Here is a 139,665-nt window from a genome sequence, read left to right as displayed (position 1 = left end):
GCCTGATCATTGAGACTACAGCGGCTTACTCGTGGAGGCGGCACGTCATACACTGCACTGTGTATTTGTGGCACACGGACACATAACTCAACACAAATGTGGCTATATAAGAGATCAACACTATACACTCCTTTTCAAATTCCAGGTTTTTGTGATATAAAAAACGACACCAACATATATCATTTCAAAACTTTTCCCACCCTTAATGTAACCTACAACCTGTACAACTTCATTGAAAAAGAATTGAAAGCTTTTTGACAGAAGTAAAAAAAAAAAAAAAAAAAAAAAAAAAAGCACTTCCATAATGCAGTTGCACAAGTGTGTACATAACTAGGATTAGTGGCTGCATTCAGAATTAACCAATGATGTTAAATGGGAGTTATCACACATCTGCCACCCTTTAAAGTGCCTCTTAACCAGAGGTGGGTAGAGCAGCCAAATATTGTACTCAAGTAAAAGTACTGTTACTTTAGAATCACTTTTAAAGTAGTCATCCAATAATTTACTTGAGTAAGAAAGTACTGCATGAAAAAAACGACTCAAGTAATGAGTAACTTGTGAGCAACTTCAGTTTTGTTTTTTAATCAGAGCATGACCATCAATTAAATTGAAAAAATAATAATATATGGGAGTTGACACGCACCTGCCACCATTTCAATTTTTAACTGCCCAAAAACCAACAACACATACATTAGGCCCCAAACATTATTTGCTTTATTCGCTTAAATGACTTCACAAAGAAGCTGTTTGCTGAACAGACTTATTGACTCTGTATGCGACACCATAGGTATAGTGCTAATTTTGCCACATCACTGCCAAAACAAAAATAGAAAGATCTGCAACTTACCACAAGGTGTTTTCTCAAGTTAGAAGTGGGCTGAAATATCCAAGTTTGGGCAGTCACATTTTAAGAGTTGCATGATAAAGCTGTTGTTTTTTGGAATCTGTAAATTAAACACAGTCGCGCGGCTGTTTAACCCCCCACCCCTTCCAAATGAGTCCTTTTGATTGGCTCGCCAAGGTTATGTGCATGGTCCTGTGACTGGCCTGTGACATCTGATTGGTGAAAGATCAGTCATTTTGATTGGCTCGCGAAGGTTACGTGCGCGGTCATGCGACTGTCTTGTGTCGTCCGATTGGTAAATTGGAGCCAAATGACATTAGTGATCCTGTTTGATTGGCGCGACGGGCGCCCTATGCGGAAGTCGAAGATGGAGTCTAAAAATAGACACGCACGCTCAAGAATGAATACATACAAGTAGCGAATGGCATGTCGATCATTGTAACGGAGTAAAAGTATCGATCCTTCACATAAATACTCAAGTAAAAGTATTTAAAATACTCTGGCAAGTGCAGTTTATGGAAAATGTTACTTGAGTAAATTATGAATTAATGATGATAGAACTGCTGCAGCTCACAATGGGACCAGTATAATTCCGGGTCCTTCCCTGAGGTCGGCGCTACAGATCAATGCAAACTAGAACTAGCAGACATTCCAACAGCTTCTTCCCTCTTGCGATCAACTTCTTAAACAGCTAACTTACAATTCCATTGCAACACGCTGCCAATTTCTTTTGTCTAAGTTTGTTGTCACATTTGTCGGGCCAATTATACAGGAAGTCCTCGACCTACGACGCACTCGACCTACGACGTGCCTCGTCCGCCATTTTGTCCCCAGCACCATAGTGTTTCTGCTTAGCTAGTGCATAGCGCTTGTCTGTGTTTGTGCGGCCGGAGTATCTTTGCCTTTTTTCACACTATCAGCAGTAATGGTAAGGACAGCATCTTATTTATTTATTTGAATGTATTTGACTTTCTTTATACGAAGTGTTAACCTTTCCCGCTACGGTCACCTGACCGTGGTCGGGAGACGCAGGGGTTAACTCCCTTCTCTCGTTGCGCAGCTGAGCCGGGTGGCGGCAACAATAAAGGCACGGAGCACCGATTTGCTGCTTAAACGGCTTTATTAGACGTTAACGCGTCCTCCGCTAATCGCTACTCTTCCCCGGTCGCCGTCACTACACTCGCTACTGTACACACTCGCACCGACTCGCACTCCTTCCTTCTTCGCAGTCCCCGTCTCACTCACAAGCCCACACACACTGAGCTTGCTGTCACAATCACGCGGGACAATACCCGTAACAGAAGTATTTCATCGTAAATTTCGACTGTAACGGTGAAATCCGACTTACGCGGAAATTCGGGTTACGTCGCCAGCGTAGGAACGTTCATAAATCGAGGACTTCCTGTATACTACTCGTGCACTCACTGTCGTAGTCTCGCCACGCTGCACTATTTGCATATCTGTTGTTGACCAATACTGGCCACTCATGACAGAGTAGCATTTGCCTCATTTGCACATCGATTGAGGAGTATCTGCAACATTTGCACAATCAACATTGTCCCAGATTATCGTGCTACTCGTCACTTTAAACCGCATCCACTCCTTGAAGTCTCGGCGCCCTTTGCACAATGGTCATTGCACCGGACTATGGCGAGATTAGTCATTGGAGCTGCTCTAAGTGCTCGAGGACTCTGCGTCTTTTTGGACAATTGTCAAAAAAAAAAAAAAAATTGTACCGGGATTACCAGATAACTAGCAAACCTTTATTGCTCAGTGACTGTTTTTCTCAATGTCTTTATGTCTCCAAAGAGTTCTCTGTCAATTGACAATTGAAAGGTTGTCGTACTCGAGCGGCTCCAACTACCGGAGACAAATTCCTCGTGTGTTTTTTGGACATACTTGGCAAATAAAGATGATTCTGATTCAGGGATGGGCAAAAGTACAATGAGCCCCTCGGTTGTTTAATCTATCCCGACAAGCATTTATCAAGGGTCACAAATATTGTTGGCATTAAGTCAAGTTTCCTAAAAATGGGATTTTTTTTTTTTTTTTTTTTTTTTTAATATTTCCACTGTTTTCTAATTATTTCTCTTCAAATTGGTTTACTGATTTAATATCAATATAATTCAATACATACATTTAACAATGTTTTGTTTTTTTAATAAATGGTTAATTTCGCTTACCATAATTTCTCGTGTATATTGCACATTTTCTTTCCCCAAAGAAATTGCCAATAGTGCGCATTCCACATAGGTATATGAGAAAATGAAAAAGACTTTCACATTTTATAAATGTATGCCGCCATCTAGAGGTTCTGAAAAAGCTGTACACTTTCATTCCATTATGCCACCAAGAGGTTATGAAACAGGTGTAGCGTACACATTCATTCCAATATAACAGGCGTTTCATATGACTGCATATATGTATAATTGTGCTCATAAGTTTACATACCCAGGCAGAATATGAATGACTGTTTTTTGTATTTTTTTAATTTGTATTTATTTTTTAAAAATACGACTGATGACAACAACCGTCATTAATTTCTTTATGCTTATGTTTTTGTTTAGTGATAATGCTTTTCTGAAATACTTGACAGTTTAATTTGAATCCCATTAAAATAAAATTAAAAGTGTTTCCCCTGGCCCTTCATGTTTTCTTTGAGGAATTGTACACATCTTACAAATTCTGCCTGGGTAATCAAACATATGAGCACAATTGTGTGTTTTCTCATTTACGAAATTAAAGTAGGGCTGTGAATTTCAAAGTAAGAGCAAGTAAATAAAAAGTAAGTATTATGTATTCAAATAAAGTGCTTCAGAATAATTTGAAAAAACGAACAAAATACAGACGATACTGTTTTGATCATATGGGTAAAAGCAAAATCATGCATTGTGAAAATGCATCACACACAGCTTGACGGGTTTTCCAGAATCTTGAGGTCAACTTTGGGGGTGCGCATTATACACGAGACATTACAGTAACTATAAATAAGTAGTTTTAAAATGAGCATACATTTTTTTGTAATAAAAAAAAAAGATTTTACATTTTTATTCACCATTATTTAGGTTTTATTTATTTGTCTAATTAAATCATGGGTAAATTGATTGTCAATAAAATAAGTTCATATTACCAACATAATTCTGCATAAACAGTACATTTGAAACTTTAACAATTCAATAATTTCCTCAATAATAACCATCAAGATAACTAGAAATTACAAAATTTAAAATGGGAATGAATAATTTCATTGGTTAAAATTGTTCATTTATGAATTTTTTGGGGTGGTTATTCATTTATCTCATAAATATTTGGTGATTGATTTATTGTAAATAAAATAAAACAATGTTTTTAAAGAACACATTTAATTATTAGAGTAAATAATTTTTTTAAAAATGTCACCACTTTTGACCTCATCTACAAATGACCTGGCCCATCTGTCCATTTTCATAATCCAATGTAGTCCGTGAGCACAAAAACCTTACTTTTGGTTTTAGTCAATTTTCGTAGACGACTTTGTCGTTCCCGAATCGTTTTTTTTTTTTTTTTTATTTTTTTTTTTCCATAGCGTACATAAAGACACCTCAGTGGCACCTCTCGCACTTCTTCAGTTTGTTCCAAAAAAAAATCACACCAGCAGCGGGAATTTAGAGCAACGCGTTACGTTTTTTGTCAGCGCACACGAAAAGGTAGAGGAGAGAAACATCCATTTCATTTGCTTTGTGTGTGTATTCACTGACAACGATTGCAGATAATAGCCTGCAATCACCTGGAGATCGTATCGGGTATTCAAACAGAACGGGAAAATAAGGATCAGATTTTGACGAAGAAAATATTTATTTCGAACAGCATGTTCGAAATACAGTTGACTCAAAGGCACACGCCGCACACCACAGGATAATCAATCAGGTTTCTCTTTTGGAGGCACCTGAAAACGAGGCCTCGGCTGACTAGGATCAGAAGTGTGCTTGAATTCGGCTCGATTATCACAACGCGTGACTCGACGCGACTGGTTTCTCACACTTGTTCTTGTTTCCCTGTTCTCCCATGCAGACATTTCGCCTGCCAAATCGCGCGGGGGCCGGCTCGCCCTCTGGACTGTGCGGACCGGCATCCTTGTTATGGACATCTTGCGCCCAGAAACCTTAACTCCTCCTTTCTGGTAGACTCTCAGAAATTATTGATATGGGTTTTTTTCTTTTCTCACACAACAATCAAGATATTTAATTCCCCCCAAAACAATGTTGTAAATATTTGATGATATTTGGTTGTATTTATTCATTTCGCTGCTTTTGTCGGAGTGTTTTTAAGTTATTGGTAAAGCCAGTTAATCATTTAACTAAGAAGCTGCGGCGGATGTAATGCTGAAGAGTGGAGCCACATAAGGTTCCTTGAGTTATAAGAAATATATGCATTTCATTTTTTGTAAAACTACAGAACTACGTTCCGGTTCACATTTTTAGAGGGAAGTAGTCACAGGAATTTGATTTGAATGTATCCTCCCCATGTGTATGGTTGGAAGCACTTTTTGCATTGTCTGCAGTATGAGTTGCACACGCACCCTCCTCTTCCATCTTCTTCTCGTTCGCAAGGAATGAGCGAGCGCCTCTCAGGCCGCATTTGCACTGCCTGCTTCAAGTGACGCCATTCACAAGTAATGTACACTGGCTTCTGCTCCCCCCAAAAACGGATTTTCTATGAATAGAAATCATGGTGAAAATGTAGGCCATGGGTGTCCAACTCAAGGCCCCGGGGCCAGATCCGGCCCGCCGCATCATTTTATGTGGCCCGTGAAAGCAAATCATGTGTGGCAACTTCCATGATGCTTTCTAAAATCTGTACCAAAATGTCATATATAATCGACAATTATGTTGAGAGATTGCATTTTTTGGGGTACCAAACCCCTTTTTAAAATTAACTTGAACAATAGTTGGACTAACTATTATCCTTGTCTTCTGATTTCAAAACCACAGCCCCAATTCCAATGAAGTTGGGACATTGTGTTAAACATAAATCCAAACAGAATACAATGATTTGCAAATCATGTTCGACCTACATTTCATGAACTACACGACAAAGACAAGATGTTTGTTTGTTTGTATGTGCCCTGCGATTGGCTGGCAACCAGTTGAGGGTGTACCCCGCCTCCTGCCCGTTGATAGCTGGGCTAGGCTCCAGCAGCCCGCGACCCGCGTGAGGAGAAGCGGCTCAGGAAATGGATGGAACTTCATTGCAATTGGGATTGCCAATAGGAGGAGGCGATAAAAGATGTTCGGTGGTTTCACTGTCATAATGACCCTCTGAGGGAAATCGTAACTCAAACGTGGCCTATTTGAAAATTGAGTTTGACACCCCTGACATTGGCTCTCAAATATAATGCTGCTTTCCAGTTGTGTCCATCCTTCAATCATAATTGATGACAGCAGCCAGTGAAGTAATGTGGAGGTGACCCTCATTTCAATAAATGGCTGCGAGAGTCATCCTTATGCAGTTGCTTCAGGTGTTCCACAAATTGCTTACTTGTCATTAAGTTGAAATAGACAGTCGGAAATAATCGGATGCAGGCATTACGTCGTCACAATCGGGCACTTGGACATGCAGTGTAATTCCAGCCGCAGTTACGAGACTATTGTCTTGAGATTTTATTTATTTTCTATCCGGCTCAAAGCACTTTGGGAGTGTGACAAGGCTTCTTGTTTTGTGTTGTCATTGATTGTGAATCCAATGGAGGGAAACAGGTTTGTGTTTTGTTTCTAAATACATGAAATATGTTTTAAGATAAGCGCAGAAAACGTGCAAAGACTAAGAATTTAGTACTGAATTGTTGCGATGCAGTCCCCTCCAAATCCCTTTGTTTTTGTTGTATACTGGAGACGTTTGGATTTCGATTTTTCAATTTCAAAATTGAGAATTCCAGCTTTTGTTTCATGGCATCTACGTGGTAATCAACTCAGGACAGCGCCCCGTTTGTTTGAAGCCCCCCACTTTTCAAGTGAGCAAAAGTATTGGAACAGACATGAGTCAATGAACTTGGTGAATAACATTGAATATTTGGTGGCATAACGCTTCCTTTGTAATAACTGCATGTAGCCTGCGACCCGTCGACTTCACCAGACTGTTGCGTTCTGGAATTCTGAACTTTTGCCTCTTTTGATCTGAAACCAAAATGTCTTCTGTATCGAACGAAAACAAAGGAGTCGACCTTGCCGTTCGTTCCGATACTTCCGGAGGGGACTGAATGGCGTCAAACTCTTTTCCACCATTTCAGTTGTACGGATTTTTTGGGTGGGGCTAAAACGGGGTCCCGGTACGCACTTGGGCTTCCGGCCTGATTAGGCCCTCCCCCGCTATACAAGTACCGAGCGCCTTCCGTGGCTATTCGGTGCTATCGGGACTTGCTTGGCGGATTTCTACCACTACAGCAGGGCTACAGCGTGTCTTGCTATGCCTGCCCGCGCGTACACGGCGGATAGCGAAACATTAACACAAACTTGGCAAATTTGTTCACACGCTTCTCTGGCGTGTGTCAAATTTACAAGACATTTTTAGTGGGTTTACAGGATCTTTAAAAGTCCTGTTCTACAAATTCAATAACTCCCTCTATTTGGTCAAAAAACAAAAAACTCAAGTTTACATGAATTCATATTTCAAAAGGTAAGAATTGCTGCTCTTATCCACTGTAGTTTTATTCATTGACTTGCAAGATGCAGCGTGGTACCTCTTAAGCCTTATGGGACGTGCTAAAGGCACACACTCGGTTTGCAGTCCAGCGACAAATCGGATCTGCTACGGGCAGCGTTGTGCTGCGCGAGAGCCAACGTTTGCGGTTGCGTTGTTCGCTGAAAAACAAAACAAAAACAAAAAAACAAACCTCTTTCATTCGTGCCATGTCTCTGTTCTGTTTGCATACTTTGACTGTTTTCCGAGGGTCACACGACAGCGCAAGCGTCGTTTTTGTTGTTGTTGTTGTTCGGATTGTACAATACAGATTTTAATGATGTGCAATTAATTTGAAACCTTGCTAATATGTTGCCTGTGTGTGTTTATCTCAGGGCTGAACTGATTTATTTTTGTGGGGTTAATGGACTGGAATGACAAGAGACCTCTATTTCTGGTCCAGACATTCCAACACCACCTTGTACCTGTCGTCGTTTGAGTTTTAACAATGGACTGCGAGGCGTGCCACTTTTCTTTTTCTTTTTTTTTTTCACTGTCATCTTTATTATTATTATTATTATTATTATTATTATTATTATTTTATATACCTTCCTGTTCTCTTCTTGTAGCATTGGACAATTTAAGTATAAAAAAAAATAAATATTTTGTTGAACATTGAACAGATTTGTGTCTTTTGTTGAAAGACAAGACTTCATTTGTGGGATTTTTTATTTTTAAATTATTTCTGGAACATAAATACGGTATGCACTACACCAAATGTGAACGTGAGGGAAATAATAAGTAATATATTCACTGTGAAATTACAATATAACAAACAACATGCACTGGTAGTTTTTAGTCTGCAAAGTTTGAGAGAATAAAAACGGTCCCCATCTTAATAATAATGATCAAACTGGGCACTAATGTATCAATGTATCAAGCAATCTACAGTTAGGGCCAAACTCATTCCAACTCAAACCAGATCTTGACGTTCAGGTGCAGTTTTTTAATCAGCGAATGGGTATATTTTGATTGGAAACAAGAAAACGTCAACCCATATTATACTTTTAGTGGTTATATGGATTACATTTTAAAAAATGATTAATTCAGGTATACACATGCACTAAATGTATACAGTAGGTGATTGAATGTTCTAGATTATGCCATAAATTACCAGGATCCTTTGCGCGCGCACACACAAAAAGAAAAATAGTTTTCTCCAAATTGTCCCGTAAGATGAAGAATATAAGTAAAGATGTGTAAAAGCAATGGAAATTGGGAATATTTCTTATTTTTCTGAGATTCCTGGCGAAAAGATAACCAGTAACTAGAGCCCATAGTATTAATTGGAAATAAAATAATTTGCCAATTAACTTAAGTGCATGACATCACATTCCTTCATATATGGCGAGGGGCGTTTATTCACTTAGAGGGTACTGGGCACCTGAATTATTAGGGGTAAGGCATTGAAGATGAATATTACATTTATTTTGTTATAATTTTCACATCCAAATATTAGCCTTTGTCACCTCGTTGGTGTGCTTTTTGATTTTCAGGGGGAAAAATATGGTGAGATATATGTCTCAAAATGATTTGCATGTGTGTTTTTCAAATCCACCAATATATCCGCGTGGTTTTTAATGTTGTGTGTGCATTTCTCATGACTTATCATTTGTTAATATTCCATTTTGCTTGTGATTCGTTCAAGCTGTGTTTGTTGATCAGCGGGCACGCGCATTTATTTTTGAGACACACGTAACGCAGTTTCAAGTTGAACAAACAAAATCCCACGTGTGGGAAGGTCCACCCTCCCTACGCGCGGCGGCAGTGTTTTTGTCTCCTTTGAGAGCATCATAGAATTTGAGAGCCAGCCACTGTTATTATTTAAACACTGTAATAATAAGCTGGTTTTTTTGTTTTTTTTTTAAGTATCTTGCTGACAGATGAGGGACTTCTGCAGGGTCGGACCACAGACTGTTGGGTTCTTATGAACTTGCAGTCAAGTCATCAACGGAGACAGCAACACGGCCGCCTAGCGGACGGAGGGAGGGCCTTCCTACACGTGTGAATCTGAAAACTGCGTTATGTTTGTCTCAAACCACAAACGCACTTTCAACAATTCACAAGCAAAAGTGAATACTTAAAAATGATAAGTCATGATAAATGCACCCATCACATTAAAAAAACACGTGTAAATAGCGGAAATTGTGAATTTGGAAAACACGTGTGAATTGCCGCTATATTTGCGGGTTTGAAAAATGTGCAAATCATTTGTGGATTTGAAACACACGCGTGTGAATCACGGATATATTTGTGGATTTGAAGAACACGTACAAATAATATCGAGACATCTCTCTTCCCATACCGGTGCACCCACATCTCCACCTTACTTTCCTTGAATCCCCCAAAAGCTCCGAGGACGCTACGCGCCTCTCGAGCGGGGAGATCGTGGTCGCTTGCGTTTGAGGCCCAGGCAGGACCGCGCTGGATGACCACCGTCGCACTCACTCGGACGAGTGGGGGCGCTCTTAAGGAAAGGTAAGCTTTAAGGTAATATTGCACATCCAGCCATCCATTTTCCCTACCGCTTATCCCCACTAGGGTCGCGGGCATGCTCGAGCCTATCCCAACTGACTCTGGGCGAGAGGCGGGCTACACCCTGAACTGGTCGCCAGCCAATCGCAGGGCACATACAGTGAGTACAGAAAGTATTCAGACCCCCTTAAATGTTTCACTCTTTGTTATATTGCTGCCATTTGCTAAAATGATTTCATTTTTTTCCTCAGTAACCCACACCACAACACCACATATTGACAGAAAAAAACATAATTGTTGAAATTTTTGCAGATTTTTTCAAAAAGAAAAACTGAAATATCACACCGCCGTAAGTGTTCAGACCCTTTGCCGTGCCACTCATATATTGAACTCGGGTGCTGTCCGTTTCTTCTGATCATCCTTGAGATGGTTCCACACCTTCAGTGGAGTCCAGCTGTGTTTGATGATACTGATTGGACTTGATTAGGAAAGCCGCACAGCTGTCTATGTCAGACCTTACGGCTCACAGTGCATGTCAGAGCAAATGAGAATCACGAGGTCAAAGGAACTGCCTGAAGAGCTCCGAGACAGAATGGTGGCAAGGCACTGATCTGGTCAAGGTTACAAAAATACATCTGCTGCACTCAAGGTTCGTAAGAGCACAGTGGCCTCCGTAATCCTTAAATGCAAGACGTATGGGACGACCAGAACCCTTCCTAGAGTTGGCCGTCCGGCCAAACTGAACAATCGGGGGAGAGGAGCCTTGGTGAGAGGGGTCAAGAAGAACCCTAAGATCACTGTGGCTGAAAGTTCTCAGATCACTGTGGGAGAAAGTTCTAGAAAGCCCGCATGGAGTTTGCTAAAAAAAAGAAATAAAACACTTGAAGGACTCCCAGTTGGTGATAAATACGATTCTCTGGTCTGGTGAGACCAAGATAGAAATTGTTGGCCTTAATTCTCAGCGGCATGTGTGGAGAAAACCAGGCACTGCTCATCACCTGCCCAATACAGTCCCAACAGTGAAGCATGGTGGTGGAAGCAGCATGCTGTGGGGGTGTTTCTCAGTTGCAGGGAAAGGACGACTGGTTGCAATCGAAGGAAGGATGAACGTGTTCAAGTACAGGGATATCCTGGACGAAAACCTTCTCCGGAGTGCTCAGGACCTCGGACTGGGCCGAAGGTTCACCTTGCAACAAGATAATGTACCGGAGCTGAATGGCCCAGCCAGAGCCCGGACTTAAACCCAATTGAGCATCTCTGGAGAGACCTGAAAATGGCTGTCCTCCAACATTCACCATCCAACCTGACAGAACTGGAGAGGGTCTGCCAGGAGGAATGGCAGAGGAGCCCCGAATCCAGGTGTGAAAAACTTCTCAAAAAGACTCCTGGCTGGATTAACTCAAAAGGGGGCTTCTACTAAATACTGAGCAAAGGGCCCGATTACTTATGACTGTGTGATATTCCAGTTTTTCTTTTTTCATAAATCTTTAATAAATAAACCGAGTGTTTCAGAATGAAGCTAAGAAATAAAACCATAAAATAGACGATTTCGACAAGAATTCTCAATTTTATTGACTAAATCTGATATAACAGGAAGACAATTGTATTGCAGAGACAGAACCGAGTCGGAGAGCTTTTGTCCATCTACTCACAAAAAGTCACGAAAATGATAATGCTGGGAAATACGCCACTGGACACGAAGACACCGAAGCGCGATGAGAATGACGGGATGACGAAAACGAGAGCATGGCCAGAGGCGAACAGTTGGGATCTTTTATTTCCAGTTTGGTGTCAATCGTCTCCCGCCGTGAAGTTGATGTACTTTTAATATGTTAAAAAAAACAAAAACATCTCATCAGGTCACGTGCTCTAAAAAACAAACCAGTTGAATGATGTTTACTTTCTGCTCACGATAATGTTCCCGTTTGATCGCTGAGTCGATGAATGAAGCGAGGCCGCCCTCAGCGCCGTTGCTGCGCGTGCCGACTCGAGCCATCGTTTCCTCTTGTGTTTTTCATTACTGTTTTTAGTCGGATCACCAAAAAAAAGTCATCCGTGATTCTTTTGTAGGAGGCACGAGACCTACTTTCAAGAAGTGCAAATCGGGGAATGCATTATTTTATTTTCTTTGCCTCCACCAAGGAGTTTATATTAATAGGATTACGCAGTACTACTTCCACGAAAGGTGGGGTGTTTTCTAAATAAGAACCAACAATATTTTGGTGTCGATACGCTGGCTTACTCGTCTGGCCAACTCCCACATCCCCAAATCCCGCATGTTGCATTCATTCAAGACTCAGCATCATCTAGAATTGTGACGTCTATACACGCTCACACTACGGGCCACATACTGGCTTCTTCTTCGTTTTTGAATAGAAATGTCTGCAGTTCATTTTCTCACTGAACTCTGCAGTAAAAGCACAAAACAAATCAACGACTCAAGTTACAAAAGGAATCAGGGAATCAATCTACAAACAAAAATGTATTGTAAACCTTAAACTTATTCAAGTCGCCACCTTGTAACCGCTGAACACACGTTTTTTGGTATTATCTCTAGAATGGAAAGCAACTATTCCTCAGAAGGTTCTTCTCAACGCTGTTGTGGAAGTTTCCATCAGTGTTTGGCTATTTGAACTACTTGACTTTCAATTCAAAAAAAGAAAACACTTTGGATTGGTAGCGCTACCGGCCGGTTATGCTGTTAAGGGCTCACTGACTGGAAAAAAAACCCAAAACATTTCTATTTCTGATTGAGTCACGTCGCGTTAGAAGGGACCAGAGACAGCTTGAAATGAGGCAATTTTAATTCGGCTCCTCCCAAATAAAAAAAATGATTTCATAATAGAAAAAACATATCGAAGTGTATAATTGCGAAATGGAATTTGAAATCAATAGTCAGGAAAATCTGTGGCACACAAATATTGGAGTATGCAGCTATTTTGAATTCATGTTCAAAAAGGGATTTGGTGGAAGAAATGCTTTTCATCTACGTTAATGGTGAAGAAAATGTGGCAAATTGTTTTTGTTTTGCCAAGATGAAAAGAACAATGCCATTGAGCAAGAAAAATGAAGTCGACGCACTTCATTTGCTCATGTGGGGGGCTGGCTCTGGCCCCGCGGGGGGCCTTGAGTTTGACACCTGTGATCTATGCCCACACGTCATTGAATTGGCAGTAAACGCCACAAGAGACTTTTTGTGAGAGTTTTGCATTTTTGCTTGGTGATTTTTCTCCAGTAAATTGTGTGCCGTGAATCAACACTTAAAGATGCCTTTGCTGTTTATTTTAGGTCACCGTCAGAACTCAACCGCGAGCGAACCGCGCTGCTGGTCCCGATGATGAGGACGATGAGGTCACGCTCTCCTTCGTGCCGCAGCAGCTGCACGATGGGGAAAACGGCGCGTCCGCGCGGTCCGCTTCCCTCCTTTGTCCTTTTGTTCCGAGTCCGATGAGGTCAGAGATCGTCACGAGACGGACGTTTTTGCATACTCGCTGGCTGATCCGGGAGCGGCTGGGACGATAAAGGTGACGATAATCCAAGCGGGTCGTAAACTACGCAACCGCGTCGCTTGTTTGTGCGATCGGCGTCATCGTCGAACGCGCAAAGTTTCACGCAGATTCACGGATGAAGCCATAACAGGCTCCCTCCAAACGCAGGATCCGGTTTGGCTTTTGTTGCTGTTGAAAAACGACTTGCATGTCTTCCCTTGAAAGTGACCTTTTGGAAGCTTCTAAAATCCCTTCGTTCCCGACCCTCGCGAGCTGTTGAGTCATGCGCTGCTTTTTTTGTTCTCTTCCCGGTCCCTGAAAGTGGTGATATGAATACAAACACATTAAAACACACTGAATAGAAACTAATATTGATCTTTTTTTGTTTTGTTTTGTTTTTTTGTTTTAGCCCTAAAACATCTCAAGAGATCATATGACAGTCCCTGTTGGACGTCACGCGAAATTTGTGCTACGTCAAAAGATTCTACGACATTCTACGATTCTTTCTTTTTTTTTTTTTTTTTCTTTTTTCTTTGTGTGTAAAGTTGCTGAGCTACTCATCATGCATTTCTAACTTGAAATGTATATTTTGGGGGGCGAGGGGGGGGAACACTAGAGCGAGTATAAAATAGTGTGAAATGGATGCGTTCAAAGTGCCGAATTCGAATCCGTTATATGACGGCCGATAATTGGTCGAATGAGAGGCCGGATATTCTGGCTGAAAATCACCTCTTGAACGTGTCACCAAAAAAGAAACAAAAACCGCAAAAAAAGACCCAGTTCATGAAACAGAGTGACGCGTGACATATTTGAACACATTTCCTCTTCCAAGTTCGTCTTGGGACTGTACAACACAATTCAAGCTTTTTCCGGGAGTTCAAGACCCCGAAGACGTCCCGCTCCATCCCGACTTCCGTTTTTTGTATTTATTGGAAATATTGCTCGAGGGACGACGCTTCGGTCTTCTGTCGTACTTTGTTGAGCTCGTCCGTCACGATTACGACGACGACGACGACGGCGGCGTCGAGTGTCCGGTTCTCCGTGCATGCGTGTGGACTGTACGTGGTCGGATGAGCGGGAGAAGACGAGCACGGCGGCGAGACGAGATTGAACGTCGGAAGCGTCGGTGAGGCGCTCAGACGCAAATCTCGATGGGCGTGGCCACGAGCATGCGGCCCCCCGGCGAGCCGTTCTCCCGCGGCATCCGCTCGTAGCTGTTAGTCGACGACATCGAGCTGTTGGTGGACACCGACGCGAAACGGTGACCCCCGCCCGCTTCCGTCGCGGCGCCCTTGGTCGCGCCGCCGCTCGCTCGATCTGTAGCCGCCGGTGACACCGGCGGGAGGGGGGACAACGGGGACAGAGTCTGCTGCTTCATCCGCTCCACTAGGAGTTCCTCGTCTTCCTCCCCGGATGAAGATGAGGACATATTGTCGTCGGCCTCCCCTCGCACATTCCCGCCGCCGCTGACCCTTTCGCCGGCGCCGCTTGCCCCGTTGCCGTTGTTGTCGTCGTTCTCCCCGTCCAGCGTCCACGAGTGGCTGAAGTATCCGAACACCTCTTTGACGGAGCAGCGGCGCTCCTGCTCTACCGAGAGCAGGCGGCGGAACATGCGCAGGGCCTGCTCGGTGAAGCGTCTCCACTGGGAGGGCACCGTGTTCGTCCTCCTCCTCTGCCAGCGGACGAACTCCTGGTAGAAGGAGTCGGAGGCCAGCGCCTTCTCCCACGGGAAGTTGCCGGTCAACATGCAGAAGAGCAGCACGCCGAAGGCCCACACGTCTGTGCTGTAGTCCACGCAGAACCCCTCGTGGCGGGACACGTCGCACAGCTCGGGGGCTGTGTACGGGATGGTGCCGCTGACCTGCAAAGACGGGCAAACCGTCGCAGATGAAATGACAAAAGGGAAGACGCCGAGGACGAGCGAGCATTGGCATGAATGCAACGATTAGCCCAAAAAGTCTCGCAAACACGCCCCAAAAATCTTCAAATGGACTCATTCTCGAGAAAAGAAAAACAAAAACCGAGTCACTCATTTTCCCGATCAGACGAGCATCTTGCCCGGGGGCTTTTCTCAGCACTCACCCGTTTCACGGGTGATCCGGCGCGACGGGTCATGCCGAAATCGGACAGCTTGACTTTGCGGCACTCCCGGTCAAAAATAAGAATGTTTTCTGGCTTGATGTCCCTGTGGACCAGCTTCTTACAGTGCAGGTAATCCAAAGCGATGGCTACTTGGTGCACGCAGCGCTTCGCCACTGCTTCGGGAAGACCAACCTGAAGCAGTGAAGAAAGGAACATCATTGAGGGAAACGTCTCACGGCACCAGAAAACGCAAATCATCTTGTCCGAGCTCGGTCAAGCTACATTAAGGAAGAACGTTCCTGTCCTCGGGCGTGAACCCTCATTGGTTTTCGACAGACAGAATGCATGTGACGATGTTAGCCCCCGCGCTAACCTAACCCTCGAACAACAGGGGAGGTGTCCGGCCTGCTCGAACAAGTGCTGTTGTCACCGATTGTGTTCGACTCAATGCAAGCAAGCCTGTCGCTGGCGTTGGACGGAATCCTCGCGCCTCCAACACAATCGTGTTTTGGTCCAAGGGCATCGCTGAGACTCCGCCGCGTCGGAGTGAGGACGGACTAGCCCGTCCCGTCGGTCCTAACGAAGCCTCGTTGCACGAACCGATGAAGACCGCTCGCACGAGGGGCGGAACGTCTTCGAAGACGACCGAGGCGGCCCGCTCGCGATCGACGCAATGCCCGGAGAACGACGTGGACGGATGAGAATATTCACCCAGAATCGGCATCTTTTGCACGGTCGGCGAGAGCGAGCCGTTTTCAACACTTTATATTGGGAAATCATTTGTCGTATTGATTTGGGGGAAAAAAACAAAGAATCCGTGGACCAAATTTGGAAATACAAGGTTTTGGCCCGACAGCAGCGCTACGTGCAATGTGGACCCGCGTACATATAATCCCTTGCTGTGTCGCAGGTCACTTATTACGGACTCAGTGCATCTTGTATTTGTTTGCGCCCTCGTCATTATCATGCAGTTACTCACCTGCACGTCTTCAGTTCAGTTAGCATCGCTTGCTATCTGACGATAATTTGGCAGCATGACTCACAAGCAACCCTTTTCACTCACACGGGCTGACAAATAGTTGAAATAGGCAAATTAGCGAGTTGCTTAGCAATGCCGTGTGCATGACGGGCACGCCGCCACCGCAACAACAATATGGAACAAATGCAAGTAAAGAGCAACATTTCGCTTGCTTTTCTATAAAAGAAAGCATTGGGAAGCACCCCGATGCTGAGCGCCGCCTCCACTGTGAGGCGCATTGCCGAATGGTTTAGCCAGTAAATCGGCACGGGACGACTTCCATGTCACTCGAGCAGAGCGCACCTGCATTTTAAAGGCCCGAGTTTGTGTCGCGTGTATGAATGTGGCCTCCTCAAGTGGACAAGTCGATAACTGCGCCTCACATGTTGACATTGAGTCGCATATACGAAATGTTGACATTTATATAAATATGCAGTAAATAATTGCGGTGTCGGCCTATTGCTGGAACGTAACCCCCGCGCGATAAACAAGGCGTATTCATTCATTTTCCATACCGCTTCGTCCCAGCTGACTGATTACTATTAACTGTTAAAATGAAAAAACTATTGTAAAGCAATGCCCAATTCCGATGACTACAAAGGGAATCGCCAATACCGTATCATCTCATATGCGTATCGTTTCTTCGTTGTTTAATGTTGAGATCTTCAATGATTTTTATTTTATATTTGAAATTGGTTGCTGTGATATGACTTAAAGATGGTTCAAAACATAAATCACTGATGGAGGGAGGTGCCACATTGGGGGGGGGGGCCGGCTCCCTTGTTGCCAAGAGACTTAGCGGTTTATCGGACCCTGGCGACGTGCAACTCGGGATCATTTTTTGCATGTGTGTTGTTTCAAAAAAATAAGAGCAATACTGGTTTGGAATCATGTCATGAGCATTTGCTTTTCAAATCTGAAATCTGCATTCATTTGGCGTTCACTCATTCCAATATTGTGCGCACGAGCGATTCGAAACCATGTACCTGCGGGGGAATGATGTCGAAGAGGTCCCCCGCCAGCGCGTACTCCTGCGCGAACATGTAGTGCTCGTCCGTCTCGAACGCGATGCCGAACATGTTGATGATGAAAGGGCAGGGAGACAAGTAGAACGAGATGCTGTACTCCCGCAGGAACGACTTCAGCTTGGTCGTCTTCTTCTTCAAGAACTTCAGCGCCATTTTTGTACCTTTCGGCCAAGAAAAATAAGGAGAATTTGCGCAGGTGCTGATAGGACGCTTCTTTTCATAGACTTTGCAGACGTTGCGCCGGGGTTGAACCGACGACGTATGCGTTGCCCTGCAAACTCGGCGGATACACGTGCGTAAATGATTCCAACTTCTCATGACACTCTCGTCTTTATACGATTGTAACAACAGTAAAGACATGCGACAGTTGTACAAAGTCATACATAGCTCGTGCTGTGTGAATGCAAAACGGTTGCCCCGTCCTGGCACTTCAGCTCACAGTTCCCGCTGGTGTGTTGCAACAACGTAATAGAGCCTCAGCTCTGTCCGGTGGCCTTAACGCTAAAGACAGCCAGCCGGCCAGCCTGAGGGACAATGATGGACTGTTTGTCAAAGAAGCGACAACGAAAAAAATGCAACTCTGAAGCCGCTACGATGCGTTTGAGTTCGTTTTCATGGAAATGCCATATTCGCCGAGATGAGAACGTCACCTATCACGTCCCCAAAAATGTCACGAGCATCTTCGCAAAACATGTTAGAAATCATGAAATTGAGACATTTTGGCATTCTCCTATTTTGAAACGAATATTTCTTTCCTTGAATGATAACAACTCCCAATGATTCCAATACTCATGTGAGTCAAATGAATTGATTCTCAAAAGGAAATTCAGTGGGCCATGTCTTGAGCGTCATTGATCCAATTGTATGGAAATGTGTATTTTGATGTGTTCAAGTGGGTTCCTCACCTCGGATCTTGTGGCTGACCAGGTCCACCTTGCCATAGGTGCCCTTTCCCAGCTCTCTGATCACTTCGAAATACTTGTTGACCTCCACCTTCTCCAGGTTCTGGGCTGTGATCAGCTGCAGCTCATCCAGGATGTCCATGTTGGCTCGTGACACCAGCGGAGAAGAATTCATGCCGAAGACCGTGGGTCGGGGGGACGCGGCGAGGGGAGTGCGGAGGCCGAGGAGGGACAAGCGCGGCGGCAGCAAACAGTTGACGTCACTGGGGAGACAAAGCGGCTTTGCATTGAGATATTTTCGTTGGACCGTTTGTTTAGCGCGACAGTAAAAACCGTTGGGACTATGTATGCGTTAGGCGATTTGACGTTCGCCAATAATTGCAATAAAGGTTCAAGTACAATGGTACGTGACAAGTTTCATCTGCTTGTAACTCAAATCATCCACATTGCAATGAATGGAAATTCCATTTATGGGTTGTAGCGTCTCCCCCCCCCCCCCCCAAAGAAAGCACCAATATATTTTTGTTAAGTGTTTTTCATTTCAAAAAAATAGCATTGCACAGTAGTCTACTATTTAAAACGATCCTACAATTGAATGTCTTTGTCTGGCGGCGCCCTCTGCTTCCGATATCGTACATATCATTGAAGTGCTTCGCCAAGTCAACTGCATGCACAACTCGCGAATGCGTTTTTAAGACTTCAAGCTTGAATTCAGTGGACATTCTCCGCTTCCTCATCTCGGCACTCTTCCGGAAACCCGGTGAGAAAAAAGGAATTTGGCAAAATACCGGGAACGGAAAACGTGAGCGCAAAACCTTGACTTTCGCTGCGGGGTAACCACGTCCACCGATGGTCGCTGCTGCAAAGTGGCTGAAGATCACGCGCGAGTTCAATTCATTCCAAAGAAATTCAGGAAGAGTCACGGTATCATAACTGCAGATGGTATCAAACTTGCAAATGTCTTCATTGAGACGATGGAATTGTCCAATGCGATTGATAGAGTGGAAAAATGAAATCTTGACACCTGGGCTCTCTAGTTCCTGTTTGAGCGTGATTGCCTAATTAATTGTCTGGAAGATAATTAACTGTCAAAATTGATTGTGCATCCTCCTCTGTCCTTCCTGTGAAGAAAGGGGCACCTCAGGGCTCAATATTGGGACCTTTGTTGATTTGCCTGTAAGTCAACACTCTCTGCGACAATAGTTCTTATGCTGCTTTTCATTTTTAGGCTGATGTCGCAGTCAAACAGGGCGTCCACAAGGTCGTCACAAACTGGTGGCCACTGGAGGGTGAGTGAGCTGCTGCTTGTTATCTGTATTGTTGTTCATCATTAGCACATGACAAATAAATAAATTGTCTGCTTCTTCACACAATAGAATAAACTGCATACAGTAAATCACGTATATTTTTTGTTTTCATGTCGAGTTGAACTGCAGCATTTGGTCGTGTGTATAAAGCTTAGCGTCAATTTATGGCACCACCGACTGATGTTTCGTTCGAATGTCACAATTTAACGATTGTATTAAATCTGACCAAAACCAAGTACAGGTTACTTTTGAATAGCATCGGACTATATCTGTAATACATTGATTATAGATGATTGTGATTATAGGCTTCTGAGAAAGCGCGGCCTTCCACAGGAGCTGCTGAGACAGTTCTACACAGAGGTCCTCGAATCGGTCCTGTGTTCTTCCGTCACAGTCTGGTTTGGTGCTGCTACAAAAAAGGACAAACGCTGACTGCAACGGACAATCAAAACTGCTGAAAGGATTGTCGCTACCCCCCTACCCGCCATTGACGACTTGCACGTTGCCAGAACTCAGACAAGAGCGTGCAAAATCCTCTCGGACTCTCGGCATCCCGGTCACCGGCTCTTCCGGCTCCTTCCCTCAGGTAGGCGCTACCGATCAACGCAAACTAGAACTGGCAGACGTTCCAACAGCTTCTTCCCTCTTGCAATCAACTTCTTGACTTGCTGTCACATTTCTGTGGGGCCAATATTACATGACTCTCGTGCCCTCACTGTAGTCGTCTCGCCACGCTGCACTATTTGCATATCTGTTGTTGACCGATACCGGCCGCTCATGCCAGAGTAGCATCTGCTCCGTTTGCACACTGACTGAGGAGTATCTGCACCATTTGCACAATCGACATTGTCCCAGATGATCGCACTACTCGCTTGAAGTCTCAGCGCCCTTTGCGCAATGCTCATTGCGCCGGACTATTGCGAGATTAGTCATTCTAAGTGCTAGAGGACTCTGCATCTTTTTGCACAATTGTCAAAAAAAAATAATGTCATAATAATCGTGGAAGTCCTTGCGCATCTCTGTTTGAACAAGGCGAGTTTTCCACACCTTCAAAGATGATTTGGTTGATCAGAAGAAAAGTGAGTCACGGTAGAAGAACATTTCACACTTTCTATATATTATTGACTCAAATATCATCCGACTGGGTGACTAAACTAACACTTAAAGGGAGAGTTTTCAATTTCCCCCCCCCAAAAAAAAAACAACGTTTGCCAACAACTGAGCATAAGACGAACAAACCGAAACCGAAACAGAGCAACCGACCTCCCGAGCGCCGAAGATTCCGAAGCCGTGCGGGATGAGCAACATTTCTGCTCGCCGCGTCCGTTTATCACCTCTTTGGCATTTTCATTTCTTTTTGGATTGATTGTGTTTTGTTTTCCCAGAAGTACAACTTTAAACCAAGAACATTTCGTGCTATAAGTTTACACCAAGTCACAGTAGCAACGTAGCAGCCGTGGCTAACGGCGGAACGTTACAGTGCTAATGCTAGCTTGGTATTGCTAGCGCTGCTATTTTGTTGAAGCTGGATATTTGTCCGTTGACTATATAAGGGAACTACGCACTTTCATAATACGAGGCCTTTATGACTAACCGTGTTTGAGAATCACGAGTGAGACGACACTGAAATCCCGCCTGCGCTACCGACTCCCCTTGAACTTCCTCGACGACAGATGCTTTATATGTAACATAGCATGTTTCCTCAAATAGATGTGAGGCGCTACGGCTATTTACAAAACTGCTACGTAAGCGGTCTGCTGAGAACGAGATAGGATGGATGATTTGTAACATCTTAAGTGATTTTACAAGTGCGAACGAACCCAGAAACGGTGTCTGGTGCAATACCGAGACTGACCTGTGAGAGAAAGCGTCGTGCCGCGGACTGTTGGGAAATACAAAGAAGAAGAAAGCTAGGCGACGAACCGTCGCGAGCTTCCGAGCGCGTCCCGATCGGCTGTCGCCGCGACGACCGGTACGTCTAAAACGGGACTTTTACTCTCGGAACTACGCTTGTCGTAACTGAAGCGGTGAGAGCCGCGGCCCGTGACCTTCGCCCGTACGTGTAGATCGGCGGCCGGAATAACAAACGGGGCTGCGGCCTCGGCTCGCGAAATGAACCCCCGCGCCGAGACCTGATCCCGACGACTCATCGAACCGTTACCCTGGCAATCGGAATCACGGCAAAGACGCGATAGTTCCGACAAACTGGTACTTATTCATTTCTGTCTTGGAATGCCACCATTTAATTTGCTGTCTGCTATTGTGCGCGTGCAAAATGGCCGCCACACCCTGGCACCTTCAGGCGGAGCGTCGGGAAAAGAAGCAAAGTGAACTCTGAAGACGCTTTCTTGGAAATATTGCAGATATCCCAAAATGTCCTTAAAGCGTGATCTTGAAAGCAGAGGCCTCTTCACTCAAGCTGCCGTGGGCATCGTATTCCTCTTTTTCTCGTTGTCGTCGTCGCTGTCGACCTTTCGGTGCATTTCTTCGGTCGCGTTAACATTTTGCGTGGCTGCTTGTTGACAGGTGGAATCCGGAGGGCTCCACCGTCGCTGAGCCACGGGAGTCGCAAAAAAGAGTCCCACCTATCGCACCTGCCGCGACGTTTGGCAGACGAGATGCGTGTTTTCATGATGCGCGATCGAATGGGTGCCGCGCTCCGTATTAAATGTAAAGGGAGAGAAAACACGGGGCCCTCTGGCGGATCTCGAAGGGGACGAATGCAGCGGTCGAGTCGCCGGACACCGAAGAAGGTTCACGTTGAATTGCCAACCTGGTTCGAAGGTGTTCAAATCACTGATGAGGTTTTCCCGGGAACGAGGTCATTGAGCAGCTTTCGCTCACGTGCAACTGAAAATCAAGTCTTTTTTTTTCTGGCCTTGTGCAGTCGGTCTTCGCGTGTACGTTGCCAAATAACGCAAACAACGAACATCGACGCATCGTCGGCTGCGCGCACACGAACAGCCCTGATGGCGTCCGGCCTTCGTATTCGTATATTATTATTACTTACGAAAGCGAGATGCCCGCCGGTGTCGCTTGGCTTTTTTGCCCTCGCGTCCTACTGTACGATCTGTGACTCATCACCGCGCAGCTGTACACGCTTCGTAATATTTCCGACTCGATCGCGGCCCTCTCCCGTCCCGCTTTGAACAGCTGTGCCGTTTATTATGTTTTCAAATCAGAAGAGTTTCAATTGATGTAATCGGTATTTTCAATTTTATTTTGGAATCATTGCATTCCTTTTTTTGGGGGGGACCACGGAAGGTTGCTTTTTGGCCTGGTGGCGATTGCAGTGGACCCTCTCCTCCCGTCGGCGTTCACTTCGAATGCTCCCACCTGCGGTGTGTCCTCAGACTGCACCGACTCGGAGGAAGCAGAGCTGAATGACGCACGCGCGCGCGCGCGCATGCGGGGGGGGGATGGACGGAGCGTTGACATGAATGACAGAAGAGGACGACATCTTTTGTGCATTGGTCTGCTCAAATGCAACCAAGCCCCCGCGCAGTAATGAGAAATGCTCCGGTAACGCTTAGCGAGGATGCAGGCGGGCGTCGGAAGGGTTTCGGATGCTCACCGTGCGGAACGGACGCCCACGACGGCCCTGCTGTGCGTCCGAGCGGCTGCCAAGCGAAGCGGGCGAAACGTCGGCCGACCGTGAGCAGCCGCAGCAGCCTCCTCCGCCGGCTTCTACGGTGTCCTATTGTCCTCCAGGAGGGGAGCAGAACGGAGGCAGGAGAGGCGACGACAGAGCCGCCGGATTGGTGGGAGGAGGCGGGGAGCCCCGCCCCCTCGCCCGAGCGCTCGCGAATGGCAGCGAAGCTCCGCGGGGATGCCGCGGCGGCTCGCTGTCTCCGTACAGAATATCTGACTCGGTTCTTGCCACAGTTTGCGACTGGAGCGCCGCAACGCTCAAGTCGCTTTTTATTATCGACACATTTGCTGAGAATCGCAAGCGCCGCCCGACAAGTCTTAACATGTGCTCCGTGAAAATGGAGTTGACAGATTGCAGGTTCAAAACACAGACTTGGGCACACGGTCAAGCATCATTCAAATTATCCTTAGAAAAACCGACCCTCCCTGGCCCCCTCTCATGCCTTTCATTGAATTGTAATCATTCTTTTACAACTGAGCACGGCGGGACAAAAAACAGCCAATCAGAGCGCGTAGTCACAGCAGAATATTCTGTTTGCACGCACCCACCGAGGCTCTATATATATGTGTATCTATATATATATATCTATATATATATATATATATATATATATGTATATATATATATATATATATCTATATATATATATATATATATATATATGTATATATATATATATATATATATATATATGTATATATATATATATATATATATATATGTATATATATATATATATATATATATATATGTATATATATATATATATATATATATATGTATATATATATATATATATGTATATAGATATATATATATATATATATATATATATATATATATATGTATATATATATATATATATATATATATATATATATGTATATATATATATATATCTATATATATATATATATGTATATATATATATATATATATATATGTATATATATATATATATCTATATATATATATATATGTATATATATATATAATGTTGCATGTTCTCTTCGTGCCTACATGGATTTTCTCCGGGTACTCCGGTTTCCTCCCACATGGTAGGTGAATTGAAGACTCTAAATTGCCCGTAGGCGTGACTGTGAGTGCGAATGGTTGTTTGTTTGTATGTGCCCTGCGATTGGCTGGCGACCGGTTCAGGGCGTACCCCGCCTCCTGCCCGATGACAGCTGGGATGGGCTCCAAGCACGCCCGCGACCCGCGTGAGGAGAAACGGCTCAGAAAATGGATGGATGTGTAAATATATATATATATATCTATAAAGAGAGAGAGGGAGAGAGCAGAGTGTAAATTGAAACTCCCCTTGAGGGATCCTAATGAGTAGGCCTATAGTAAATTCAATTAAAAACGAAGAAGTACCGGTGTTTCCAGGTAAGTCTCCACTGAAGGCCCTGGTACGTCCCCAATGGACAGCAGAATTGTATCAGGCTTTCATAAAGAGGACAAAAGAGTTGTGGAAATGGATTGCTCTTCAATTGACTTAAGGTATTATTTGGAATGAGTTTTTCCCCGCATTGTGCGCCTTTTTACGATCAAGAATTGTTGACTTGTTTAAAGCTGGAAAAGGATTTCAAAAATAGCTCTCAAAATGTTCATCATTTCAAGGTTAGACAAATCGTCGCTAAACGGAGAAAGTTCAGCACTGCTGCTTCTCTTCCAACGAGTGCCCGTCCTGATAAGAGTACAGCGCAGAATGCTCAATGAGGTCCCAAAAAAAAAATATATATGACAGAAATCACTGGCACATGCCAACATCTCTGTTGACAAACCGATCATCCGTAAAACGTGAAACAAGAATGAGGTTCATGGGGGAACAGTAAGGAGCAAGCCCTCGCTGTCAAAAAAACCCAAAACCAAACAAACAAAAAAAACAACACGTTGCTGCACTTATTTAGTTTACTGGAGAGCACTTGGATGTTCCACGGCACGACTGTCAAAATATTCTGTGGACAGAAACCAAAGTTGAATTGTTTGGGAGGAACGCACAACTCCATGCATGGAAGAAAAAATGGCACAACACACCAACACGAATCAGAATCAGAATCAGAATCATCTGAAAACCTTATCCCAACTGCGAAGCATGAAGGAGACAGCATCATTGTATGGGCATGCTTTGGTACAGCAGGGCCTGGAGAGCTCGCTATCATCAGTGGGGAAACAAATCTCAAGGTTACACAAATATTATGGAGAAGAACTTGAGGCCATCTGTCCCAAAGTTGAAGCCCAAAAGATGATGGGCAGCAGGACAATGATCCGTAACACAGAAGCATGAGAAGAAAATGCAGTATGTGTTCTGGAGCGGTCCAGTCAAAGTCCTGACCTCGGCCCGATTGAGATGCTGTGGCATGACCTCAAGAGCGCTGTTCGCGCAAGACATCACAGGAATCTTGAACTGCAACAGTTTCGCGGAGAGGAATTGTCCAAAATCCATCCCGATCATTATGCACGTTTGGTCGAGGTTGTTGCTACCGAAGGAGGGTCAACCTATCGCAGTGAGACGGACCAGCCGATCACGTTCTACTAGCCGACCAGTCTGTCAGTCAATCGGATGTTACCGGCCAGAATCAGTCGCACCATCCAATTTAAAGCCTTGTCGATGATGCAATCGGTGTATTTGACCGAGATACAAGCAGGACACGACAACATGACTCCGTGAGAGTTCATCCTTTTGACGTTGGCCTGTTCCTGTTGAAGATTTTGCTCGGAGTATAAATCCCCCGTCCGTCTCTGTGAATTGTCAAATCTGAGCATTTTCTGACCTGCTCTCTGTGGATTCCATACCGTCGCATCGTCTTGGCCAAGATCAATCTATCTTCAAAGCCCGACCCGCTCGACTGTGACGCGAACCGCGCTGTACGCCGTCTTCGATTGGCCTTGTCGCAGTCGATCTCCAACTGATTGTGAACATCCTTTCCAACTATCCTGGTGTACTGCATGTGGGTCCCAAGTCACGCTTCACCACGTCAGTCAGTTTTCTTTTTAAATCCAAGGGTTCACTTACTTTTTCCTCCAGGTTCTTTGAATGTGCACGTTATTTTCAATACAAATAGAAAATGCATCATCGTGTGGTATTTGTTTTATTCTTGTGATTTAGCCGAAGATCAGCGTATTGTATTTCTTCTTGTCCTTTATTTATTTTGTTGATCCCTTCCTATTGTTTGTTTACCTTCTTAAGTTAACCTCTAGTGTCTCCTCACGGGAGAAGCCACGCCAAATGGTGTGTTCGGTCTGCCGGCGGGGATGTCATCCTGCAGTTTACAGACTGGGGTGGGCTTCGATGTTGAGAGTCCATCCCGGTCTACCCGGGTCACGGTGGTCTCTGTGTGGCCGCGGGCGGTGCCGCCTCTCGGTATGGATGGCTCCCACAGGTTGTCTTTCCTCACCTCGACCCTCAGTGCCCTGCCGTGTCTCGACACTATTCATCAATAGTTGCTGTGCACGTGTGCGTTTTGCGTGGGACGAGTGGGCTTTTTCTGTAATTGTTGCTATTTTGTCTCTTTTTATCCCTGAAAAGCACTTGTGTTGCATTTTAACGTGTGACAAATGCTATATAAACTAACTTGAGTTCTCACACGTTCTTCTACCACTATATATTACTTAGGAATAGTATGTAATTATTGGTAGTTATTACATATCCTTGAATGCAACCACGTAAAAAGGCTTTCCATGCTGCCAATCACGCACGCAGTTTTCAAGGCATTTAGAGCCACACCCTAACTTGAACTTAAAAACTACTGTTGCCATGATATTGCATCAGATAAAAATCATCATCATCATCATCATAAAAAAAAGAGGAGACTCCCAGGCCATTTCCTGTCTGCGCATCACCACCACAGCTCCTCGTGTGTGTTTTGGAGAGATGAGGTGGATGAAGGGAGATGTCGAATAGGTCAAAGATGAGTGCGGGCGTGATGGGCACGTCCAGTGTATGTGCGCACCGTATCAGTCCACCTTGTTCTCCGTGACGGAGCAATTACCGCAGAAGACGAGCGTCGGCAAGGAACCGGTCGGCTCTGCTTCCGCTCGGCGCGAGACTCGACAAGAACAAAAATCACTTCACCTGTCCGTTCGTTCCACTCTCGTCACCCTCCGCGTGCGTGGTGTACGCTTGAGAAAAAACAGGAGACAAATGTAGTAACATGGAAAGGATTTGATCTAAAAGGTATACAGATTGAAAAGGTGAGATCAGAAGTGGGTTAAAACAGCAATATGTGCACAAGCGACATTTCATTCAAGTTACACATTACAAATATGTGGAAAAAAAAGCGTTTTCTCAAGAACAAGGAACATTACTATTTAGTGAACAGCAGATATATCGAATACATATAATAAAAGTGCATGTTTGAAGTTGAAATCAGTGCAGTAAGAGCAAAGTTACAAAGGCTAATGATAGGTATTTCCCACTACACGAAGAGAAAGAGTTCCAGCGTCTTGGTGTGAAGATGCTGCGCCAGGTTCTGGATGCGACACAGGCGCACGTTCTGAGCATCACCCGCGCTGTACACCCGGAAGATGTGGTAGCGTTCCTTCCTCGTCAGCGCGAAGTGCAACTCGTTGGCCGAGAGGACGATGAACGACCTTTCTTTCTTCTTGGTGGACTTCACCTCCACGTATACCACCTCTGGCGCCGCGTCGCCGCGCTCTTCTCCCGTCGGCCCGAAGGTCAGCTCGAAGTCGTAAGGCTGCCCGCTCTCGCCGCTCTGATTGCACCACACGACCCGCGTGGGTCGGCCCGGATCCACGCCGTCTCTCCAGTGGCAAAGGAAGGAGTTGACCAGGAGCTCCCCCCATTCGCCGATGGCTTTCATGTCCCTGTGGTCTTCAGTTATCACCACCTAGATGAGAACAGCGCCATTTACTGAGTACACACCTCTATTTGAGAGCTAAATTTGAAAAGCTATTTGAGAGCTCACAATGTCAACGCTTCGTTGACATTGTGAGCTTGGTGGAACTACCGTCATTAATGAAATAGAACTCAAAATAATGAAGCTGTTTTTGTCCCACTTTCTCCTTTAACGCAGTCTTCCCCAACCTTCTTTGAACCGCGCACCGGTTAGGAGTCGGCATTTTTCACACGGACCGGCTGTGGTGCCGTGCATACACACGCACACGCTTGCCTCGCTTCTGCTTCGTCCTTCGCCGTTCGTCCGCTGTGGGGGCGATGCGGGAGTGGGGGTCGGAGTTATTGTAGGCAGCCAGACCGAACTGCCGTTCCGTAGCTCCTCAATGAGAGGAGATTTTGAACTCCGTAAAAATAGTTCCGCCTGTGTCGAGCAGCAACCTACGACCGTATCTGCATCCGAGCGGACTTGGTGCGTGAGAGTTAACTGTTGCGATAAACCCGTATTTTAAGTAGGATTCCTGACATGGTGTTGTTGCGTTCGCGAACGCTTCGTTCAAAAGAACAAATCTTTTCAGTAAACGTAATGAACTTCATTTGTTTATGAAACGATTCCGTTCTTTGAGCTCTCCCGCCGTTGGCCAGCCCGCTGGGACCGGAAACAGAAGCGTTCGAGCCGGCCGGGACCGGAAACGGAAGCGTTCCGTGCAATCTCGACGTGTCAATTGAGACGCGCAGCTGTTGCGGCGGAGAACCTGGGGGCAGTATAAGACAGACATACGGATATACTGTACTGGAGACCCAGTCTTCTCAGTACGGCAGTAATAATAGTTGTTCTCTGCACAGGATAAAGAATATATGCCTGTGAGTATTGTCATATTATCTATCAACATGTGTTGCTTCACTCATCCACTGACAGCCCTCCCAGTAAACATGGAACTTTGACTTCTAAAGCCGTCAATGGCAGCGAACGAGTTAAAGGGTGACAACACTGCCACACAGATGATAATCGGTGTGTCACTCGTATCTCAGAGCGCCACTGTATATGTACAACTTACAGGGACGGACGGCTGTGAAAAGATAGCTTCAGATTTCTGATCCTAAATCTGCAGTCACGTGTGGTGTGTTTGTTGCGATTGTTGTGTTGATTATAATACATTATGAGACTGTACTAATTATATAGTGTTTATAAAAGCTATAGTCTCAGTGCAGCACATTCGCGGTTTCTACCGTAGTACATCGAAACAAATATATTGAAACAGTACTGACGGTGGAGGGTCTCTGGCAGTTGACGTCCAAGTCCTCAAGTGTGGCCTGTGGGGGTGTGGGTTTGTTCCACATGGGAAAGTCCAAGTTTAAAGGGAGTCTCTGGGTCTCTGCAGCCGTTTGTGAGCCTTTGAATATGCTTGGCAGCACCACGGCCTCTGGCACAGCACTGGAGGAGACACAAATACAGGATTACTCTGAAAAATGTAGACGTGAATATGGACTTGCGTATTTTTAGGAATGAGGACATAAAGCGTACAGGCCGTCTGGAGTGAGCTGCTCGCTGGCTGCCTCGATGGGCTGCACAGATGGAGCGCTCGGAGCTGGTTCTGGATCAGTGAGGCTCTTCTCTCTCGTCTCCTCTCCGCTCTCTGTACAGCCAGATGTTGATGTTTCGCTTGGTTGACGGCGCCCTGTCGACAGGGAACACCACATGGAGAGTCATATATGCATGAGTGCCTACCTACCTACCTACCTATCTATCGCTTCTCTTTGCTGTTGTGGTAGAAGCATTAGCATTTCTGCTACTGATAGAATTCCATGACGCTCGCATATCATCATGCTACTATTGACACCACAGATGTATGCTGTTCTCTCATCCCTTCCCCCATCCACATATCACCAGTGTCTCTCTCGCTCCCTTCCACGAGGGGCAGTCAAAAAGTAATGAGCCCAATGTTCCTCTCGTTGTATTAATTGCAGTAGAATAGCAATATACAAACAGAAATCAATCGTTCATTGCAACTCTCCATCGATGAACAAGGGCCTGCATAAATGCCAGCCTTGTCAAATTCAGTAAGCTGCGTTTTTTCATCACCAGTGAAGTTATGACCTCTAATGCCTTCTTTTAAAGGCCCAAAGAGGTGATAATCCGATGGTGCCAGATCGGACGAGTATGGGGGATGTGATATGGTTGTCCAGCCAAAGGAACTGAAGACTTCACAAGCTCCCTTGCTTGACAGAGGTCGCTCAAAGCAGGCTCTTGGTCTTCACCTTTGATCCTGGACACCCACTTTTTGACTGTGCTGTATAGCCCGTGGCAGCTTCCTCATGCACATCTTGCAACCTTTCCAAAGCAAGAAATTCATTCACAGCTCTCTGCCGCTGACGTGGATGTAACAATGATGTAATTTCTAAAATGGCTGACAGAAAGAGGTCAGGCTTAAAACTTTAAACAAGTGTTTAAACTACAAACTGTGAGAATTTTTTTTATTGTGAAGGAAAGTATTAGTAGTTCAAATTAAATTGGGCTCATTACTTTTTGACTGCCCCGCGTAGACTCTATCCTGTCTCTCTAACCGGTCGAGGTAGATGGCCACACCACGCCAAGTATTTTTTTTTTAAAGCTTTCTTGCCAAGATGGGAGGTTTCTATTCGTCACCCGACAACATACTCACTCATTTGGAGTTTTGTTGGCACTCCATAACAGTGGTTCTCAAGTGTCGTCACCTTCGGACCCGCATTTTCTTACCGTTGCAAGGTTGTGACAAACTTTTATAGAAGAATAAAGCATTTTTTTTTTTTTTTTTTTTTGCTTAAAATAGCCTCTGTACACATGTACAGTACATTATATTTTTAAATGCCATTTCAAATGAGTTTGACATACCGCCAAAAGCATATTGCTAGGCATGTTCGCTGCTAACCAGAGGCAGAACTGTACTGTATTTGTTTGCGGAGTAAACCCGTGACGATAGCACAAGTGAGCAACATTTCCTGTTTTTTTTTCCCCATGAAAAAAAAAAAATCCAAATCCAATTAAAAGTCTGAAAAGGCGGGCGGGGCGGCATGGCACGGAGGGTAAGTGTACGCCCTGAAACCGGAAGGTTTTTGGTTCGTATCCCTGCCTGAGCGCATGTTGGTGTTGTGTCCCTGGCCTCGACGCTTAATTCACACTGCCTACGAATGAATGTGGTTGTACGGTTGTTGGTGATCAGAGGGGCCGTAGGCACAGAATGGCAGCCACGCTTCCGTCATACTGCACCAGGGCAGCTGTGGCTACACAAGTAGCTTACCACCACCAGGGTGTGACTATGGAGTGAATGAATAATGCGTGCAATTGTAAAGCGTCTTTGAGTTCCTTGAAAAGCGCTACGTAAGTGAAATGCGTTATTATTATCATTAAAATGAATACGACCAATGTAATTTTTTTTTACGAGCTGTTCACGACCCACTTTTGGGTCCGGACCCAACAGTTGAAAATCACTGCTCAACAATGAGCATTACCAGGCAACTAGCAACCCTTTACTGCTCAGTTTTTCTCTCAATGTCTTTCTGTCTCCAAAGTGTTCTCTGTCACTTGACGGTCTGTTGTCGTACTGGAGCGGCTCCAACTACCGGAGACAAATTCCTTGTGTGTGTTTTTTTTGGACATACTTGGCAAATAAAGATGATTCTGATTCTGACTCTGATTCTGAGCAGTCCTGGGCCTGCCTCATGATAAAAGTGACTTGAGATTACCTTTGTTGTGAAGAGGCACTATAAAAACATAAAACATTTTTTACTGAGAGCAAACCCAATGAAATTACTTCAGACATATTTTCAAACATCTACAGAAGTACATACAGCTAGTGTAAAAGAATGAAATGCAGTTTTAATACACTAATGGTCTTCACCGAGACAATGCCAAAACAATAGATCACAGGCAATCACAGACTGGCTGCATCAGCAGTCACTGAAATTAAGCATTTTTCAGATCAGAACAAAGTCTGCAAAAACGCAAAATCTTACCGAGTGAATTGAGCTTACTTCTAGTGAATCATTTTACTGTAGCTTTGTACAGTCGTGCAGTAGTTGTGTAGTTTTGACTTTTTTTTTCAACATTTTCAGCAAGTCAAAAATACTTGTCTTAAGACACAAGATCTTATTTTAAGTCAATTCACACTAGTTCCACTGGCAGATTTGTGTCTTTTACTTCAAACATTTGTTGCCTAAAAATAGTGAAGAAAAATCTTTCTATGAGGGGGAAAAAAAAATCTTTCAATCTAAGTCGTATGAATTGACTTGATAAGATTCTTAAAATAAGACATTGTATCTCCAATAAGTCTTTTTGCTTTGCTGAAAATTTGGAAAAAAAAGTTTCAACTGTCTTAAAATACAAACAGTGAGATGTTTCACAAGAAATAAGATCAATTCACCAGGTAAGATTTTGCATTTTTGACGATGCTGACCGATTATACTCTGGTGATGGGTGTGTTAAGATTTGCCCTCTCCTGCTCAGAAAAAGGTCTGTAATCAATCGTACGCGTGTGGTTCTATACATTATTATAGCAGTATCATTCATTGGGTGGTGTGAGATCATTTTTTTCTCATATAAAATATGTGCCTCGGCTCAACAAAGGTTGGGAAACACTTTAGCCTGGTGCAAGTATAACCTGAAGGTTGTGTTGTGCCGGTAGCATCAGTGGCATTAGACTGGCTAGCAGTTCTCTGTGGTCCGAGTTGGTTTGCCGTTCTGCTGCTGGTGTTCTTTAATTGTTTATCACCATCAGTGTTGCAGTTCCTAGAGCTTTGTGGAACAACATGGCCACTCTCTTTGGCAGAGACGTCTTTCTGCAAATCTCTGTCCTTGGGCGCGGCAGGAGGTGGCCACATCTTCAAAGCGGCTTCTACAGCAGCTTCATCGGCACGTCCTGTTGCAAAAATGGGGAAAAAAGTAACCTCGGTGCACTGCGAGAGGATGTAAAGATGAATTTCTTAAGTCTGTGCCTCACACCTGAGTGATGGCTTCCTGTATTGACAACAGATGCTCTTGGAGGCCAGGAAATTAATGTCGCCTCTCCGTCTTGTTGTCCAGGGCGAGCTGACTCTCCTGGGGAATTGGTGGAAGTAGGACATCTTGATGGTGCTGGAAAATAGAATTTATTTTCACATGAAGAGCAAATATAATGCATTTTCTGTGTGCCCTCTCTTTTTGATCTTTGGGGTCTGTTAACAGCTGCTCTTTTGAGACGCCGCGCTCAAAACATAAACAAAGCCAAAATCTGCATATGTAAGGACCAACCCGGGCAATGATGTTGGTGTGCGTGTGTGTAAGTGCTTTGATGCGTGACTGAAAATCGCAAAACGGACATGGGATGATGATGATGGCGATCAAGGGCAACGTCACATACAGAACAGGATCAACTGCAGAAATACGAGTTCACTGAGTGACGGAGGCGCATAGAAATGAGCCGCATGTTGTTAGAATTTGATTTCACGCTCCAGTTGCTGTGCAAAACGTACGTGCCAGTGATCTCTCCTAACTCTACTCCGTCACATAGTGAGGGATATTTTGAACACACACTAAAATTACCCAACACGATTAAGGACACAAGATGTAGACTAAGAACATGATGAAATCATTGTGTTTTCTATTACCGTAAGTGAAATGTGCTTTTAGGGCACTGTCGCAAATGAAATAATCCAGTGGTTACACTTAAACACATTTGATCTCAGACACACTGAACAATAATGTTATATCGTGTCTTGACATAGAACAATGCGGATCATTTCAGTGAACACTGGTTAACATCAGCACATCGCTCGTGCTACACAATATTAGAGGCGATCTTTACTGCACAATTGGAATGTGAATGTTTCCTTACTTCTTTCCAGGGTCACCTCTGGACGAGGAGGCTCTGGGACTTCCCACTGCTCCTCTTCACTGGGCAACTCTCTGATGTCCTCCTTAATTAAAAACCTCTTCAGGGCTGCTGGGTCCTATTTTGGTTAGAATTAGTATTGTCAGGATAGTGTCAGGGTGAGAGTTAATCTATCAACCCACCTCTCGACCTACTTGGCACTAACTGACCTACCTTCCTGTGTACCACATACTGAACCACCTTTAACCATGAACTTAACATCATAAACTCATCAATTCAGTCATTAGTTCGGACATTCTCATAAAACTGAAATTGTAGATGAGATGAATTACGTGTGTGGTAAAAAAAACTGCACTGATTGGAGATGATTTTTTAATGTGTATTTTTAAACTATCTTGTTATTCCAAATCGATATGGTTCTTGTTCAGATATACAGTAGAATAATAATATCTGCTAGTCTGAAGAACACTGAAAGATGAGACTCGTTATGAATCAGTCAGAAACTCCAAGCAGAGACAACATTAAACTGAAGTAATATAGATTCTCTATGTCACACTTGCATTTAACTTCAAAATCCCATTATGCGAACTTTGATGTTTCTTACGCTGGCACATCCAGAGAGAAGGCTCAATTATTTTAATCAAACATCCAACTGGGTCGTCGCCAGAATGGATTATCATTGATTATAACGCGACCCAATTGTGCCGCACGTCTGCAGCTGCTGCACAAACGCACCACGCAAGAATATTATTCAAGGATATTCGATGCTAAAAGACCAATGATTAATGCGTAACTTTCACACTTTGCAAAGCCTCTTGCTACTGCATTGTTCTCATGGGAATGTGAGCAAGTTTCCATGTAATGCGTACAGGCCTCCCTCTAGGGAAATCGCCTATTAGTTCTAGTTACAGTTGTGTGTGTGCGCGAGAAAGCGAGAGAAAGACAAGCTAGAGAATGGCAGGCTGAAAGAGCGTGAGCAAGCAAAGTCTTTTTCCCTGAATATGGATTACTGGTCAATGCGTGAAGAGGTCACATATCGCTTACACTGAGGGAAGCGATCAGGCCACTCAGGAAATTCATCAGCTCTTTTCTGTGGCTGCTATCTGTGCAGAACAGTTTCACCAACTCCCTAAAAGACACGTGCACAAATAGAGATATTTAAAGGGAGCATATGGAAATGTTACTTTTTAATGGCTAGTATACAGTAGTTGGGTCTTTGGAGTGCCTGCTTATCCAGTGTGTCTTAGGGCTGCACGACACTGGAAAAAAATGACATTGCCATTCTTTTTAACCCAGAAGTATATATATATTGCGATGTTAAAAAATACAGGATAACATACACGTAACGTGAAAATCTGAAAAACACAAAAGTATAGAAAGTCATTTGTATGAAGTCTACCTGTATTTAAATGAGGTTTGTCCCGATCTGATTTTTGTGATCGGAAATCGGTCTGAAGTCGGCAAAAAAAAAAAAAAAAAAAGTACCGGACCGGCTTGGACGGAATCTATAATCTCTGATTTTGCCACTCTTATACAAGCAGTCCATTCCCAGCGCCGCTCCAGCACGTCTACCCAGCAGCGCAAGGAAGGCATGCATTTTTCATACCTACTGTTGCTGATTATTATTCTCCGTTTGGGTAATATCACTTGATGAAGCCTTTTCTAACAGTCCATACTGCAAAATAAGTATGGAGGATTATTCCGAATATCGGATCGGTCCGGTATCGGCGAAAACTCAAGGCTGCAATATTGGTAACAGATTGGAAGTGAAAAAGTTGGATCGGGACATACCTAATTTAAATGCATTGTAATAGCCAGACATGAAGTCAAGATAATTTCTTTTAATGCCCAGTTATACTGTAGTCATTTTCACATTCTTAAGACTATTCATTTGTTTTTAGTCAATCTGTTATTTTACACCTGTGTTTGAACAATATAAGTATTGCTATATTTGAGTGCATTAGTTTAAGCTAAACTTGAGTCGACGTGGAGTTTGTGCCTTCAATAACGCTGTGGCTTTCCCCCTCCCTCCAAGTGTAATCTGTTGCGACAAGCATTCGTTCGTCACATTCTGAAGAGAGATACAGTAAGTGCATGCGCGTCATTGCTTCCCGTGTCCTCATTAATACTCATCATACTCATTCATCACATTGTCCTTAACCTGTTCGACTATTTTCTCACGCACTTGTTCACAAAGAGGTGAACCTCGCCCCACCTTTGCTTGTGAATGACTGAGCCATTCAGGGAAGCTCCTTTTCTACCCAATCATGGCACCCACCTGTTCCCAGTGAGCCTGTTCACCTGTGCGATGTTCCCAACAGGTGTTTGATGAGCATTCCTCAACTTTCTCAGTCTTTTTTGCCACCTGTCCCAGCTTTTTGGAACGTGTTGCAGCCATAAAATTATAAGTTAATGATTATTTGCTAAAAATAATCAAGTTTATTAGTTTGACCATTAAATATCTTGTCTTTGTAGTGTATTCAATTAAATATAGGTTGAACATGATTTGCAAATCATTGTATTCTGTTGCAAGCAGAGATGCAATACTAAGGGCACCAAACCGGACCCCCCCTACACCTCGGCTGCGCCTTGAAATTCTATCCATAAAAGTTATGAACAGAATCGGCAAGTCCGCAAAACACATGTCAACTGGTTGGGTAAACTCCCATGCATCCTCGAGGACCCTGCCGAGGGTGTAGAGCCGGTCCACTGTTCCACGGCCAGGACGAAAAACACACTGCTCCTCCTGTATCTGAGATTCGACTTCCCGACGGACCCTCCTATCCGGCACCCCTGAATAGACCTTACCAGGGAGGCTGAGGAGTGTGATCCCCCTGTAGTTGGAACACACCCTCCGGTCCCCCTTCTTAAAAAGGGGGCCCACCACCCCGGTCTGCCAATCCAGAGGCACTGTCCCCAATGTCCATGCGATGCTGCAGAGGCGTGTCAACTAGGACAGCCCCACAACATCCAGAGCCTTGAGGAACTCCTGACGAATCTCATCCACCCCAGGGGCCTTGCCACGGAGGAGCTATTTTACCACCTCGGTGACCTCAACCCCAGAGATAGGACAGCCCGCCTCAGAGAACCCAGATTCTGCTTCCTCATGGGAAGGCGTGTCGGTGGAATCGAGGATGTCTTCGAAGTATTCTCCCTACCGACTCACAAAAAGGCCCGATAGGACCCCTTCTTCAGCTTGACGGCATCCCTCACCGTTGGTGTCCACCAATGGGTTCGGGGATTGCCGCCACGACAGACACAACCACCTTACGGCCACAGCTCCGGTCGGCCGCCTCACCAATGGAGGCGCGGAACACGGTCCACTCGGACTCGATGTCCCCCGCCTCCCCCGGAACATGAGCAAAGTTCTGTCGGAGGTGGGAGTTGAAACTCCTTCTGACAGTGGATTCTGACAGACGTTCCCAGCAGACCCTCACAATATGTTTGGGCCTGCCACGTCGGACCGGCATCTTCCCCCACCATCGGAGCCGACTCACCACCAGGTGGTGATCAGCTGACAGCTCCGCCCCTCTCTTCACCCGAGTGTCCAAGACTTGCGGCCGCAAGTCCGATGACACGACCACAAAGTTGATCATCGAACGGCAACCTAGGGTGTCCTGGTGCCAAGTGTCCATCACAGAGAGTGTCCGCCCATGACATTATCTGCTCGGCTGGGCAAAGAGCCAGAGCAACTTTGAAGCAACAGTCAGAGTTTGGCCACAGGACTACACTGACTTCGACATTATTATCCAGAAACACCCATGGGTGCAGGCGGCACGGTGGACGACTGGTTAGAGTGTCAGCCTCACAGTTCTGAGGACCAGGGTTCAATCCCCGGCCCCGACTGTGTGGTGTTTGCATGTTCTCCTTGTGCCTGCGTGGGTTTTCTCCGGGCACTCCGGTTTCCTCCCACATCCCGAAAAACATGCATTCATTGGAGACTCTAAATTGCCCGTAGGCATGACTGTGAGTGCGAATGGTTGTTTGTTTGTATGTGCCCTGCGATTGGCTGGCAACCGGTTCAGGGTGGACCCCGCCTCCTGCCCGATGACAGCTGCGATAGGCTCCAGCACGCCCGCGACCCTAGTGAGGAGAAGCGGCTCAGAAAATGGATGGATGGACCCATGGGTGCAACACTCAACACCCCTGCTGCCTCCAAGAGTAAAAACACTTTTATTGTCTTTATGCAGCGTTAAGTAGTAGCGGTGTTTCTAATTTAACTATTCAATGAATCTCTTGTTTGACGTCACATACTTACTGACTGTGATCTACTGATGCCGACCCTAGACATGTCTAAAAAGACAGCGGCGCGGGACAGAAAGCACGTAGCTGGAGACAATGGCAGAGGAGGGGATAGAAATGTGTATGTCTAATAAATCCCCTTGCCCATACAGTACATTAACAAACTCGTGTTACGCAAGTCCTCACAGAACAGATCCACAATACAACAAAACCAAAAGACTGGTGTTCTCAATTGACCTGAAGGAAGATGTTGGGCAGCAGCATCGCCACATGGCCCATCACACACAAACCTGCAGATGTCCAACTTGGCTGTGAGGTGATCTTTTTGGATGCACAATTCCTTCTTGTCCTTCAATTGACAGATGACATCTGTCATCTCCACCACAGCATCCTCGTCGTCGTCCACTTCCAGCTGGTAGCGGATATACAGTTTACCCACCTGTAAATAACCATTGAGAAACCAACTAGTGACTTTGATTTCCATTTGAGCCATTTGTATTTTCAAGGCTACTGACTAACCTGTGCAAATTTAAGTCTCTTGATCTTTTCTGCGATGTTGTCCTCAACAAGTTCTGAATAAATATCCGCCAGCTCCTCGTGGTGGTAGAGGAACCTCTGGACGTGGGGGATCAGTGATCGCACCATGGCCTGCATGGGCGCACAGGGCCTCCAGCTCTCAGTGAGGGACTCCATGTTGACAGACTGAGAGAGCAGACGGATACCGCAGATGTTCATAAATGCCAATCTGTCACTCTCATTGAAGGCGGGAATGGCTGGTTCTCCTGGCGCTGTCCTCCCTGGGAACCAGAAAAATAAAGTCAAATTCTTTCATAATATGTGAATATTTAGAAGTACAGTGCAACCTGGTTTTAAAGGACCCCGCTTTAACAGAGATTAGAAGTAACAGACTGGCGCCTTGAGCCACATGGCTAATTTGCATGCGCCAGGACGCATGTAAATTAGCTGTGCTCTTAAAAACGGCAGGCCTGTGTTCAAATCCTGGCTGCAGGAGGTAAGTTTGGTTAAACTTTTCAAACATTTTCAAGCTTTTTTTTTTTTTTTTTTTTTTTTATATTTACAGTAATTTTGTACTGTATTGTAAGCTTTAGGCAAGTTTTAAGAACATTTTTTGAAAATTTTGTACTGTATGGTTGTATTCAGGCCATGAAAAAAAGTGTTTTAATATAACGGACTATTGGTTAATGTTTTACAATAAAATCAGCAGGATGTAGGCTAATGGTTAATTTAGCTGACAATAATCAGTCAAAATCAAGCAAAATTAGACCTTTAGCTAAAAACTTGACATATTAATTTTATATTTCTGTGTTAACATGGTACTCCGGTTTCCGCCCACATCCTAAAAACATGCGTGGTAGATTGATTGAAGACTCTAACTTGCCCGGAGGTGTGAATGTGAGTGCGAATGGTTGTTTATGTGTGCCCTGCGATTAGCTGGCGACCAGTTCAGGGTGTCCCGCGCCTCTCGCCAGAAGATAGCTGGGATAGGCGCCAGCACGCCCGCGACCCAAGTGAGGATAAGCGGTACAGAAAATGGATGGATGGATGTATTAACACAGAGTAAGCCACTCTTTTCTTATCCTGTAGTTATTGTCGGTGTTCAGACTTTGTGCATTGCCAGGGATGGATGACTCTGAACCAATGGAGTGACCTTTTACCTCAGCTACATATTTCATCTGGTGTCAGATAGCCTTTAAAATCAATGTAACTCTGGCGGTAATGCAGAGGGAAAAAGGCTGCAAGGAACAGCTAATTTGACGAAACTACCTCCGACATCTTGGTTCAAATGTCTTCCAAAAATCAAATACTTAATTCCTAAACGTAGCAGCGTACCAGAGAAGCCAGTTTTTTTCCTTGGTGCAGTCTTCTTCTCCGCTGGTGGCAGATTGAGGAGGCAGACTTCTTTGCGAGGTTTAAAGACTTTCTCCAGCTCTTTACTGTCAGCTATCATGGGTTTACGTGCCAGGCTCACCCAGCTGTTATCCTTGGTGGGGAAGACCCTCTTGTCAGACACCATACCTAAATGCAAGGAATGAGAGGCCAGCCATTGTTAACAAACACTAGGTTTCATTTTTGCTTCATTCATTCATGTCTGTTGAAGAGGCAACAACTTAGAAGTCAAATGCCTCAGTGTTTCTCTGTCCTCGTTCAAAACTATCAGCACTGCAGAACAATAACATTTATCTTTGTATTACACCTGAACGGATCACGTCTTGTTCCATATCTCTATGTTACCTATTGATGAGAACTATGTTTCGTTGGGTGTGAGCGAGTGACTGAGGAAAACGAGACTTGACTCACCTTTCAAAGTGGAGCAGTAATTGACATCGAGCATGGACTGAGGCACGGCCTCATGGTCACCAGACACTTGAATTTTACATTTGTCAGCTGTCGAACATGCAGAGAAATTATTGTCTATTAAAATATACCACATTAGGCCAAGTGGAGAATATCAACTATGAAACAAATTCCATACCAACGGTCTTACCAAGCATAGCGTAGAGCACTGACACATCCTGGAGGACTTCAGCAGTTGGGATGGGAGATGATGAAGCGATGATTTCCAAAAGACCTACATATTGGTTCATGTTGGGGCTGGCATCTGCATTCAGCAGCTAATGAAATATAGATAAGAATACAATCACAGATCCCAAAATGAGGTGAAATAAGACAGATAGGTGCATTGCAAATTGCTAATAAGGACAAGCAGTACAGAAAATGGATGGCTATATAAGAAGTGCATCAGCGACACGTTTACTACCGCTTGTAATTTATCATTAATATGAAGTAAAGTGCTGAACTAAATGATATCCAATATATCTATCTATTTTCTATACTGCTTTTCCTCATTAGGGTTGCGGGTGTGCTAGAGGGATGGTCTCCAGCACGCCCGCGACCGTCGTGAAGCTGAGCGGTACGGGAGATGAATGAATGAATATTTACTCTTGAGAGGCTGAAATTCTGAGGATTTGGGCAATTTTAAGTTAAACAAGGTCTCTAAACAATGAAATGATTTTCAAAAATCTTTATCGATTAATTGTTGCACATCGACTTTAAAATGTTAATTAAAACATTCCATGTACAGTTAACAAAGGGTTTGTGATGGTGACAGTTTGGGCTCTGTGATTAATTATTCCACACATAATTGATTTCGATCGCAGATTTTGTTTCCACTCATGGATTGTGGTCAAACTTTGCAGTACCACTGCAATGAGACATGAGACAAAGATGTGATCTTAAAGTGCAAAGGAATAGAGTAGCGTACTCTGATAAAGAAGTCTTTCATGCCGTCCAGTTTGCTATAGAAAGGAGCCAGGACTTTGGGCTCCTCAATGGGGCTCTCAGGTCCACGCATCAGTGGCATGTAGCGCTGGAACATGTGAGTGGGGTCACTCCAGCACACCTCCCTCAGGTTGTAGAAGCGTCCTGAACACCAGTCATTACTTCGCTTGCGCAAAGCCAAAATTGGATTAGTGCTTATTGGTGGATTCAAACAATCGATATATTGACGCTGCCAGTGACATACCCGCGGCATTCCAGTAGTACGAATACAGCCGGATTATGATGAAAGAGCTCCTTTAGGCTGTTCTGGGGACAGTTTGTGTGGAGATAGGTGTAGATGTTGTGGATGTGCTGAAAGGTGGATGTGAAATTTGTCCCCTCTGACGCATTGTCATTATCTGCTGTGGGTTTGCTACACCACTCCTTCAGATAGGCAATCAGAGCATCCACTGATACATTGGATCGTATTCCTAAAAGAGGAATAAAATGTGTTAGAATGACTACTCACTATGTCATGATTATTGATCACGGCGAGACAACAGTATATCTGTGTCCCAATTTCGGGGTAGCACCCTCCGAAGGACCCAACCTTCAGTCCCTGAATTGGGACAGAGCTAATGTTTCAAAGTTTCATTAACTCCAACTGCATTTGAACTATTGTGACAACAGATGCGGGCTAAGGCTTAACCATAAACAGAGGTATCACTGCATTTGTTTTCATGACAGCCAATTTGGCTAGCAATCAGGCTTCTCGCCTTACATTACTATAATTGGGAGTAATACGAAACTATGGCAATTACTAAGCCAGTTGTGAAATTGCTACTGTGCTCCATACAATGCAAATTGGAGGTGTAGCGACACCCAGAGAACCACATTGACTCCCAACCAACCTCACTCACGTGTGTTTAGCCTTTTCAATAATGTTATCCTGTTCAGCTTTGCGGGGAGCATGCCAGCTGACTTCGGGCAAAGAACTACGCCCTGGATTGGTTGCCTTTCAATCGCAGGGCACGTATAGAGCTAGACAACCTCTCACAGTCATTTTCACACATCATTGCGTGGGAACTGAACCAACTGCACCATCAGTAACGATATGCAGTCTCCCTCACTGGATATTTTGGTCGGTTATATTTTTTTCATTTTCTCTGGCTACATTAAAAGTAAACGGTTATTCAGATTCACAACAGATTCTTACCCAGGGTTTTGCTGAACTCGCTTGGATCCATGTTCACGTAATAGACGTGTGTCCCAAGCAGGTAGGTGATTTCAGGTGCGTTCAGGTAGACTGTGTTTGGACAGAGGTACTTAATCTCTGTCTTTTCGCCTTCCTGTGGGCGAAAGGCTGGCATCCATTTGAGACGACACAGGAAGTGGTAGAAGGAAGACTTGGCCGTTCTGATCGGCCGAGCGTCTCTGTCGATCACCTGCGCAGTGAGGTACTGAGAGTAGCCATGTCTGAAACGATGCACGAATATAAGAAATGATTTTAAAACATTGTGTCAATTAAATCTAATAGCATACACAGAAGAAGCACGTCTACAAAGTTTGTTTGACAGGTCACGTCACAAATTCTGGTTCAGTGATGTTGACGCTTCGCATTGCTCACAAAAGTGGCAGAATCAGATTATTCAACAGCGAGAGGCATTCAGAGTCAAACGCATGAAGAAATTCCTATTCATGCTTCAATGAAAAATGAGCTCATGTGCAAGTGACCAGTTTAGTAAATGCAAGTTAGTTCATGTATACTGAGAGGCCGAAGGTTTTCTAAGAACACAATACTATTCATGGGCTAAACTTTGCTTTCTCCGTAAAGTCCAACAGTCATTCTCCTTGTCACCTGCTATCTTGCAATAGACTTCACAGAACAGTGATGCCTTGCGATATGACTTTAATGTGTTCTGTGACGACACTCATATCTCAAATCGTCATTCCCTGTTGAAGGTTAGCAATGTCCTCTCACCATAGTTCCTGTCATACTGTGTTGCATGTTTTTGTTTCATATTTAGGATAAATGTTTGAATTCCCCATTTAAAAAAACAAAAACAAATTTCTCCTCATGTTTTTGAAATTGTAGCACGAAAGCTGCAGCTGGCTACTACAGTGGACTGAATGGGTGGCAACATGGGGGAAATGAAAGATCAGTATTTTGAGGGTAATAGCCCGTCAGCAACATACTGAGAGAGAGAGTGAAAAAAAAAAAAAACTTCATTTTTGGAACGGTGAACTTCGTTCAACATTTTTAATTATGAACTATGAACTCAACTAGTTCAATTTTGGAACAGTGAATTGAACTTTGAACTAGTTTGCGGAGAAAATGAACTTGCCCAACACAGACGAGTGTTAGAAGTTTTGCTCTGTGAAGTTACTGTGTGACATACGGCCCGTATATGACCATGTGATCTGTAAGTGGGTATACTTTGAGTCAGGTGGGTGAAAATGTGGTGAGAGAGGAATAACGGGTAAAATGAGTTATGTACCCAAACAAAAGAGTCTTACATTTAATTACACCCTTACATTGTCATATTTTTATTGTTGAATAAAATCCTTGCTTCGGGCCCTGTGCGATTAACCTGCAAAAAAAACGCTCCTCAAAATTAGACAGTCGCTCCTCAAATCCAGAAATGATTTGCAAAATTGCTCCTCAAAGAAAAAATATATATATTTTGAGCCTTGATCATGTAATATTGTACATTATAAAACAGTGTAAAACATAATAAAATAGAATGTGAAGTACTAAACAGTTTGTGTATTATGATTTCATGCTACAATCCAATTCAGTGTGCTGATACAAAAGAAGAATAAAGTTCTAGCTGTACTCAGTAAGTTGCTATAATATTCATCATTTTGGTAGAGGATAAAGAATATACCTGTGAGTTATATTATCTGTTCTTCCACCATTTGTGTTCAAACATCCATTGCTTAAAGGGATGTAAAACCTCGACAATCGATGCTAGCCATTAGCATGTCAATGGGATTTTAGCATTAAGCGGCACGGTTAGCACATCTGAGGACCGGGGTTCAAATCCCGGCCCCGCCTGTGTGGAGTTTGGATGTTCTCCCTGTGTCTGCGTGGGTTTTCTCCGGGCACTGCGGTTTCCTCCCACATCCCAAAAAACGTGCATGGTAGGTTGATTGAAGACTCTAAAATGTCCATAGGTGTGAATGTGAGTGCGAATGGTTGTTTGTTTCTATGTGCCCTGCGATCGGCTGGCGACCAGTTCAGGGTGTACCCCGCCTCTCGCCCAAACATAGCTGGGATAGGCTCCGGCACACCTGCGACCCTAGTGAGGAGAAGCGGTACAGAAAATGGACGAATGGATGTTAGCATTAACCTAGCAGGCCATGCTTAAGGGAACGTAGTCTGGTTGTTTTAAATATACTGCACGTATCTCTCTTTGTTTTATGTTTAGTTTGACAGTAAACTTCATATGGGAGTGGCATTCAGGTCGACTTGAAGCCTCTTTTTTGAGGAAATATGAACTATTGTGAGGCGATGTAAATGCCACCAAGCAGCATTCGCATTTCAAGTTTGCGCTTGTAAGTCAAAGCAAAAAATTGGCCAGATGACTCGAAAAACCCACGAGTCGGGTCACTTGTATCTCAAGTGACCCGACTCGCCGCAACTGAGTGGAAACAGCAACACTGTAAGCTACTGTACCTGTCACGTGTGTGTATATTTTGGACCAGGCGAAAAGAGCCCGAACAACTCTTTATAATTGTATCAGTAATCACCAAATGGCCACATCAGACAGGATTATACTCTACCCATTAGAGCCATTATCTTGTTCAGTCTAGACACTATTGTGCGGTATTACCTCTTTAAAACAGTCAAGTGAATGCATCTGTTTCTCATGGGACAATATTCATTTGACAGGATGTGACACAGGAGGATAAACCCTGTGTTCCAGTTGGTCGTTACCCTGTGTTCCAGTTGGTCGCCAGCAGATTTAGCAAAGCCTTTCTCTGTTCCAGGAGGCAGGGGGCAGTCAGCTGGGCTGTGGCCAGGGCATGAAACTCCTCGCATGGGTAGTCGTCAAGCACACAGTCCACCCCAGGAGTTTGGTGCCACATTGTGCTTTCCATTGACCAGGGACTGGAGTTCTAGAAGTGTACACAACAAAAAGAAAATTGATCATTAAAGGTCCAATATGTTGTTTGTTCACAATATCCCATGTGCCATGTATTTACTCCACAAAGCAGCAAAAGAAATCAACAACAACGAGTTATGGTTGCGGCACAAGCTAAAGCAGGCATCTGGAATTACAACCTGCTGACATGTCCTACTTGTCACCTGTTCTTCCGTCTAACGCTCCTCAAAACAGCTAGTGATCTCAGGAGTTTTGTGTGACTGTGCCCTCGTCTACACTTATCTTTAAAATCATCCCGCTGTGAGCGAAGACAAAATCCTCATCGACACTCAGGCAGGGAATCAGAGTAACATCCATCCATCCTTTTTCTATACTGCTTTTCCCCATTAGGATCATAGGTGAGTCCAGCTGAGTTTTGGCTAAGAGGCGGGGTCCAGCCCGGACTGGTCGCCAGTCAGTCAAGGGGCACCACCAGTATAGACTAACAGCTATTCACACCGATGGAGAATTTAATAACCCAACATGCATCTTTTTGGAATGTGAGAGGAAGCCCCAGTGACCTGAGAAAACTCACAAAAGCAATGCAATATTATCCCAATATTTGTTCACTGATACAACAATTATGTGATTTGTAATAATCAACATATTGGAAGAAATCCATCTACGACACATGACATTTATGTCACTGAAGAAGGCAAAACGTTGAAACAAAAAGTATGCATAACAAAAGAATGTAAATAAGTGCTTAGAAAAATGACATTTTCTGTCATTAAAATAACAGCGCTAATATCTGTGTCCAAATCATGTACAAGTCCCCATGCTTGAACACTGGAAAGCATCTTGAATCAATATAGAAAACACAATGGGATGTAATGCAAGATTGATATTTGTCTAGAGCAATTTCACTTTAAAGAAATAGTTTTGGTCCACACGAAGACTGTCAAGGGCATGCAAACAAAACAGGTGACGCTATGGCCCATAGCTGTCAGGAAGGCTGCCTTTATACTGTACCTGAGTTACTGTCAGCATAGTTGCAAATTTAGAGCATGCTTTGAGAGTGATAACGAAAAAAATGAGGTGAAAGTTGAGTGACGCCGTCCTCACCAGTTCTTCGGGTGTGAGAGTCTGTCTCTCTTTTCGGATGATGAGACCATCTCTGACACCCAGTCTGGTGAACAGTTGTCTCCATCCTGCCATATCATTGTCTGCCTGCAAGTACTCGGGACTCAGCAGAACCCAGTCGTAGCCTGGTTGATGGGTGGCAAGGTAGATAGTAAAGGAAATGTTATTGTGGAGGATCACAACATAAGAATACATGTCATACAATCTACAAATAATGCAATTGATAAAAAAAAAAACCTATGATACCAATACAGCGCCTCTGTGCCTCTGTCAAAACACTAATTTGGGTCATACGAGCCGAGAAAATGTAACCCCAAATTCTAGCATACATGAATTAAAAAAAAAAATTGTTTGGAGAGCTTCTTTGAAGGCGGCACGGTGTAAAACTGGTTAGCACATCTGCGTCACAGTTCTGAGGACCGGGGTTCAAATTCCGGCCCCGCCTGCGTGGGTTTTCTCCCGTTCCTCCGGTTTCCTCCCACATCCCAGAAACGTGCGAATGTGCGCATGAATGGTTGTTTGTTTATATGTGCCCTGCGATTGGCTGGCGACCGGTTCAGGGTGTACCTCGCCTCTCGCCCCAAGATAGCTCCAGCACGCCCGTGACCTAGTGAGGATAAGCGATGCAAAAAAATGGATGGATGGAGCTTCTTTGAAAAAGGGGAACAGGCCAAATAATGAGACAATATCAGACAATATGCATCCACAATGGAGACAATATCGGTCGTCCTACTTAAGGTGCAGGTTTATTTCCAGTTAACTTGCATGCACCAAAACCTGCCCTGTGTAAAACTGTCGCAACGGGCTCGCATTGCAAATAATGAGGCAGTGAAGCCATCAAAACAAGCACACTGCATTAAAAGACAAAGCTTTGGACTTTTTGGGAAAGACAAAAAAGATAACCCCAAGATGAGACCGTATCAGTGAAGAGAAACTCTCTACAGTCGGTGTCTATTCAATCAATGGCTTGACGGGGACCGCTGCCCTAAAGAGTGCAACAATAGGGTGTGAAAAGTGAGCTGAAATTATTGATACTTGTAACAGAAGTGTTATTAATCACAAAAAAAGAAACTGCTTTAAATTGTGTGGTGACAAAAGTGGTGTGGTTTCCTTTAAGACTCAAAGCGTGATAGTTTTTATCCTTTAATATTAACTTGCAAGTCTTAAAACATTTCCTGTACACATAATAAAGTCTTGGAGACACGTTGAGCCCGGAAACAAATTGCTTCCATTATTTCAATGGGAGAAATGATTAAATAGACCAATGTCCTGGAACGCACTGGGTTTGACCTCAGAGATTCCACTGTAGTTATTCTAATATTAGAACCATCTCGCAACAATAGCAGTGTGCAGAGTGAGAGTCTGAGTGTGTACCGGGCAATGTCTTTGATAGGTCCATGTTGCCATATGCTTCAGAGAAGTGAACCCTGCTCTGCCCTGGACACAGCAGACCCCTGTTGGTGAGGACCGGTACTGCAATGTCTGCATACTCCTGGGTGGAGGTGCAGTGCTGCTTGATAAAAACCAGGTAACTCACGACCACCGTCTCTGGCTTTGACTGCGGGTAAAATAAATGCCAGTAAAGGAGAAAGATGAGCGAATGATGTAAAATAGGCCTGATTTAAAAAACTAAACATCAGACATAACTATTCCAAACAGAAAATCACCACGTGCTGTTCTCACAACTCAAAGCGGCACAGTTGATGCAGCGTTTAAAATATGTACCTTCCATTTTTCGTTTTTCAACACAGGGTAGATGTGCTGCTCCAGAAGCTCTTGTGGCTCAAGATGATGAACTCCCAGTCTTCTCAGCAGCTCCTGCACCTGCTGACTTTCTAAAGGTTCCACACAGCTCAGCAGAGATGGGTGAACTACGTTTATATCCTCATACAATAAGGACAAATGTCCTGTAGATGGAAAAAAGCAGAAAGATTGTTCAAGTGCTTAATTGTCTAAACCTGTGAGGATAAGCACTACACAAGATTAAAAATATAAATAAATAAAATTGTATGCATATTGAGATAATACTGAATCTTGCCATGCACAGTCTTCTGAGGGATAGTTCAGAGGCACATTGGACTGCACGCTATATTATTCGTGTACTGTAAGTCTTCAACAAATATTGCACATTGCGTCCTGCAACGCTGTTGCCTTGGACAGACGAGCCAAGGTACCTCCGTCCATTAAATGCAAAATTCGTCATAGTCACTCGTTTTCAAGTGCTGGAGGCAGGTCATTATAGAACTTAATACAACATTATGTAGTCATTTAACCTTAAAATATCATCAGAAACGTGGCTATGATAAGGAAAATAGTATCTCATTGTGGTGATCTTCTTTAATGGGCCATTATAATATTCAGCATCATCTTTTATGCTGTTTGTGCGTAGTCGGGGGTGGGGGGTAAATCATATCCGATCATATCAAATCCAACTATATTTACAGAACGCTTTGAGAACAACACAGTTGGTCAAAGTGCTTAACACAGCATAGCATAAACAAAGAAGATAAAATCACAGGAAGGAAAAATACCAGTAAATGGACAAAATACCAGGGATATAAAACCAATGTAAAACAAAGGTAATAACACCAATTTAAACAATTGTCAGAAAAATTTAACAATAAACCAATCCAAAATCCAAATAAAATTCAACATCTCAAACTGAGGGAAAAGCCAGAGGAAAACAAATGTGTTTTAGCGAGGATTTAAAAGGAGGTGAATTGCCCTGTCTAAGGTGCTGAGGCAAGCACTTTAACTACAGTGGGTGCAGAAAGTATTCAGACCCCTTAAAATTTTCACTCTTTATTATATTGCGGCCATTTGCTCAAATCATTGAAGTTCATTCCCCCATTAATGTACAGCACACGCCAGATTGGCAGGGGGAAAAAACAGAATTGTTGATTTTTATTTTTTTTTGCTTTATGAAAAAAGAAAAACTGGAATATCACACAGCCATAAGTATTCGGACCCTTTGCTCAGTATTTAGTAGAAGCACCCTTTTGCGCTAATCCAGCCAGGAGTCATTTTGGGAATCATGCAACAAGTTTTTCACACCTGGATTCAGGGATCCTCTGCCATTCCTCCTTGCAGACCCTCTCCAGTTCTGCCAGGTTGGATGGTGAACGTTGGTGGGCAGCCATTTTCAGGTCTCTCCAGAGATGCTCAATTGGGTTTAAGTCAGGGCTCTGGCTCGGCCATTCAAGAACAGTCACAGAATTGTTCTGAAGCCACTCCTTCGTTATTTTAGCTGTGTGCTTTGGGTCATTGTCTTGTTGGAAGGTGAACCTTGGGCCCAGTCTGAGGTCCTGAGCACTCTCGAGAAGATTTTCGTTCATTCATCTCTCCTTTGATCGCAACCGGTCGTCCTGTCCCTGCAGCTGAAAAACACCCCCATGGCATGATGCTGCCACCACCATGCTTCACTCTTGGGACTGTATTGGACAGGGGATGAGCAGTGCCTGGTTTTCTCCACACATACCGCTTAGACTCGAGGCTAAAAAGTTTGATCTTGGTCTCATCAGACCAGAGAATCTTATTTCTCACCATCTTGGAGTCCTTCAGGTGTTTTCTTTTTAGCAAACTCCATGCGGGCTTTCATGTGTCTTGCACTGAGGAGAGGCTTCCGTCGGGCCACTCTGCCATAAAGCCCTGACTGGTGGAGGGCTGCAGTGATGCTTGACTTTCTAGAACTTTCTCCCATCTCCCGACTGGATCTCTGGAGCTCAGCCACAGTGATCTTTGGGTTCTTCTTTACCTCTCTCACCAAGGCTCTTCTCCCCCGATTGCTCAGTTTGCTCTAGGAAGGGTTCTGGTCGTCCCAAATGTCTTCCATTTAAGGGTTATGGAGGCCACTGTGCTCTTAGGAACCTTAAGTGCAGCATACATTTTTTTGTAACCTTGGCCAGATCTGTGCCTTGCCACCATTCTGTCTCTGAGCTCTTCAGGCAGTTCCTTTGACCTCATGATTCTCATTTTCTCTGACATGCACTGTGAGCTGTAAGGTCTTCTATAGACAGGTGTGTGGCTTTCCTAATCAAGTCCAATCAGTATCATCAAACACAGCTGGTGTACAACCATCTCAAGGATGATCAGAAGAAATGGACAGCACCCAAGTTCAATACATGTGAGTGTCACAGCAAAGGGTCTGAATACTTATGGCTGTGTGAGATTTCAGTTTTTCTTTTTTAATAAATCTGCAACAAATTCAACAATTCCGTTTTTTTCTGTCAATATGGGGTGAAATCTGGGCGTCCCTGCTAAAGCTACTGCCCTGGCGAACCGACCTCGGATAGGCGGTAGAAAATGGATGGATGGATGGATGGATGGGATGATATGTGTAGATTAATGAGGAAAAAAATGAATTTACATGATTTTAGCAAATGGCTGCAATATAACAAAGAGTGAAACATTTAAGGGGGTCTGAATACTTTCCGTACCCACTGTAAGTCTGAAACCATGCATCCTGTTTTCCCGGTGTTGGAGACGAGAAGTTAGAGGATCAAAGTGCAGGGAAGCAGGGAGGCGAGGCAGAAGTGCAAGAATCTCAAAATGATATTTAATTCCAAAAACAAAGGCAAACAAGGACCGTGGATGCAGAAAATGCTAAATTAACAAAGTCCAAAAAGTTGTGATGGCAAGATGAAGCTTCATGAATCATCGTAACACTAGTTATGGTTCATTTCTTTGATGCGTCTTCAATGCACATGTGGGCAATAACCGTGAGATGTGGAATGGGGTGATTGGTACAAACATCCCCGCAATATGAAACTGAGTGTTGCTTTCTTATTGGACTGCTCAGTTAGTCACGGATTATCCATAATGAACAATATGTTCAAACATAATCAGAATCAGAATCATCTTTATTTGCCATCTTTATTTGTTGGGGAATTGGCCGCAGTTCGAGGATCAGCTTTGTGGTCAATCATTGGATTTGCGGCCCAATGTTTTGGGCACTCCGGCAAAGAGAGGTTCAGAGCTGTCAACCAATCACTCACTGGTGGTTAGCTGGCTTTGAAGGTTGGGGGAGGATGCTGGTATGACCTGCCAGACCCAAGTCCAAGTAGTGTTAGGGTCTGCTGTGAACATCTGGTGGTGGGGTTACTTCTCAGAAGGAGTTTCAACTCCCACTTCCGGCAGAACTTCGACCATGTACCGGTGGGGTCACTGAGTCTGAGTGGGCCATGTTCTGTGCCTTCCCTGCTTATTGCTACCACTGCGACCCAACCCATGGTAAGCAGAAGAAGATGGATGGATAAAACCATGTAAATGCATGACACCAATGACGAAAATGCAATTGGAAACTAAATAATGATGATATCAGGTTATGAAATATCTTTCACTGTGCACCTAAAAAGAGAGCATTGCCCACACATTTAGAGAAGGCCCGTCCGTGGCCTATATTCCAAGACTGGCACTTTGTCTCTGTCGTGCTGAATATTTTAAGAGAGTTCAAACGGTGACTCACCCTGTGGTCTCTCTGCTATCACACAAAACGTCGAACAAATGACTTTGCCTCAAAGCACAAGAGTTCAACATCCACAGTGAGTACTGCAACACACTACACTTGCTGACCTGGAAACAAAACCTCCCCCATATCATATCCTTCAATGTTGAGTTTATACTGTATACGGAGGAAAAAAATACAAATCAAACACATCTCAAACCAGGGCCTGGCAATCAAATGCTCCCTTCATATAAAAAAATATGCACCTACTACTGCTGTGGCACTTATTTAGAGAAGCAAAACCAACGCCTCCAAGTTGGTGACTCATAAGAAATACATAAGAGAACGTCAAAATGGAAGAATGGAGGAGAGTTCATCTGAGTCAACTTTCATGCTCGCCTTTCTAAACCTAAATGTCTACGCTGTATTTAGGTATGATGACGCACAAGCTCGGTGGAATTCTTTACTCTGTCTATTCTGAGTGTGATGTAAGTGATTTGAAAAAGTGGAAATTTGTCAAACACTCACTTCCACCTGCAAAAGTGAATATGATGCCTAATAAATTCTCTCCTCTATTTTACTGTTGACATAAATCTTTTAGTTAAATTGAAAAGAGAAGCCTGAAATTAAACTGACCTACATTCTGACAGGTTTTGCTTTTTTTTGCAAGGCATAAACATTTATACACAATGCATATACACTGCAGCCGTGTGTCTCTGTTCTTGTTTTGTATAAGCTTTTATCTACAGATCAGACATCTGGATCTGATGCACAACTTAGAATAACCTTTTGTTTGACTCCACCCAAGTATTGGAACGCGTGACTGACGAGTGTGTTAGTTGCACTGAATTTCTACACTCAGTTTCAGATTTGGGTATTGCCTGTGAAGAGTTAATAGTTGTAACCAAAACCAGGCAGCTGTTCTGTGTTTGGAAAAACAAGGAATTGTGAAGCTAAGAGAAGACAGGAAATCAATCACAGCGACTGCACAAACATTGGCCATAACAAATACAACAATTTCCAATGCCCCGTACGAGACAGAAACCAATGGTGTGCTCAGTAGCAGCCACTGAAGTGGTGGATCAAGGAAAACAGTTGTAGTTGATGAGAGCAATATTGTGAGAGCTGAAAAGAAAAAGTCTAAAACAACTGCTAATGACATCCGCAACAATCTCCAGAGGGCAGGAGTGACAGTACTTACGGTTGACTTCATGAACAAGAGTACAGAGCTACACCAGTAGAAGAAGAATATAAAGGCCAGACTGGAGTTTGACAAAAAGTACATAGATACAAAAGATAACCTTGACCAAGCTAAAGCTTGGTCAAAGAAAGGATCTGCACATAATCCCCAACATACATGCAAACTGCCACACAGGCGGGGCTGGGGATTGAACCCCGGTCCTCAGAACTGTGAGGCAGACGCTCTAACCAGTCGTCCACTGTGCCGCCCCTCTAGTTTATACGTCTACTAAATTTTGGATATCTCTAAATACTCTATATTATGGTTACCTAATAATCGATAGGCATTGTATTTCAACAGTGAATGCACAAAAATGAAAATGAAAAAAATGAAAATGATCTCAAAATACAACATCAAAACACAACAGAGACTATCTAAAGCCATTTGTGTTTTTTCTATAAGAAGAAGAGGCTGACATTGTTTCGGGATTCCCGTGTGACACTTTGTACAGTCGTTGACATTGCTAAGGCTGGATTTACACTGCATGGTTCAAGAGACAGATCTGATTTTTGTGCATGTAATGTAAATTGTAAAACATACCAGAGAGCATTAAATCAGAGCTGGGCGACGTAAATCCAGCCGAAATCAAGAAAAGCAGGAGTGTTTACTGTTCATAATTTTAACCACAGTACTGAACTGTACTGTGTGGCGTATACGCCTTTTGTAGATTTACAAGAGGATGAAAATGACAACCAAGATGGATCTCAGTCTACCATAACATCAAGCACATTTCACAGATTAATTCATATGAATCCTTATTAGAAAAACAGAACAAGATTCACACCAAATGCCAGACACATTAAAGTAATTAATTACCGGTTTGGACTTCACCTTTCTTTTTCTTTGTCTTGCTTTGTTCCAGTGGGAAAAACACACCGTCTCCATCTAGTGCCACCACACGCCCATCAACCAGAGGGATTATGGGTAGACTCCGAAGAGTCTGCAAAATTGAGTCTCCATCCCCATAACCATGTTCCACAGCCCGGAAGTTGCAAACAAGAAGTCGAGCCAACTGATGCAGGCCGACATCTAGAAGAGAAAAAGAGTCACTTACAGGTACATCTCAATAAATTAGAATAACGTCAAAAGCTTAATTTAGCTCGTTCAATTCAAAAACTGAAACTCATAGAGATGCACTACACATACAGAGTGAAATATTTCATGATTTGTTAAATAGATCTATACCGGTATGTATAATTTTGATGATAATAGCTTCCAGCAAATGAAAACTGCAAATTCACCATGTCTGGAAACTAAAATATTACATAACAATCAAGAAACAATGACAATTATTTTCAACGAAGAAATTAGGCACAAATATGCCCTCCGAAAAGTGTTTCGCGAATCTATATAATGTATGCATACTGAAATAAATGGACTTTTCTACCATATTCTAATGTATGTTTTAGTGCTACGAATTCCAATTTACCAGTACTCACAAAACAATTTAATTAGACAACTCTTTATGCACACATATCAATAAATTGGTTGATTCTTTTTTTTTTTTTTTTTTTTTTTTTTATGTACAGTAATACCAAAATGCTGCAGATTCTGAACAAGGCAGTCTATGATGAGTATGAGTAAAACGAAACAAAACAAAAACAAACAAAAAAAAACGAAAAATCATGGTTGAATAGGAGCAATTGGCACAATGTGGGAAGTACAATATTTTTCCTGCTTGATTCCACTGGGGCTTCGGCTCATTAGAGCCGCACCAGATGTGTCCAGCTAAATGATGCCACTGTTACCAGGTCACAAATACAATGGCACAGTGATTTTCAAAAAGTAGCAAGACTGAACTGTATGAACTTTCTTTTATCGTCAGATCAGCTACATAGGATTTGTCAAAGTAAAAACATTGTTCGTTTAGTTTTTGCTAACTTTTTTTCTAAATGTTTTGAAAAACATACAATGTCTTTTCATATTTATTCCCTAAATACTCATCTCCTGATAATAGGGCAGCATTACATGTATGGTAACATGAAAAAATTCCTCTACTCACCCGTGTGGATAGTCTCCTCTTTCATAAGCTCCCTGGCCATGGCTGTGGTTACCGTGGTAACATCGGAGCCCCTCAGGTTCCGAACTCCCAGGTGGGAAAGAAGAGAGGCGGGTGGGGCAGGGCTTAGACTGGGGTGCAGATATGATAGCAACAGATGCTTTTCCAGCTCATCTTGGTTGATCACCTTGCGAATCACAGCATCCATACAGACCGCCACTTGGGATGGTAGCTTGTACACAACCTGACCATCTGTAAAAACAAGGCAATGAGTAATAAATGGCACTTAAAACGAGGCAAACTAAAATCTTTTTGTACTTTACACTTTGTACTGCTTGCACTTGTAACAGTGATTTACAGAACTTTGGAGCCTAAAAATTGGTTAGAATTTCTAAATGGCTAACCTCTTAAAATGTAGCTGTTTTATTTCAATCTATCCACTGGATATAATCCATTGTGGTGGTATATAAATGGTATATATATATATATATATATATATATATAGATAGATAGAGAGAGAGAGAGAGAGAGAGAGAGAGAGAGAGAGAGAGAGAGAGAGATGAGATTGAGATTGAGATTCCATTCCAGTTGATCTTCAACAAGTGTGGGTAATACCTGAGGTGACTGTGGGCAGGAAGGCCTTGCCCTTGAGCAACTGGATAATCTGACTGGCAACAGGCTTGAAGAAGTCCAACACTTCGTCAGGCAGAGGAATAAACTGCAGGAACTGGCAGAGACCCCTAAGGCCTGTAAACTCTGGGTGATCCTGGAAGGAGCAAGAATAAAACGTAGTTACCAGAAAAGCATGTAAGAAGCTGGACAAATACATTTCTGGAGTTCCTTCTCTACTATGTGACGTATCGGAAATGGGAACATTCAATCATTCATTCAACTAATATTGCACTAGAATTGGTTTTCAAGGTCTGCAGACGTTGCCTTACAATGAAGACTTTCATGGCCTGAAGGAAGAGTTGTGGTATCTCAGCTCGGAGCCACTGGTTCCATGAGCTGTCTCTGTCAACATCCTCTCGAGAAGAAGGGATGTCAAAGTCACCTGAAAGGGAGAAAAAGAAATAGTGTAAAAGAGTGCACAGGTGATGCATTTTTTTTTGCAGATCCTGTGCTGTTTTTATGTCACGAAGAAACTGTTATCTATAACTACTGTATATACATATGCATCCTGTATAAAGAGCATTATAATTATTCATTTGGAATCGACATTGTCGATTTTGATCTCCAGCCATCCAGTGCGGCCATGGCTGCCATTCATGGCGGGCACGTCGCAGCTGCGTGAATGCGAGGTACAACCCCAATTCCAATGAAGTTGGGACGTTGTGTTAAACATAAATCAAAACAAAATACAATGATTTGCAAATCATGTTCAACCTACATTTCATTGAATACACTACAAAGACAAGATATTTAATGTTCAAATTGATCAACTTGATTGTTTTTAGCAAATAATCATGAACTTAGAATGTTATGGCTGCCGCAGGTTCCAAAAAAGCTGGGACAGGGTCATGTTTACCACTGTGTTAATCACCTTTTCTTTGAACAACATTCAATAAACGTTTGGGAACTGAGGACAATAATTGTTCAAGCTTTGTAGGTGGAATTCTTTCCCATTCTTGCTTGATGTACAGCTTCAGCTGTTCAACAGTCCGGGTTCTCCGTTGTCGTCTTTTACGCTTCATAATGCGCCACCCGTTTTCAATGGGAAACAGGTCTGGACTGCAGGCAGGCCAGTCTAGTACCCGCACTCATTTACTACGAAGCCACGCTGTTGTAACACGAATGGTCAGCATGAATGGTGCCTTCACAGATGTGTAAGTGACCCATGCCATTGGCACTAACACAGCCCCATACCATCACAGATGCTGGCTTTTGGACTTTGCATCCATAACAGTCCGGATGGTTCTTTTCCTCTTTGGCCCGGAGGACACGACGTCCACAATTCCCAAAAACAATTTGAAATGTGGACTCGTCGGACCACAGAACACTTTTCCACTTTTCGTCGGTCCATCTTAGATGAGCTCGGGCCCAGAGAAGCCGGCGGCGTTTCTGGGTGTTGTTGATGAATGGCTTTTGCTTTGCATAGTAGAGTTTCAAGTTGCACTTCCGGATGTAGCGCCGAACTGTATTTACTGACATTGGTTTTCAGAAGTGTTCCTGAGCCCATGCGGTGATATCCTTTACACATTGATGTCGGTTTTTGACGCAGTGCCGCCTGAGGGATCGAAGGTCACGGGCATTCGATATTGGTTTTCGGCCTTGCCGCTTACATGCAGTGATTTCTCCAGATTCTGTGAACCTTTTGATGATATTATGGACCCTAAATTTCGTGCAATTGTACGTTGAGGAACATTGTTCTTAAACTGTTGGACTATTTTCTCACGCACTTGTTCACAAAGAGGTGAACCTCGCCCCATCTTTGCTTGTGAATGACGGAGCAATTCAGGGAAGCTCCTTTTCTACCCAGTCATGGCACCCTCCTGTTCCCAATGAGCTTGTTCACCTGTGGGATGTTCCAAACACGTGTTTGATGAGCATTCCTCAACTTTCTCAGTCTTTTTTCCCAGATGTCCCAGCTTTTTTGTAACGTGTTGCAGCCATGAAATTCTAAGTTAATGAGTATTTGCTAAAAACAATAAAGTTGATCAGTTTGAACATTAAATATCTTCTCTTTGTAGTGTATTCAATGAAATACAGGTTGAACATGATTTGCAAATCATTCTGTTTTTATTAATGTTTAACACAATGTCCCAACTTCATTGCAATTGGGGTTGTGCGTTCAGGGAAACTGCATAAATGGAAGTGAATGTGTTCTTCGGTGGTTCTTTTGTGCATAATTGTAAAGATTGATTACAAGGAAAATTTCCATTTTCCGAGCCGCTTCTCCTCACTAGGGTCGCACTAGGCGTGCTGGAGCCTATCCCAGCTATCATCGGGCAGGAGGCGGGGTACACCCAGAACTGGTTGCCAGCCAATCGCAGACTAGGAAAATTATTATTTATTCTTATTATTTATCAGAATGGTTTAGTTAAAACTCTGTATTCCGTTATATGGAATTTATTTTGTTTTGTAATATAAGAATAGATAAAATAAAATATTTAGTTAACATAGTCAGCCAGAGCTGCGATGAATGCAAAGTTATCACTGTCCTTTCAACATCGTTCCTGTCATAGTGTTGTGTGTTTTCGTTTGCACATTAAGGACAAAAGTCCTGTTTTTGTTTTAATTCCTCATTTTAAAATACTATTCAAGCAACATGTTTTTGAGATTGTCGGGTGAAAGCTGCAGCTGGCTACGAGTGTGGACTAAATGGGTGGCAACAGTGTGAAAATGAAATGCCAGTATTTTAAGTAGGCTTTACACGATCAGGATTTTTGGGGCCGATTTTAGCGAGTTTAAAAAAACGATAACCGATCAGCGATCCGATCACATGATAGAGGAATGTGTCAATTTAAATGACCTGTTCATTTACTGTTTATACTTGCGTACTTAATTGCTCAAAAAATTCCATTTTCAATAAATAATGTATTTTTGTTCCTCTCTTTATGCCAGTGAGGCATAGTGACAGACAGAACAAATGAATGGTCTTCTATTAGATGGCAGGAAGTAAATACAGTCATTAATGTATCCACTTTTTGTTTGTTAGTGTACCGTGAGATTTTTCAATTGTAAAATATTTCCTTGGCTCCATAAAGGTTGGAAATCACTGCTCTCATCAGATCGTGTATTCTAATCAGTCAGGTCAAACCAACATTACAACGGTGGACGACTGGTTAGCACATCTGCCTCACAGTTCTGGGGACCGGGGTTCAAATCCCGGCCCCACCTGTGTGTAGTTTGCATGTTTTCCCCGTGCGGGTTTTCTCCGGGCACTCCGGTTTCCTCCCACATCCCAAAAACATGCGTGGCAGGTTGATTGAAGACTCTAAATTGCCCGTAGGTGTGAATGTGCGTGCGAATGGTTGTTTGTTTCTATGTGCCCTGCGATTGGCTGGCGACCGGTTCAGTGTGTACCCCGCCTCCCGCCCGAAGAGAGCTGGGATAGGCTCCAGCAGCCCGCGACCCGCGTGAGGAGAAGCAGTAAAGAAAATGGATGGATGGATGAACTCTGAACTGAAGTAGTTCATTCTTTGAACTAGTTCGCATATAAAAAACGAACTTTCCCACCACTGGGCCTGGTAAGTTTTTTTGGTATAGATTTGAGAGACAAATTGTACCTGTGTACTGTGAGGTAAAAATGATTACCGGCAACATAGGTAAAAACATTGGTACAGTTTGCCATGTCTGTTAGTCTGCTACACAGGTACACTTAGCCATACTGTTACCTTCAAATTTGAAAACTTTTTTTTTTTTTTCAATCATTTTATCCCAGTTAAATCCTCCAGAAAATGATTTTTTTTTTTAAATGAAGAAGATATTTTTCATAGTGTATGTGTTAGATATTTTATGTTCGTTTGTCTGTTGACTGTGTAAGTAGCCCAAAATACATCGCTTACGTGTTATATACAGCTTAAGTGTGTAAGGGGTCAATTTGACCCCAAAGAACATGAATACGTGTGACATATTTACAGGACATTGAAAACATCATCATGTTCATTTTATGTTTACCGTGCTGCCCCAATTACAGGACATCTGAAACAATAATGTCAACCATCATTTAGAATAGGCAAACATTAAATGTGGATTAAATTGACACAAAATACAATTGGAGGGTTAAAATTGTGTAGGGTGAGTGTACCTGCTAAAAGGTTAAAAGTGGCAAGAGTTAGTTGGCACATTTCAGTAAGAGTCACACTTCTCTCACATTACACAGACAATTAATACAGTTATAAAGGTGTCTTGCAGTTAGAAAAAAAAAAAAAAAAAGCAAAAAAAACCAACCTTGGACAATGAAGCGGAAGCCAAAGCTGCGAAGAGGCAGGTAGGCAAAGACGGGCTGTTTCTGTGGTTGGCCTATGATGTCACTTCCAGAGCTGTCAGAGCCAAGTTGGAAGGCGAGGGCAAGCTCGGTCGATTCAACATTCTCTCGAAGCTTGAGGGGGAAAAAATAAATCATAGTTAAGATGGAATAATATGATGATGGGAAAAGTGTACTCTAAAGTGAGCTGACAGGGAATCAGGCCAGGCCAACTAAACTGAAGTAACGATGAATATTTGTATTATTTATGCATTATCGCACAGTGTAAATGCTCAAGGAGATATTTACATGGCATATAGGCGCCAGCGCAGGCGGATTGTTTCATGTGTTCCGTCATTGTAAACACAGCCATATTGGATATTCTGCAAACCTTATTTATTTCCCAGAAGGAATCGCTTCAGAAAATTAAAGTGTTGCCGCATTTCTTTTTTCTAAATCTGAGTGTGTCTCCGCACTCCATCATAGATGGATGTGTGAGACGTGTGCGCTCCATCACCATCTTGGGCTGCAGTGTAGTCTTGACGACTAGCCAGCGCTCTTTGCCGTCAGAGTGCTCCACCTCGAGCACATTATGATCCAGGTCTTTACGTGTCATTGTTACAAGGCGGTTCTCAGCCTGTATACAGAAAAAGCAGAAAGCACAACAAAAATAAAAATGGTTAAATGAGTTCAGGTAACAAAAAAAACAACTGACACTCAGTAAAAATATGCTCTATGATCGCTTGTTCCTTTGCGCATTCAAATAGTGCGTGAGTGCCTAAGAGACCTGACTGTAGATGGTGAGTGAGCGTAGCCGGTGCAGAAATAGCAGCAAGGAAGGGTGCACGTCATGGAACAGGTTTCGGGTCTGATGTCTCTCAGAGCGCAGAGGAAGGCAGATCTTAGTTGTCCAGCTGATAAAAGATCAAATGTAGAGATTCAGAATGAGTTCACTGACACATAGTCAGACTTTTTATTTTATTTTATGAAGAAAAAATAGTTCAATATTTTAGGCGATTTTATTTTTCTTGAAAAAAAAAAAAAAGTCACAATCTTTCGCACCCACCCACATACAAAAAATGAAAACTAAGAAATGAGCTGTGTACATAAAAAGTAAATACCGGCATTTTGCCATTAATATCGCTAACACAACTTTCTCGTGACATTACCAGCCAGGAAGAGATACCCACTGACCAAAAAATAAAAAAAATAAAGAAAAGTCAACTTTAAGTTTGGCCAAGTTATGAATAATTTTGGGCTTAATACATTGTTAAATATGTAAAATCAAAGCCTGGCAAACATATCAGACCTCTGAATAAATGTGTCATTTAACTGTGGGTCCAAGGGCCTCTCATCATCCATCCAGTGGGGGAGGATGTAACCCATGGGGCCACAGGTCTTGTCAAAAAACAAGTGGAAGCCATTGGAGTGAATCTCTGGACGGTCTGTGACCTTGAATACTGACTTAAAGCCAATACCCTTTTGTCCTGCAGAGAAGAAAATGACAGTCTTACAAATACAGTGGTACCTTGACTTATGAGTTTAATTTGTTTCCTTCTATTCGTGCCCACGCTCGTAACTCAACATAAGAACATGATAAAAGAAAATGTAAAAAAATATATAGGTTTCGTAAAGTGTAATGCGTCAGACAAACATTCTCTGTCGTGGCCGATCATTTGCGTTAGCCCCCGATCAAGCGTCATCCCCCTGTGTAGTGTGACATAGTCACCGATTGGCATCAGGGTTGTCTCACGACCACGACACGGAAAGCCTGGCGTATCAGAATTGTTTTTTGTTTTTCCCGTATAATGTGACATGTCCTGTGATTGTTTCTAAACTGCGCCAGCACACGTGGTTTGGAAAATGGATGGATGGTCATTAAGCGCGCGCCATGCGCTTGTTGTACATGCGAAGCCGAGCTCCGGGTAACCCCGCGGACCCGTACTTGAGTCTGATGGGGCCACTTTCCGTGTCTCCATTGTTAAGGCGGGCGACCGGATCTATGGCCTTATGGTGGTATATCTTGGGACATTTATTTAACCAGTTGATATTGTTTGAATTTTTTTTAGCAATTCGGACTTACAACCCCAATTCCAATGAAGTTGGGACGTTGTGTTAAACATAAATAAAAACAGAATACAATGATTTGAAAATCATGTTCAACCTACATTGAATTGAATACACTACAAAGACAAGATATGTAATGTTAAAATTGATCAACTTTATTGTTTTTAGCAAATAATCATTCACTTAGAATTTTATGGCTGCAACATGTTCCAAAAAAGCTGGGACAGGTGGCAAAAAGTGTCTGCGAAAGTTGAGGAATGCTCATCAAACACCTGTTTGGAACATCCCACAGGTGAACAAGCTAATTGGGAACAGGTGGGTACCATGATTGGGTAGAAAAGGAGCTTCCCTGAATTGCTCAGTCATTCACAAGCAAAGATGGGGCAAAGTTCACCTCTTTGTGAACAAGTGCGTGAAAAAATAGTCGACGAGTTTAAGGACAATGTTCCTCAACGTACAATTGCAAGGAATTTAGGGATTTCATCATCTACAGTCCATAATATCATCAAAAGGATTCATAGAATCTGGACAAATCACTGCATGGAAGCGGCGAGGCCGAAAACCAACATCGAATGCCCGTGACCTTCGATCCCTCAGGCGGCACTGCGTCAAAAACCGACATCAATGTTGTAAAGGATATCACCGCATGGGCTCAGGAACACTTCAGAAAACCAATGTCAGTCAATACAGTTCGGCGCTACGTCCGTAAGTGCAACTTGAAACTCTCCTATGCAAAGCAAAAGCCATTTATCAACAACACCCAGAAACGCCGCCGGCTTCTCTGGGCCCGAGCTCATCCAAGATGGACTGATGCAAAGTGGAAAAGTGTTATGTAGTCCGACAAGTGCACATTTCAAATTGTTCTTGGAAATTGTGGACGTCGTGTCCTCCGGGCCAAAGAGGAAAAGAACTATCCGGACTTTTATGGACGTAAAGTTCAAAAGCCAGCATTTGTGATGGCATGGTGCTGTGTTAGTGCCAATGGCATGGGTCACTTACACATCTGTGAAGGCACCATTCATGCTGAAAGGTACATACAGGTTTTGGAGAAACATAGGCTGCCATCCAAGCAATGTCTTTTTCATGGACGCCCCTGCTTATTTCAGCAAGACAATGCCAAACCACATTCTGCACGTGCTACAACAGCCTAGCTTACCTAAGACGTACTACATACCTATGTATCCATATTTGTGTTTGCCCTTGGTACTTTGACCGACATCACATATAGCCTTGATGTTTGTCTCCTGGAAGCCAGTCTCATTGTTGAGAATGGTAATGCAGTCCCTCTCAACCACAAAAGCCAGGGCTGGAACAACACCTGATTCGGATGGGTAACTGTTGTCATCAGCATTCTGCAAACGGGGTGGTTAGAATGAGTCATGGTTGTAATACATTACTGGGTTCTTCTTCAGTCTACCACAACTACTGTACCACATCTAAAGAATGTCTCCTCCTCGGCACACCTGTCAAAGGCATAGTGCTAAGATACAGCTTCAACACATAATCAAATCAAAAGAAGTCTAACTAAAGTAAATCACAGCATGTGTATTACAAATATTTAATTAATGTATTCATGTTGTGTTTTTATTGCAGTGCTTGTTGTCTTTTACTATGCTTGTTCCTGTGACCTTGAGTGTCCGGAAAGGTGCCTAAATATAAAATTTATTATTGTTATTATTATTATAGTCAAACAGTCAGTTTCTAACCAAGAGTAGGAAAGCGTTTGTGGTCAAGGGCCACATAAAAACAAAAAAAAACGGGTGTGTAATATTGTTTATTTTAATTACAAAAATGTAGTCTTGTCTTCTAATAAAATTATGCAACTTAACGTAACTTCTCATTATAATGCGCATTCCCCACCGAAAAAATGTAAAAAATCAATGGTGCACATTATACATACAAAATGAAAAAACCTTCGCATTTTATAAATGTATGCCGCTTATCTAGAGGTTATGAAAAAGCGTTACACGTTCATTTCAATATGCCACCGCCGCCTAGAGGTTATGAGAAAGGTGTACACTTTCATTCTAATATGCCAGCACCACCTAGAGGCTATGAAAAAGGTGAAGCCTACACTTTCATTCGTATATGACAGGTGAAAGTATGACTGCATATATGTACAGTTGTGCTCATAAATATACATACCCTGGAAGAATTTGTGAAATATTGTTTACTGAACAACAACCATTATTAATTTATTTATGGTTATGTTTTGTTTAATGATAATGCTTTTCTGAAATGCTTGACCGTTTAATTTGAATCCTATTAAAATACAATTGTTTCACCTGGTCCATCTTTTCTTTAAAGAATTGTACCCATCTTACAAATTATGCCTGGGTAATCAAACATATGAGCACAACTGTGTTAGTTATTAGATTGAAGGAAAAATGAAACAAAATGAATGGAATGAATTAACAAACCAATAAATAAATAAAATCTTAAGGGTAAAAAGCAGCGAAATTAATGCAACTTTTATTACAGATTTATTGATAATTTAAATGCTCGGTGGGCCAGATGAAAGAATTGAGTGGTCCATATGTTTCTTGCGGGCCATAGTTTGCCCACCCCAGGTTTAGCTGCATTGCCAATACTACACGTACACACCTATGACAACATATAGCAGGTGATATAAAGATTTGAGAGATTGAATAAGTGTTTTACACGATACAAACACCTGAATGAGTTCCAAAACAAAATGCGTGTCTTTGCTGTACAGCTCGGTCGAGAGGCGGTCCAAGCTTCTGCCAAGTCGATCCTGGTGTACCTGCATCAGCTTCAGACCTTCAGCTGTCAGTTCCACACCAATACCAAACTCGTTTTTCCTGTCATAGAAGGAAAAAGGGAAGGAACACAGTGATTCGATTCACTTTTGGGGCACTGTGACAAACGGGTCATAAAAAAGTATAACCACACACCTTATTTCTTCAATTATGGTTCTGTGGAAATCTAAAGTGGGCTCAGGCGGACAGGTGGGCATCTCTCCTTCGTTCAAATCCAGAAGTTCTGGCTCTTTGCTATGCACACCTTGGGCCTCACTGTTGTTCTCTGACATCTCATTGTCTGACAGTGAAGCAAACTGCTCTTCTTCAGATGATTCTTCCTTCAAGGGCTCTTCTCCTTCTTGCACTCTATTACCTAATGGCAATTAAAATGGTTTGTATTTGTATTATATATGCTCTAATCTGGTCAATTCTAGTGCAAAAACAAGACAAATAATGTATTCCTGTCAGTCACCTTGTTGAGGGCTCTGGTTGAGATGACAGGAGGACAGACTGCTATCTGTTGCCGTGTCTTCAAGACCCTCATCTTCACTCGTGTTCTGACCCGACAGACTAATGCTCCCAGAATCCACCACATTAGACTGAAGTCATAAATAAAGCGCATGAAATGTTAACTTTGCCAGAGCCGGAAAAGAGAAACAAGACTGACAATGATTAAAACACATGACAAATGACCTGAGGGCCCAGGCTTTAATGTGTTCATTTTGCATAATTAATTACAGGGGAAAGAAAATAATCACAGTTTTCTGTTTCAGGACACCAAGCAACACGGGACTTTTCTCAGTGCCCTAGTTATTGGCACATTGACGCACACAGAAGAAAGACGACAGAAAATAATATTCCTATTCCACTTAGTAAAAAAAACTGCAATAATTCTTCTGGTGTACGTAGAATCCAGAATACTAAATACTAATACTGCCATACCATCAACCTCCAAATAGTGGCCAGGACCATTTCTTTATCCCTGCTTTCTTAGTGGCTTATACACATTCAACTTCCCCAATGTTTACCTCCAGTACTGCTTGGATAGATTCAATGCCCACAACATTAAATCAATCTTTATAGCAGAACTCAATATGATCCCAGGTTGTCATCATGGCATATCTGACGAGACTGGCGAGATTATATCAACAGATATAAACTGCTAGATGAACTGATCAGTCACTGTGTTATCTGTTTTTTTTAATTTTTGTATTATTAAAACTAGAATTATAGCCACATACTGTATATCGGGACATTCAGAACTTACTTTTGAGTAATAGTAGTATTCACCTGTATTTGGACTTGGGGTTGATCAAAAGGTCCTTGGCATAAAGCGCCATTTTGGATCTGTGATGCTGTCAGCTTTTTCTGGTAGTCCTTCACCCACTCTGAGATTCCCAGGAGGATTCCCAGTCGATGCAAACAATTAATATGCCTCTGGTTTGACTGGGCCACAGTGATTAGGACCAGTTTCGACTTTGTCTGGCCCAATACTCTGGACAAAGGCTCTAAAAACACCTGAAGGTCACATTCATTTGAGAGCTTTGACATCACTTCATCAAATGCATGCAATACTTTACTTGATGGTTTTTAGGAGACAATGAGTTATTCTGAAATAGTAATGGTTTTGTGCGACAACTGAAGTCTGAGAATCATTTAGGTTCTGGTCATTCTCCTTGGATTATCAGCATTTGTATAATTTTCCAAGCACAACTACTGAAAAAAAAAATATATATACGATTAACTTAATAACACTAATAAACTCACAATTCATCTGACACATTTCGACACGAACTAAAACACTTTGGAACCTCCGAATTCCAACACAAGCCGTTCTGTAACTTCCAAGTAGTTCTAATTTCAAAAGAAATATTCCAATTGGAAATGTATGTATACCAGTGAATTCATTTGTTCCCGACGAGCAAAGTTAAGTCACATTTTAACACTCTTAACTGTCACACAGTGTAAAAACATAAACACATTCATTATAATCAAATCAGACACAGCTGTTTGCAGCGCAATATTGTCACTTGAGCATTATGCCGTTAAGTACATATTGTTGTGATTCTTGAGTGTTATGTAAAGTATAACTGTAATTTATGTTAGCATACGCTTCATAAAATAAAGTGTGTGTGCATGCATTTGATATTGAATGAATTATATAGTTTATAGTGCTATGCTTGCTGCAGTAGGACACTTTTTCCAGAAATGTTTGTTCATTTTTGGAATGTTCCACTTTAGAGTTACCATTGTAATGGGGTGTAATACACTTAGGCAGAGCCATTATACTAAATTAGCTTGACTGATGAATTTTGAAACTTGAATAATAGATGAAATTGTCTTTTTTATTTAATCGGTTTTGATGCCCATCCCTAAGCACAGTAAGATAGGAGGATGCATAAGATTTCTTAGACCCTGTATTCTACATGTGCAATGGAGTGCAACTGACCTGCTGAAAAAGAGCCTGACAGATTCTGTTTGGAATTCGAGCCAAACAATCCAAAAGGAAATTAGCCACTGTGCTGTAACATGACATGTCCTCTTCAGCTTGAGACAGATCTAAAGACACAAATGCAAATTTGAGCAACATGATAAGGTTGCGTTTCAAATAGAATACAACTGAAGCTTCAATCTCTCGCCGCTACCTTCGTTAGCCACAGCCGCGGCGAGGGAACTCTGAATATGATTAGCCAGGAGGGCTGTGGGAGCATTTGTGATCCCATCAGCTACAACAATGGACACTAGGTGGCCAGCTGTGCCCACGGGGTCAAGGGTCATGGCTGCATTGGAGAAATAGTTGTCTCCTGTGTCTGTGGTGATCCTGAGCAGCAGACCTGGTGACACCTCCAGTGCTGCCAAGCCTGTATTAGCGTAATGAGTGATTGGATAAAAGGGAAGGTATTAGGTCATTGTATCCTTGGTCACAGCTTGGAAACAACTCTCATTTCCCACCAGTACATATCCATACTGTTGCCGAAGACCTACCTGCATTTCTTCCAATAAAATCTTTAAGGGAGCCATGGGATGGTTTAAATATAAGCTCCCATTGACTCCATTCACTTAAATCCTCTAATAGAGGACAAGAATGCAAACTGGCCAATGCCTGGGCCTTTGACATCTCCCCAAGGCGCCCCACTTGTTCACATCCACTTTCGTCACTGGTGAGAGAGGAGAAGAAAAGCATCAGGGGTTAGACAGTTGTAGTAGGAGGCTGGCTAAGTGGTGGATTGATTTGCAGACAATACAGAGAGCTCACCTTAAAATGCCAAGCTTGGCAAACAATGTAGACTCATAAAAGACATGGCTTAGTCCTCCGCCAGATAGGTCGCTCTGGCATTGGACAAGTCTGGCCAGTGTCTGTAGTGAACCGTGGCCCAAGTCTCGACTCTCCCGCACGCCATAGTGGGACCGCAATGCCAACTCGATGTGGGACAGCTGAGAAAATGGAGAGGAAAACAATCTTTTTCTACTTGACAATCATTTACTGAACAGTGGGTCCTCAGTTTACTTGAATGAAAAACCTTTAAGCCATTAATATCAAACAATCCAATTAAAAACAGTAAGTATGGCGGTAACTGAGCGTGCCTATTTGTACAGCGTGACAACGTATTGTCACGCAGTATAAGCACGCAAATAACGAAGCAACCATTCTTGTGCTGCGTGATAACGTAGTCTTATGCTGCGCACCGCTCATAACCGCAAATGTTGTGCGTCGCGAACTGAGGACCCCCTTGATAGAGAAATAGAGAGAGGAGCTTTGATTTAGTTTTCTCTTATTTTCTTAGATGTGGACTCACTTCATCTTGACCACCAGCAGTATTTTTCCCACACTGTTTGATGAACTCAAATACGTCTTGCTTGGTGGGTCTGAAAAAACTTCTCGCGCATTTCACATCCCAACTTCTCAGAACCAAAGTTGAACCAAGCACGTCCTGCAGCAGCTGCACTCAACACAGCAGAATTGTTTTTCAATATCCAAGTTCAACAGTTGAAATCTAAATACATACACAAATAGTTAATAGTGCCCTTGGTACCTGAATGTGTTTAACCAAGAACCCCAAGAAGCTGCCTTGACCCAAGGAATGAAAGTCTTTGACCTGGAAGTGCTTGGTCAACTTCCCCTCTAAGATGGCAATATCAGCCAAATGGATGGCTGACTTAATCGAGGAGAGGCTATCTTTAAGGTACTGCTTCACTTTGGCTGGAAGACAGATTCATAATTGAGGAACTTAGTTGTGAGTACGTGTGGCAAATATACATATGATCCCATTTGTTAGCCATCGTGAATGAATACCTTCACTGGGATTTGATGTTGTGGATCTGTCTTCCATTGGGTCTGTTTTTTCAGAGGTTTGGGGAGTTTTCTCCTTGGCCACCTGGTCTTGTGGGATAGTTAATGAGCCACCGCAGATTGCCAGCTGAAAGAGAGCTGTGGCCAGATTGTTGGCTGACACTTGCGTTAGGAATATCCGGACATGCTGCAAATAAACAATAAAGTAACACAATTATCAAAATTCATGAATACTGTACAGGTATGTGGTACACCTGTACAGTGTGTACAAGAGCTACGAACTACTGAGTGCCAATTCGGATTTAGTCGCGATTCTGGTTGAAAAGAAAAACTAATGCGGAACCATAATTTTCACATTCCAATGAAAACGAATCAAAGTACGTATTTTACCGATTTCCCACAGGGACAAATTGAGTTCCGATAGGCTTGGAAAATGGGGTGTAAAGTAGCGGTGGGTAAAAATATAGAGCAATCGGTGCATTGCAATAACCCCCCCCCCACACACACACACACACACACACACCACCACCGCCACCAATTTAATATCGATTCAGCAAATCGTACTAAATGAGTTACCTCCTGGCCAGTGTGGGGTGCTTTGCATGTGACTCACGTTGTATGGACAGAGGCTGCATTCGACCAAACAACAACAAAATGGTGACCGAAGCAAGCAGCCCCGCATCTTCAACTGTTAAATCTGATGTTTAGGGTCAATTTGGATTCCGGCGTTATTCCGGAACACAGGAAACAGACAAAATGTCATGTCTTGTTGATTATGTTAAGCTCTCAGTGTTTCTTGTTATCATGTCTGCTTTTATTTTACGGTAATTGTTACCTCCTGTTTCAGAACATTCTGCCCTTGTGTCTCCTTGTTATGGTGATTGTATCCACCTGTGTCCCATTCCCTTGTGTATAAATAGTAGACTTCATGCCGATCTGATCTGTGTTATCGGTATCGGCCGATAATTAGCATTTTATGCTGATCGGCTTTCATGTCATAAGTCGCCGATCCGATCAATGACGTCATCGATGGGCTCCGCACAAGACGTTTAACTCCGCGTCTTCGTCACGTTTGAATCCAAAAGCTAGTTTATTTTTAGCCTTGTCACGTGTCTTGTTGCGCAGTACTGTAACTATCTGACGGCTTTTTTCAATCTTGTCGGTGAAAAAACACGTCGTCGGTGTGGGACTATTTTGCGGTGTCTCAGACAAACAAAACAAGTAAGTTATTTGCAGTCTGTGCACAACGGAAGTACGTCACGGCGAACGTCATCTAAATGCTTCAACGCAACAAATTAGATTGAGCACCTGAAGAATGTACACGAGGAGCGTGCCGCGTTCAAGCAACACAGCGTGCGTGTGTGGGGGGGGGGGGGTGAGTCAAACGGACTTCAACTCTGGACAGCACCCGTCCATACAGCTGGGACAGTAAGAAAGTTTGAGTAAGCATGTCATTAACAGCATTTATTAAAGTAATTTAATTGCAATAAAATAATTGAATTACAGTAAGTTAGCACCCATTATTTCTGTCATGTAATCTTGATTTGTCCTAAATTTATGTCAGAGGCCAATCCTTGAATGCCCCCCAGAGGATATTGCTGTTTTGTCTAAAATGCTAGAGAATAATTTGAGCTGGAACGGGCTCCAGCACGCCCGCAACCCTTGCGAGTCATGTAAACAGACACATTGCTCCATCTTGTGATCGGATCGGTGATCGTTTTATTTAAACTTGCTGATCTGTAATCGGCGATCTGCCCTAAAAATCCCGATCGTGTAAAGCCTAATAAATCCTTTGTCAGATCGTCTCGTCTCCCATCATGTTCTGTTATAGTAAGACTGACTATGTTCCATGTTTCCAAGCATCCATGCTATTGTTCCTAGTGCATCCTGAGTTTGTTTTTGCCTCCAGCTTTACTGAGAATTTTTGTTGATAATTTTTTTCAGAGATGCCTGTTGAGTATTCAATAAATATATTGTTTTTTTAAACTTGAGAATTGTGCTTTTGGGTCCTTTTTTTACCTTCTTGTCATAAAAAGTAAGGTATTTGGTAACATACCACATATTTTCACATCCATCCATTTTCTACACCACTTACCCTCACCAGGGTCGTGGGTGTGCTGGCGCCTATCCCAGCTAACTGCTAGCAGGAAGCGGGGTACACCCTGAACTGGTTGCCAGCCAATCGCAGGGCACATATAAACAAACTCACATTGATACCTACGGACAATTTAGAGTCTTTTTTTGGGATGTGGGAAGAAACCGGAGTACCTGGGGAAAAGGGGAGAACATGCAAACTCCACACAGGTGTGGCCGGATTTGAGCCCGGGTCCTGAGAACTGTGAGGCAGATGCGCTAACCGGTCCGCACCGTACCGACTATTTTCAGATGGGCATGAAAATCAATCTATAAAACCTATCAACAAATACTCTATTTGTATATTTCTACTTCTTACTCTATTGAATTAAAATTGAATTGAATCGCAACTGAAATCGTGAGGGTTTTAACAATATCCAGCTTTAGTGCAAAGTGCACTGGGTGTTTTGACAAAGGCATATGACAGACATGATGTTGAGACAATATGATGGGAACTCTTTTACGTTGTGGCAAAAAAATTCAAAATGTCTTCTTGAACTTTATAACGCAGTTCAGGTTCGCATTTTTGTGTCTCCCTCAAAAATGGTTCCAGTTTCTCAATTTTGCCCACCGCTGTTCTTAACAATAAAAGCACATACTTTTGAATGTCTCTCACCTACCCTTAGCATTGTAGGACTGAAAACCTTTTCTGCATTTGTGAAGACTGCCAGCACCACTTCTGCTGCTGTCAAGGAGACATATTTCTTTCTGAGGTCCAAGTTCCCTGCAAAGCAGGCGCTTGTGACTTTTACGGGCTCCAGGACACTCTTCTTGAGCTTTATCAACTGCTCCCGGGTCTCCTCTTCCAGCTCTTTCTGAATTGTTTCTTTGATCCGCTCCATTATATTATGATCACAACGGCTCACTTTATTTAATGTCTGAAGGAGACGGAGAGAAAACCTTCATTCATGTGCTATATCATTTGTTTTCGATTAATTTCAAGGATCAGAACCAAAAAGAGCTCACTAAGAAAAAGAGACTGATGACTGCATGAAAAGAGTCCACTAAAAACTTACCGCTATGGGCAGGCCAAGACTTTGTATCCTGATGCCCAGCTCGTAGGGAGACTCACATTTATAATGGTCCGCTAGATGCTTCATAAACTCAGCCAGGTCTATTTTGGGCTTGTTTGACTTTTTCCTGTAATTGCGAAGTTGCTAGAAACAAGAAAAGAAAAACATTTAAAGGGGACATATTTTGTCAAACCACCTTTTTCTATTCTTTGGGATGTAATATTGTCTCTATGGTGCCTCCGTAAATATGTGAAATATGAATTAAAGTCATCCACGCATTCCCGAGTTCCAGACGTTTTACTGCCGAGAGGACGGAAATCAGGTCATTGGAATTTCTCGACCTTATCTACGTCGCTAAGGAAGATCTCCGCCTTCCCTTTCCGCTCGCGAGCCAGCGTGCCCTCAGAAATGGGTCTTCTACGCGAAGGCAACCAATCAGAGGAAAGGGGCGTTCTTAGTCAAATACTGTGTGGAGAAATCGGATACGAAACTCTCAAACAGAAGTAGCTGTCAGAGGGGCCTTTTCTTTTTCAATGAAATTGACACATATACTAAGTCCATGTTAGAGAGTCACTCTAATGGAGGTCTAAATAGCCAAAATATGTGGCCCTCAATATGTAGACTGAGCATAAATACTGTGGGTTTGTGTAGTAGGACTTGTTGCATTCAAGACTTCATACACACATAGTAGACTTTTCACCAATCTGATCGGCCGATAATTATCATTTTATGCCGATCGGCTGAAATGTCATAATTCGCCGATCCGATCGATCACTCCGCAAAAGACATTTACTCCGCGTCGCCATCATGTACACTATATTTGAATCCAAAAGCTGGTTTATTTTTGGCCTTGTCGCGTGTGTCTTTTGACGTAACACTGTAAATATCTGACCACCAATAAAGTTATTTGGGAAAAAAAAAAAAAAACCTTGGCGGTGTGGGACAGACACCACCTAATGCCTGGATCAGACTACAAGACAAATTTGCTCTTTCACGATTGCACTTTGTCAGACTACTGCAATAAAATCTTGTATTCCGATACCACAGCACGCCGTCTTTTACGGTCACCGGGCGTTATCTCGTCAACTCGAACGAGACCGGATACACTCGTTACCATGGCCACGACGACGACAACAATCGATCGAGCGTTTATTGTGTTGGTAAAAACGAACAAAATGGAGGAAAAACGTGTAGTGGTGGTGGTCACCGGTGCTCGGGACAAGATGTTCATTCAAGGATTGCTTGAGGTATGTTCATGTACTTTGAATACGATACGGCTCGCAAGCAGGCAACAAAACGCTACGTAGCCTAGGAAGTTAGTGCTAGCACTAACGGTTGTACGTAAACATGCCGCCGTTCTGTCGGATCATGCTCTAAAGTTTTGGTGTGTGTGAAGTCATTGAATTACAATAAAGTCATTGAATTACAGTAAGTTAGCACCCATTATTTCTGTCATGTTGTAATGTTGGTTTGACCTGACTGATTGGAAGACATGACCTGACAAGAGAATATTTTTGAATATACTCAGTATACACTACACAAGTATATACAGTAAATGAAGAAGTCATTTAATTAGACACATTGTGCCATCTTGTCATCGGATAGGGGATTGGTTATGTTTTTTTTTAATTTATTTTTTTTATTTTTAAACTCGCTGATCAGTGATCAGCCCCAAAAATCTTCAACGTGTAAAGCCTCATCTCAAGTACACTGACAAGGCTCTTGTATTGCTGTGAAGCCAGTAGTTCTTGCGGTTTCTTATTCAACGCTACACACTATAATTGCCCTATTATTTTCCTCACTTCGTAATGAATGATGAAGTGCTTGATTGTTTGTGCCACAAACATAGTGTAACTAAGTAGACAATCATTGTTGTTGTCGTCTTAACTTCCGTGCAAACATTTACTGTAAAATACTCATTGGTGTTTATAAAGATTGGGAAGTGAGTTTTTCTTAACCTGGCTTCAAAAGTTTATATTTGAAGGCTTATATTTTGCAATGCTTTTAGTGTGTGTACTACTAAGAATCATTTTTGGTCAGAATTATTGTGATATGGACTGTTTATACCATTTCATTTCGACATGGCTTCCTTGCCTTCACACTGAAATCACTTTGCAGAGTTGCAGAGTGTCTCTTAGGTACTACCAGCATTGGAGTATTCGTTTTCTACATTGTTGGAGGTATGCAATAAAAAAAATAATGGAAAAAGGTATTAGACCACCCTTGTTTCTTTAGTGTTTTGTTCATTTTTAATGCCTGGTACAACTAAAGGTGCATTTGTTTGGACAAATATAAAGATGACAACAACAAAAAAGCTCATAGTAGTTTAATTTAAGAGCTGATATCTATCAATTTTCCATGCTTTTCTTGATAGTAACCAAATTCAGGGGGAATACAATTAAGCTAAAGCATGTCAAATAGGACATCAAGTGTTATGGAATCAGCTTTACTTTGTCGTGTTCATTGTCTTCTTTTGTTACAATGGCCTCTTGGAAAAGCACAGTAATTTCGGCCCTCTGTACGTTCCACAAACAGTGGTTACGGGAAGTATTCAGACCCCCTTAAATATTTCACTCTTTGTTATATTGCAGCCATTTGCTAAAATCATTTAAGTTCATTTTTTTCCTCATTAATGTACACACCACATCCCATATTGACAGAAAAAAATGGAATTGGAGAAATTGTTGCAGGTTTATTAAAACAGAAAGACTGAAATGTAACACAGCCATAATACTTTCCGTACCCACTGTATGTTGGGGACTGACAATAAATGACTAGCATACCATGCTACCATACCGTGTGGTACCAGGCATTAAAATGAACAAGAAAATGAAGAAACGAAGTAATGTCATGGTTTTTTTTTCCCCTGTGATGTACATTTACAAACACAGAATGAAAACATGTTTATATGATGGAAACAGGTAGATCAATTTACTAACTTATTGACTACTTTATTCACTACATACCTTTAATATGTCTACTGTCTCAATCTGGGGGATATCATCGTCCTTGGTGTTACTGTCAATCTTGAACATACGGTGGATGAGGGGGAGTTTGCAAAGGGGTCCCAGGTTCAGCTCTTCGTAGCGCTTCTTGTTCTTAAGACCAGCCAAAGACTGTCCCAGCTCATACAGGGTACAGACAGATGTCACCGCTTCAGTGGACTGACAGACAAAGAAAAATACTTCAACACAAAGGATGAAATAGGATACTGCTGATTTGATGTGACTGGCTGCTAACCTGTATGTACATTGTCATCTCTTTCACCAAGTACTGAAGGTCGTTCAGGGCCTGAATACTACGAGGATTTATCCTTTCTGATTCCTTAGAAGTAAGTTGCATTAACATGCATGCCCTTGAAATGACCTGAGAAGAGTAATAGGATTAGAATCTGTGACATTTGAGTCCAAATTCACAACTGGTATACAAGGTTATGTTAGACTTCGTCATTCACCTTGTCTACTACTTCCAAACTAGCCCATTCCTTTCTCAAAACTCCAAAACTAAAAACGATTATTTTTTTCAAAATGACAATTTTGGCCCTTTTTTGACCATTTTTCCACATTCACAGGGGTCATACTTTCGCAAACTTGTCCTTCAGCTTTCAACTGATTGACTTCAAACTTGGTGTGTAAGCATTTCCAGACCTGGAACATAAAAGCTGTTAAAAGCTTTTCATTTCTCTGCACGACTATGATTTGATATGCAAATTCTGCATATCAAATTTCCTTTGCCAAAAAACAAGAACTGCTGAAGAACTCCCCTGCACATGCTCCAAAAAATCCCAAACATCACGGTTCATAATAGTCACGCCCTAAACACATCTGTATGACAAAATTTCATTGAAAATATAGCGCCACCTTGTGGTGACCAAAAACGTCTCTTGACATTTTAATGTACTGCGCCGAGCACGTTGAGCACACCCACCTGAAATTTTGTCAGTTAAGCCTCAAGACATTGATCATGCTTTGTAAAAAAAAAAAATGGTGACGTTTTAGCAGAAGGCATGGTCGCGGCGGCGTGGCAAACTTTGATGATTCGACATGACATCAAAAGCTGTTGTAACTTAACTCCAGATGGTCATCAGTTTTATACACACGTAAAGGGATCTATGGAAGAAATTTGACTAATAGTGCCACCTACTGGCACAAGGAAATTACATTTCATACTTTGTTGTTCTCCGGCTAGCAGATTCATCCGATCTAATATTTGCTCAGCAGACTGTTAAGGCCTTCATGAGTTCACAATACAAAGCTTGGCAAATATTTTAGTTTTTGATGCAATTTCTTAAAAAAATTCTCCCTCCAAATTAAACATATAGCAGCCCGTTTCATCTAGGGCTACCAAGATTGAGGCATATGTCACAGCCCAAGACCTTAAAAAAATTCTCTTGGAGCCAAACACTGTACCCTCAAGGAGGGCCGCCATATTTAAGTTACTTTCAGTTTTTATCTAATTTTTCTCTTTTTATCGAGGTCATATTTTGACGAACTCCTCCTAGAGATTTAATCCGATCGACTTCAAACTCTGGGTGTCTCATCTAAAGATATTGATATTACATTCCGTGAAATGCTGTTGCTGTTTGCCGTGCTTTTCGCCAAGAAACCAATGCTCTTTTGAGGGTCTAACCATGCATGCAAATTCATGAAACTTCGCACACACATGAAGCCTTGCTAACAATTCAAAATGTATAATTTTTTTGTGCAATTTTGAAAATAATGGCACAGTAGCTCCCCCTACAAGTTTTCAAAGAAGCAGGCCCTGCTGTACGTTTCACATAGGTCTACCAAAATTGCGAAGCATACGTAACAGCCCAAGACCTACAAAAAAGCCTCTTGGAGCCATACCCTAAACCCAACAGGAAGTCCGCTATTTTGAATTGACTTTCAAAGTCTGACCTGTTTTCCCCCCTTTTACAACCGTCATATTTTTACAAACTCCTCCTACAGATTTCTTCTGATCGGCTTCAAGCTTTGAATTTCTCATCTAAACATATTGGATTAAAAGGTATATTCAAAGCTTTTCATATCCTCTAATGCTGTTGCCGTGGCGAACAGCATGTCGCCACGCTGATGTGTTGTGCTGCAAATAATTGTGAAGTGGAATGAAATGATATATGGTTTGACACAAATATACTGTAAATCTGAAAAGTGTGGTGCACATTTCTATGCAATGGATCCGCTATGTGCCAGTATCTTAACATGCCAGTACCCCAATGTGGCCAGGGGTCCAAGGACCCTGAATAGCTGCTCGCAGCTGTAGTTTTCTTAGTTTTTTTCATATGTAACCGCTGTGTTAATTCATCCATCCATCCATCCATTTTCTGAGCCGCTTCTCCTCACAGGGGTCGCGGGCGTGCTGGAGCCTATCCCAGCTATCATCAGGCAGGAGGCGGGGTACACCCTGAACTGGTCGCCAGCCAATCGCAGGGCACATACAAACAAACAACCATTCGCACTCACATTCACATCTACGGGCAATTTAGAGTTGTCAATTAACCAAACATGCATGTTTTGGGGATGTGGGAGGAAACCGAAGTGCCCGGAGAAAACCCACGCAGGCACGGGGAGAACATGCAAACTCCACACAGGCGGGGCCGGGGATTGAAACCCGCTCCACAGAACCGTTTTAAAAAAGTTTTAATTTATATTTTGTGGTTAATTTTCTAATGTATAGATGTACTTTAATGTGTACAAGTGACATTTGACTTTCACTGTTAGGAGATTTGACTTTACGAAGAGACTCAGAGACACAAATTAGCTACATACGGTATTTACAGCGGCTGAAATAAGTTTTTAACACGTCATCATTTTTCTCATTAAATATATTTCCAAAGGTGCTTTTGACATGAACATTTCACTAGATGTTGGCAACAACCCAAGTAAGTGTTTGGTGTTTGGTGTGATAAATCCAACACATACATACAAAGAAAGTTAAACAAATAAGATCATAAATTACCGTAATTACTCATGTATAATGCGCATCAATGTATAATACGCACCCCCAAAGTTGACCTCAACATTCTGGAATACCCTTCTACCTATGTAAAATGCCTTTTTACAATGCATGATTTTGCTTCTACCCATATGATCAAAACAAAGTATTATCTGTATTTTGTTAGTTTTTTCAAAGAATTGTTCTGAAGTTAAGCACTTGTTTTGAACATGTCATACTTTATTTTATTTACTTGCTCTTATTTTGAAATTCACAGCACTACTTTTTTTAGTAAATGAGAAAACACACAGTTGTGCTCATAAGTTTGATGACGCGAGCAGAATTTGTAAGATGGGTACAATTCTTTAAAGAAAACACATTTTATTTGAATGGAATTCAAATTAAATTGTCAAGCATTTCAGAAAAGCATTATCATTAAAAAAAAAACATAACCATAAAGAAATTAATGATGGCTGTTGTTCAGTCATCAGTCGTATTTAAAATAAATAAATAAATAAAATATTTCACAAATTCTGGCAGGGTATGTAAACTTATTAGCACAACTGTACATATATGCAGTCATACGTACCCCTGTCATATTGGAATGAAAGTGTAGGCTTCACCTTTTTTATAAGGCTGATGATATTCATTTGCACTGACAAGGGACTGGATTGCTATTTGATTATTGACAGATTTTAAGTGTTGTCTTGGCTTTCCGTACCTTTTTGCACCTCCCTTTCTTCATGTGTTCAATACTTTTTCCTGTGTCATTTCACATTTTTACACACAACCTAATTTCTGATCTTATTTGTTCTAATTTCTTTGTATGTATGGATTACTTTGGTTGTTCCCAACAGCTGGTAAAATAGGGTTAGGGTTCAGGTCAATAGCACCTTTGGAAGTACAACCCCAATTCCCCCCCCAAGTTGGGACGTTGTGTTAAACATTTTTATTTATGTTTAACACAACGTCCCAACTTCATTGGAATTGGGGTTGTATGTTTAGTGAGAAAAATGGCGACAAATACTTATTTCAGCCACTGTATGCTATTTTGAATCACTGTTGGCTTCAAGCTCAGGGATGATTATTCTCACATTTTCACAAGAAACATTCAAGATGTATTATTTCCAAAAGCTCTAGGATTTCAAAAATATATAATATATATTTGTTCTTCACCTTTTCTTTGGTGACCAGCTCACCCTCTCCTGCAAGGTCTCGTATCACATCCTCCATCAGACTGCTAACCATATCTGGATCCAGATCTCTTTTTCTCCTACCTTGGACTTGTTCATCATCCACCATAGCTTCTACAGCCCGCACATTATCTCTGTGGACCTCTCTCAACTGAGCATTAAAAGCTCCTCTAAAGACACTAGCATTGTACTCTCTCCAAGGTGCACCACTCGTTTTGCTCGAATTGGCTGCAGTGCCTTGTTGTACTGCTGAGGAAAAGACATATCAAATTGTTTATTAAATATGAGTACATTTGTTTCTTAATACCAACATATTTGTTTACCAGCAGTTCCAGTACCAGATGGAATAGGCAGGCTCTTCTGGCAAGAGGATTCCAAACTGTTATACATTGATTGGTACAGCTCAAACGGCAGCTTTTCGTCATAGTGACGATAATAGCATGCTTCCAATAGATCCATGGACGGGTCAATCAGCTGGTATTTTGCAGCTACCTGGAACACGCATTTTTCTATTGTTACAAAGTTGCAACACCACATTTTCTTGTCTATAATATACTTTCAAGTAAAATGTGCACCCCCAAAGTTGACCACCACAATCAAGAAGTCTTCTACCCATATATAATGCACACCCATGACTTTCTATCCATTGATATAGTCACATACTATGAATGTTAATTGCCATCCTCTTGTAATTAGTTGTTCAAATCAACTCTAAAAGTTTTATTATTAATACTGACACGGGCGGCACGGTGGGCGAATGGTTAGCACACCTGCCTCACAGTTCTGAGGGCTCGGGTTCAGATTTGGCCACCTTGTGTGAGGTTTGCATGTTCTACCAGTGTCTGTGTTTGGGATGTTTCCTCCAACATCCCAAAAACAAGCATGAAAGGTTAATTGAAGACTTTAAATTGCCCATAGGTATGAATGCTAGTGCGAATGGTTGTTTGTTTATATGTGCCCTGCGATTGGCGGGCGGCGGCCAGTTCAGGGTGTACCCTGCCTCGTGCCCGCAGTTAGCTGGGATAGCCTCCAGCATACCCGCGACCCTAGTGAGGATAAGTGGTCCAGAAAATCGATGGATGGATACTGTGACACACCCAAGTGTTTAGTTTAGACACTGCGGGTTTATGGAGGTATTTTCCACCTCCCACGTAGCCAGTGGCAGATGAGCCATTTTGCATAACTAGAAAGGTCATCTACCAGGATGGCATTTTGAATCCCAGTGCAAGATAATAAAAAAAATAGTTATAATAACAATAACAAGCTGTAGAGGGGGGATAAACACATAGGGTCTATTAACATTTACATTATTTCAACTATTTATGGGATTAGGCGACTAACTGATTTTATCTAATTTTATCAACTATACATCCTCTGATAGCAACCATAGCATCATGGCGGCTTGCTATCAGAGGATCTTTTAGCGTGCCTGGCGCCGTTGTATAGTTACGGTTAGTCAGTTAGTTGGCATGGGTAACTAGCACGTCTATGAAGGCACCATTATTGCTGAAAGGTACATATGCTGTCATCCAAGCAACGTCTTTTTCAGGGAAATCCCTGCTTACTTCAGCAATCCAATGCCAAGCCACATTCTATACTACAGCAGTCCAGAAGTTGTACATCAAGCAAGAATGGGAAAGAATTCCACCTATAAAAGCTTCAACAAGCATTTGGGAACTGAGTGTCCTCAGTTCCCAAATGCTTGTTGAATGTTGTTAAAAGGTAAGGTGATATGAGTAGTACCTAAAAGCAGGCTATATAAAATGTTGATGGTTTAGGCTGATTCCTATTTAGATTACCGGTAACACAATTTTGCACAGTAATGTATATCTTAAAACACCAGTATTTGATCAGTGTATTGAGTCACCTCTACAATCCTCTTGTGCAGAAGCTGTTGGTCCAATTCATCAGTGAGTTTGGCTCCAGTGGAGAGAGGTTTAACAGGAAGGGGCTGAGCTGATGAAGATATTTCTGAATTTAAAGATGTTCCAGCTCCATGCAGATCTTGAGGCTGGTGTATCTTGTGGATCACCAGTTCCCCTATCACTACTACATCATTGTTTAACGTTGCTACCAGGGCAGAAAGTGAACTGAAGCCCACAGAGTTCCACTTCATCTTTTTTTGGTATTTCTGCCTGTAGGCTGTGGGCAGATTCTTCATAAGAATCCCTTCCGGATATTCTGTCATCATGGTCACTATATTTTCCGCCATCTTGACTTTCTTTCTTTCTCTTTTTAGTTTGGTGACTTCAAAAACTACAGCACTAACTGCAGTTCTTGCTTCAGTTTCAACTGTCCCTTCATTGCACTCCCTCCGAACTGAATCACTCGTTTTGCTCGAATTGGCTGCAGCGGCCTGTTGTACTGCTGAGGAAAACACATAACAAATTGTTTCATAAGTATGAGTGCATATTTTTCTGAATACTAACATACTTGTGTACTAGTAGTTCCAGTACCGGATGGAATGGGCAGGTTCTTTTGGCAAGATGATTCCAAAGTGTCATACATGGATAAGTACAGCTGCAATGGCAGCTTTTCGCCATAGCAATGAAAATAGCCAACTTCTAGTAGATCCATGGATCGATCAGTCAGCTGGTATTTTTCAGCTACCTGGAACACACACAAAAGACACGATCGAGGGAGTGCAGTTTAAAAGTGGAATGGAACAATTGATGTGCTTTCAATCAGTGTTCATTTTGTTGTCGAAAAATCTTCGTCATAGTCAACAACCTTTTTTTCTGACTAAAACGAGACGATGACGACATGAAAATGTATTCCTGGGAACTAAGACAATGACGAAGTGTATGGACATTTCTGTCAACGAATAAACATGAGACGTAAATGCCTGCTGGAGACAAGATCCTATCAGAACGAATTTTGTTTGACGAGACAGGTGAAGTTGACAAGCGAACCAATCAGAACAATTTCATTAGGATGTAATGTAGCGAGTTTGAGATTTAATCCAGCAGCTGCGGGTTAACGAATACAACCAACTGGAAGAGACAATTGCAGTCCGATCATCCTCAAATCCACGCACAGGTATGCATGTTAAGTTATTAAAAATATGATTAGTATCACTTATTTAGCGTCAGTGCGGTAACTTTCCCGCTGTTTTGCTATGGTGTGTGGGAGTTCATAATGTTCATAAAACAAGTTGTTATTGTGTAGCCGTTTATCAACAGACACACCACATACTTTTTGGGGGAGAGTTTTTACTTGATTCCGTATTCTATTGCTTAAAGTGCAACCAGACTCATTTTTGTGTTTTGTTTCTAAATACATGAAATATGTTTGACGATAATTGCTGAATACATGCGCAAAGACTGAGAACAATATAGTACTGAATTGTTGCGATATGGCTTAAAACTCTTTTTCACCTTCTAAATGGTCCTGATTTTGTGGGCGCGGCTAAAAACTAGCCCCGTGACGTCATGGGGCCGGAGTGTATACCCCACTATATAAACACCAAGCGCCCTTATTCCATGAAGTGGCCATTCGGCAGACTTACATTTCCTTGTTCATAAATAACTACAACTAGTTCTACCAGAGGCGGCACGGTGGACGACTGGTTAGAGCGTCAGCCTCACACTTCTGAGGACCCGGGTTCAATCCCCGGTCCCGCCTGTGTGGAGTTTGCATGTTCTCCCCGTGCCTGCGTGGGTTTTCTCCGGGCACTCCGGTTTCCTCCCACATCCCAAAAACATGCATTAATTGGAGACTCTAAATTGCCCGTAGGTGTGAATGGTTGTTTGTTTGTATGTGCCCTGCGATTGGCTGGCAACCGGTTTAGGGTGTACCTCCTGCCCGATGACAGCTGGGATAGGCTCCAGCACGCCCGCGACCCTAGTGAGGAGAAGCGGCTCAGAAAATGGATGGATGGATGGATGGATGGATAGTTCTACCAGTATAGCGTGCAACTGGCCATGAAACTATGCCCACAACTCTAAACAAATACATCTTCCTGGAAGTGTAACAAAAACAATTTAGATTACAAAATTATGACCAAAAATAAATACGTTTTAGTCAAAAGACGAAGACTAAATCAACATTTGTTGTCAAAATTAACACTGATTTCAATGAAACTTTAATTTGATATTACATTTAGTTTATACTTAGTCCCATTTGATAACATTTTCTTGTCTGCTATAGGGAAATTTTACAGTCAATGAATTGATTAACTATTTATTCAATATCTTATATTTAATGAGATGGGAGAATCTCTCTCTCTGATTGTTCTGAGATTTCAGCGTCTTATTGAGCCACCTGGAGGACCTTCTGGTTGCACCCAAGCAGTGCGCTACATTTTGTTTCAGACTTGATTCATCAACAAACAGTTCTACGCAATTGTTAAACTGAATTTCTAACGATTAACATTTCTATTCAAAATGTATATTCTTAAAGTGTTTTATTTAATAATAATACATACTGGTTTTCCCCTCCTTGAGCCGTCACCTTATCGTGGTGGAGGGGTTTGTGTGTCCCAATGATCCTAGGAGCTAAGTTGTCTGGGGCTTTATGCCCCTGGCACGGTCACCCAAGGCAAACAGGTCCTAGGTGAGGGACCAGACAACGCACGGCTCAAAGACCCCGTATGAAGAAAACAAATTATGGACTCAGGTTTCCCTTGCCCGGACGCGGGTCACCGGGGCCCCCCTCTGGAGCCAGGCCTGGAGTTGGGGCTCGAAGGAGCGCGCCTGGTGGCCGGGCCTGCGCCCATGGGGCCCGAAAAACGTGGGTCCCCCTTCCCATGGGCTCGCCACCTGTGGGAGGGGCCATAGTGGTCGGGTGCAATGCGAGCTGGGCGGTGGTGAGGCGGCCGACCGGAGCTGTGGCCGTAAGGTGGTCGGTGCCTGTCGTGGCGGCAATCCCCGAACCCGTTGGTGGATACCAACGGTGAGGGATGCCATCAAGCTGAAAAAGAAGTCCTATCAGGCCTTTTTGGCCTGTGGGATTCCTGAGGCAGCTGATGGGTACCGGCTGGCCAAGCGGAATGCAGCTTTCGTGGTCACTGAAGCAAAAACTCGGGCATGGGAGGAGTTCGGTGAGGCCATGGAGAAAGACTTCCGGACGGCTTCGAGGAAATTCTGGTCCACCATCCGACGTCTCACGAGGGGAAAGCAGTGCACCATCAACACTGTGTATAGTGGGGATGGGGCACTGCTGACCTCGACTCGGGACGTTGCGAGTCGGTTGGGAGAATACTTCGAAGACCTCCTCAATTCCACCGACACGCCTTCCCATGAGGGAGCAGACTCTGGGTTCTCAGAGGCGGGCTCTCCTATCTCTGGGGTTGAGGTCACCGAGATGGTTCAAAAGCTCCTCGGTGGCAAGGCCCCGGGGGTGGATGAGATTCTCCCTGGAGTTCCTCAAGGCTCTGGATGTTGTAGGGCTGTCCTGGTTGACACGCCTCTGCAACATCGCGTGGACTTCGGGGACAGTGCCTCTGGATTGGCAGACTGGGGTGGTGGTCCCACTTTTTAAGAAGGGGGACCGAAGGGTGTGTTCCAACTACAGGGGGATCACACTCCTCAGCCTCCCTGGTAAGTTCTATTCAGGGGTGCTGGAGAGGAGGGTCCGTCGAGAAGCTGAATCCCAGATTCAGGAGGAGCAGTGTGGTTTTCGTCCTGGCCGTGGAACAGTGGACCAGCTCTACACCCTTGGCAGGGTCCTCGAAGGTGCATGGGAGTTCGCCCAACCAGTCTACATCTGTTTTGTGGACTTGGAGAAGGCGTTCGACGTGCCCCTCGGGTGGTCCTGTGGGGGGTGCTTCGAGAGTATGGGGTACCGAACCCCCTGATATGGGCTGTCAGAGTTTGGTAATAATTAATGAGTAATAATTTCTAGGCGCAGCCAAGGCGTAGAGGGGGACTGGTTTGGTGGCCTCAGTATTGCATCTCTGCTTTTTGCAGATGATGTGGCTCTGTTGGCTTCATCAAGCCGTGACCTCCAAGTCTCATTGGAGCAGTTCGCAGCCGAGTGTGAAGCGGCTGGGATGAGAATCAGCACCTCCAAATCTGAGACCATGGTCCTCAGTCGGAAAAGGGTGGTGTGCCCTCTCCAGATCCTGCCCCAAGTGGAGGAGTTCAAGTATCTTGGGGTCTTGTTCACGAGTGAGGGAAGAATGGAACGGGAGATCGACAGGCGGATCGGTGCAGCGTCTGCAGTGATGCGGACTTTGTATCGATCCGTTGAAGTAAAGAAGGAGCTAAGCCGAAAGGCGAAGCTCTCGATTTACCGGTCGATCTACGTTCCCACCCTCACCTACGGTCACGAACTGTGGGTCGTGACCGAAAGAACGAGATCCCGGATACAAGCGGCCGAAATGAGTTTCCTCCGCAGGGTGTCCGGGCTCTCCCTTAGAGATAGGGTGAGAAGCTTGGTCATCCGGGAGGATCTCAGAGTAGAGCCGTTACTCCTTCACATCGAGAGGAGCCAGATGAGGTGGCTGGAGCATCTGATTCGGATGCCTCCCGGACGCCTCCCTGGTGAGGTGTTCCGGGCACGTCCCACCGGGAGGAGACCCCGGGGACGACCAAGGACACGCCGGACAGACTACATCCTTCGGCTGGCCTGGGAAGGCCTCGGGATCCCCCCGGAAGAGATGGATGAAGTGGCTGGGGAAAGGGAAGTCTGGGCGTCCCTGCTGAAGCTACTGACCCGACCTCGGATAAGCGGTAGAAGATGGATGGATGGATGGACATGCTGGTTTTTGGTACGATTACTGTTGTGATTGTTCTTAATATGTATCATATTATTAAGTATTCAATTCAAATAATAATATGAAATTCTATATATACAAATTCAAATTAATTAAGAAACGGTTTACGTATATAAAATCTTCTATATGGCTGAAAGCAAGCTATGTAAAATGTGATGGTTTCTGCTGATTCCGATTTGGATTGACACAATTCTGCATGGCAATATATTGCTTCAAACAACTGCACTAGCATTATTTTATCAGTGCATTGACTCACCTCTACGATCCTCTTGTGGAGCTGCTGTTGGTCCAGTTCATCAGTGAGCTTGGATCCAGTGGAGAGAGCTTTAACAGGAAGGGTCTGAGCTGATGAAGATATTTCTGAATTCAAAGGTGTTGCTGATATTCCAGCTCCCTGTGGATCTTGAGGCTGGTGTATCTTGTGGATCACCAGTTCCCCTATCACTACCAGATCATTGTTTAATGTTGCTACCAGGGCAGAAATTGAACTGAAACCCAAAGACTTCCAGTTCAATTTATGTTGGTATTTCTGCCTGTAGGCTATGGCCAGATTCTTCATAAGAATCCCTTCCGGATATTCTGTCATCATGGCCACTAGATTTTTCACCTTCTTTCTTTCTCCTTTTAGTTTGGCGGATTCACAAGCCACAGTCACAGCACTAGCACTAGCACTAGTTCCAGCTTCAGTTTCTACGGTGCCTTCAATGCACTTGTAGTCCTTGTGAAACACCAAATGTTCCTCTACAAACAGGTCGTTATCCAGAGAGGCTAACAGAATAGCATTGGTCTTAAATCCCAGGTTAGATATATATAGACTGCGACTGTATGTCTTACGGTAGTATGAACCAAGTTTTCCTACTGGGATTCCTTTTGGGTGCTGCTTCACCATGGCCACGACATCTTCAAGAACACTGTCCATGTTGATTAATTCTGCCAGTGGAACAACATATCAGCATTCAATTATTAACACGACAAAGCAGTTAAACTACAATGGTTACCTTTGTAGACACCACAGAGGCCGTAAAATTCGGACACCTAACAACAATCACTTTCCCCAATAATAAGCCTAAAAAGGTCCGCCCCCCCCAAAAAAAAAAAAATCACGAGACCTCAGTAGAGTTCAATTCAACCAGCTTTGAAGGAGTCACTGGTATTAATTGTGCCTTTCTTTGTCTTTTATTCCACAACAGCCATTCCAACCAACACCAAAGGTTAAAAGAAGAACCGGATTCACAGAGGACTCACATTGAACTGATAACACTCATTTACCAGTGACTAACTTCTTTTTACTCTTCTGTTGCAGTCAATGTTTAAAAGAAATGAGGATTAAGCATCCTTATTCATTTTCAAATTCGTTTTTTTTTAAGTTAAAGGAAGGCGGCACAGTGGTCGACTGGTTAGAGCGTCTCCCTCACAGTTCTGAGGACCGAGGTTCAATCCCTGGCCCTGCCTGTGTGGAGTTTGCATGTTCTCCCCGTGCCTGCGTGGCTTTTCTCCGGGCACTACCGTTTCCCCCCCCCCCCCAAAATACATGTATGGTAGGTGAATTGAAAACTCTAAATTGCCCGTAGGTGTGAATGTGAGTGTGAATGGTTGTTTGTTTATATGTGCGATTGGCTGGCAACCAGTTCAGGGTGTACCCCGCCTCCTCCCCGATGATAGCTGGGATGGGCTCCAGCATGCACGCGACCCGCGTGAGGAGAAGCGGTGAAGAAAATGGATGGATGGATGGATGGAAGTTAAAGGAATGTTCTTGTACAAATGCATCTCAATAAATTTTAATGTTGAAAAAAAAGTTCATTTTAGTAGTACAATTCAAGAAGTGGAACTAGCATATTATACAGAATAATTAAACAAATACATTTCAGAAGGCAAATTCCTGCCTAATTCATCCAATCCATCCATCCATCCATCCATTGTCTACACCGCTTATCCTCACGAGGGGCGCAGGCATGCTGGAGCCTATGCCAGTTGATTAGGGCAAGAGGCGGTGTACGACCTGAACCGGCCGCCAGCCAATCACAGGACACACAGAGACCAACAACCATTCTCACTCACATTCATACCTATGGGCAATTTAGAGTCTTCGATAAACCTACCATGCATGTTTTTGGAATGTGGGAGGAAAGCGGAGCACCCGGAGAAAATCCACGCAGGCACAGGGAGAACATGCAAACTCCACTCAGGCGAGCCCGGATTTGCATTAGAACTTATATTGCGCAAAGGAGGCTTTCACGGTGTGTAGCGTCTGACAAGTCTCAGCCTACACCGTGCGGAGCTTCAGTGAAGCTCAGTCAACTGGGTGAGTGAAGCAATAAAATATGTCTCTGCAAACATTGAGACACCTAACTAGGTAAATGGTTGGCTGCACTTTTGCACTGATGTTTTTTAGCACTTATTTTAGTCTTCAAACCAACGTTAAGAACCAATGAAAAAAAAAAAAAAAGCTTAGAATTGGGCTAAAACTTCACCGCAGCAACTTTAAATCAGAATGAATTGGGACAAAATTCACATAAACGTTGTCTCACTGTACCACAAACACTAACCTTGTGCCTCATCGGTGCATTTGATTCCATCCATTAAAGAAACAAAATACAAATACAAAATCACCGGTGCCGTGTGAAGTTACTTTTCGTGCCAAAATACCGAGTTCCGGTGCGTACCCTTCAAAATAAAAGTCTACAAGCTTAGAACAGGAAGTCAAGTTAAAATTTGCACATATAAACCATTTGACGTGATGAAACAGTCCCAAATAACTATTTTAACAATGCTATATTTAACTTTTGGCTGAAACAGTAATTAATGAATATTAAGTCAATAGGGATCGTTCCACACACATGACCTTTTAGTTCATAGGTTTGATATGGATACTGGTTATAAAGAACCTCGAGTCAAATGTTCATTTTAGTCGATGCTACGGGCTGCTAAGAAAATGCATGTTCATGATTTGGACACCCTTTATTAAAACCATGCAAACTCTTTTAACCCAGCCTCCTAAAAGAATCGGAATCAAGAATCGTTTGGAACCAGTTTCGGAACCGTAATTGCTCAATTTCAAACAATGCCCAACCCTAGTGAGTGCCCAACTAATTTGATAGCAATTACATTTGGCATTTACAAGTCAGTGCACATTCTTGGTGAGTCAGATTGGGGCAAGGCGAACCTAACGTGGATCACACCTCTGATGTAAATAATTGTTTTCATTTTCTCACACAGTTCTATAACATCCAGCACTGAGGCATGAGGTCTGGCGAAACCAACACTTGTTAAGTAACAGGACAAATTCCCCGATGTAGGTATGCACTTTTTAAAATCATACGACATAAGTTGCGGAACCCCAAGCCGTGGCTCACGTATGCCCGGGGATCCCAGTTTGAGAACCGGTGGACTAGGATACTGTAGTTGGGCAGTTTGGGACATATATTTTCCCATGATCGACTGTAAGGTTATATGAATTCAAATTGAAAGCTTTTAAGGAGCACAGCACCTCAGCCCAGAAGTGTCAGACCAGATACATAAACACTGGGCTACCAACACGCGACTGACTCAGTCACTACATTGTTACAAACGTCTTTAGTTCCGGTGAAGTGCATCCATATTCATGCCAACAGATGAATAATGGGATGTTATCAAAGGTTCTAGAAGATGGTCACAGATCTAGTGTGTCTACTACACAAAAATTATATTGAATTCAACCATCAATTATATTCTCAAACTAATTTCTGTAAGTAGTTGTTGTACCAAAACATAGACCACATTTTGCTGTCAAACCAAATGCAAATATGAAGACAGTCTTACCTCGTTTCCTCTTTTGTACGTCCAGATCTGCTTGAACAACTGAACATGAGCCAGAAAGCCTCTTGATTTAGCTTATAAATCCCTCCCCCATCCTGTTATGTTTCGGTTTCTGCAGCCAGACAGAAATGAAACTGAAAGTAAGAGGCCTGCTCATTCAAATGTACTTGTTGCTACTAGCCTCACTCTCATGTTCCAGGAATATGTGACTGGAGTTGCATCAATCATAATAACCAAGAAATCAAGAAAATGAAAGAACAAAAAAGCTATTGCAATAAAAGGGCTGCTATACATCAAATACATACGCACACATACATATATACATTATTGTGATTATCTGTTGTATTGCGTGAAATTATTTTTTCAAATAAGGTTTTTTTTTTCTCAGATAAATTCTTATATTTGGTAACTCAAGTGGTGTTTAATCAATGAGGCTGTCAAACTAGCTGATGTATTCAAAACAATCGGCAAAAAAAAACAATACTGCGCATGGAAATTACTGCGCTAATATCATGGATCTACTGTACGCATATTATAATGCCATGTAGCAATCCATTTCTATACACCTATTCAACATTATTGTTCATTTTTTGTCTTATTTGCCTTAAGTTGTTTTAACTGTAAAGATGTATCAATATACTGTATTAGGATTTTTAATTAAACAGCATTTTAATGTTTTATTATTGGTCCATGCGGGGTCCATTTTCCCCACCTGGAATGACCAAATAATCTTCCTTGTCGGATAATGATTAAGGGGACATAAATGAAGAGGACAACAGATGAAAAAAGGTGAATGACAAGATACAGCTTCAACTCCAATGAATTTGGGACATTGTGTTAAACATAAATAAAAACAGAATACAATGCTTTGCAAATCATGTTTGACCTATATTTCATTGAATACACTACAAAGACAAGATATTTCATGTTCAAACTGATAAACTTGATTGTTTTTAGCAAATAATCATTAACTTCGAATTTTATGGCTGCAAAACCTTCCAAAAAAGCTGGGACAGGGTCATGTTTACCACTGGGTTGCATCACCTTTTCTTTGAACAACATTCAATAAACGTTTGGGAACTGAGGACACGAATTGTTCAAGCTTTGTAGGTGGAATTCTTTCCCATTCTTGCTCGATGTACAGCTTCAGCCGTTCAACAGTCCGGTGTCTCCGTTGTCGTATTTTACGCTTCATAACGCGCCACACATTTTCAATGGGAGACAGGTCTGGACTGGACAGTCTCGTACCCGCACTATTTTACTTTTACGAAGCCACGCTGTTGTAACACGTGCAGAATGTGATTTGGCATTGTCCTGCTGAAATAAGCAGGGGCGTCCATGAAAAAGACGTTGCTTGGATGGCAGCACATGTTTCTCCGAAACCTGTATGTACCTTAATGGTGCCTTCACAGATGTGTAAGTTACCCATGCCATTGGCACTAACACAGCCCTATACCATCACAGATGCTGGCTTTTGAACTTTGCGTCCATAACAGTCCGAATGGTTCTTTTCCTCTTTGGCCCGGAGGACACGACGACCGCAATTTCCAAAAACAATTTGAAATGTGAACTCGTCGGACCACAGAACACTTTTCCACTTTGCATCGGTCCATCTTAGATGAGCTCGGGCCTAGTGCCGCCTGAGGGATCGAAGGTCACGGGCATTCAATGTTGGTTTTCGGCCATGTCGCTTACATGCAGTGATTTCTCCAGATTCTCTGAACCTTTTGATGATATTATGGACCGTAGATGATGAAATCCCTAAATTCCTTGCAATTGTACGTTGAGGAACATTGTCCTTAAACAGTTGGACTATTTTCTCACGCACTTGTTCACAAAGAGGTGAACCTCGCCCCATCTTTGCTTGTGAATGACTGAGCAATTCAGGGAACCACCTTTTTTATCCAATCATGGCACCCAGCTGTTCCCAATGAGCCTGTTCACCTGTGGGATGTTCCAAACACGTGTTTGATGAGCATTCCTCAACTTTCTTTTTTGCCACCAGTCACCGAAGGTGATGTAACACAGTGGTAAACATGACCCTGACCCAGCTTTTTGGAATGTGCGGCAGCCATCAAATTCTAAGTTCATGATTATTTGCTAAAAACAATCAAGTTGATCAGTTGGAACATTAAATATCTTGTCTATGTAGTTTATTCAATTAAATATAGGTTGAACATGATTTGCAAATCATTGTATTCTGTTTTGATTTATGTTTAACACAACGTCGCAACTTCATTGGAATTGGGTTTGTGGAAAACAAATAAAAGAGGTCTTACTTAAGACTGAGAAGTTTATCTTTCCTGCCCACCCCTGACTGTGTCCCTTCTGAGTCATACATCATGTGACAAATGAATGCGTGCCAAATGAAACTTACGAGCCGAGCACCGAGTGAAATGAAACACAAACTACAACCAAGTGCTGGACTGTTCTGTGAGCTGCCACCTTTGTGTATTAATGTACCTTAATTTCTCCTTGTAGGATCAATAAAGTCTAACTATCAAACTAGTTGGGCCTTGACTGCCTTTTCTCCCTGTTGGTTGCTGCCAAGTTGTGAAATTCAAGGCTTTTTTGATACACACATTGAAAGATGATGGTGCTAAATCCAGACTACTGCATACATTTTGTTCATTTGAAAAAAATATTTATTGTACTGCAAAAAAAAACAGATCAATTAACTCACACATCAGGTTTGATTTTAAAAATTGACAGTTATCAATGTACAGGTACTTTGTGTTGTGAAGTTCTGTGCTAGTCCTTTCTTCCTATGTGGGGTTATTCATTCAAGTATTCAGAAGCCCTTAACTTTTTCACTTTGTGATATTGCAGGCGGCAAAAAAAAAAGAAAAAGAAAAAAAAAAGACTCCTGGCTGGATTAGCTCAAAAGGGTGCTTTTACTAAATACTGAGCAAAGGGCCCGAATACTTATGACTGTGTGATATTTCAGTTTATATTTTTTAATATCCCTGCTAAAATCTCAACAATTCCGTTTTTTTTCTGTCAATATGGGGTGCTGTGTGAACATTAATGAGGGGAAAAAAATGAACTTAAATGATTTTAGCAAATGGCTGCAATATCACATCCATGCATCCATTTTCTGAGCCGCTTCTCCTCACGCGGGTCGCGGGCGTGCTGGAGCCTATCCCAGCTGTCATCGGGCAGGAGGCGGGGTACACCCTGAACCGGTTGCCAGCCAATCGCAGGGCACACATAAACAAACAACCAGTTCGCACTCACATTCACACCGACGGGCAATTTAGAGTTGTCAATTAATGTGCATGTTTTTGGGATGTGGGAGGAAAGCGGAGTGCCCGGAGAAAACCCACGCAGGCACGGGGAGAACATGCAAAGTCCACACAGGCGGGGCCGGGGATTGAACCCCAGTCCTCAGAACTGTGAGGCAGACGCTCTAACCTGTCGACCACCGTGCCACCTAAATATATATATAATACACACACAGCAGCTAAAATAATTATTTTAACACATCACCATTTTTCTCATTAAATATCCATACAAACAAATAAAGTACAACAAATAAGCTCAGAAATTATGTGTAATAATGTGAAATGACACACGAAAAAAGTATTGAACACGCCGACTGGTATTTATTTCATACATTGTACAAAAGCCTTTGTTTGCAATGATAGCTTTAAGACGCCTGCTGTATGGGGAAACTAGTCGCATGCATTGCTCTGGTGTGATTTTGGCCCATTCCTCCACACAAGCAGTCTTCAAATCTTGAAGGTTCCATGGGCTTCTTTTATGGGCCTTGAGTTTCAGTTCTTTCCATAGATTTTCGGTTAGTTTCAAGTCAGGTGATTGGCTGGGCCATTCTAGCAACTTTTTTTTTCTTCTTCTTTGAAACCAGTTGAGAGTTTCCTTGGCATTATGTTTGGGATCATTATCCGGATGAAATGTCCACCCATGTTTCATTTTCATCATCAACTGATTGCGCCGAGGCTAATTTGGAAAAAAAATACTTTATTGAAATGGCTTTATAAAGTAAGAAAATAAATCAATTTACATTTCGCAAAATAAAGCAAAATTGTCGAAGATTTTTAGGCGATTTAGGACATTTTTGATGTGCTGAATAAATTAGAAGGCATTTCTATGTTCACTTTACAGGGACTATAGGCTTGTCTCCTGTGGGTAGTGTTGGTACCAAAGCTCTCGGAGATATCCATCCATCCATCCATCCATCCATCCATTTTCTGAAACGCTTATCCTCACAAGGGTAGGGGTGTGCCGGCGCCGATCTCAGCTAACTCTGGGCGAGAACCGTGAACTGGTCGCCAGCCAATTGCAGGGCACATATAGATAAACAACCATTCACACTCACATTCACACCTATGGACAATTTAGAATCTTAAATTAACCTTCCATGCATGTTTTGGGGATGTGGAAGGAAACCGGAGTACCCGGAGAAAACCCACGCAGGCACGGAGAGAACGTGCAAACAGGCAAGGCTGGATTTGAACCTTGGACCGCAGAACTGTGAGGCAGATGTGCTAACCAGTGGCCCACCGTGCCGTCCGCTCTGAGATATTGCAAATTGAAAGTCATCAAATTGGGAAAAAAAAAAGAAAAATAACATTTGATTAAAATTACATGTACATTGACAAATTTATTCATATACAGTAAAAAACAAACAGAACATATGGCCTGGATTTAGCACCATAATGTTGACCAACACAATTCTTTATCATTCCCTTCTTGAGCCAATATATGTCAACGAGTCACCGGGAGCATACAGTACCTTTCAGAGATCAGTTTGATGGAGCACTTTGGCTTCTCAAACTGGTGTCTGCGTTGTCCTACAGTGTGGAGGCCCTGCAAAGGTGTTGACAGAATTGTCACATGACAGCAGAGGATGCGTACCATAGTTGCAGTCAGTCTCTCTGCACTTGATGTTTCTCAGTGTACAGCAAATGAACATGATCTGTCATTATTAGTAGTGGAGGTAATAGGGGAGAACGGGGTAAGATGCCTCCCTTAAGAACAATTTTGTTATATTTTGTTCGAAAATATAAGTAAGTTGAATATCAACTTCATATACACACAATAAGTATGCCAACACATTTATAGGGTAATGAAATCACACAAGACTGCAATTTGCCTATTATAAAACCAAATTTAAAATCAGACTCTCATGCTAATATTTAATACGTTTGTGTGCATATCCTTTCAAAAAAAAAAAAAAAACACACACACACACACACACACAGAGGCTTATTATTTAGTGTGAAAATATTTCGTCAACTTACTTCAAAATCAGTTATTTGGATTTCCGCCAACCATCCCTCCATTCATTTTCTGTACCGCTTTATCCTCACTAGGGTGGCGGGCTGCTGGAGCCTATCCCAGCTAACTTCGGGCGGGAGGAGGGGTACACCCTGAACTGGTTGCCAGCCAATCGCAGGGCACATAGAAACAAGCAACCACACGCACTCACATTCACACCTATGGGCAATTTAGAATCTTCAATTAACCTACCATGCATGTTTTGGGATGTGGGAAGAAACCGGAGTGCCCGGAGAAAAGCCACTCAGGCACGGGGAGAACATGCAAACTCCACACGGGCGAGGCCGGGATTTAAGCCCCGGTCCCCAGAACTGTGAGGCAGATCTGCTGGCTTTCCGCCCACCCACCAATGAAATGATTTCAATGTCAACAAAGTTTAGTGAGGCAAAGAGATGCAATTTAAAACTGGCTTTACCAGGGAGGGAATTATGGACATGGACGTGGGGGTGGGAGTGTTACCCCCGCTCTCCTCCACTTCTGTAGTGTTCCTTATGCATGGAACCTACTGCAGAAAGACTGATTTAATTGCTTTGGACACTTTGAAACCCAGGGGTTTTGAGACCAATTCCACAACGACAGAATTTCCAAACACGGTATAAAAACGAGTGCATACACTTGTTTTTCATACTTGAACTCCTCCACTAGGGGCAGGATCTCTCCCCGACCCGGAGAGGGCACGCCACCCTTTTCCGATTTGGCACATCTGTCGTATTTATGTCAATATGCAACAGTATTTTGCGTTTGGCTGGGACTGACTCGAACAAGAGGCTGTTAATCTCAATGGGATATTTCGCCCTTGGGTAAAGGCTGCATGAAACAAAATCCCATCGGAATTTGGATTGCGCACGGTTTTCACAACAAACTTTCCGAACGCGCCACATGAAGGTTATGGGTCATTCTTGACAACTTTGACGCCCACAAATAAATCAAATAAACTTAGAATTGCACAGTAATTCGGGTCGAGGACGACGTTGTTCGTGAGCGGAGCTGACGGAGATGAAAAGATGCTTTTGCTAGCTGACTAGCTCGCCCGGCTAACAGTCGCTCGCGCGCACTACAGCGTTACGACGACATCCCTCGCCAGTAAATACAACGAGTCGTGTAATATTGCCGATATGTTGGAACCTTACCATTGTCAAAATGGCGACCTCATTTGCGCAAAACTCGCTGCTATTTATATTATTTGCCAATAGTCAGGTTGGATAATAATGGACCCTCGCGAACACAATGGTGCATTCAGGTTCACACACAGAAAGTACAGAATATGACACTCGGATGTTTGCGCACTTCAACACCAGCAGCCTACCACGGGGATGGATGATGAGCAAATAAATAAATACGGTAAACAGTGTTGTAATACTCTATAGGGAATGCGTATTTACTACTTTCCGAGTATGTACTTTGGGAAACGCATTTCTTTGTAATTGAAAAGAAAAACTGCATGTAATCACACTTTTGTTTCTGTACTCAAGCGACGCTGAACTATTTTCAGTGGCCTAATTTGTGACACCCCGATTACACTGATGCACAGAGTGAGGCAACTATTTTTCAAACTGCCCAGATGGAGGTATGCATGGAGAAAAGCATGTTAAGTGTGAACATTTCTGCAACAAAATGTATGCAATTGTAATCCATTACATTACTGGGAGAAAATGTGGAAACTTTTTTTTTTTTTTTACAAATTGATATATATTTATATATTTGAAAGATAGACGCAAAAGCTCCGTTTTCTCCCCCCATGTCACCCCCTCCTCCTAAAAGCTGAGGCTTGCGACTGGCACTCTCTGGTCAATATAACCTGCTGTTGTAACCGACGTTACATTTCCAAAGTAATCTTCCCATCACAGACTGCGAGCAAACCATCGGCTAACGCGAGCAAAAATGAATAGCCACTGGAGCAGACTCCTTTTTGACAGGGATGGGGGAAAAAAACAGGAACCGCGGGGAGATGAAGATTTTGACCGAGAAAGAGTTAGCCGGACGTTGGACGTTCACCTACATTACACAATCGTCCCTGAATTAAATACTCATCAAATTCACATGTAAAACAGATATTAAAATGGATTTATGCATCCAGGCAGCTTAAACAACTTTTAAAATCAAATACAGTACATTTTCTACTTTTGAAATGCAGTTGCGCTGTATTCAACTTTTAATTACAGTCCTATACGTTTGCATTTGTAAGAAATGTGCATTTTTCAACATTTATCGAAGTATGGCTTTTATGTACGGCGACCGACAGTTCAGCACATCTGCCTCACAGTTCTGAGGACCATTCAGACTTGATTTGACGATTTTTGTCCCGATTAAACGCTTGTTTCTCCACGTCATCCTCATCCCAAAATTCAAAGTTCCCATAAAATCTTAAACGGCCATTTTAGGTTAGCAAACATTGTTTCTTGCCTGTTGAAAGGCTATAGGTCACACATTCCTAGAGAGAGATACTCGAGTATTCATTCCGAGTCATCAGTCATTACACCCCCCCCCCCCCCCCACACATGTGGGGATGACGTGAAAAAGGTTCTTTTAATCCCATGCAAATTTAAAATGGACATCTCTCATGTTCTCTGTGTAAACAGCATCGAAGTGCTCCACTTCTGCTACTGTCAATTGATTTTTCCAATCTCCGGCAATTCCTGAAACATAACGTGAAAATAAAAATGATTCCATTCTATTGAAATAAAAGGTATTTGAACAGTGTGGCTGTAATAAGGAATTCACAGAGTATGTGCAAGTTTTATGAGGTGATCATATCTCGTAAGTATAAAAAAGTCACACAAAGGGTCATTTGCAACAGAGTTCCATTCCTCGGGCTGCGACGTCACCCGAATTTGTGGACAACCGACCGACGCGAACCCGGCAGAGCCGTAAATATCACACAAATAAATCAACTGCAAAACAGTAACGAGGAATAAACACACCTTTCCTGAGAAATTCAGACTTTGCGGGGTCCATGATTTCCTTGGGAACTGCAGAGTAGTTTGACATGTTGTTCTTTTTCATGTTCTCGAACACGCATCGCTCTGCTATCGTACCGATCACGTCGTCGTCCAAAGATTTCTGCAGGAACAGAGCGATTCTGGCCACAGAGCCTTTAAGATCCTTCGGTACAATACAAGTCAGGTCAGCTTACATTTATCGTGATTGTCACATAAAGGTGGCTGTGAATTTTTCTGGGTCCTCACCTTGACCATTTCCTCGTAGCAGATGTAAAATATTCGCTCGTCATAATTGAGCCAGGCCTTTACGTGATCAAACCATGAGCCAAACATGACTAGAAAAGAAAAGACAGTGCCATTTATTTGAAGACAAAACAGAGCATGATGTTATGATTGTCGTCATTTGCAGATGACTAACCTTCTCCTTTAAGGAACTTTTGGAGAAACTCATTCTGTGGTCCTGGGTCAACCAGGAAGGAGGCCATCGCACAATAGTGAAAAGATGACGTAAATACATCTTTGGGGTTCCTCATGACATAGATGACCTGAAGTAAGGTCACAGTATCGAATAAAGAGATTTTGAATAAATGCACTGAATGTTAGTTAGCATGCTAACTAATTATGCAACGACAAGTTTGTCATGTTATTATTACACTATTCATAAACTGGCTTTTTCATGCCAAACTACGGGTTATACGCTACATAATTGAATCACAGTGTAAATCGATTTGTTTCAGCCACGCACACTGACATAAAGGTCAAACAAACTCAAAAACAAATACGTGTAAAATGTCGATCATTTGCATACGGTTGTGTCACTTCCTGTCAAAGTGCCGCATACGTCGACGCCGTACCGAGCGTCGAGCGAGCTGACGGCTTGCAAACTTAGACGGGCACTGGCACGCGCACGGCAATATGCGAGAGGTCATCCATTCCGGGAAGCGGCTTTTCAGACCACAGGCGCACAATAATCCATGAAGTCAAAAGCCCAGTTGCTGCGGTGCGGAGGGGGCGGCGGCCCTGGCCGTCCAACTCAGGTGGAACATCCAAATGAGGTTTGGGTAGACAATCCGATTTACCTTCGGCTTAACCTCGAAGAAAGACGGCGGCATCACACGGGGAGGGAAATGTGTCGTGAACATGCGTGGCGACGGCCTGTCATCGAGATTGAGGCCGCAACTGCGACCCTCCTCCAGCCAGGGAACACGGTCCCAGTTGTGGAGGGTCTCCACTGAAGCAGGGTCTCCGCCGCTCATGATCAAGGGGACGATCTCCTGCATCCAAGTTGTACCTTTAAAAAGGAGATTCTTTTCTGTCAACTTTTTATTGTGTCCCAAAGACCTACAAATCTCCCTTTTTTTGGGGGGTACAAATGGACATTTTTGGTCTTGTCGGCTGTCCCTGTCCTCTCTCTTCTGTGTTGGAAAACAAATGTTCCGTATTGAAGTTGCCAAGGAAACAGACTCACACATATCCATTTCATCATTTGGCAAACACATCTTTGTTTTTGCAATATCATAGCATGTTGTAAGCCTGCTTTCAAAACTTACACGATACTTCATAAAGCATGACATGCCGTGAAAAGTCAAAAGCAAACTTCAATATAGATGATCGGATACTTCACAATGCAACGGAATTACGAGCTGTAGTTGAACGAGCACCGTTCGTAACCTCGAAACACGATTTGCACACGACCCCCCCCCCCCCCCCCCCCCCGCTGGCCATTAAAAGCAACGCAGCTTGAAGGTATCGACTTCTTTTGCCGACTTTTCGACACCGAAGAGGCCAAATGGTTGCGCGTTGTCGCGAGCAGGCTCGGCTTACCTGACTTGGGGTAAGTTGCAATGACAACGTCCTCTGGGCGAAACGTGAACGTCTCGAAGCGCGTTAAGCTCTGCGGAGGGTGTACAAGAGTGGGCAGCAAGAGGCCCTTGTACGCCGTGTACAAGTCTGCCTCGGCCATAGTGTGAAAGTGGACAAATCTCAGCAGCCGTCGTTTCGGCCGACTGCGATTTATTACCGGGCTACTTCCGGCGTCGAAGGGGAAACAAAATGTCCTCCGACACTGCGACCGCGCTCCACTTCTGACAAGCGTTCTTGCATAACGTAAACTGTGGCACGTTTGTGTATTGAAACAGACACAATTCAAGACTTTGCGTCTTCACATTGTACTGTAATTGATTTCTCGACGAGCCATTTCGTTGTTTTGGAAGTGTTGTATTCTGCTCTCCAGTCGGTAGGTGGCGCGCGTGACCAGGACTGGAAGTTTTGACGCAGCAATAGAATAGAATTCAAACATTTAAGATTCATTTCAAAAAACACACACACATTCACAGGGACATAGTAAGAAACACGGAGCAAAGATATGTACTGGCCTGTGAATTACTGAACTTACTTTTAAATCTAATGAGAACATATTTTTATTGGAGTGCATTTTGTCTTCTGGATAACAATCATAATAATTCCCATAAAAAGCAACAGTTCTCCATTGCGGTGGTCACAGTGGGCCTGAACATAAGCAACACCGGGTTTCACACGCACGCTGATCATTGGGCCGAATATGAGCGTTCCCCTCTTCCGATTCAAGTCAGCAGAGGCACAATTCTTTGACGTCTCGAAAAGATGATCCAGGATGTGTGCAACGAATTATTTGCATGCTTTTCGCGCTGTCAGCATTCAGTCTGTATGGCCTTGGCCATCCAATCGGATCTGGCCACTAGTAACCTCAGGCTGTCACCTGATGACTGCATCAACTCCTCGCCGCTGATGAGGGAAAGTTCAAAGAAAAAAAGTGATTTTCTTCTTTTTGGAGTTTGTATTTTTGGTGTGGATTTGGTCTTTTTACCTCAGGCAGCGGGGGCCAAGCAGACTGACTCCATTAACAGCAAGGATCCTGTCTCCCGGTTGCAGCTTCTCACAGCGGGCTGCTGGTGTGTTGGGAACCACTGCCCTGATGAAGATGCCTTTCACCTTCAATGACATCTCCTGGAAAAGGAGGTCCAATTATGAGCGACACTAAAACTGGTACACCGCAGCTGTTGCGCATTTGAATCCATAACAGCCGCTTACATCGAAACTTCCCCAACAATTTCATCATTTTCTGTTGATCTTGCAAGACATATTCTTATTTATAAATTGTTCACTACCATCATTATGGTCGCTTTGTATTTCCTCCTACCTTTCTTCATCATCTTCGGTGGCTCTGTGGTGACATCTTGATGTTTGAAAAAAGACATTGTAGATGTTTAAGGTTCCTACGGGTGTTTTAAAACGGTTGCCCTCCGCATTCTCCCGAATGAGGCAGAAGTGCTTTGACCTGATTTGCCAAATGCGCAGGCAGTTTACGCATACACCGGATTCAACGTACTGGAACTATCGTGTACCCCAAGAAGCCCTATGAATTATTATTTTTGGAAATGTTGCAAGCAAATTAATGAGTTTTTCAGTTTAGACATTTGGGTTTTGGACCCCCTTGACCTATTCAAATCTTTATCCATCGTCGGTAGTTAAAGGAAAAGCTGTCGTGAAAACACGAAGGCTAGAAGCTTAGTAGCTGGGTTCAAATTATTTTACCATGGTGTAGATATGAAGAGAAATGGATTGCTGGAGTACGTGCTGGAGCCTATCCCAGCCATCATCGGGCAGGAGGCGGGGTACACCCTGAACTGGTTGCCAGCCAATCGCAGGGTACATACAAACAAACAACCATTCCCACTCACATTCACGCCTACGGGCAATTTAGAGTCTCCAATTAATGCATGTTTTTGGGGTGTGGGAGGAAACCGGATTGCCCGGAGAAAACCCAAGGAGGCACGGGGAGAACATGCAAACTCCACACAGGCGGGGCCGGGGATTGAACCCCGGTCCTCAGAACTGTGAGGCAACCAGTCTTCCACCGTGCCGCTTGTTTTTAGCAAATAATCATGAACTTAGAATTTGATGGCTGCAACACGTTCCAAAAAAGCTGGGACAGGTGGCAAAAAAGACTGCGAAAAGTTGAGGAATGCTCATCAAACACCTGTTGGGAACATCGCACAGGTGAACAGGTGGGTGCCGTGATTGGCTAGAAAAGGAGCTTCCCTGAATTGCTCAGTCATTCACATGCAAAGATGTGGTGAGGTTCACCTCTTTGTGAACAAGTGCGGGAGAAAATAGTCCAACAGTTTAAGGACAATGTTCCTCAACGTACAAGTGCAAGGAATTTAGGGATTTCATCATCTACGGTCCATAATATCATCAAAAGGTTCAGAGAATCTGGCGAAATCACTGCATGGAAGCGGCAAGGCCGAAAACCCAACATCGAATGCCCGTGACCTTCGATCCCTCGGGCGGCACTGCATCAAAAACCGACATCGATGTGTAAAGGATATCACCGCGTGGGCTCAGGAACACTTCAGAAAACCAATGTCAGTCAATACAGTTCGGCGCTACATCCGGAAGTGCAACTTGAAACTCTACTATGCAAAGCAAAGGCCATTTATCAACATCACCCAGAAACGCCGCCGGGCTCATCTAAGATAGACTGATGCAAAGGGGAAAAGTGCTCTGTGGTCCGACGAGTCCGCATTTCAAATCGTTTTTGGAAATTGCGGACGTCGTGTCCTCCGGGCCAAAGAGGAAAAGAACCATCCGGACTTTTATGGACACAAAGTTCAAAAGCCAGCATCTGTGATGTTATGGGGCTGTGTTAGTGCCAATGGCATGGGTAATTTACACATCTGTGAAGGCACCATTCATGCTGAAAGGGTACATGCAGGTTTTGCAGAAACATATGCTGCCATCCAAGCGACGTCTTTTTCATGGACGCCCCCGCTTATTTCAGCAAGACAATGCCAAACCACATTCTGCACGTGTTACAACAGCGTGGCTTCGTTGTAAAAGAGTGCGGGTACTAGACCGGCCTGCCTGCAGTCCAGACCTGTCTCCCGTTGAAAATGTGTGGCGCATTATGAAGCGTAAAATACGACAAAGGAGACCTGGACTGTTGAATAGCTGAAGCTGTACATCGAGCAAGAATGGGAAAGAATTCCACCTACAAAGCTTCAACAATTAGCGTCCTCACTTCCCAAACGTTTATTGAATGTTGTTCAAAGAAAAGGTGATGCAACACAGTGGTAAACATGAGCCTGTCCCAGCTTTTTTGGAACGTGCGGCAGCCATCAAATTCGAAGTTCATGATTATTTGCTAAAAGCAATAAAGTTTATCAGTTTGAACATTAAATATCCTTGTCTTTGTAGTGTATTCAATTAAATATAGGTCGAACATGATTTGCAAATCATTGTATTCGGTTTTTATTTATATTTAACACAACGTCCCAACTTCATTGGAATTGGGGTTGTACATGAGGCCCCTGGAATTAGCAGGTACTGTTTTCACAAGGAAAACAGTGAATAATGTACTCCGCCGCCATGGCCTGTATACACGCTTACCACGCAAGACGCCGTTTCTGAAAAAAAAAAAAAAAAAACATGTCAAAGCTCGAAGGTTTGCTAAATATTTGGACAAGCCAGTTAAATACTGGGAGAATATAGTCTGGTCGGAAGAGAGCAAAATGGAACTATTTGGATACTATAATTCACACCACGTTTGGAGGAGAAATTGCACTGCACATCACCCTAAAACTATCATACCAACAGTGAAGTTCGGAGGTGGGAACATGATGGCGTGGGGCTGCTTTTCAGCAAATGGCACTGGTAAACGACACATTATTCAAGGAAGGATGACTGGGGAAATGAACCGAGACATTTTTGACAAAGATCTGCTGGCATCTACGAGGATGATGAAAATGAAACGAGGGTGGACATTTCAGCAGGATAATGATCCAAAACATACTACCAAGGAAACTCTCAATTGGTTTCAAAGAACAGAACTAAAGCTGCTCGAATGTCCCAGCCAATCATTTGACTTGAATCCAATCGAAAATCTATGGAAAGAACTGAAACTCAAGGTCCATAAAAGAAGCCCACGGAACCTTCAAGATTTGAAGACCGCTTGTGTGGAGGAAGGGGTCAAAATCACACCAGAGCAATGCATGCGACTAGTTTCTCCATACAGGAGGCGTCTTGAGGCTGTCATTGCAAACAAAGGCTTTGTACAAAGTATGAAATAAATACCAGTTGACATGTTCAATAGTTTTTCCCCTGTGTCATTTCACATTACTACACACAACTTAATTTCTGATCTTATTTGTTCTACTTTCTTTGTATGTATGGATAAGTTGGGTTGTTCCCAACAGATCAGGAAATGTTCACCTCAATAGCACCTTTGGAAATACATTTAATGAGAAAAATGGTGACGTGTTAAATACTTTTTCAGCCACTGTAAATAAAGTCTATTACAGGGTACACAGAGTAGAACTGTGGTACTGCTGCATGAGGAAGTCTGGAGGGGCAGAGAAGTATTGTATATTAGAATAGTACAGGACATGTTTGAGAGCTGTCGGACAGTGCAGGACAGGTGAGGTGACCTGTGGGTTTGAGAGAGGAGTTTAGGGTGGCGGTGGGACTGCATCAGGGATCAACTCTGAGCCCCTTCCTGTTTGCAGTGGTGACGGATAGGCTGACAGATGAGGTTAGACTGAAATCCCCATTGACCATGATGTGCGCAGATGACATTGCAATCTGAAGTGAGAGCGAGGAGCAGGTGGAGAGCCATTTAGAAAGGTGGAGGCATGCACAGGAAAGGACAGCAATGAAGATTAGCCAAAGAACATTATAATGTACACAAATAAGAGGGGAGGAGGGGGGGACAATGAAGCTACAGGGGCAAGGTCAACAGTCCAGACCAATGGTGATCAAACGGATCCAAGCAAGCTGGAATGGGTGGAGGACAGTGTCAGGTGTGGTATGTGATAAAAGAGTCTCTACTAGTAGGAAAGTACAAAAGAATGATACACTGTGGCAACACCTTACGGGACTAGCCAAAAGAAGGAGAAGCTAATCCGTCGTCGGCAGCTAAAGTGCAGTGTCAAGTGATTCACGAATAACCCATCAGACCATTTAATTGGCCCAAAGCTAACGTAGGGTAATTGAGTAATTGTTTTACGTGTGCTTTATTGGCATATGGTCCCTGTATGTCGTGTAGGTAAGTTTTGTTCAAAAATGTTCACCATAATCATTTTTTCCTAATTATTTAGCAGACGCCGGCACGGTGAACGACCGGTTAGCACATCTGCCTCACAGTTCTGGGAACCGGGGTTCACATCCCGGCCCCGCCTGTGTGGAGTTTGCATGTTCTCCCCGTGCCTGGGTGGGTTTTCTCCGGGCACTCCGCTTTCCTCCCACGTCCCAAAAACATGCGTGGTAGGTTGATTGAGGACTCTAAATTGTCCGTCGGTGTGAATGTGAGTGCGGATGGTTGCTTGTTTCTATGTGCCCCGCGATTGGCTGCCGACCGATTCAGGGTGTACCCCGCCTCCCGCCCGGAGATAGCTGGGATAGGCTTCAGCACGCCCGCCACCCTAGTGAGGATAGGCGGTAAAAGGAAATGGATGGATATTTAGCAGACCCCGCAGCTACAGGCTCCAGAGCCCGGGGTTCCTTCGATCCCAGTTTGAGAAGTGGCATGTCTGCATTCCCAAAAAAATGCATTGTAGGCTCATGTAAGACTCTAAATTGTCCAAAGGTGTTAATGTGAGTGTGAATGGTTGTTTCTCATCAGGGGTGTCAAACTCATTTTTGTCTCGGGTCGCATTGTCGTTATGATTTCCCTCAGACGGCCGTTACAACAGTGACATGTTTAATCACCAAATCATATTATTACCATTACTCGACAAATTGAGGGATAACTAGTTTTGAAATCAGAAGACAAGGATAATAGTTTGTTCAAGTATTGTTTAAGTTACTGTAGAAGAAGGGTTTGGCAACAGAAAATGCAATATCTCCACATTATTGTTTATTATGATTGAGAATTTGGAATTTGGGTACAGATTAGAGCAAAAATTACAGAAGTTGACGAGGATGATTTGCTTTCGCGGGCCACATAAAATGATGCATCTGGCCTTGAGTTTGACACCGATGCTCTATATGATTAACTGATGAGCGGTCTCGCCAACTCGCCCAAAGTCAGCTTGGATAGGCTCCAGCTCACCTGTGACTCCGAGGACAAGCACTATAGAAAATGGATGAATGGATGGAATGTGTATAGTCTCATCTCATTTATAAGATAGACCTACCAGTACAGATTCCAATTGAATTATATTTTGTGCTATTGTTATTTTTCCATCTATCCAATTTGTTTAGGACACAGTTAAGAAAAAGGATCCCTTTAACTAACCCTCGTGTCAACCAGAGCAAGACCGAGACCACTTTTGTCACGCTCTAGCTCCAAACTGAAGATCTCATCATTGTTGTCATCAAAGTGGTTGCTCATCTCTTCTGCCTCCTCCTCCTCTTCCTCTATGAGTTCAAAAATCCTTTTCACACTGGTGTAATCTTGATTAAATTGGTCATCTTTAAGTGCAGCTAGACATTCGAACATTAAGCCACCTAAAGAGAGAGTATTGGAAGGTTATTCTCGAAGAATATAAGCAAAGACCCGTGAAGGGTTGAGTTCTAAAGTACCTTCGTCATGTGCACCCACATCAGAGGACCAAGGATGTGTGTCTTGGTCTTGGTCTTCTTTAGGCAAATGAACAGGATCTATGATGTGGGGGGTGTTTGGTGGAGTAAGGAGACAGGAGGGGTCCAATGCTGACCTCCTCATATCAGGGGTCTCCATCTCTCTTGTTTGCAGCTCTAGAGTCCGAAGCTTCTGGGACAAAAGGTGGGCACCGCAGGAGTTGAACTCATCCAGGTACTGGATGGAGGAGTGGAGGGACGGTGAGGGGGGTGAACTAGAGGATGATGGTAGAGTCTGGACGGTTGCCTGAGATAACACCATATGTACTGGTGTTGCAGCCATTGTTTCCTGTCTGGATTTGGTCTCCATGGGGACACCCTGAAATACAAATGGCATTAGAACTGGGGAAGGACAAATGACTACATTTTATTGATTCATGCATGACTTTAACAATTCACATTTTTTTTTTAAAGATGCTGTTTTTTTTTTAAAGAATGAAACACTAAGGAAAGTATGTTTTGCACATACAGTATACAGGTATATTGTTACATCACTTAGCGGGTTACACACGGCAATAATCGGGCAGAATTTGAGCACCCTGAACTGGTCGCCAGCCAATTGCAGGGCACATGCAAACGAACAACCGTTCTCACTCACATTCACACCTACGGGCAATTTAGAGTCTTCAATTAACCTAGCATGCATGTTTTGGGGATGTGGGAGGAAACCGCACTGCCCGGAGAAAACCCACCCAGGCACGGGGAGAACATGAACCCCGGTCCTCAGGAGTGCGAGGCAGACGCCCGAACCAGTCGTCCACCGCGCCGCTATTATCATATCCTATCCTGATAAATTATCCTGTGGTGTTGAGTGTGTTAAGAGTAATTTTTCTCCCCGATCTGCGTGTCAAACAGTTGGGCATGACAATCATAAACGTTAAACCTGTTCAATATTTAGGATTGCACATCCTTACGGTGTGGTCAACGGCGAGTTCGGCTGAGCCACGGACTCTGTGATTGTGATGTGAAATGCAATGAGAATAGGCAATTAAGAGGCAACTGAGAATATACTGCGCCCGGCCAATTGAACCTACTTCGAGACAAACATCCAATCACGCTCGCATTGTGGGAGGAAGCCAGAGTAACGGAAAATACCCAAGGAAGCGCTCAGAGAACATCCAAACTCCACACAGGAAGGAGCAAAATCTGAACTCTGAACCTCAGAGCTGTGAAACAGACTAACCGGCAGAACACCATGGCGCCCCGCTGTTTTGACAGGAGGCATGCAATGTGTTCCAGTTACCTGGTGCTGGCCAGTAGCTGTGACCCCATCAGACTGCAAATTGGAGAGGTTGAAAATAAACACTTTGAGCTTGTTGAAGTGTTCAACCAAGCTTGAATCTGTCACTTCCCTTCCCACCATGAACTGGTAATCCCCATCTGGTAGCACTAGAGGATGGTGGGTATCAAAACTATGCAGGATATCCTCTGAAAGTGGAAAAGGCATATAGAATATAGTGGCATAAAGAACAACAATCACATTATTAAAGAGAATGACCGTACTGTCGTGTGTTCAACTCTCACCAGTTCCGTACGCTTCCGTTCGGTCCTGGGCACACGGAGTCCGTGTGCGCCTGGTGGGACATGCTGGGCTGTAAAAACTGAGCAGGTGGTTCAGCTGAGCTGCATTCAGGGCAGGGAAGTCCGATCGTAACGATGCCCAAGAGGTCTACATGCACGCGCACAAATACATCGTGTTAGTCAAAATGCTGTACACGTTTCATGTCCACTGATTAGCCTGCCAACGTCTTGGGCCTCTACTGGCTTTATTGTTTTAATGACCCTTGTCCACGGCAGTTATTTTGACACAGTAACATAGGGAATAATCGGACGGGCGCAGTAAAAATGATCGTGCAAAAAAAAAATCTAACTCAACCGATGAACCAATTAAATCTTGAAGATCTGGATGAATTTATTGTAGCGTTTAAGTGGCGCAGTGATTAACGTCTGCCTGCCGTCAGTTCGGTGGCATTGGGGTTCGGCTCCGGTCTTTCTGTACGGGGTTTGCATGTTCTCTCCGTGCTTGTGTGGGTGTTCTCCGGGCACCCCGGCTTCCTCCCACATTCCAGAAACATGCATGCTAGGTTCCTTGAAGATGAAAAATGAAAAATGATCCATGGGTGTGAATGTGAGCGTGAACTGTTTGCGGTTTTGTTTGTTTGCGCTGTAGGTGCCCTGCGATTGGCTGGCGACCAGTCCAGGGTGTACTCTGCCTCTTGCGCAAAGTCAGCTGGGATAGGCCGCAACTCACCGCTGACCCTAATGAGGACAAACGATATAGACAATAGATGGGTTTTAAATTGGATGGAAGAATCGCTTTGTGAATGTTCTGGGCTTCTGTTTTCATGCTGTCACGGTCCGTGTTTTGATTGAGATCAACCGCTATATTGAGTTTTGTTTCAGGTTTTCCCGTGTCCCATGTTGCTCATGTTTCGTCTTCTCATTTAGTTACTGTGTCCACTTGTTCTCGTCAACCCTCGACCTTGTGTCAACCAATCAGCTGCCTCCAGCCACTCGTGTCTCGTCCAGGTGTTTCTCGTCTCGTCGATGTGTTTGTATTTCGTTCCCTGCTTTCCTTCAGTCTGTGTTGCTGCAAGCCATGTTACGTTTGGATGAGTTGATCCCGGGTTTCTTTGTTACGTGGAACCTTGCTTTTTGGACATTGTTAATTTAGCATTTTCTGCCTCCACGATCCTTGTTTGCCTTTGTTTTTGGAGTTAAATATCATTTTTAGACTCTTGCACTCGTGCCTTGCCTCCCTGCTTCCCTGCAATCGGGTCCAACACCGTGAAAGCCCGAACCTGACGCATGCCATTGTTATTTTGTTGAGCAGAATTGCACAGATGGTAATGTTATGAGTCATAATAATATGACCCAGGGTCCTGGGTTTAGACTGAAGATACGGAAACTGGGATCTCAGAACTGTGAGGCAGATGTGCTCGCCGATAATCCACGATGCTGTCCGCTTTTAAGACGACTAATAAATAAAATATGAAGGCTAAACACTTGGAGTGGATGTCTCCTCAGTTCATATTCTTTATATCATGTCACAGGGACATATGGAAAATTGACTTTGGAAGTGCTTGTACCCAAATACTGTAGAATGTGTAGAATGGAATTGTTTGTAGGGATTAACACACCTGGGACACATATTGGAAATGCCGCATCGTGTCCTTTATGAAACAATGGTCGCGTGAGTGTGCATGTTTTCACCTGGAGTAAAATGTCGCTTGGCGTCGAAAGGAGACTGATAGCCGATGAGAGTGTGCGCGTGTGCTTGAAAGCCAGTTTTCCCAATCCAATTGTCTGAGAGCAGTTGAGGAGCCAGTCGAAATTGGTCCGCATGCGAATCCCTGTAGACCGCTGATAGAAACCTGGCTCCGAGCCTGCAAACACATCAAGAAAAAGTCCTCCTTCAAATTGGTTACGACGTAAATAGGACGATTTAGTGAGCTCCGTTTTTGTTACGGGGCTGGCTGTAATATTTAATGCCTCATCTGTCTTTGATTCAAACATGACAAAATGCATTTGACGACTGCTGATTCAGCATAAAAACAAAAATCCGACCCAAACAAAAGGCTAAGGTTGGAGATATTCCACGTTTCCCAACATCAACAGTGAATACGTTGAGTGTCAAATGCTATTTCATGAAAAATCTCAACGCCCGCATAAAGTATATCGATAGTGGTTGAATTCCGGTGGTGACATATTTGTAGTGTGTCATGTACCACACGCTCCCTGTCCGTTCCCTCCTTTCCCCTCGGCAATTCACGCTAAATGTCGTAAAACCTCAATGAAGCACACCGTTACTGTGTGAAACAGTAACTTATTTATTCCGTGGTCCTGCAGGCACTGAAGTATATTTGAGGTCCAAGGAGCTACCGAGTGACTTTTGGGGGAGTCGTTTTACAGACCGCATTCTATACCGATGTGTGCCGTGCGGACAATAATATGTGTCCATCACGTATTGTTATTACTTTTCTAAACATTACCAGCACATAATCACCTGTCACCATCCAATATACGTACGATCCCGGTGTTTTCACACACGTTCCCGTTCAGCAGTCCACACAAACTCCGCATTTTGCTGCGCATAAATCCACACAGAAGTTGGCAATGAGAACAAAAAGCATCCGATTCACTTTGCCTCGTACATTCTGACTACTTTATTGACTGAGGTCTCATCGGCCTTGAAGCGGGATCCAGGCTTGTCTCTGGATCAATTGTATTTTACCTCTGATCAAAATCAGCAAAGGCCTGATTGTGGCAATTCTCTGAAAGATTATCCTGACGGATCGTCCTGTGCTGTGGGGTGTATTAAGTGATCTTTCGTCCTCAAACGTCTTGGAAGCGACCAACAGTCTTAAATGGTAAACCCGCTCAATATTAACGACCACAAATCCTCACGCGTCAGGTCGACGTCGAGTCGGGCCGAGCCGCCGGCTCTATGATCGGGACATGGAGCGTCACGATACCCAATTCGGAAGCGACCTGAAGCTCGCACTGTTGCCCGAAATAGAGGAGCGACTGGTTATGGGGAGTGTTTGTATCATGTGCCTCATCATTCGCCACAATAGAAATTACGAGACCGACAATCAGGTAAGCTAATGGGCAGGATAGATTCACTACTACTACTCTGGATTTCCCTGTGGCACCATTGTCTCTCACAGGTCAGGAAGGAGACACGTGATTGTCGGTGGAGACAGCATGCGATGTGCCGTCTGCCATCCCAAGTACGCCGCACGTTCGAAGCACACGCAGAGCAGTTTTTTTTCCCCTTGTCATGCGCGGGGTCTTTCACAATTGAAAAATGGTGTCGATCTGGATGGGTGTGTCCCTCTTTAGATTTGTAGCATGCACTGTATGCCCGCCTAGGGCATACAATTCTTCAGTTGAAGAAAGAAAACCCTACAATGGTCACTGAAATAAATTATAATCAAGGAAACATTTTCTCAAAATTGGCTAATCAGGCATTGATTTTAGTTTGTTGCACAACAAATACAAATGGGTGAGGGCACTGATGGATTGGTACCTCTCTCCATGAGTAAGTTGAAAAGCGATGCATTGATGAAGTAGAAAAGGAAGGCAACAAGCTGTGTGGAAATCTCAGGGTGGAGCTGACAGTCTAACAGTAGTCTCTGAGTCTCAGACAGGACCTCCGCAACCCGCCGGACTTCATCCGGGACCGTCAGCCCGCTGCCAGTCGGGGAGTGACCTTCAAGACCCTCCTGGAATGGGTTGCAGTCTATAAATCCCGGCAGGATCGGGTACAGGACCTGAAAGGGCGGAATCAATCAAGTGACCTGCATGACATACTGTGAGGGACACGTTCCAATTGCGGACACCGTAAGGTTGGGAAAGTGAACTTTTGTGCCGTGATCAGCGATCCCCCGAAGCAGATTACAGACCACCCATGTTGCGTTCACTTAACGTGCCTCTCTTCTTTCAACACTGTGACATTATTGATGGGAGATTAGACAGACAAAAGCAGTAGAATCAGCAAAAATCAGGGCGTTTTCCTTCCTCTCTCAGCTAAGAGAGCGTTAAGCGTGGACAACGACAGCTCTGTTTAGGCTAATTGTACGCAGACATCCCCTTTCCCCAGCAATCTTGCTCTTGCGCCCACCGAGGCCAGCGCCGGCACGAGATCCGCATTCCAAAAAAGCTGAATACGGCTCATGCGGGCTTGGCACGGTGCTGGAACAAGACTGCTGAGTGAAGAGTTCTGAAGGAATCCGCCCTGAGCGTATCATTTTACTTTCACTGTCGAACTCGGTCGGGGTAGGCGGGGAAAGACTGAACAAAACGGCAGAATGGAAGTAGACAGCCACAGCTCCCATCACGCACGAGACAATGGAAATGGGGAAAACACGATGTGTTCTGGTTGGAAAATGGCGCTCAGCGGTTCCAAGCGTCGAGTATTAAGCCGACCGAGCTCGATGCTTGATTTACCACATTCATCCAAAGACCTGTATTGTCTCACGGTCCAAATTGTGCATTCATCACAATGGGCAAATAAACAGTCTGGCCCACAAGTCTGGAGAAATGTGCGCGCATCGATCAACGAACGTCCTCAGTTGAAACGGCTTGTCATTAATGGCGCCTGTTGTTTTCCACGCTGCAGCAAAATTCACCACATTGGATCATTGTGTCTAAAAAAAAAACCTCGATATAGACGTCCTGCTTTTTCTTATTTGTGAAAGCACCAATAACATAGGGACGTACATTATGCGTTCCTCGCTGACATCCCCGCATATAACAACTTCAAATGGCTCAGACCGGCTCACCCTAAATATACACACATGTCATCTTCGCACTAATAAGGGGGGAGTCTTGACATTTCGATTCATCATTAGGCCTGAATCGAGAGGCCTTTGCTTGACATCGCAGAGTTCACATGCCTTACTAATTCTATTCTTTCATTTGGGGATAGAGGAGGATCGCATCCTGCGGTGTGATGACGAGCACGATGGACGACATGACGACCGGTGCAATGTGATTGTTTCCTCCGGTCACGGGCAACTTGATCAATCGAAACCCTTTTATTCCGCTCTCCTTTTAGTCAAAAGACAAAAAGCAAATCAAATTGAAATTCAGAACAGCAGTTGCACATTAGCACCTGATACTATGCAGGAGCATGGTTGAGGTCCTAATAATAATAATAATAATAAAGCATTTCAAGAAACCCAAGGACACTGAACAGTAATGTCTTTTAGTCTTTGAAAACGTTGAACAAACCCATGAACCGCTACAATCTGCCACTCCACTTTTCTATACAATAGTACAAAATTGAACATTCATAAATATGCCGTCATTCCTCAAATTGTGGTGTATTTGTTTTCGGATAGCTACTGTGCTGTTGAGTTGCCTTCAGGCTCACGGATGAGCTGGAGCCTATCCCAGCTGACTTGATGAGGCGGGGTATAACCTGAACTGGTCGCCAGCCAATCACAGGCCACATAATAGACACACAAGCATTTACATTCACATGTGGCGTGGCGTGTCGTGTCTAAATGCGTGTTTTGGGGTTGTGGGAGGAAATCGGAGAAAGTACGGGAGAACAAAATAAGTAGATGCGTAATAATAATCATCATCTGCAGGTTTAAATGTATTTTGGTTTCCGGTTTTTCGATTCATCCTACTTTTTCCAGCAACAATTACACGGTAGTGTTTCACAATGTTTCAATTATTGGACGGTTTACATTCTTTGTTTTTTCATGGCTAGTTGCAGTGGATGAACTTCCACCATGAAGTCATTATTTTTTAGAACAACTTTTTCTAGTATTTGGGATGTCATATTGGCTCAGTAAACGTGAAATATGAGTGACAATCGTCCACACATTCCTGAGTTTCAGACATGTTTCTGCCAACAGGCCCGAAATCAGGTCACCGGAATTTCTCAAATTGATCTACGTCACGAGCGAAGAGCTCTGCCTACGTCTCCGCTCCCGAGCCAGCGCTGTCAACATAACACACGCGTGTGCTCTCGCAAGCGGGTCTTCTACACGGAGGCAACCGATCAGAGCGAAGCCAAATATGGACAAAGCAGATACAAAACTGGGTCAAACAGAAGTAGCTGTCAGCGGGGCATTTTCTGGACACTGGTAGGACAAAACCAAGGTCTTTTTCGGAATGAAATTGACGCTTTTGTACTCAGCCCATGTTAGAGAGTCACTTATGGAGGTCCAAACAGCCAAAATACGGAACCTTTCAAATGTTGTTCATCTTTGCGTTACTACCATTCCTCTAAAAGAGGTTAGTTTGTTAGGTAAGGGACCTAATGGAAAGTATTGCGACGCAAAGATTCCTTGGCAACAGTTAGACGACCTCGGCCGAGCTCCGCTAGTACACGTCATTCGCACAAAGGCCCTCGGTGTCTCGCCTCTCACCAGTGTCACAATGACCCCAGTGTGGTCTGCCACTGCGGCCGGCGGCACGGCTTCAAACTGGGCCTGTCACTGATTATTTTCCTTTCTTGAACAACGCATTCATCGTGTCGGGGCCAGATGGAGCTACAGCACAAGTTGCAGCTCTTTGTGGTAGCAGTTGGTAGTTTTACCGGGAACCCAAATTATACAGTGGATTTATCTTTTCTCGAGTGAAAACATCTCATTGTATTCGTTTTAAGACAGTTTAGACATTTTCCCCAAATTTTCAGCAAGACAAAAAGAGCTCTTATTTGAAGAATCTTATTAAGTCAGATTATTTCACAGTCAGATTTTTTCCCCATTAAAACAAGACATTTAGTCCTTAAAAAGTGTCCTCGATTTCTTTGGCCTTGCATTTTGACAAAAGCATGTCACAGACGTGTTCTAAAGACACCTGGAAACTGTTTAAATTGTGAGAAACGTGTCAAAGGGGACAATGTCGCGACTATGCTTCCAACTTTGGGCAAGGCTGTTTTCTGTACCCAAGTGCACAAATCAAAATCGTTCAAGAAACAGGACACACAGAGCCCTAACCACATCACACACGGTTTTGTCTGACACCGCCCACTTTTGTCTCGACATGATCGCATGGAATTCTTCCTAAACCCAACGCTTATTGATGCCAGTAACAGCCTCGGGTGGCAGACACTCGCTTTTTGCACTTCGGTGGCATCCGATCACATTGAATCTGCAGCTAAAATATACATTTATCCTCGCACCTTCGTGATGTAATACACACACTGCTGGAAGGTAAGCAAGATGACCTCCTCCAGGGCTGCCATTGTTTCTTCACTGGCTGAGCGCACGCGGGTCAGCTGTAACTCCAGCACGTCTGCAAAAGAAGCAACGATACTGAACAAAAATAGAAGCACAACACATTTTTATTCCTATTCTTACAATGTATTCTACCCATTTTTCACGAGATTAACGCAAAGATTAAGACTTTCTATATATGCAAAAGTCTTGTTTATTAGTCTCCAATATTGTTCACTATCTCAACATCTGCAGAGGTGTCATGTCAATATGCTATCAAGAGAGCATTATCATTGCACGGGAGCCGATCAGCTTGTTGATTTTGCTATTCTGAAAGCTTGTACAGACGTGTCGGTCTGCGGTTGTGAGGCCGGTCGGATGTCCCGCCAAATTCTCCGAAACACCTTCGGAGAGGGTTTATGGTCGAGAAATGTACATTCGCTTCACCGGCATCGGCTCTGGTCCGCATTCCAGCAGTCGGCACGCAACATTTGTGACATTGTACTGTATGATAAAACTGCACGTTTTTTATTGTGGGCAGCCTGAGACACACTTGTGCCACGATCCGAGCCTAATCGGCATCTTGATATGCCGAACCTGTGTTGTTTTTTTTAAATTCTAAATGAAGCCACTCCGTATGATGTTGATTTATGGCCATAATAATATTGATTGAATGATGACTAATATCGAGGATGCGTCAATGGTGACATTGGTCCAATGGCGATGGTGGACTAATCTCAAAATGTGACTGAGCCAAATTCTCCCCATCCTCGCCTTTTTCGCTTCCATCTTCATTCTCCTCACAGCTTCTCCACTCCAAGATGAGAGGCAGCTGATACTGGAGGAACTGGAGTATCTCCAGGCTGTTTGACATCCACACCACTAGGGGCAGCAGTCCTGAGATGATATCCTTGTCGCTGAAACGGCGCAGGACATCCAGGTTTTAGCTTTCATCGGGTTACACAAATGAAGTCTGGAGTACGAATATGGGCTTACACTTGCTTCTGAAAAGCAGCTAGTTCCTTGGTTTGCTCCTGCATGGAAAAATATACAAAACAAAATGTCAATATTGTCCTACAAAGGAATATATTGTAGGTGCGGGGAGGTGGGAAAACGTCATGCGGGGAGCTGTAATGGTAACCCTTTGCCCGGCTCGTGTTTTCAAACTAAACACGCATTAAATTGGGCTGAATTTGAAAATGTCTCCTCCGTTCCAATCAAAGTCAGCAGAGACGCAATTCTCGGATGTGTCTGGAAGATGATGCTGCCCGATTATCCTGCGGCGCAGGGCGTGTTAAGAGTGATTTCCCCCCTCCTTGATCAACTCGGAAAACGGTCGGGCCGCCCGCCGTCGACGTCAACCCCGTTCAGTATTTCCAACGGCAAATGCGTATGTGCGCGGTCCTCGCCGAGTTCGACCGAGCCGCCGACTCTGGGATTGCGGCGCGAAGTTAGGAAGCTACTGGCGCAGTTTCCGGCAACAAATAAGGGGAGCAACTGCTTGCGTTGTGGTATGCGGTACGGGCGCCCCACTTCTGAGACACAGAACAAAACAATTACCATGTTTGGTAGACGAAAGCGTTTATAAGGAGAAGAAGAATACATTACCCGGGGCCTACTGAAGTCAACTCCGAAATTCAAAAAGCTTGTTTCAATGCCCAGAAAGAAGCTTTATTTTCATTGAAGAAGACTGTGCAGTGCAACTTGACAACTCAAATGCCCCTGAAGTCGCACAATGGGACGCGACCGCATTTTGGGTGAAAACCAAAACGTTATTCGCATTATGGAAGATGTACTTGATGTCAATGCTGCACGAAAAGCTCCGCTCAGTTCTAAATGCATTCCACACGTTTGAAGATCATTGCTGAGAACGTGCAAAGGTTGAGAACAATGTAGCACCGAATTGTTACGTTGTTTTTCACCATTTGATTTTGAGATTTTGTTTGTGGGGGCGTGGCTAAAACAGCACCCGGCGACACCCTCGGGCATCCGGCATGAGTCCTCCGTCCCCCACGACGTGAGAACAGAGTGCCTGAGGTTGCATCAGTTGCTATTCGTTGCAATTGCGTGCTCCTCAGAATGACACGGCCCATTTCTACCACTACGGCATGCGGTTCGCGAGCGAATTACGACGCGTGGCGGCTGTGTCTAATAAACGGTCGACTCACTAAAATGCGGCGCGGTGGACTAAGCCGCTGTCATTCCGTCGGCCAGGAGGAACGCCGGTTAGCGAGCGAGCGAGCTCGCCGGCGGCCAGCGGAGGAGTGGAAAGCCCCGCCATGTGAAGCGGCTCAAACGTACGGATGCGCAGGGGAGAAAGATGTGTGGTGTTTGATTGACAGTCCACAGTTTGAACGGGGTGTGGTTCTAACGCCTTCTGCATACCGCACGAAGAACGGCTGGATTTTGTTTCCTGATTTCTGAAGCCCCGTTTTACAGACGTGGCGCTTTATGTTATTCAAACGTACTTTACAGGAGCTTGAATTATTTGTCATTCGATTTTGACGCTCATACAAATATTGACCGTAATGATGACTTTACGAGCGCATCGGCGTAAGTTACACGTGTGACTACGATGCGGGGCATTCGTCGTAAAGCCAAGACCTACCGTTCTTTTAATTGAGCGTGGCACGAGCCTCGGTCAGCCCGAATCCCACACTGCGCGTACCGTTGAATGTCACACGGCAAAGCTGTGTGACGCTTCCCCAAAATTGTCAAAAGCTGTGAATCTTTTCTACAATCTGATCAAAATGTTGACACTGGACCAGCTTGGGATAATGAGTTTTGGCACATTCAATCAGTCCATACGATTTGTTAAACCCGAAGTCTGCGGGCCCCTGTCGCATTCAAAATGCGAATGAAAAGAATCCAGCACGACTCACCCAAACGGCGCTCTGAATTTCACTCGCAAGATGCAGCAGGAGGCGTCTCAGGTCCGAGGGCCGCAAATAGGAGGCGGAATACTGAACGCAGAGGCACAGCAGAAACGCAACACTCGGCGACGGTCCGTCTTCGGCGTCGCCGCTCCCAATTGCCACGATTTGTTTGACGATGCGATGCTCGTCCTCGGCCCGGTGGTTCAAACTCAGGCGGTGGCCCTCCGGCGATTTCAGAGACGGGGGGGCTCGCTTCGGGCACTTTCGGGAGGTCGGGCTCGGCGGGTCGCCGCGAGTGTCGCGGAGCATCGCATCTCTCGTGCGGGTTGTCGTCGGAGCGGATGTCGGGCGGCCGAACAAGCTGGGCGGCGTAGACGAGCCGGGCTCCGGAGCGCTACCGGTTACTTCCTTTTTACGCAAAGAATGGGAAATGACATTATGATAGTAATATTGCCAACGCGGCGTATCCTTGACCTTCGTTACCTTGCGAATCGAGGGATCTTTAAACAGAAACAGGTAGCTTTTTCCTAGTCCGATGACGTCACCGGGGCGAAGCTCTACTTTCTCTTTTAATATATTGCCGTTCCGGGTGACGACAGCGTCGGGAAAAGGGCACAGCGCGGTCGGTCTGCCAGTACTCGTGCGATGAAAAATGCAATGTTTCGGAAGTACGTCGTCCGCGAGGAGGACGATGTCCGCCTGCGAGACATCTCCGTTGTCATTGTGTTGCCCTATTACAATGCTTGGACTCGCAAGTAGGTAGATGACCAAGTCCTATGGGGACAAGCGGTACAAGATAAATGAACACGAGTCACGGTTATTTTTGAATGGAACTGGCTCGTGAACAAAAGTACATTCCATTGGAAGTCACCGTTTCTAGTTGCCTATTTTTAATATTTCTATTCCTGCAAGCTCATGTCAAAAGGTCCAACGTGAAACTGTAAACCAATGTCGAAACATATAATATATAAATACACGCTTGCTAATTGGAGACTCAGTTGTCCATGTGAATTTGCGAGTGTTTTGTCTACGCAGTATATAACCTGTGATTGACTGACGACCAGTCCAGGGTGTGCCCCGCCTCTCCGGTAAAGTCAGCTGGGATAGGCTCCAACTGAGCTGTAACCCTACCCAGGAAAACGGACGGATGGTACTCCATTGTTGTTATGTTGTTACGACTCTCTTCTTTTTTGTCTCTCTGTTGCCGCTCAAACCTCCTTCTGCCCGACGGGGTTTCCAACAAATCTCCATCTCCATCCAAATAACAACGGCGGGAGTATATCGAAAGCTCCAGCATGAAAAGGCATCCAGATCGAACGGGACTGCACGACCGAGCAAGCGGGGCAAAAGCTTCGATTACACGTCACGCAGAGTGTGCAGATGTATGCACGTTATGGATGCGGTCTTTACTTGAAAAATCGGATCGGAATCGGTTCGGTTTTAAGGCGCAGTTTGAGTTGCTATCGGCGTAGACGCAAACGACACGAACTCGGACCGTGTGTTACGGTACGGGCATTTTAATCTCGTCCCTCCTACTAAGTCACTGACAGCCAAAAGGTGCCAGGCCATCCTCTTTCTTCTCACAATCTTTGGTGTCCTTTTATCGCTTTTGAAAATGCCCAGAATGCCCTTCTCAAGCTATTCCAGTTGGTCTTTGATGCCTGGCAATTGAGATAGACAAAGAGCATTCAGTACCTCATTAACCTCTGTTCCGATCGGATTGTTAGCCCACGAATAGGGAACGTGGGCTGAAAAGAAACAGGGGGGCGGATGTTTCGAGGTTAGGCTCGTCCACCGCTTACGTTTACTTGAACGTAACCGGCGCGCGATGTTTATTGCTCGCGCGCATATTGGCGACGATGACCGCGAAGCTTCGCTATTTCATCCGCAGTTACACTATACGTTAGGGCTGAGCAATGATGGAAAACATTGGAATCAGGATTCTTTGGATTGACATGGAATTCATGATTAATAAACACGATTATTCATTTCTCTTAAAAAAGTCTACTTATTCGACGACCAAAGCTCAACATTCGATATAACTTCAAAGAACAAGCATCAAATAAATTCGCAACAAACAAAATGCTAATATATCAAAGTAAGAGCGAAAAAGGATAAATACCTGCCGTTCCTGCTTTGCACGCCTCGGCCCCTTTGCGGCAGCGTGGTGCGGTGCGTTCGGGGTGCTTTTGCCACACAGGAATTTGCACACACACTGCACCATTTGGCTCGTTGATCGTTTTTCTTCGATTATGTTGTTTATGGATTGTGAGAAGCCAAAATCCAAATCCCGATTACATTGAGTTTAATCGCCCAGCCCTATCTATTATAAAGAATTCGTATAGTTCGGTATTGTTGCAAAACCCAATATTTGTATACTTTACAGACAGCATCTGTACGGCTTTGGCTTGGCTTGGCGGCGGCTCCGACTCGCTCGCTTAATGCCGCCATCCGGCTGAGTTGAGTGGCTAAAACAATATTCCAAAAAATGGATTCGGACCTTTACAAGAGGGGACATGCGGGGAGCGGTAGAAGAATTTCAGTCTTGAACCAAGCCCGAGTCGCCAAAGAGTTTTTTTTGGCAACAAAGCGACTGTGCGCATGCGCATGCGCGGGGATTAGGCTTGGCTTTGTCCTTGTGGCGTCTACAACACAGATGTAACAAATAACCCGAACCCTAAGCTTTAATAAGGGAAGCGGGCCTCCAAGTTACCACAACAGCGGTTGTGAAGGAGTCCAAATGTGCTGGCCCGCACGCTGCAATGCTCGAGATCGGCAAGCGGTGCCACAGTTGTGTTTTACACCTTCCTCGTCACTGTTCTGGTTTTCTGCTTACGCTTTTGCTGACTTCACGTTATTTATTTTCTCCTCAGGGAACAGTGTTACACGAGCGTGACGAGGGTTTTGTTTGTCACCAAAACGTGAAGGCTGCAATGCAGTCGATATTGTACATGATTTTCCCAGTCGTTTCAAATGATGGTGCAATACTAGCTACTAGAAACAGTCACGTTCTCGCGTTTATTTCATGCTCTTGATTGAATAGCCTACTTGAGTCTTCAGTTCATATTATGCGACCCTAGCCATGTTCAAACGTGGCGCAGGATATCATTTGGGCCAGGCTCAAATACAGTTACAGTACCCTCATTTTTGAAAGGGAACGAACAAAAGCGGATGGAGAGGCACACATGGATGAAATATGAACTGAGGATGAAACAGTTTTGCGATACACTGGAAGCAAAATCTGGTTAGTCTTACTGGGGTCAGCAAAAGCCGGCGAGCGGTTAGCGTTTCTGCCTCGCCGTCGCGAGGTTCTGGTTTGGAATCTCGGCTCAAGCCCTCTTGTGGAATTTTACTCCGGCCAACAACATGCGCGTTGGATGCACGTGTGATTTGTCCGTAAGTGTGAAGGCTGTTTCTCTATATGTGACCTCTGATTGGCTGATGACCAGTCAAGGGTGGACACCACGTTTGGCCCAAAGTCAGCTGGGATAGGCTCCAGCCACCTGCAACCTGCTACAGAAACTGCATCTATTACCACTTTAACTTGAAACGATTGCACTCGTTGTTTTGGGACGTCTCCCATCTGCTGTGAGTGCAACTGTGGACGAACGGAGAAAAAGAATACGTGGAACATAGAAGAGGAAAAAGAAACGAGGACGCGACTCCCACGAGAAAGAATTGTAGTCTAAAATGCACCAGACAGCCGCCGAGATTACGACCGCTTGCACAATCCACGACAAGCGATACAAGAGCTGTATCGAACTTTCTGGCTTCTCGAAGAGAACAACGCTCCCTTTTGATTGACACTGTCAGAACATTTGGGATATCTGCAACTACGTTCTTGCTATCCACGATTGTTATTTGGGATATCCGCAACCTCGTTTCGCCTAGGATAAATGACGTAGCGTTTGCCATTCACGTGTCTGGGGGGGTCTCATTCGTCATTTGTAGATATGTGGGAGTGAATTACGAAGATTGGATTCTGACTACACGTCCCTTTTCAGATTATTTTAGATGAAGTTAGAACGAGGCGAATGAAGTTGGGCTCACCCGAGCCCTGTGACTGGAATCATGGCGAGTCAAAACGACGTCCGTATCTCAAACCGCAATACATTTCAGTTGCAGCGACTCGTACATCGCTGCAACTGAATTGTCGATACAGCCCCCGTAGATGGCGAAAGCGACGTCATTTGACCGAGTTGCAATGACACAGCAGATATACAGTTTTGACTTTCGACGATTGTCACAGCGACGATTGTTAGCGCTCTCAGCTCCAGACGCTAAGTCGCGTGCCATCATACCACACCGGCAGAAATTGTGACTCGCCAACAAGCTTTGCAAAGCAACAAGCTTCGCTCGCTGCCCCTCTGGGACGGGTTCAATGCAGAGAATCATTTCGCCTCCACATTGTACGCACATGCGCGTGAGTGAATGAGATACCTGCACAAGGCTGCGGCCGTGTAGTAGCAGCAGGTACGGACAGTCGTGAGGCGGGTGAATGGAGTACTGCGTGGTGTTATCGTCGCTACTTTCGGTCTCCTCCCTCTCCGACTCCTCTCTTTCCCGCTCACCTCTCGGCCTCGGCGGACAGAGGGTCTCTGTTTTAGCCTGCGCCCTACCATCCCCCTTAGAGGGTGCTACAAGTTCAATGTCATTCGGTTCTGCCCTCGCCTCTGGGCACTTATGGCTCTCCGCTAATGTTCCGCTCAGGGACAAACTTTGATCCCGATTGTCTTTGCTCTCTGACTCGTCATCAATAAGGTCGATGTCACTTTTACTCCTCCGGAGTTTCTGGCTTCGACTCATTGTTCTCTCTGTGAGGCTGGAGTTAACTCTGGAGCGACTCTTCTGCAGCTTACGGGCCTGGGCGTTGATACCTATCAGGGAAATGGAGAAACGAGTACGGGAATTAGCTTGAGCACGGCCTGTGCGAATAACCCGCTATACAAATAAGGACCGAGTTCATGGGAAAGCGACACTTTTTTCCCCTGGTGATAAAGTGCCGCGAGTGTGCGTGTGAACCTCGCATGCGCTAATGCGAGAGTCGAGCCGGATCGTCCACACACGGGAAGCAGACCTCGGTGGAAAGAAAGACACAGCTCGTGGAAACCGAACGCGATCACCCACACTGATAGAAGACAATCGCACGCTGTGCCAGTCGTCGGAGCAAAATGCCAAACAGGACGCACTCTTACACCGCGACCGCAGCTGTGTCAACGAAAGCCAGGGTTTCCAGTAGAAATCACGCGGCGCTACTAATATCTATGGAAAGTCGGGGGTGGTTTTCTATGGCATCATGCTTTCGTGCAAGCGGATGACTTGTTTCCATGCACAACCTTTACGGGATCATGGAGCGTGTTCAAAAAACGAACGAGGTTTAATTCAAGCTACAATGTCGGCAGTCTTCGTTGACTTCGGTGTGTTGGGCATTTGTACAGAACGAAATGAAACCCAAGACCAAATTTAGAACCAATCAGGGCACTTTGATACGTGCGCTTCGGTCGTCTGGAAAAACAGAGCGAAACGCTGTCAGAACTCGAAAACTAGATTGACAGTATTACGGACAACGCTTTATTGAAAGGCCCAGGCTGTCAAGAAGCCCCCTACCAGCAGTGATGGTGTCTTTTTCTTGGGCCGTCTGCTCTTCCACCAGGCTTCGCCTCTGGATTTCGAAGCGTCTCGCCAGGCCCTCCCTCGGCTTCCACAGCGACTGCAGGAGGAGCGGCTTCTCGTTGTCGCCCACAACCCTGAAGCCTTCGGTTTTCCACCGACGCTCACTAATGGAGCCGATGGTGTCGCACAGAACATAGGAATTTGCCTCTGCCTTTCCAAGGCCGTACCTGGGTGGAAAAAAAAGAAAGCAAAGGCTTGGCACCGTACTGAAAACGAACAAAAAAAAGAACGTATGCATGTCGGGCTAAATGAAGACTGGGAATTGCCCGCAGGTGCCAATCTGAGTGTGAACGGCAGTTCGTCTATGTGTGCCACGCGACGGACTGGCGACCAAGTTAGCTGGGATAAGCTCGAGCTCACCCGCGATCTCGATGAGGACACGCCGTCTACCGCGTTAAAGGTATTGATCGCTCCGAACGTTGCGCCATCGTACAGGAAATTGGTTCGCCCATTTGAGCATCTCTAGCTCGTCAGAGGGAAAACTAAAACTCATAACGGTTCGCAATTCGGACCATTCGACCAACATTGGGGCTAAAAATGCGTTAGAAAAACAAACAAGCCTGTCAGGCCTCATCATATCTTGGGAGACTTAATTCAAAGGATTCACTCCACAAGTATGTGTTGCTTTTTGTGCCGGTGACAATCATTGAAATATAATACAGATGGAAAGTATACCAGGAAGTGAGCTGCGGCCAGCAGATGTCATTCTCCGATCAGAGTTTGAATGAGCCCGGGCTGAAAATTAGGGGCGCTTCAGCACCTCCCAAAACGGGCTCGGCCATTGCCGCCCGTGCCAGCCAGTAAGCTATTCGATAGCACCTCGGCTTTGGCGTCATCACGTGTACGTGACACAACAACCAACTTCTCTCAATCCAATTCAAAGCGAGGACCGTGGTACTTGTTTCCCAGAGTTGGAAAACTACGGGAGCGAGCGCCCGCCTAACAACGTAAACGGTGACCGATGATTAAATGCAGCAAAAATGAGGACTGCTAATCATAATAATGAGTTGTACTGAGTGGGGGGGAAATGAAATTAAGAAATGTGCCACCAATCCCGGTTTAAGCCGTAATCGCTGGGTGGACCAAACCATTTTGGAGGCAATAGGGGGGAGTGGGAGTTGCTTTATATTTGCTGTTTCAAAAACAAAGCAAAAAAAAGCACTCTGGTTTCACACTTTTAGGGATGCCGGTATCATTTTAGGGGCGCTTCGGGCTAGAAACGCCTACGGCGTCCCGTCTTTTTGGAACGAGATTCAAAGCAGTCGTCTCCCTTGGCACATGTTCAAGCGTGTCTTTCACGCATCCATTTTCAATTGCACTTGTTCTCGTTAGGGTTGCGCGTAAACTTCAGCCTATCCCAGCTGACTGTGTGGGGGGGGGGGGGGGGGGGGGAAGGCAGGCGGGGTACAGTCCGGACGGGCCCCCGGTCAATCGCAGGGCAAATGTAAGCGCACGCACATTCCAATTCGTACCCATGTACAATTTGGGATCTTCAAATAACCTTACGCGCGTGTTCTCGGAATGCGGGTGGAAAGGAGAGCGTCTGGAGAAAACCCACGCCAGCACGTGGAGAACATGCACATTCTTCACAGGGGGGCCTGAGCACAATCTCCGAACCGCGAAGCAGACGTTGCGGTCGTTAGCACGTCTGCGTCCTTCTCGCGCGGCTCCACGTCCATCGAATTCCCGTTTTCGCACGTACAGCAGTTCAAAAGTTCTTCGATCTGAAGTCGGCCTTGCCTCCCTCGACGGACTGCGTCTCAGCTAAAGGCTTCTCGCGGTGTGTATTCACAGCGAACATGTCGAATTTCACCGGTGTTCATCGCTCGGTTCCATTTTTGGGGGCTGAAATCGAAGCAAAGACAAACAGACGTTCGCTCTCTCTGGGGAGAATTCCTGCCAACACTGCGGTTTGCGCTCCACTCTCGGAGCTATTAAACTGACTATTTGGCACACGTGCGCAGCACAACGCTGCAATTACAACGCAACGGACAGAACATCGAGTATAAACACGTGTGCGCGTTCTATGCCCGAATTGTTCGGAGGAGACGACGACGCGCGGACAAACGATCACATATGGCAAACAGACGGATGATGCCTCACCTTTGGAGGGCCTCTTTGACCAGCTCTTTCGCACTGGAATGCGTCGTGGCCAGGACGCTCTTATAGTGAGCCCCTTTACAGATGTCACTTCCAAAGATTTTCAAGATTCCGGGAGCGCTGAGCTGATTGGACAGCTCGGACGGGTCATCCACGCCTCGGGCGTCCGTCACACTCGCTGAATTGCAACACGACAACAGAGAGAAAACGTCATATCCGTACAGTATGTTTTGCTACGGCGCCGGTGTCAAACTCAAGGCCCGGGGGGCCAGATCTGGCCCGTCGCATCATTTTATGGCTGGCGCCCGCGGAAGCAAATCGTGTGTGTCAACGTCTTTGAGTATTGCTCAAATCTGTACCAACACTTCACATTTTCGTATTTAACAATGAATAATGTTGAGCTATTGCAAGCATGTCTTATTGCCAAACACCTTTGAGAGTAAATCGAACAAACTCTCATCCTCGACCTGCGATTTCAAAACTCGTTATCCGCAGATTTGTTGTGTATACGTGATATTACGGTGAGCCGACCAAACCTTTTTCTTATGGTTTCACAGCCCTCACGGCCATCTGAGGGAAGCCAGAACTACAATGCGGCCCTTGACAAAAATGAGTTTGACGCTCCTGTTCTATATCGTAAGGGAAGGAAGGTCCACAGTCCACACTAAGCTTTTTATTGCTCTGTTTCGATTGCAGTTCTTCATTTGATACATAGTTCACGTGTACGATCGGGACATGAAGTATGGCTTACGTATCGGCCTTAGCTTTTAACGCACCACCGGCAAACGCACACAACGATACAGTGGGCGGCTTTCCGCCGGCCGGGGTGCTTCGCTCAAGTGTGCGGGGGCGTCGGACTCGCACCTGGGTCACGGCACCCTCTGACCCCTGTATGACTTCTGTTCTACCATTCCCACACGAGCCTTCAAAGAACAACAGTTTCTGCCCGTTTCTGCGAGAACTTTGTGCAAATGTGATGGAAGCGCACTGCTATCGCTGTCCCATTAAAAAAAAAAAAAAATAATAATAATAATAATAATAATAATCCAGAAATCGACCGTTTTCCAGTTTCCCCCCATTTTCCTTGATTTAACGCAAACTGGTAAATGGGTCAGATTTGACCCAGAATAGACACCGGTGTACAAACTTTGCAGCACCTGTGCAAAAGAACGACATTGAAAAGTATTTTCATTTTTGAGTCACTTCAGGAAAGGTCATCAAATGTCAAGGTGAAAGAATGGCCTTGAGGTTTTATTGTTGTCGCTGTCAAATTTGACTCAAACAGTATGTTCGGGCTCAACTCGGTCAATATTTACGATCGCACGACCACGAGTTGGGCCGAGCCGCAAACTCCGTAATTGTGATGTGAAATAGATGACGAAGTGAGCTGAAGCTGCTGATGGACACAAATGGAGGAGCAACTGCCTGCGTTGGGTGTTTGGAGGGTTTAACAAGTTATTCGCCACAATCAAAACGACAAGAAGGGTTTGGAACCAGTTAGTCCAGCTTCTTAATCATAAGGGCACTTCGTGTTTATATAGTGGGGGAGTGTCTTAGCCCCGCCCACAAAATCATGAAAAGCATGAAGAAAAAAAAAAGTCCCCCAATCAGGCGAAGGTATGTTTCTTGGGAAGGACGTCGGTGTCGAAAGAAAGAAACAAAACAAAAAAGAAACACGACAACGTGCCGAAATCAAAGAAATCAAATCCCTTTCATGCGTGTGAGACAGACGGAGATCACAGCGGCAGCGAAAGTGTCGCTGCAATTCACGTGGGACCCACGGGAGATGAATGCTCCAACTCAGGGCTTTCGGCCCTCCGTTCAGATGATGTAATATTAGCGTCACGCGTGCCTTCCTTCTGTTCCCAATTTGCTTTTTGGATGTTTTTTTTTTTTGCTTTTTGGATGACCGGATGTTTTTCCCCAACTTCGCAAAGCTTCTTAAGAAGGCATTGTGCGCGTTTTTTCGGGTCCCGTGACTTAGGACGTAAAAGCGGGCTGTAGAAATCTCCGCACAGGAAGGCCCGAGCTGAGATTCCAAGACTGCGAGGCAGACGCATTCGCCGCTGGAACACAATGCCGCCGGCTTTGGAATATCTCAAAATAAACTCCGCATTAACCGATGCACTCGCCAATATGTTACCAAAACTCCCAGGACGTCAACATCGGCGGAAAATGAAAGGCTTTACTGAGCGTGACGTACCGCTTCCTTTCCCGATTTGGGCGGACGTGGCCGTGGACGGCGAGCCGGAGGCGGCGCCGCGAAGGAAGACTCCCGACAGGCGGTTAGTGTGGTGACGGATGCGGCTCTTACAAGGCTGTCTGAAAGCCGCGGCCTCAGCGGACCGGCCGGTGGACGGGCTGCCGGTAGACCAACTCGACCTGAATAGTCAAATGTGAAAAGACGGACTGCTGAAGGGCGCTTGCGAAAAGCAAGCGATCCGGTTCAAGCAAACAACCCAAAAGATGCCGAAGATTCTGTGATAACGAGGGGGGGGGGGAATCATTTGTTGAGGAAATTCAACAACCGAAGATAAACAAGACAAACCAATAATGACATCGAATTCATGTTGTCTACAAATCAGTGTTATCCTTGCGCTATAATTAAGTTTATACATACAGCACAGTGAGAGTCTGTTGCCCACTCTGCTTCCTCGCTCAGCTCTCGGTGCACATGAACGAAATAATCAAGGGGTTGCGCAGCACCCGAGCAAGCTTGTGAGCTTCTTACCGCAATGGTTCAAAAGGTTCTCTGCTCCTTCAGCGCACTGCTTGGATATAAAACGGCTCGCATTTGTGAAAAGAAAGATGCTGAGAAGGAAGCCTTCACACGGAGGCTTTGAGCAGCGATAAACGCGAAATACTGCGCCGCAATTTCTCAATCAAATAACCAAACGCACTGTTGATTTGGGTTAGGGTAAACTTACTTTTGAAGTCACTTCTTTCCCAATTTGGAACAACTGGAGTCGCACACATCTGAAGTAGAATTTTGTAGCTGACCAAATACCGCCCCCCCCCCCCCCCCCCCAAAAAAAAAGGAAAAATGCATCAGAGGTCACACAGTTTAAACCGACATCCTGAACGCCATCGCAGAAGATGTCAGCATGCCCCGCTCGACCTCGGTTCAGTGAGCATTGGCAAAACGTTTTGGGCATTTGTTTGTGGCGCTTGTTCAAAAAGAAGAAGAAGGAGCGATATTTGGAAAACGTACTTTTTAAATTGCATCTCGATAGCCGAGTCTCTGGACTGCCTGCCCGTTCGTCAAGTGTGAAATTGAACAACCCGGTGCATCTTTTGTTCACTGCCCGTTTCTGTGAGCGATAACAAAGTACGTAGGTATGTAGGGACAGGTATATGCAAAGCGCCTGTATGTCATTGGATAGAGATTTGCATCACGAATAAAAGGAGCCCGAGCTTGTAAGAATCGGATAAGGGTGAAGGATTTTATGCCGCTTTTTACGTCGCAAATGAGCCGAATTGACTTCAATCGAAAGGAAACGTGGGACCGAAACTTTGACTCTTGGGGAGACAAATGCCAATGCAGTGGGCACGAAAAGATTTCAGACCCCCTTCAATTTGTCACTCTTTGTGATATTGCAGCCATTTGCTAAAATCATTTAAGTTCATTTTTTTCCCTCACTAATGTACACACAGCAAACCCTATTGACAGAAAACAAACGGAGCAATCGGGGGAGAAGAGCCTGGGTGAGAGAGGTCAAGAAGAACCCGAAGATCACTGGGGCTGAGCTCCGGAGATCCAGTCGGGAAATGGGAGAAAGTTCTAGAAAGTCACCCATCACCAGTCGGGGCTTTATGGCAGAGTGGCCCGACGGCCAACGGCCCAACGCTAAAAAAAAAAAAAACACCTGAAAGACTCCAAGATGGTGGGAAATCTGATTCTCTGGTCTGATGAGGCCAAGATAGAACTTTTTGGCCTTAATTCTAAGCGGCACGTGTGGAGAAAAGCAGGCACTGCTCATCCCCTGCCCAATACGGTCCCAAGAGTGAAGCACGGCGGTGGCGGCATCATGCGGCTGCGGGGACGGGACGACCGGTGGCAATCGAAGGAAAGACGAATGGGGCCGAGTACGGGGATATCCTGGACGAAAACCTTCTCCGGAGTGCTCAGGACCTCGGACTGGGCCCGAGGTTCACCTTGCAACAAGACGATGACCCGAAGCGCGCAGCTAAAATAACGGAGGGGTGGCTTCAGAACAACTCCGTGACTGTTCTTGAATGGCCCAGCCAGAGCCCAGACTTCAACCCAATTGAGCATCTCTGGAGAGACCTGAAAATGGCTGCCCGCCAACGTTCACCATCCGACCTGACGGAACGGGAGAGGATCTGCGAGGACGAATGTTCAGAGGAACCCCGAATCCAGGCGTGAAAAAAAATTCCCCAAAAGGGGGCTTCTACTCAATACTGAGCAAAGGGTCCGAATACTTACGGCTGTGTGATATTTCCCTTTTTCTTTTTTAATAAACCCGCAAACATTTCAACGATTCTGTTTTTTTCTTCCTGTCAAGACGAGGTCCTGTGTGTGCATTGATGAGGGCAAAAATGAACTTCCCATTTTCCCGTTCCAGCCATTTGCTGAAATCCTTCGCGGGGGTCCGAATACTTTCCGGAGCCACTGTGTGATCCTTATTAGCGGAGATGCAAATGTGATGATTAAACAGGCCCTTTTCAGACGCGTCCGCTTCAGCCATCACACCGACAGCGAGCCCGTCGGCAGATTGGCATCAAACCTCACAGAAAACAAGAAGACGAATACCTTTGAACGGACGCATTCGGGCGCCGTTTTCATCTTTGTCAGAGCCACAGAAAGTCTCATCTCAATTGAAAATGTCCAAAATGAGGCGACGAAGGGATTCCCTCGCGCAAAACAATGCGAAAGGCAATTTCGGCGGACTTCTGCTGAAGCCGAGCGCGGGAAATTGAGCGAACGAAAATGGCAGCCGGCAACATACTCGCGTCCTCGTTCTCTGCTTGGCGCATCCCTCGGGTTTGGTGAAATGAGCCAGCGGCGGCTTCATCTGCAGGGTGGCATCCCCCGAGTCAACGTACGGGAGAAGCTTTTTCTCTTTTCTTTTGACACCTTCCTGCTTTTGATGACACTTACTGTATGTGACAACGCAGAAAACGAGATGTTTTAATACGAAAGTCTGACATTCCTTTTGTCGAAAGACACAAAGTGGGAAGAATTGCAGTCCACTTAATACGAAGCGGTTGAAACAGCAGCGTCGTTTTGGAGGGTGGGTTTCGTCTCCGAATGCGGCTTCGGTTACCGAGGTGACCGGCGGCGGAGCTCGGGCTCGTGACGGAGTGAGCTTACGCCGCGTTGGCCAAAATAGCCGCTTTGTCGCTATATTTAGCAACTTTTCCGACCCCGGTAGCGACGGCTCTTCCTAAAACCGCGATTATCAAATGTGGGGACTTTTTGCGGTGTTACCGGAGACGTCTGTAGACTCTGAGACTCCCTCCGCTGCAGAAGATCTTCCCCCCCCCTTTGCCTCCGGACTGCAAAGGCGTGCGCTGGTTATTTTAACCATTGACGCCCCCTCGCTCACAGGCACGTTTTAGGGTTAAGGTCAGGGTCGAACAACAAAGGATCGACTCGGTCGTTTCTTTTCACACTTGCTGTCGATATACAATCGCTCCAAAAGGCCATTTCCGTAACGTATGCCCCTCCCGTTATTTCGTCGTCATTATTGTCACGCACGTCCATGCCTGCACACGGAATTTGTTTTGTCCATTTTACCCACCGCGGTGGTAAAGCGGAGCCCGCCGGAGCAGGGGGCAACTCCGGTCGGGCTCTCGAACCGAGGTCCCCGCGCGGCGGCGGGCCACGAGCCGAACCGCTCGTTGACACTTTACCTTTTGGCTTAGATTTACACGATTGCGATCGTTTGCACCTCGGCGCCATGGGTCAAATGGGCCGTAAAGAGGAGGGAAAAGTCAAGTCAAGTCAAAAGGAGAAGGTAGCTTCGGATCGGAATCCCGCCTCTTCTATGCGGGTACGAATCCAAACTCCGCAAAGGCCCAAAACCTTTCGGACGCCGCTGTGTGCGTCACTTGAAATAGACACGAGGCGAGATCGTGGAAAGTCTGTCGTGACATTGCCGGAAACTCGCTTTGTGCGGGCCGACCCCGTGACGCTGACTATTCTATACCGAATGAGTGTACGACATGGATATATATATATATATATATATATGTATATAGTGTATGAGGGTTTCATCTCAGAGGAAAGGAATATTAAAAACATTTCGGCTCGTCTCTAGCTCTAGGAAAGAAAACATTTGAGTCACAGACAACACAGTTGAAAATGGCAACGACACCCGAAAAGAAACGAAGACAAAATCATAATTTTTTTTATACAGTCTCTCGCCTTCACCCGGCCGACTCCTTTTTTGATGATTATTTTTAAATAGCGTCTGTCCGTCTTTTGAAAAGTGCAAACGGGCTTTCGTGAGGAGTCCTGGTGTCAACTAGCATTGAACTCGATTGAGCACATGTAGACGATGGCAATGAACGCGACCTAATACTGCCCGCGTTTTTCTCCGAACTGAAAAAAAACAACAACACCCGAACAGCAAAAAACGAGACTCGAAACGAAAGACTCTCGGTAAGATTGACAAACTTTTTCTGACAAAACGCCACGCTTGAACGAACACGCTCTCTCTCGGACATTCCCCGTCGTATCGGATACGCCGGGCCAGAGGCCCAAAGGTCTTTGCTCTTGGATTCGCTAGCGACGGTGCCGTGTGCCTAATTCGCACATTAGATCATCACAACGCGTCGTTCCAAGCCCCTGCCGAGTCGGCGCCAACGCATAACATACGGCCGTTGACGCGTCGCCGTGCGGTCGGTCGGCTGTCATTGCATCCATCGCGGGCGGCGGGGGTCGTCGATCGAGTATTAGCCGCCGATTGGCGTTAACGCAGCTGGAAATTCTGACTATGTTGAAATTAAGTCCCGACTTGCTCCTTTCTCAACTGATTTTCACAGGTTTGACTTTTTGTTTTGGGCGATACCACCGCATGGGTTTTTTTTCCCTTCCAAATCAATTTGAGGACTAATTCATCGGGTGGCCTAAGGCAAGTTTTGGGTGGGTCCTCGCCCGCCCATAACCGGGCTGGCCTCGCCACTGCTTTGATGATGCTCAAAGAACACGCGGGTCACGGGTGAGCTGGAGCCGATTTTGGGTGAGAAAACCAACCGTTCACGCTCACCTCCGCGCCTGGGCAATTCAGAGTCTTCGGTTACCTTCCGATTCGTGCTTTCGGGGTGTGGGAGGAAGCCGGAACACCGGGATAAAAAGCAACGCGAGCGCGGAAATAACAATCCGACGCCACACAAAAAAAACAGAGGAACGACATCGTCTCGAATTTGTTGGGAATGAAGTCGTAGCCTGACGAAAAAAGCGTCCCACGTACCGAAGAGAACCATCGCTGGACTTCCTTGCCAGCCTCGCAAGGCGTCTTTTCAGAGAAGATGAAGATGTAGAAGATGAAGGTAAGCCCCTCGGTGGAAAAGAGCGTAATTCCTCAGCGTTTCGTTGACTCATCTCTGGTCGTCCTTCTTAAGTCATTTCGATTCAAGGTCAAATGTCGCAGGTTGCGCGATGTCCTATGAGAGCCGGGCTTCATTCCCGGGACGCTCCACCTTCTGCAGATGTTTCCCCGCGCTCATCCAGCTGCTGGAGCAGCTCTGTTCCGAACTCGTCCGCTCTCAAAGATTCCGAGAGGATAAAACAGGTCAAACAAACAAACTGCCAATAAAATATACTCTTGGATGTGCTTTGACCTAATTAGCGAAGCTGCTCTCCAGATGTGCGTCCACGGCGCAACTGTTTGGGGTTGCCGAGTGCGCATAAGCGAGCGCGCACAAACACCCAGCGCACACCCGCCCGTCGACAATTCAAAGTGGGAGGGCCGCTGTTGGGAGTTTGAACCGATTCGCCGATGCATTGATTCGACGCAGCATTGTGAGTCTTCTAAAAAAAAAAAAAGAAAAAGTCAGCCCCAAGAATTGAAACATGAACTCCAAAAAGACCGCAGCACCTGCACACAGGAAGTCGATGTAAAACTCAAAAGGGGCGTGTTCATTGCGAAATATAACCACAACGACAAGACAATAATCATTCAGGCGCCAACGGAAAAGTAGTGCTAAGGAGTTCAAAGCCGTGAGGTCCAAACGCAAAACGACAGCAAACGTGTACACAGCGCCAGTTCCAAGTGAGACAGCGCTTGAATGGGTGTTATTGCGTCTATGTTGCCATCTGGTGGACATCTGCAGAACATGTCATTGCTTTGAGTAAGCAAGCCAACTTGGACGCGCCCTCTGTCATGTGTAATGACGTCATCGATGATCCCGACTCGGACGTGCCCTCTGTCATCTATAATGACGTCATCGATGATCCCGACTCGGACGCGCCCTCTGTCATGTGTAATGACGTCATCGATGTTCCCAACTTGGACGCGCCCTCTGTCATCTATAATGACGTCATCGATGATCCCGACTCGGACGCGCCCTCTGTCATGTGTAATGACGTCATCGATGTTCCCGACTTGGACGCGCCCTCTGTCATCTATAATGACGTCATCGATGATCCCGACTCGGACGCGCCCTCTGTCATGTGTAATGACGTCATCGATGATCCCGACTTGGACGCGCCCTCTGTCATCTATAATGACGTCATCGATGATCCCGACTCGGACGTGCCCTCTGTCATCTATAATGACGTCATCGATGATCCCGACTCGGACGTGCCCTCTGTCATCTATAATGACGTCATCGATGATCCCGACTCGGACGTGCCCTCTGTCATCTATAATGACGTCATCGATGATCCCGACTCGGACGCGCCCTCTGTCATCTATAATGACGTCATCGATGATCCCGACTCGGACGCGCCCTCTGTCATGTGGAATGACGTCATCGATGTTCCCAACTTGGACGCGTCCTCTGTCATCTATAATGACGTCATCGATGATCCCGACTCGGACGCGCCCTCTGTCATCTATAATGACGTCATCGATGATCCCGACTCGGACGCGCCCTCTGTCATGTGTAATGACATCATCGATGATCCCGACTCGGACGCGCCCTCTGTCATGTGTAATGACATCATCGATGATCCCGACTCGGACGCGCCCTCTGTCATGTGTAATGACATCATCGATGATCCCGACTCGGACGCGCCCTCTGTCATGTGTAATGACGTCATCGATGTTCCCGACTTGGACGCGCCCTCTGTCATCTATAATGACGTCATCGATGATCCCGACTCGGACGCGCCCTCTGTCATGTGGAATGACGTCATCGATGTTCCCAACTTGGACGCGCCCTCTGTCATGTGTAATGACATCATCGATGATCCCGACTCGGACGCGCCCTCTGTCATGTGGAATGACGTCATTGATGTTCCCAACTCGGACGCGCCCTCTGTCATGTGTAATGACATCATCGATGATCCCGACTCGGACGCGCCCTCTGTCATCTATAATGACGTCATCGATGATCCCGACTTGGACGCGCCCTCTGTCATCTATAATGACGTCATCGATGATCCCAACTCGGACGCGCCCTCTGTCATCTATAATGACGTCATCGATGATCCCGACTCGGACGCGCCCTCTGTCATCTATAATGACGTCATCGATGATCCCGACTCGGACGCGCCCTCTGTCATCTATAATGACGTCATCGATGATCCCGACTCGGACGCGCCCTCTGTCATGTGGAATGACGTCATCGATGTTCCCAACTTGGACGCGCCCTCTGTCATGTGTAATGACATCATCGATGATCCCGACTCGGACGCGCCCTCTGTCATCTATAATGACGTCATCGATGATCCCGACTCGGACGCGCCCTCTGTCATGTGGAATGACGTCATCGATGATCCCGACTCGGACGCGCCCTCTGTCATGTGTAATGACATCATCGATGATCCCGACTCGGACGCGCCCTCTGTCATGTGTAATGACGTCATCGATGTTCCCGACTTGGACGCGCCCTCTGTCATCTATAATGACGTCATCGATGATCCCGACTCGGACGCGCCCTCTGTCATGTGGAATGACGTCATCGATGATCCCGACTCGGACGCGCCCTCTGTCATCTATAATGACGTCATCGATGATCCCGACTCGGACGCGCCCTCTGTCATCTATAATGACGTCATCGATGTTCCCGACTTGGACGCGCCCTCTGTCATCTATAATGACGTCATCGATGATCCCGACTTGGACGTGCCCTCTGTCATCTATAATGACGTCATCGATGTTCCCGACTCGGACGCGCCCTCTGTCATGTGTAATGACATCATCGATGTTCCCGACTCGGACGCGCCCTCTGTCATGTGTAATGACGTCATCGATGTTCCCGACTCGGACGCGCCCTCTGTCATGTGTAATGACGTCATCGATGTTCCCAACTTGGACGCGCCCTCTGTCATGTGTAATGACATCATCGATGTTCCCGACTCGGACGCGCCCTCTGTCATGTGTAATGACGTCATCGATGTTCCCAACTTGGACGCGCCCTCTGTCATGTGTAATGACGTCATCGATGATCCCGACTTGGACGCGCCCTCTGTCATCTATAATGACGTCATCGATGATCCCGACTTGGACGCGCCCTCTGTCATGTGTAATGACGTCATCGATGTTCCCAACTTGGACGCGCCCTCTGTCATCTATAATGACGTCATCGATGATCCCGACTTGGACGCGCCCTCTGTCATCTATAATGACGTCATCGATGATCCCGACTTGGACGCGCCCTCTGTCATGTGTAATGACGTCATCGATGATCCCGACTTGGACGCGCCCTCTGTCATGTGTAATGACGTCATCGATGATCCCAACTTGGACGCGCCCTCTGTCATCTATAATGACGTCATCGATGTTCCCGACTTGGACGCGCCCTCTGTCATGTGTAATGACGTCATCGATGATCCCGACTTGGACGCGCCCTCTGTCATCTATAATGACGTCATCGATGATCCCGACTTGGACGCGCCCTCTGTCATGTGTAATGACGTCATCGATGATCCCGACTTGGACGCGCCCTCTGTCATCTATAATGACGTCATCGATGATCCCGACTTGGACGCGCCCTCTGTCATCTATAATGACGTCATCGATGTTCCCGACTTGGACGCGCCCTCTGTCATCTATAATGACGTCATCGATGATCCCGACTTGGACGCGCCCTCTGTCATGTGTAATGACGTCATCGATGATCCCGACTTGGACGCGCCCTCTGTCATCTATAATGACGTCATCGATGATCCCGACTTGGACGCGCCCTCTGTCATCTATAATGACGTCATCGATGATCCCGACTTGGACGCGCCCTCTGTCATCTATAATGACGTCATCGATGATCCCGACTTGGACGCGCCCTCTGTCATCTATAATGACGTCATCGATGATCCCGACTTGGACGCGCCCTCTGTCATCTATAATGACGTCATCGATGATCCCGACTCGGACGCGCCCTCTGTCATGTGTAATGACGTCATCGATGTTCCCAACTTGGACGCGCCCTCTGTCATCTATAATGACGTCATCGATGTTCCCGACTTGGACGCGCCCTCTGTCATGTGTAATGACGTCATCGATGTTCCCAACTTGGACGCGCCCTCTGTCATCTATAATGACGTCATCGATGATCCCGACTTGGACGCGCCCTCTGTCATCTATAATGACGTCATCGATGATCCCGACTTGGACGCGCCCTCTGTCATCTATAATGACGTCATCGATGATCCCGACTTGGACGCGCCCTCTGTCATGTGTAATGACGTCATCGATGTTCCCGACTTGGACGCGCCCTCTGTCATCTATAATGACGTCATCGATGTTCCCGACTTGGACGCGCCCTCTGTCATGTGTAATGACGTCATCGATGTTCCCAACTTGGACGCGCCCTCTGTCATCTATAATGACGTCATCGATGATCCCGACTTGGACGCGCCCTCTGTCATGTGTAATGACGTCATCGATGTTCCCGACTTGGACGCGCCCTCTGTCCCTCTGTCATCTATAATGACGTCATCGATGATCCCGACTTGGACGCGCCCTCTGTCATCTATAATGACGTCATCGATGTTCCCGACTTGGACGCGCCCTCTGTCATCTATAATGACGTCATCGATGATCCCGACTTGGACGCGCCCTCTGTCATCTATTATGACGTCATCGATGATCCCGACTCGGACGTGCCCTCTGTCATCTATAATGACGTCATCGATGATCCCGACTCGGACGTGCCCTCTGTCATCTATAATGACGTCATCGATGATCCCGACTCGGACGCGCCCTCTGTCATCTATAATGACGTCATCGATGATCCCGACTCGGACGCGCCCTCTGTCATGTGGAATGACGTCATCGATGTTCCCAACTTGGACGCGCCCTCTGTCATGTGTAATGACATCATCGATGATCCCGACTCGGACGCGCCCTCTGTCATGTGTAATGACGTCATCGATGTTCCCGACTTGGACGCGCCCTCTGTCATCTATAATGACGTCATCGATGATCCCGACTCGGACGCGCCCTCTGTCATCTATAATGACGTCATCGATGATCCCGACTCGGACGCGCCCTCTGTCATGTGGAATGACGTCATCGATGTTCCCAACTTGGACGCGTCCTCTGTCATCTATAATGACGTCATCGATGATCCCGACTCGGACGCGCCCTCTGTCATCTATAATGACGTCATCGATGATCCCGACTCGGACGCGCCCTCTGTCATGTGGAATGACGTCATCGATGTTCCCAACTTGGACGCGCCCTCTGTCATGTGTAATGACATCATCGATGATCCCGACTCGGACGCGCCCTCTGTCATGTGTAATGACGTCATCGATGTTCCCGACTTGGACGCGCCCTCTGTCATCTATAATGACGTCATCGATGATCCCGACTCGGACGCGCCCTCTGTCATGTGGAATGACGTCATCGATGTTCCCAACTTGGACGCGCCCTCTG

The 139,665-nt window shown here is 44.5% G+C and overlaps 5 protein-coding genes across 21 annotated transcripts in view; 1 reads left to right on the top strand and 4 right to left on the bottom strand.

Moving 5' to 3' along the window:
- si:dkey-94l16.4 (retinoic acid-induced protein 1) overlaps positions 1–8,082 on the top strand; it is a 16,310-nt gene extending 8,228 nt beyond the window's left edge. Inside the window, exons 6-7 of one of the 2 annotated variants that reach the window (XR_009770397.1) lie at positions 4,895–5,003; positions 7,894–8,082. Coding sequence is in view for 1 of the 2 variants with exons in the window: in XM_061705865.1 (XP_061561849.1) it covers position 4,895 (1 nt within the window). In the remaining variant the exon portion in view is untranslated. Of the gene's footprint in view, positions 1–4,894 lie in introns of both variants that reach the window. The other variant, XM_061705865.1, reaches the window with a different exon arrangement.
- A 5,992-nt stretch (positions 8,083–14,074) lies between these two features.
- On the bottom strand, positions 14,075–23,622 carry bsk146 (brain specific kinase 146). Of its 2 annotated transcripts, none has more exons than XM_061663977.1 (5): positions 23,433–23,622; positions 18,555–18,814; positions 17,608–17,810; positions 15,604–15,795; positions 14,075–15,382 (listed from the first exon to the last, which is right to left on the bottom strand). In XM_061663977.1, the coding sequence occupies exons 2-5, from the start codon at positions 18,724–18,726 to the stop codon at positions 14,657–14,659; spliced, it is 1,293 nt and encodes a 430-aa protein (XP_061519961.1). In that variant the 5' UTR covers positions 18,727–18,814; positions 23,433–23,622; the 3' UTR covers positions 14,075–14,656. The 2 variants fall into 2 exon arrangements, with proteins under 2 accessions (XP_061519961.1, XP_061519962.1); XM_061663978.1 differs by lacking the exon at positions 23,433–23,622 and adding an exon at positions 22,869–22,936.
- Positions 23,623–27,668: 4,046 nt separating this feature from the next.
- wu:fj29h11 (uncharacterized) lies at positions 27,669–90,571 on the bottom strand. Of its 6 annotated transcripts, none has more exons than XM_061705769.1 (49): positions 90,467–90,571; positions 86,925–87,598; positions 82,407–82,560; positions 81,818–82,317; positions 80,274–80,442; positions 79,934–80,199; positions 76,064–76,189; positions 75,790–75,987; positions 72,827–72,967; positions 72,431–72,688; positions 69,681–69,864; positions 69,421–69,587; positions 69,184–69,327; positions 68,643–68,821; positions 68,372–68,544; positions 68,032–68,247; positions 67,836–67,945; positions 66,677–66,904; positions 65,859–65,985; positions 65,540–65,759; positions 65,299–65,446; positions 63,799–63,976; positions 61,867–62,044; positions 61,345–61,471; positions 61,075–61,194; positions 60,542–60,692; positions 56,590–56,702; positions 56,264–56,414; positions 55,652–55,900; positions 54,466–54,678; positions 48,692–48,873; positions 48,341–48,524; positions 46,949–47,091; positions 45,676–45,857; positions 42,952–43,211; positions 42,001–42,226; positions 41,740–41,917; positions 40,963–41,089; positions 40,776–40,862; positions 40,308–40,493; positions 38,976–39,253; positions 38,747–38,895; positions 35,259–35,343; positions 34,218–34,332; positions 33,347–33,478; positions 33,006–33,263; positions 29,894–30,047; positions 29,638–29,803; positions 27,669–28,363 (listed from the first exon to the last, which is right to left on the bottom strand). In XM_061705769.1, the coding sequence occupies exons 2-49, from the start codon at positions 87,585–87,587 to the stop codon at positions 27,932–27,934; spliced, it is 9,375 nt and encodes a 3,124-aa protein (XP_061561753.1). In that variant the 5' UTR covers positions 87,588–87,598; positions 90,467–90,571; the 3' UTR covers positions 27,669–27,931. The 6 variants fall into 6 exon arrangements, with proteins under 6 accessions (XP_061561753.1, XP_061561756.1, XP_061561754.1 ...); XM_061705772.1 differs by having other exon boundaries at positions 54,481–54,678; XM_061705770.1 differs by having other exon boundaries at positions 79,934–80,196.
- Positions 90,487–100,765, bottom strand: LOC133417730 (sulfotransferase 2B1-like). 4 transcript variants are annotated; one of them, XM_061705785.1, is made up of 7 exons: positions 100,528–100,765; positions 99,783–99,994; positions 99,122–99,248; positions 98,950–99,038; positions 98,686–98,866; positions 95,220–95,293; positions 90,487–90,575 (listed from the first exon to the last, which is right to left on the bottom strand). In XM_061705785.1, exons 1-6 carry the CDS (start codon positions 100,664–100,666, stop codon positions 95,256–95,258), a joined length of 786 nt encoding a protein of 261 aa, XP_061561769.1. In that variant the 5' UTR covers positions 100,667–100,765; the 3' UTR covers positions 90,487–90,575; positions 95,220–95,255. The 4 variants fall into 4 exon arrangements, with proteins under 4 accessions (XP_061561769.1, XP_061561768.1, XP_061561771.1 ...); XM_061705784.1 differs by lacking the exon at positions 90,487–90,575 and adding an exon at positions 93,721–95,000; XM_061705787.1 differs by lacking the exon at positions 90,487–90,575 and adding an exon at positions 93,721–94,423.
- Positions 100,766–101,088: 323 nt separating this feature from the next.
- Positions 101,089–134,514, bottom strand: radil2b (Ras association and DIL domains 2b). 7 transcript variants are annotated; one of them, XM_061705777.1, is made up of 18 exons: positions 134,092–134,514; positions 128,856–129,034; positions 126,656–126,830; positions 124,487–124,719; positions 123,320–123,756; positions 119,363–119,653; positions 118,886–119,287; positions 117,000–117,037; positions 116,778–116,920; positions 115,970–116,082; positions 112,355–112,598; positions 110,536–110,708; positions 108,847–108,991; positions 108,566–108,750; positions 107,266–107,641; positions 106,979–107,100; positions 101,549–101,688; positions 101,089–101,466 (listed from the first exon to the last, which is right to left on the bottom strand). In XM_061705777.1, the coding sequence occupies exons 1-18, from the start codon at positions 134,220–134,222 to the stop codon at positions 101,373–101,375; spliced, it is 3,621 nt and encodes a 1,206-aa protein (XP_061561761.1). In that variant the 5' UTR covers positions 134,223–134,514; the 3' UTR covers positions 101,089–101,372. The 7 variants fall into 7 exon arrangements, with proteins under 7 accessions (XP_061561761.1, XP_061561759.1, XP_061561762.1 ...); XM_061705775.1 differs by having other exon boundaries at positions 101,090–101,466; positions 106,979–107,190; XM_061705778.1 differs by lacking the exon at positions 119,363–119,653 and having other exon boundaries at positions 101,090–101,466; positions 106,979–107,190.
- Between the last annotated feature and the right edge of the window lie 5,151 nt (positions 134,515–139,665).

Source organism: Phycodurus eques, chromosome 19, assembly GCF_024500275.1.
Source record: "Phycodurus eques isolate BA_2022a chromosome 19, UOR_Pequ_1.1, whole genome shotgun sequence".
Taxonomy (NCBI): domain Eukaryota; kingdom Metazoa; phylum Chordata; class Actinopteri; order Syngnathiformes; family Syngnathidae; genus Phycodurus; species Phycodurus eques.
This window is presented reverse-complemented; position numbering and strand designations above follow the sequence as displayed.

Excerpts from the sequence above, each read along its gene's own strand:
- wu:fj29h11 (XM_061705769.1), bottom strand. The coding sequence starts at position 87,587 with ATGGACAGTGTTCTTGAAGATGTCGTGGCCATGGTGAAGCAGCACCCA. Across the intron at positions 82,318-82,406 it reads GAACCTGCCCATTCCATCCG|CAGTACAACAGGCCGCTGCA; the intron begins GTACTGGAACTA and ends TGTTTTCCTCAG. Across the intron at positions 62,045-63,798 it reads ACACAAATATGGATACATAG|GACAAAAGGGTATTGGCTTT; the intron begins GTATGTAGTACG and ends TCTTCTCTGCAG.
- LOC133417730 (XM_061705783.1), bottom strand. The coding sequence starts at position 100,666 with ATGGCCGAGGCAGACTTGTACACGGCGTACAAGGGCCTCTTGCTGCCC. Across the intron at positions 99,995-100,527 it reads TGCAACTTACCCCAAGTCAG|GTACAACTTGGATGCAGGAG; the intron begins GTAAGCCGAGCC and ends TCCTTTTTAAAG. Across the intron at positions 99,249-99,782 it reads TCTTCGAGGTTAAGCCGAAG|GTCATCTATGTCATGAGGAA; the intron begins GTAAATCGGATT and ends ACCTTACTTCAG.
- radil2b (XM_061705775.1), bottom strand. The coding sequence starts at position 134,222 with ATGAGTCAACGAAACGCTGAGGAATTACGCTCTTTTCCACCGAGGGGC. Across the intron at positions 119,654-123,319 it reads ACGGCCGCAGCCTTGTGCAG|GACTTGGTCATCTACCTACT; the intron begins GTATCTCATTCA and ends TTGTCCCCATAG. Across the intron at positions 101,467-101,548 it reads CTTGGCCCCCGCTGCCTGAG|CGGCGAGGAGTTGATGCAGT; the intron begins GTAAAAAGACCA and ends TTCCCTCATCAG.
- bsk146 (XM_061663977.1), bottom strand. The coding sequence starts at position 18,726 with ATGAATTCTTCTCCGCTGGTGTCACGAGCCAACATGGACATCCTGGAT. Across the intron at positions 15,796-17,607 it reads TCGACATCATTCCCCCGCAG|GTTGGTCTTCCCGAAGCAGT; the intron begins GTACATGGTTTC and ends TCACTGCTTCAG. Across the intron at positions 15,383-15,603 it reads CCGGATCACCCGTGAAACGG|GTCAGCGGCACCATCCCGTA; the intron begins GTGAGTGCTGAG and ends CCGTCTTTGCAG.